The sequence below is a fragment of the Paramisgurnus dabryanus genome, chromosome 15, assembly GCF_030506205.2.
Source record: "Paramisgurnus dabryanus chromosome 15, PD_genome_1.1, whole genome shotgun sequence".
NCBI lineage: Eukaryota > Metazoa > Chordata > Actinopteri > Cypriniformes > Cobitidae > Paramisgurnus > Paramisgurnus dabryanus.
Genome location: NC_133351.1, coordinates 29680073 through 29824251, shown reverse-complemented (window position 1 = coordinate 29824251; position 144179 = coordinate 29680073). Strand labels below are relative to the sequence as shown.

At 37.1% G+C, this 144179-nt stretch overlaps 4 protein-coding genes and 1 long non-coding RNA gene across 5 annotated transcripts in view; 2 read left to right on the top strand and 3 right to left on the bottom strand.

Moving 5' to 3' along the window:
- Positions 1-12248, top strand: part of gtf2f2b (general transcription factor IIF, polypeptide 2b) — a 23920-nt gene extending 11672 nt beyond the window's left edge. Inside the window, exons 5-8 of the mRNA XM_065293008.2 lie at positions 9173-9254; positions 9328-9427; positions 9510-9653; positions 11439-12248. Coding sequence (XP_065149080.1) covers positions 9173-9254; positions 9328-9427; positions 9510-9653; positions 11439-11570 — 458 coding nt within the window. The 3' untranslated portion in view covers positions 11571-12248. The remainder of the gene's footprint in view (positions 1-9172; positions 9255-9327; positions 9428-9509; positions 9654-11438) is intronic.
- Positions 12249-13209: 961 nt separating this feature from the next.
- Positions 13210-14560, bottom strand: LOC135782849 (uncharacterized). The gene is made up of 4 exons (XR_010545515.1): positions 14442-14560; positions 14051-14148; positions 13819-13893; positions 13210-13600 (listed from the first exon to the last, which is right to left on the bottom strand). It is a non-coding gene; the product is annotated as an uncharacterized lncRNA (long non-coding RNA).
- Positions 14561-56553: 41993 nt separating this feature from the next.
- On the bottom strand, positions 56554-62981 carry vgll3 (vestigial-like family member 3). Its single transcript, XM_065293004.2, has 4 exons — positions 62503-62981; positions 61233-61563; positions 60122-60625; positions 56554-58655 (listed from the first exon to the last, which is right to left on the bottom strand). The coding sequence occupies exons 1-4, from the start codon at positions 62638-62640 to the stop codon at positions 58615-58617; spliced, it is 1014 nt and encodes a 337-aa protein (XP_065149076.1). The 5' UTR covers positions 62641-62981; the 3' UTR covers positions 56554-58614.
- An 8138-nt stretch (positions 62982-71119) lies between these two features.
- chmp2ba (charged multivesicular body protein 2Ba) lies at positions 71120-90082 on the top strand. The gene is made up of 6 exons (XM_065293006.2): positions 71120-71321; positions 77466-77557; positions 82623-82817; positions 86509-86611; positions 86698-86804; positions 89485-90082. The coding sequence occupies exons 1-6, from the start codon at positions 71285-71287 to the stop codon at positions 89602-89604; spliced, it is 654 nt and encodes a 217-aa protein (XP_065149078.1). The 5' UTR covers positions 71120-71284; the 3' UTR covers positions 89605-90082.
- Positions 90083-95866: 5784 nt separating this feature from the next.
- On the bottom strand, positions 95867-117410 carry pou1f1 (POU class 1 homeobox 1). The gene is made up of 7 exons (XM_065293343.1): positions 117272-117410; positions 101477-101617; positions 101263-101361; positions 99054-99299; positions 96358-96522; positions 96174-96234; positions 95867-96077 (listed from the first exon to the last, which is right to left on the bottom strand). The coding sequence occupies exons 1-7, from the start codon at positions 117408-117410 to the stop codon at positions 95867-95869; spliced, it is 1062 nt and encodes a 353-aa protein (XP_065149415.1).
- Between the last annotated feature and the right edge of the window lie 26769 nt (positions 117411-144179).

Genomic DNA, 144179 nt, shown 5'->3' with positions numbered 1-144179 from the left:
CATCCCAAACTATGACAGCATTTAGCACACAAACTCTTGACAGACCTGACAAATATCGCGTTATTTACTCACAGTTTTCCGCGTGTAAAACCAGAAAGGTTTTTTCAACCATGACAAGTAAATTACAAAAGCGGTCATTTTTTTTCTTATACATGTTGTGTTTTTTCGTTTCATGTGTTACAATACTTATCAATCTACAGGTTATTTAGTGCTCTAACACATCCTGAGTTTTTCAAAATAAAAGTAAATCGGAGTTTAAATGTGAAGAGATTGTTACTTTTGTCCCGCTGCTAATACTATATGTTGAAAATTTATATCATTCTTATTTGATTTAAATACATTTTTATAGTGTTCAAACTGTTGAAAAAATGTTTTATTCTTAACAATTTAAGTTTGTACTGTTGGTTGCTTTTGAAACATTTGATAAAACAGAAATTTTAAAGAAAAATGTAATTTCATTATTTTTTACAAATATAAATGACAAAAAAGTTTGCAGTTACATATTAATGAGGTCATAGTCATGTATATTTAATAAAAAAAAAACGTGTAACACAAAAATCTATATTGTTTTGTTGTGTTACTTTTGACTCACCTGTGTGTTACTTTCGTCCCTGCTGACAGGGTCAAAAGTAACAATTCATCACTCATATTTAAAGTGAAATTATACAGAAATCGTTTTACTTTTTTAATTTTTTTTATTCCACCTGGTTAGACCACACTTGTGAGTTACTGACCACAGCAAAATATATAGCTGTCTAAAACATTTCGCCCCTGCTCTCCCTTATTCTTATCCTGTTATGCGGAAATATTAATAATACCAAAAAAAATGTATTTTTGATGAGTCCACTTGTTAACGATTATGACGTTACCTAGCTAACATTCATTACAGTTAAAGATAAGTTAAAATTTTATTGTATTTAGTGGTTTGATTGTAAACACTTTAAAACATTGCAATAATATTAGTCCGTTTAAAGGGAAAATAAGTAGGATTTACCCCCATCTAGTAGTGAAATTGTATTTTGCATTCAAACGAATAGTGCTCTCTAGTGCCTCGCCTTTCCAAATACGTGTTGCAACTACGGTAGCCGTTATGTACTCACTGATCTCCTTCTCCTTGCAGCTGGTTCACGTGTTTTGAATGAAAACACGTTGGGGAAACGCGTTGGTAGGCAAGTGCTTTTTGTCCCTCTCTGCTATTATGGTTTATCAATACGGCGGAACGATATAGAAGCCTCCTTGGATTTACCCGTTCAATGTAAATAAAGAGAAGAAATTCTAAACTTACAAAGAAAAGTCAGATCACTGGCAGAGGTCATTTGACACCAACGAGGACATATTTATGAATAAAGACATTAATTTTGATTAATAAAACACTTAAAATCCTACTTAGAGTCCCTTTAAAGCCTGGTTTATAAGTTATCCATCCCCCAAAAATGTCATTGCTTAGTGGTTGGTCGTGCACACTGAGTGCCCCATTTCACATGGCAGTGCTCACTGCATTTTTTTCCAAACACATCAAGTAAAGGGTTTGCACATGAAACATGAAAACTCATATTAGTTACCCATTTTTACACATCCCTCTGGAGGATGTGCCACCACAAATAAACTCTTTGGGAAACAGCGATATGACACAAAATGTATTAAATAGTTTGAGTGTGTTCTACACCCACACTTTTAAAACACCTGTGCCAACGTCCCCATCACTTTTTGAAAGAAAGTGACACCCATGCAAATCACTTTACAATAACAGATTCCTCAACAGTTGATCATAATAATATACGACAGATTACAGCTGTTGCATGGCTTGCTCATGGTTTTAATCATCATGTGATTACTGCATTTTTTCGGTTGCATTTGATTTGCAAATAGAGTTTAACTGTGTCAGAGATAATAGTGGGCGTATGGCCTGCTTTTCTTCATTTCCCTTTTTATTCCAATTAGTGTACGTGTTTGTTCAACTTAGAATTGATTTAAGTCCAGGATCCGGGGACTGGTAAACAAATATAGATCACATCACACAGACGAGAGTATTTCTGTTTAAACTCCACCAAAGAATTTGATGTCTCGCCAAATTTAGAATCGATAAATATGGGCAACAAGGTCGGTGAAATGACACGTGAGTTTTAGTGCTTACAAGTGGAACTGAACAGGGGTACATCTTCCATACAAAGACGTATCTCACTGCTAAACTACCATAGTACTATGCGTTGTTGCAGAAACTAACTAACTAGCTAGTGACGACTGTATTGTACTGTATTGTCCCAAATATAAGACAGCCCGGATTATACGATGACCACAACTTTTCAAAGTGTACCTTTTTGGAAAAATGCTTTTTGAAGACCAACTCTTGTTTTTCATAAAGAAAATGTTTTAATTTGAAAAAAGTCAAAGGGGACCAGTTTGGTTCCCTGCATTTTTTAAAAATGAATTTCATATGGGATACAGTACCATATATAACCTGCAGTCCATCTGGATTTAACAACAGTTGAAAATGATTTATCATTTAAATGATGGATATACAATGTATTGCTTGCCACTTGTGTTGTCTGAAATGTAGACTTGCACACATCAAGCAAATTTCTAATGCTGTTTGTGAACGTTTGTTGGAACGATAGTTTGGGGAAACATCCAAAATCATTAAAGCTCACGTAACACACGCTGCTTCTGCATTTCTGATGTTAATCTGGAGTACCTATAGAGTAGTATGACATCCTTTATATCTCCGAAGAGTCTTTAGTTTAATCAGATTTAACCGAATCTTTCGGATAACGTACAAAAAAATGTTTATACTGCAGGAGGAGCGAGTACATGCAACACTATACAACACTGTTTTAACTTATGATTCACTACATGTTCTTGTCAATTATATAATATGCACGCGACTATTTCCAACATAAGACAGAAGTCTTACTTACCGCGTGCAACTCGTCATGACCCGGTTGGGAAAATCCAGCGCATCAAACACACACGCAAAACTCCGCTGCTACCCCGGATAATAAACTATATCCATTGTTTCCATAAGGCTGGATTTCTTCTCCTTACATCCAAAAACACACTTCATCTTTCGTGCCATTGTTGAGTTTTGAAATTAAACAAAGCTGAGTGGCGTAATAAGAAGTTTGCAAGCTCTAGCATCACTGATTGACGGGTGGCGGGGTTTTCCGGGGGAAGTGCCAATATAAAGAAGTGATGCGTATAGAAAACCCTTGAAACGTCAGTTGGACCTGTAATCGAAAAAAACTTTCCGAAACTTGTACGAACCCTGGCGAAGTGCATTTGGCACAGAAATACTCTGTAACATGTCCAACTGCTTTTTTGACACTTTGCCTACGTTTAGCATGAGGAAACAACTCTATAACTGTGTTAATAAGTCAGAATGCTTGAAATACCATTGAACCCCCCTTTAAATTACGCTGTAACGATGGAACTTGCGGACATAGTTGATTAATGAAGCTTTTGGGAAATTTACCCTAGAATAGTTTGTTTAAAGGAGCTGTATGTAACATTGACTTATAGCGGTTGAACTTGGTACCTCAGTCTAAATTCAAAATATTGAATATTGAAGATATTTTTTCCTGCCCCCTTTGGGTTGCCAGACACATACAGGAGTGCAACTGACGATGGAAAGCATATGTTTATCTGCTCGTTTTATGTTTGCCATTTAATTTGTTTTTGTTGTCTGCAAATTACAAACCCGCTCATGTGGGTTTTTGGAACTCATTCTGGTGGTTGCATTAACCAGAGGTTGCATTTATGGGCCAATTAAGCAACCGTAATAATTGGCAACCAAGCTGTCTAAATGCACAATTGGGTAAATTGGCAATGGGCAGGATCATACAGACCGAAATAAATCTGGGATTCCGACACAGAAGGCACATTTTAATATCAGGCCACAGCATTGTTTTTTAGAGGAACAGATATGTGAAATTAACATGTAAACTAGAAATGCACTGCTTGCAATTTTCTCGACTGATTCTGATTTGAAACGAGCCATGTTCAAAAACATAGAGCTATACAAATAAAAAGTCATCTGAAACATAACCAGAAGTGTTTAGATCTGAGGTGTAGCTATTTTAAACGATGCGATCGGCGTAAGACTTGTCCAAAGCAAAACCCTGTGACGCTAGAATTTACAATGAACAATGACTATTACCTGTTTAAAATTGAAATGCATATTATATTTAGATTGTAAGAAAAAATATTTAAATTTCATATTAATATTTCATATTTTTCATCTTAATATTCTATGTTGTGTTCTTAGAAAGGATGTACTTGCATTGTGTAATTACGGCACGCTTTTGTGGGGGCAAATACCCGTTTTTTTGTGAAACCGTTCATGTTTCTACGTATTAATGCTGTTGTTTGATAACATTGAATGGATCAGGTGCTGCTTCCGCTGCGAGGGTGCGAATGGCTGTGACGTTATTGTTTGTGCCATTTCAACAAAAGGACCGGATCAGAATGTCGTAAGCCTGACCGTCCGGTTACGGTTCAGCCAATCATGAATAAAATATGCCAATTTGATCTCTGGACAGTCAGTGGGTGTTTCTCGAAGGTAAACCTACATTCAGCTCCTTTAACAAAACGTTTGCTATCCGTACAATAAGAAATGGAGCCACAGAAAATGGAGAGAGAGTGAAATTGTGCCAGAGACATTACTTAAAAAGCCTCTGAGGCATATGATTAAGTGTTTTGTTATTATTTTACTGTCAGACGTTTAAGCGTCCCCAAATATCTCTAATATGTCTACTCCCCCCAAGTCCTTCATAAAAGATTATATCAGTTGTTCTGCTTAATCAAATCTTACTTGCGCAATAAGGCACTTGCAGTATGACAAAAACGAGACTGATGCTCTGTTACAAGTAGTGTGTGATATTGTGTCTAATAAGAAATTAAAATTGCATAATGTGTAGTCAAATTAAGTAGAAAGCTGGATTTTACAGTGTGCAATGTGAGCTGCAATGAGCTCAAGAGACCTTGAGGCATTGAAAAGGCTCAAGATTTTCTGCTGCTGTATAAAGAGACATCTGGAGATTTGAATCTCTGCCTGCAGGTGGGTGTGTGAGAGTGGAGGTTGTGGAGAGGCTGTGTCCTGATGAGGGCTGTGCTCTCTTTCTCTGCATCTGTTAAAGTCAAACTGGTGGGCTCTTGTGAGGGGGTGGAAGACTGACCCCTTGTAACCTCTCTATCATCTCCGCAATGGATTTGCAGCCCACTACCAAGTTGAGCAACGTGCACCGCCCCCAAACGATCCTGCTTCATTCAGAGCCCTTTTGATTCGAATGTGCTTCCTGTGGAAATACTTGCGTAACATTACATGCCCGCAAGATGCGGAGGTCACGTGATGTTTAGGGAGGGGAGATGTGAACCTTGAGGTCTTGGATTGCCCTGACCCCTCTACACAGCCCGTGGGTAATTGCTAGCAAAATTGATGCTTTTGTTTTGAGTTGTGAAACACAAGTGGGCGTTTTTACGGAGTTACTCCAACAAGTGCTCCAGTACTCATCTGACAATAATTGCCAGTAATTGTGCGCATTAGTGGCTCTCTGATGGATTTTGTAAGTGAAATATTTCTGCCCCCTTAAAAGGCCTATGGGAAAATAACCACAAGGTATTACAGGCATTGCTGTGCAATTAATACAATCAATAAAAGCGAGCTTGAGCCATTAGGCTGACTTCACGGTGCCAACTAATTGAATCAGGCAGACCACAAAGAAAAGTTGCAGAGCAGCTTACTGGGGTTTGATTAAAATTGCCATTCATTGCCGGTTGACCAGAACGTTGTTTGAACTCTCCGAAATAACGGCTTAAAACCCTTGTGGCTGAATCACAAAATGTAAGTTGTCAAGTTGAATTGATAAAAAGGGTTTTGTGCCAACGCTCTATTTTGTTTGCTTTTGAAGTACTTTTAATGTTCAGTGCCAAGTGGAACCATTAGATCAAAAACAAAATTCATTTGCTTATCTTTTTACTGCATGATGTGCGAAGAGAGCTGTGCAATGTTAGAGTAGTACACCCTACAATTTAAATTCATAAATTCCACATACCAAGGCAATAGGGACTGGGTCTGTTAAGCTCCAAAATAACAAAAGCACTAGACATCGATCCTAAATTTGGTCAATATGACGTGTGTGCTATATTCTGATGCTAACAGCTGAAATCTTAATAAAACGGATATGAACCAAAGTAGAATTTGACGTTAATGCTGTTATGAAGAACTCAGATGTAAAAGCAGCTTAACGGCACCTCCTTAAGAAAAAAACATAAACAAACTTTTGTGGACTAAACGCAACTTCTAGTAGACTTCCACATAGAATCGACAACAACGAGTACTTTTAGAGTAGTTTATTTTTGATAATAAGCTAAATAATCAGTAAATTACACGTATCAACTATTACACTGAGGTAACAGTGTAAAATAATGTGTACAATATTAGCTACAGGTCCTTCAATTCTGTCAAACCTCTCCGCACAGTTGTGATCCATGCTCATCTTTGTAGCAAACTGAAACTTTTTTTTTTTTTTCGAAAAGGCATTTGTTTCAGAGATCAGTTTAGCCACTAGCCAGACCGATAAATAAATACAGACCAGAAGTTAACTTCGGTTTAGGCACTTAACCGCAACAATATGCGTGCGTCAACCACATCAGTTTGTTGGCAGAATCCTTTAAAAGCCATGTCGACCTTATGCATTTGTCCTCCATTGCACAAAAGATGAATTACATGAATGTTGATGTGCAAAAACGAACATAAGAACCAGATAAAAAAATGCCCAATTACAAGAAAAAATGTCAGATGCAATTGGAGGGTATTGCTTGGCTTTGGAAAACGTAATAGTGTAAATATAGTGCACAAATGAAATGGGCCACTTTGATGTTCTTCGTTTTTTTTTTTAGCTTGAGTTCTTTTGCGTTTTTTTTATAGGACATTTTTATGGTACCACTTTCAGTAGTACACTTTAGACATTTTAGTAACTATAAGTAATTTGTCAACTTTAGGGTGCCATTCTTCCCGGACGCATCCTGGCCAGGATTTCGGGTTCATCGTCCGGAAGTCGTATTTGTCGACTGCATACATCATAGAGGATTATTATTATTATTATTATTATTATTATTACAGAAAAGCAACCATACATTTTAAGGTAAGAATGAAACTATGATTTTTTTGTCTTATGTTTTTAATTGAATGGCGTATGCGGTCAACCAATACGACTTCCTGAAGACGCACTGGCGCATATGGTCACCCTAGTCAACGTATTAAATTCAGTTTTATTTATATAGCGCTTTTCACAATTTTTTATTGTTTCAAAGCAGCTTAACATGAATAGATGTAGGGAAAAACACAGAATAATCTATAGATAAGAATATAAGAATGAAAATACAGCGGCTAAGAATAAACCGTACAAGCGAGCGTAGTAATAATGTAATGTATACAGTAAAGTGCTAAATTAAGCCAATGTTGGCTGACTCTCCTGGGGATGAAATAACCCCCTAGGAGAAAAACCTTGTGGGAAAACTCCTAGAAGGACAAAAAACCTTTAGAGAGATTAATATATATTTATATGTATAAACACGGTAGGGATAGGAAGCGGGTAAGCGGATTAAACTGGTTCAGCCGGTGGTCGTTGGTCGCGTATCAGCTGGGCATCACGTTGAAGGATGGCCAGTAGATCAGAGGTGTGATGACCTTCACAGCAGCAGGAACTGGGTCTGAGACAGGGAGAGAAAAACAGAATTCTATTAGCGTAGGGGCCGTTCGCATGTAATGCAAGTGTCATACAATATTGTGGTTTAAAATCCGCTCTGTTCCAGACAAGCTACCTATTGCGGCATAAGTATATTACCCAGATGAGTTATGTGAATGCTTTGTTATGGACAAACTAGCTGTTGCGGGAAAGGTACATTTACTTGACATTTTAAGTTATGACCCTATTAACCCTACTTCTAACTACTAATACTGCCATAATGCAGTTTTGATTACTTAAAATTATTTAAAAAATGCTTTGTAATAACAAGATGTTTCACTGGTGTAATTGATATGAATAGCAATATGAATCGCAATGGTCAGTATGGCCGCTCTAGTCCCACCTTCCAGTAAAAAGAGCCAACCGTCAACCGTTAAATAATGAAATTCTCTGGGGAAGGACTTTGTGCAGAATCAACAGGTCTTGTTCTAAGACCTAGAAGCATTGCAAATATGGTGGTGGAGCGATGCAACTTCCTTAACTCTTTCCCCCGTCATTGACGAGTTAACTTGTCAAATAGGAGAAAACACTTCCCTGCCAATGATGAGCTTTTCCGACAATCTGTATTTCTGCTATTATCCACCAGGTGGCGATGTTACCCAACTTATTAAACCCTGAAGTTTTCCCTTAGGGCAAACAGTTCAAACTCTGTGTATATTTTGAGGATAGCTCTGAATCTGATCTCTATCAAAAGTCCTACACAAAAAAAATTAATTATCTCAGCTTTTGGTCAAAATGTGATATTTTTATCTAAGAAACCTACCCATATTTGAGAGGTGAAGGTGATAAAAAAAGAACAAATGAAGATAGGATGAAACATTTTTTTTTATCAGAGGCCTGTTCTTTCTTTTGATATATTGTATGTTTATATATTTAAAGAACATTTTCTGGAAGGCATTAAACTTTTGTGAAAATCATAAAAAATGCTGGTGCTGGCTGGCAACTTTAAGAAGCTGGTGGGGAAAGAGTTAAAAGGACTTGATTATTTTCACCCCACATTGGGTCAAAATGGGCTAAATGGAACCGCTGGGTTAAACCCCACATTTTAAGTTGAAACAACCTAGCATTGGTTAAATTACAACCCAATAATTTGGGTTTGTTCCTTTTATCCCAATGTAGGGTGAAAATAACCAAGGATTTTTATAATGTACACTGACAATTAGGTAGGTTCATTACTACAAGTGAACCAACCTGGACTATGAAGTGACAAAATCTTGTAAACTTGGTTGGAGAAGCGTTTTAATAAACTCAATTGTGCACTTTAAACATCAATGTAAAGTGTAACAATCTATAAATAAAAAAAACTATTTTTTGGGGGGGGGGTTGAAAGAGAGAAAATCAAATGGGTTTGGACCAGAAAAATGTGAATTGTTATATGGTGAACTGTTCCTTCATGTAATTGATAACAGAGTTGAATGTTTGTTTTTAAGACAAGGTGTCTCTTGAAGGCATGGTTGTGCAGCGTGCCGAGTGCAGACCTGCAGCCAATGACAGCTACATGAAATTAAAGAAGTAAGTCAATGCCATTATAATAGCTGGATCCTGTCTAATGCATTTAATATGACCACTGGTGTTTTGTTCACAGGCTGCAGATAAAAGAATCCACCAAACCTCTACGATTATCCCAAAGGCTTGATAAAGCTGTTACATCCAATTACAAACCTGTGTCTAACCACAGTCATAATGTGAGTGTGTGCTTAGCTAGGAAAGAAATGTAGCAGAACTAATGTGAGAAGAAAACTCTGGATTGCTCTGGTATCTGTTCAGGTGGAATATGAGAAGAAAAAGAAAGAGGAAGGCAAGCGTGCAAGGGCTGACAAGCAGAAGGTTCTGGAAATGCTCTTCTCTGCCTTTGAAAAGCACCAGTACTACAACATTAAAGACCTGGTGGAAATCACAAAGCAACCAGTGGTGAGTACGAACACATTATGAACGTTAAAACTAAATGAACATTAACATTCACAATGAGAAATGTCATGAAGCAGAGATCAGGGAGCTTGTCAAATATCCACTTTGAAGCTGAGATCATTCTCCAGCATACTAGAACGGCACGCCACACGCTCATTTATAGTCTTATCATAAACATAAATGCATTGGTTTCTGGATAACGAACAATAAGCAGAACTCAGACACTGTGGAGAGAAAAAAATACCAAGTGCAGGACTTTAAACACGTCAAGTGTCTTTCCGGGATTTGTCCGGTATCTGTGAAAGCACACACAGATTCTGGCAAATCATTGACTGTGTAAATGAACCAAAAATCTAACGATCCCCAGACAAACCCCGGATGCACTTCCCATGTATTTTCCGTAACCAAAACTGTGGTATTTTCAAGATAATTTGTGCATATCTCCTGTCAACCACAGAGATATTCTGTGTTTGCAGGCTTTTTGAAACGTGCGTCCCTGTGCATGGGCTTTTGAGTTTGTGTTCGTGTTCGTGTGCGTCTATGCGCACAGAAAACCGCCCACTTTAGCATCTTTGGTGCTCAAATAGTCTAAAATTGTGTAATTGTTAACATTTGCAAGGCTTATAAACACATGCAAATGATAAACTTTCTACATAAATAGTTATTTCTGACTCATGTTTATTTGAGCGATTATTACTAAAGCGATTAGTATCATGTATGCATGATTTTTCTGCTTTCCCACAAAAATATTTTGTCTCTTCTAACTGGGTGGAGCAGCCGTCAAAATTAACCAAATTGTATTAACAGTATCTGATGCAATGTTTTGCAGTTTTAACAAATGTACGTATTTACAGAATGCAGAAAAGGCGGAAGACATCAAAGTAGCGCAAGAGCGATTCGAAGCAGACTCCTTAATGATTTCTTGAATCACTTTCATGGTACTTTGATGTCACCAGCATGCCACTTCTTTCGGCGCCGCATGAAGTTAATAGGGCTGTGAAAATGAATCGTGCAAATGCGCATTTTCTCAATGAATGAATTCTAATAAATTACGGTGAAATGCTGCCACATCCAAAAGCCAGAGGGCGCTCTCGTGCAGAAACGCCATTTGTGCCACAGAAGAAGTATCATTACAAACGCTATTCCAGGAAATATCTAGAGGCATATATCGCTGATTTTCAAATTGTTCCAGGTATTTTCCTGATGATAAAGAATATTTTGAATGATTGTGTTTAACAAGTGTTGCTTTTTAAAAGCACGTTATAAAATACTCCATAATGATTTTAGATATTGATAAGGACTTCCTACTGATCTCAGAGTAGGAATGGGCATTACTGTGTTTTTGTTATATAGCTTGACGCAAACTTGATGTTCTTATTTGTATCCATATCTTGTCGTTCGCATAATAACATTTTTTTATCCGTAATACACAAAAAACAAGAAAGCACAAATATTTTTCTCAAGGTTGGTGTTGAAAGCTCTGCATGGCTGATTATGTTATCATAGAGCTTGTGTATCTATGAATAAATGCCACTTATATTGTCTCAGTCTCCCTAAAGCATTGGAGAAATATAAATGTCAGTGCAGTTAGATGAGTCATAGCTGTGTAGATGCAAGAAATAAACAAAAGGCAAATATGCATAAGCAACTGGTTGTTGCACAGTGATCTTTCATTGGATTACATTTATTTAAAATAAATTAATAAACATGACTAAAGTGTAATAGGAGAATTTAATACTTACAGCAGTTTGCTTCATGATTATATTGTTGATTTGCATGTCCTTGCAGATTTATCTGAAGGAGATTTTGAGAGAGATTGGAGTTTATAATCCTAGAGGACCTCATAAGAGCACATGGGAGCTGAAACCAGAGTATCGACACTATGAAGAAGGAGAAGAAGATGAAGAGAAGATGGAGTAATTCACTTCAGATGTCCACTGCTGTCCAAAGCACGGTTTACTTTTATTTAATCCGTATATTGTTCCTTTTCATTTAGCCTTTTGGGCAGTATGAATAATTTTTTTCAAGATGAAAAAGACAAAATGTACAAAAGAAATGAAGATGGTTGTTTCATAATATTCAGTTTTTTCCAGAGTTTAAGACAAGTGGCTGTCTGGGTGTGTTATGAAATGAATACTAAAATTTGCATATGACTCTTGCGTTCATCTTAAGTGAAAGGCAGTTAAAAGCACATTAATAATGAACCAGTAATAAAAACACAGATCCTTTGAAATCACTGTTTGGAGTTTAACATTAGTGAATAAATCAGCCTCTGCGTCCAGCTGCAATTCTTCCAGCATCCTTGAACTTGGGATTTGAGCCCCGGCCTCAGGTTCACTTTCTCTGGCAGTTCAGACTCCGAGCTCCCTTCGGGCACAGCAAGCCAAGTTCGTTTAGCATTAAGACTGAATGCGCAGGTAAACTAGTTTAGAAATGTAGTACTACTTAAAGGCTCATTTAGCCAGTGCAAAGGTATACATACTCTGTTTCTAATATTTTCAGCAATTTCCTTGACTTTGTTTTTGAGATGTTTTGTGCCCGAGTCTTTATTTTGTCCTGAACAGACAGAGGATCCATTAATTGTTCTTATGAAAAAATTCCAGCATCTTCTAGGCATTCAAGTAGAGTGTTGCAGTAATGACACATTTATGTAGGCCAACCTGGAAGTTAGCAGGACACTGGTTCCTTTTGTCAAAAAATCATTTATTTTATGCATAGACTTTTGGATTATAGCAAAAATATGACACATTTTGCCCAACAAGATGATCGTCACAGATGAACACAACATTTACAACGCCTTTACTGGGTCTCTCGACGTCAACGTCATCACCACCAAGCTTCCAACAGCTCTTTCACACTTTATTAAACACATTTGTATATTTCTCCCTAATGAGGAAATACTCTGTGGATTATTCTTTGTTGGGAATTGTGCCCATGGTGCATTGTTTTTGAGATCTTAATGCGTGATGACGTTTAAATTCACATAGTCTGTAGTCCCATTTAGCAACTGCCCTTTTAAAGACACTTTAAAGCCTTATAAATTCACTAGTTGGGGTATTACTGGTGTGTATGTCGCAGAATTAAATGCGAAAATATACTGGGCTTATTTTAACCCAAAATCTTATTTAAGAAGTTTAACCAAAACCCCATTGACTTTAGAACGATGGAACTGAAAGTGCTAAAATGCTAACTCTCTTCCGGGTTTTGCATAAAAAAATACATCATCCCTGTGGCACTGTATAGTGGCTACAGGGTGTGAATTTGAGATTCAGCTTTTCACAACTAGAACAATTGAGCAACTGCTACACAATTAAAACAGGCAGGGAATTTTTATAAATGCTTAAGGCCGCAATGCACTACATTAAAAATGTAACAGTAAATTTTACTTTATTTGTGCAAATTTGTCTTGCAAGTCTAATGTTCTGTACTTTGAAAATACATAGGACATCAACTCTGTAAAATTCAAGCATAGGGTCATTGTTTTTCCACACAAAAAGTAAATCACTGGGTTTTCACATATTGAATATGATCAAATCCAAAACAAGAAAATGAATGCGTGTTCTAGGTTTTATACACTTTATTACAAATAACACTAAATTCGTACAAGCATTAACATGCAGACAAATATCTTTTTACAATGGCAGCATTCTTAAATGTTTATTATGAAACCAGTTAGGCACATAGTAGGAGAACAAAGAAATACACAACCATAACCTAGCTAGCATGATATTAAAATGATGCATTAACACTTCTGTTCATCTGGCCTTTCTTTCTTAGCCATATTTGATGTGTGAAAACCATTTGTGGTAGATACAGTAGGCGTGAAATTCTTATTCCATCACCACCTTCATACATTTTTCAGTCTTTCGGCCCTTCTTAATAAAAATGCCATTAATTTTCTTCTGGTTGGCTTGCTCCATCATGCCTTTTAAGATCGGTCTGTGGAAAGACTGACAAGACTACAAGTCAAAAACAAAGCCTTGAAAATAAGGCACTATAAATAAACCTGCACAGAAAATATGTGCTCAGGTAATACATGCTATTATGTAGTTTCACTGGTCGTGACCTCAGCCATTTGTTGTCATCCTTGCACATCTTTACTTTGCTTACTTATCCATCCATATTTATAAACCATTTGCAATAATGTTTAGTCTAATGCATAATGTACCTTGCAATCCTCTGAATCGTTTAAAGTCCTTTCCTTGTGGTCCATTCATGGTTTAACTAAAGCACGGCTTTATTTCTGCAAACACAAAGTACAGCATTAATTTCAGTCACCATCATATGAGCTTACGTACATTAGGTGTAAAACATTTATGATGCACAAGGGCTCTTGACATGGTTTTCGAAACTCGTGTTAATGCAATACTTGAGATAAAGGTAAATGGCATCTCCTCTACCTTAAATGCATTTTCATCTAAAGGGCATCTTCCCTCTGCTCTCATCCAATGCACGGATCCCAGCGGGGCAAAAAATATTCTGTGACCGGCGGCGCCATCTAAATGAGAAAAATAAGGTTAAGTGTCTTTATTTCACTCACTCAATAATCCAGTATCAGAAGATAAGTTTCAGATAAACTGAACTGTTAGCCATATATATATTCCCATAGACGAATGTAAATGTAAAAGTATAATTTTAAACTAGTAATACTGCTGTTATAAACACAATGAGGAACTCGTATACAGGCTATAATGTTCAGGTGGTTTGATATAATGGTGGACACGTGTTTAGGCCAGCGCAAAGAATTCTGAACATTTATGCATATTAAATTGTTTTAAGACTTCGGATTACCAGATATGATGTCTTTATCAGTCATTATAGCAGATTCGAGCGTGAGCGATAATAAAGTAAAAATACTACTGACTGACAAGCGCTCCGATGACAAAGAAAGTCACGTGCTTAAAACTCTGAGCGGCAGGAAACGCGTCATCCTGTATAGATGCACGTGACGTCACCTTCGGCGAAAGTGCTGCGGTTACAACCACTGAGTGGTAAAAGACAGTGCGTCATTTGTGTACAGTGTGAAATCAGCGAAAACGTGTCTAAAGGTCTTGACACACCGGGACGTTTTTCGTGCGCGTTTATCGTCGGCGTTTAACGTGACGTTTTTTTGCTTTCACACCCAGACGATTTTTACTGGCGCTGAGCCGAGTGAGGTGCAAATTCACCCCTGGACGTTAGATGGCGCTTAATACAAAACAGATTTATGCCGGTACACAAGGGGGCGCAGCGAAACTTTATGCTTCTGTTCTGACACTCACTTGTCACACAGAAGAAGAAAGCCACACGCTAGTCAATAACAAGTCATATGCTTGCTTTTAACAAAACATGGATATTACTAGTAGCAGCTCAATTTCTAACAGCAGCAACTATACAAAGACTACTTCAACTCACCATCAGGACTCACCATCAGCTACTTGACAGTATGATCATGTGAAACATGATCTTCTCAGATAAAAGCAAACTGCATTCGTGTTATAGTCATTATAATTGCCATTTTGAAAACGGTGTGTTTATAATATATATATATATATATATTCTTTGTACAAACAATATCTCCGTGAACTTAAATACATTTGTTAAATCAAATCTATTTGATCAAATAATTCGATTCTATTATCAGCACTCTCCACATAAAATTAACTATTTTGATAGAACACGTTATATCAAAATTAAAGCTCTTTCACAAAATATAAGGTAATGGGTGATCCGATGTGTGTATTTTTAACTAATCTTTTACAAGCACTTTCTCTTGTTAACAATTTTCTCACATTTCCTCCCATATGTATTGTATTTTGTGATTTTGCTAAAGAAGTAGGTATGTAGTTATTACAATAAGAGGTCAACAATACTGATGTACAAATATATGGATAATGTCAAAATGGCACGTTATTTACAATTCGTTTTTACAATTCGTTTTTTAATCAAACATTTATTTTTGTGAATGAACTGCAGTTTGCAATAACAATCAGAGACATGACAGTAAAATCAAATAAAACAGGAGTCAGAAATGTTGGTCCAGAAAAGTCACAATGACTTTAGTGCAACTGAACGGTAGTGCAAATCAACATTTAGAAATTAGACATTTTCAAATGAATTTCTTAAATGTATAATCACTTAAAATGCATAAGTAAAATGGTATATAATAAACATAAATTTATGTGTGAACAAGAACTGGCAGAGCTGTAGAGCAAAAAAGTCACAATGATAGAAGTCTAAGTGAACTGTAGTGCAAATAAACATATGTATGAAATGTACATGTTCAACTGTATTTCTTGAATGTATAAACATAAAAAAAACTAAATAAAATGATATATAATAAACATCTATAGGTGTGACCAAAAACTGGCAGAGCGCTCCTTCTGTGCTCCTCTTTCTTCTGTGCACTGCTTTCAATTTTTTCCCTTTAGCATCTTTTGATAAAATGGTACCTCTCCAGAGGTACGTCTCGGACTGTTTTCTTTTGTTTAGATCGGACCTTGTCACGGCTGGTGCTGGATGATCCTGAATACGTGCTTGCTGGGGCCTCCTCACTTTTGCTCACATCATTTTTAGCAGAAATATTGCTGTGAACACTGTAAAGATAAATGTAGTTTTCATCAGAATCAATCTTTCACACTGAGGGCCATGCCACGATATCCATGAGGTCAATATTTGATTACAAATGTTATTTAGATTCATGGTATTTCATCTGACTAAACAAACTAGGTTACCTATACACAGAACACAAATTAACCTCCTAAAACCCGACCTTTGGTTTGGCTTGCATTTTTGATTTCTTCCAGTTATTTTGGGGTTAGAAAGAAGCAATGAATATAATAACCAAATATTTTTCTTTGAACATGAAGCAGTGTAATTGTCCACGTTTGTGTACAACAGGTTCCAGTTACACACAAAGTATTATGGTGCAAACAACAAAACGTGATATCACACGGTGTACAGGGAACATGCATGGTATGAAGTTAATCACTGTTCAATGTCAGTGCATTACATATCATAATGTAATGCACCAATATTCATTTTTATTACTTGCACAGTTATAATGTAAATTTGCACTACTGGTCCGTTCAATACACTACTGGACTGTCTATTTCATACTCCCTGTTCATTTGCACTGCTGGACTACTTGAATTGCATCGTTTACACCCCTGTACTATGTAATGAATATTAGAATAACTATTCACTGCACAATAACTTATGCCATTGCACTCTTAACTGACTAGTTACAATCCAAATTCATTCATGCACTACCTAAATATTAATTTCACTCCTGTTCTGTATAGTTTAATTTATTTTGTACATATCGATTTTTTTTAAATTTCTGTATATTATGTTCATAGTACCACCCACAGTAAATTGTTCCATCGTATTACATAATCCTGCACCTATGCAAATACTGATATCCTGCACTTTTTATACTGCTTTTGCACTTCTGGTTAGACCTAACGTTAAACTGCATTTTGTTGCCTTTTACTTGTGTAATGACAATAAAGTTGAATCTAATCTAATCATATAGCCCACACAGCTATGTATTGTTATGTTCTTATATATATCACGTTACCTTCGAAATTCAGTCGATGTTGTGAGGAACTCCGACACCTTCATAAACCTCCACAGCCTCGATGCTTCCTTGTGTGTTTACCTGTTCCACGTGCTCCGCAAGACCATTTTGTGCATGAGCGCCACCAAGTCCTGTTTTACTGGAACTTCAGCAGCGCCAGGCACGTGAACAAAAGCGCCAATCTCATTGGTCGGCCAACTTTTAACGCGCCGCGTCAAACCAAAAAAACGTGTCCCACGCGTTTTTCTGAAAATGACGCATTTGCGCCTCGCGCTTTTCGCGTGGGTGTGCGCACTCACATTGGCGCTCGTTCTTGAGTCACGAGGCGTTAAACGTCGACGATAAACGCGCACGAAAAACGTCCCGGTGTGTAAAGACCTTAAATGGAAAAAAAACTGTTGTGCGATAGACTGAGGAGATTTAAAAAAAAGAATTCGGAGTTATCGTTTTACAGACTGCCAAAAAAACACAGAAAGGATAAGTAAAATCGTCCATGCCGTCCACAGACCACAGGTGGGTTGACAAGTTAGGGTCACTCAAGCAGAGGTTTTACTTTCTACTTAAAAGTATTTTTTTTTCAAATTTTTGTATTTTATCCGTGTTTTTCTTTGGAAAACATACATTCCAAAGCATATTATCATAATTTATATTATTTTACATTTCATAAATACAAGTTTTTGTTTACTTAAATAAAAGTTCACAATTTTAATGTAATTACGTATTAAATAAATTTTAACATGCAATATAAAAGAAAACACAGTATGATTATGCTTTAGAATGTAGTGAAGTAAAATGCTTCCCAATACAAACACCCTAATAAAGCAAAGATGCTTGAAAAAAAATTTAACTATTGTAACTAAGTATTGTCCACCTCTGCTATCAAGTCCAACTAAATTCAATTTAACCTGATTTAAGTCAGCTTTACTGGCATTTTCGCAGCAGTCGCTATGAAAACCAGCCGTTTCGTTGAACATTTTGCCACTCAACAGAGGGTGCTACGGTGTGGTCACGTGGAAAAGTGACGTCAATGCATACCATCTATTCTCCGCACGTTCGCCCTCTAGAGGGGACAACACCGCGTCACATTTTTAAAATATATTTTTATTTATAAAATTGCAATACTTCATCCGAATTGACGTAAGCAAACTGTTATAAAGAAATGAAAATGACATAAAATGTGTCAAAATATAAAAAAAATGTATCCATAAAAATTAATATAAGGTTAAAACACGATTGAACACCACTGGGGGGCATTTCATGGATAACTTCGGTTACTACTAATACACCCTTTCTCAACATATACTGTATGAACATCCGCGTAACTACTCATGTTTCATATCACTTTCATGTAAAAAACTTTAAGGTAAATTTTTTATTTTTATTGTAGGTTTTAAGACGACAATAGCCAAGGTTTTAGGTTTAAAGCATCTCTATAATTGCAGGTACATTAGGTGTTCAAAGTTATAATTTTTTTCTGCTTTTTCAAATTTATTTTTTATTATTTTAATAAATTGGTACTCATTAACATGATAAAAGATGTTGAAGTAATGTAAGCCATAACAATATAATATTTTATAGTTTCATAATATTTTAATAGTTTATTGTTATGGACTGTAACATTTTGTGATCCTTTAAAATGAAATTGTATAAAAAAAAGCTAAAATAACTAACGACTTTGGACACCAAATGCAGTCATCTCTATGCTACTACATGTGACATGTATTTCTTAAATACTTGACAAAGAGGGCTGTTATTATTAAGGCTGCCATGTTTACTTTTCAGTGGGCCACAGTACAGATGATTACAAATACCGTAATACATGGCAATATAAGAAGACTGTCTTAAATGCATATAGACCCTTAGAACCAGCCTTTGTCAACATTTGATATTTTATTACACTGCTAATTTCAACAATTTTGAAAATCAGCATCGCCATAATTTTAAAATAATTGATATAGTAGAGTAAATCCACTCTAATCTTATATTGGGCGAAACTGCTTTGGGGGCTTTTAAGCACAGACAAATAATTAATGCTGCCCGTTTTTGTCTAATTAGTGTCTGGCCAAAATTAACCCATTTGCAACCAATTTCCCTCTGGAGATTAAGTAAACCGATACAGTAAAAAAATACTTTGTTCAATGCTGTGATTCATTGTTTGGAAAAATGACAACTTACTGTTTCCAGTTTCAGCCAGAAGAGTGCAGTAGTAGCCTATGCCACTAAACTTACTGTAACCAACAGTAATGCTATTCGATTTTAAAGATAAGGAATTTCACATGTTATCAATGCAATTTGAAAGAGACTGCATTGTGCATACCTTGCAATGTAAGATAGAAGGTGTTTACCTTTTGAATAATTTTGTGGTTCATATCAAATGGCACAGTAATTTAGAAGTTTATAATATTTAAGTGCCTGCCTCATATCTCATTTAGAGTAATTTCGCTCATAACTGATTTGCCTGAATGTCCTGCAGCAATGTTTGTACATTGTACAAAATTATGGCAGCTAACAATATGGGCCTGTTGTTTTATAACACCACGATGCATGTAAACAGACACGAAAAACAATCAAATTCTCAAATTACCAACATTTTCCAATGTTCAGCTGCCTATCCAATTATCTGTTGCCCCTTGATACAACAGTCAGTGACTCAATTACAATAAAAATGCTTACACGCTGGAGTGAAAATGATTGCATTCGTTTGCGTCTCCTCTGAGATGCTCAGCATATGCAGATGAGATGCTTAAAGAGATCCAGTGGGTCAATCGTGCCCAGTGCAATTAAAGTCTTCAAACAGAGGATGAGATTTTAAAAAAAATGCCCATGCCCAGGTTTGATCTGCCGATCACTGAAGTCAATTGGACTAATTCATTGTGACCATACAACTTATGAACTCAATACTCTAATGCAGATCATTTCGTTCAGTCTGACTTCTGTGGAGCACTGAGAAATATCATTTTTGAAAATTAAAGTTCTAAAATATTAAAGATTTTTTTACTAAAGATTTAACTTTTTAAATTTTTTATGTTTATTGGCTGTTTAATAATGATGTCAGGTTATATTTATGATTGTAATTTTATTGTATTTAATGGAAATATGAATATTTTAAGGCATAGCAGTACCCATAAGCTATAATGGACTTAGAAAATATGGTTTTAATCACAGATTTATAAACTCTAAAATCATGGAATTTTATATGAGGTTCATTATTTGCACAATGCATTATGAACTTGAGGATATATGATTCATGCAAATCAGGAACTGATCAAATTTCACAATTTTCAACAAAAGTCTGCTTCTGTAGGCTATTGGACTTTTAACAGAATTAATATGGACATTATGTGAAGAACAGGTGCTTGTCTTGTTTCTGAGCCAGTGGATTTGTTTTTGCCCCAAGAAAAAGCTTTTTTCTCAGTACTAATAAATGAAGGAACCAGTAGGTATAAATTGTCTGGATCCCGCTGTGGTTTCTCAACTTTACAATAATTGACCAAGATAGGCTTTCATTATTTTCATGATGAGCTATCATCGGTTACATTAGCGCAAGACCAGATGGTTAAATGAAAATCTTCGTTCCAATCACATTATGTGAATTCAGTTGTTTTAGCAGTTGTCAAATTACTAGCTGTTTGGACCTGCAGCAAACAAAATCTCCTGTGATTTGTATTTAAACTTCTGAATTTGACAAATGTTTCTGTAGTGCTTTGTAAGAAAAGATTAATCCTGATTTTTATATCATCATCAACACTTGTGCCAAATTAGCTGAAATGACCCTCACATTCTTTCATGAGAAAAGCTATTTGATATAGCAGGACTTTTGAGATCTATCACAGCCATTTCTCTTCTGTTAAATGCCCTTGGAGAGAATTAACCTTCTAGATGCCTGTGAACTGCATAATTACTTTTTAGAGCAAATTTACTTTCAGTTTTTTGTTAAAAACAGCCTAAACGTATAAGAGAAATCACTTGAAAGCAAATTCCTAAATATATATAAGCATGTGTTTTTAAAGCATTCATCAGTTCTTATAAAACGGTTGATTTTTATTTACAATAACCCGTAGCAAAATAAACATGTAAAAACCTTATGTACTGTTCACAGTCAGTGGAAGGAAGGCTTTTAGTGATTGTACTTCATGAAAGTTGCATTTACACTTTTTTTGTTTTAATATTTGTATTGTGATATAATCCCTTTTCAACAGCAATAAGGTACTCAAGGCTAGTGCTGTATCGTGTATAAGTCATGGCTGATGGGGTTGCTTTGACTCGTGCCTAACGCACTCCAGCAATGTCTTACTGACGATACAACACGGCCACAAGTTACCTTAAGTGCGATTTATAGTTGTGTGTAGGTTCAATGGCGTAGCTACGCGTAGGCTATGCGTAGGCTATACGTAGCCTGACATGTCCGTTCTACGCGGACCGCAAGTGGCGTGATTGGTCCAGTAGAACCTCTTCCAGAAGGTCCTCATACGGATATCCGCTATCGACGGAAAAAATTAATATTGGTCAAGTTGAGGAGTGATAACTCAAGCTGCAACAACAGTTGGTGTCTATTTACCTCCATCACAGCTAATCTTCTTAAATCATACACAACAAACTGCTGCTGCTGCTTCTTTGGAGGCTTTACAGCATAGACTGTAAAAGAGATGGACGACGCAACGTTGTTTCCTTCTATTGTAATGAATTTAAGCCAAAAATGTCTGGCCATAAGCGGCGTCATGTTACGTAAAAACTATCATTTAGTAGCCAGGGCTTGCGCAGAATGAATCGTCCGTGGAGCCAGAGGCTGTGCCGCGATATCAAACTTCCACCCAAACGCTAGCGTGCACAATTAAACCACGCTAATCATAAAGACACGCCCGTTTCTATAGCATCAAATTACTAGCTTAACTGAAACTTATCACGAAAATGAACAATTTATGTAAATATCAGCGTGATAACAACTACCTTAAAGGACCAAAACCATCTTTCGAAATATTTTATTGGAAGTTTGAATATTTTTTTATTTAGAGTCCCGTTTGTTTGCACGGAGAGGACGGAGTTTATGACTTGTACTCCATCCAACCACCGGGGGGCGATCAAAGAGCCAGCGGCTCCACTTTTCAAGATGTATGAGGCACACCGGTTTACACATAGATATGTATAATAAAGGCTAGATGTCTCACCCGCGCTGCTGGCCAATTGAGTGGAACATCCGCATTTGGCGGCCATCTTACCACAGGGCGTTCGCTCACTCGTACTTAATGAATAATTTTCATGAATCGTGTTAAAGCATCCAGAATTATAGCCACGTTAATAAAGTTTGTAAGAAACCAAACCGTTTGAAAATCGGTAGAAAATTGAGCAAGTTATGGTCATTTAAATGTACTGCACCATTAAACACAATGCTACGAGTGAGTGAGCTGTCTGAGGTAAGATGGCCGCCAGGTGATGACGTTAGAGACTCCGCCGTAACACATCTTTATTATTCTTATCTATGGGTTTACAGGCCAAGAGCTGCCTTCTTCAGATGTTTTACTGTTACCGTGGGTTACACGCGTGGATACTGCCTACTAGCGGTTTGCATGTGTAAGTGCACACCAACCCATATGATGACGCAGAAGTATGAATGAAAACCAACGCGTAGCCTTTTCTTGTATCTTAAGCTAGGAGTATAGTCTGTTTTTTATGTCTATGCAAACGTACAGCCTTGCAAAGTATAGTTTATTTGACTCGTACGTGTAGAAAGACGTTCAACGTATGCGCATCGCGACAAAATGCAATGTATCTCCGGGGCTACATACACTCTCCTGTAGGCGCATGTTTCAAAAATTGGCGGTGCACATATATTATGCGCGCACTATTATGATGATGAAAATTTCGTCACACACACTGTACACGGAGCCTCACATAGGAGTAAAAAATGGACTATACATTGGCCTTTGGTCCTATTATCTTACTATTTCTGTTGGCATAGGGATGTGGGCAAGAATACATTTATTTGTTCCTTAAACTGAAGGGAAATATTTTTCTGCATGTGTGAAATTTTAGACCGTTGCATTTATGCATTAGGCAGCTAGGAGCAAAGCGTCATTAAAAACAGATCCTTAATAGCATCATCCAACTAATCCTTAGTGTACTGGGAACTTTGGTCATCTTCCTGTCCTAGTTTCGACATAACTCATTTTGTTTTAATTCCTCAATGGTTAAATCACATGGAGAATTAGGGTAGTCCGGGGCCGCAGTGCCTTTTTTGGGAATGTCATGTGAGAGGGCCGATGCCGTTTTGCCTGAAAATAAAGTTGGAGCTGTCTGGAAGTTCTGGAATGTGTGAGGCTCAGGGCCAACGCTGTGTTTGGAGACAACTGGGTCGGATAGCAGAGTTCTCAGGGACACCCAGACAGACGGGAGGCAGGTACTGCTGATCTTCATCTTCTCCTCCCGCACATTCATGAGGAGTGTGCAGTATGGCAAAATAGTCCTAAGAATAGCCTTCATCACAGTTGAGCAATATCCTATTTATGAATCTAAACCGTTAAATCCATCATCTCGTGATAGCTCCTTTTTCTCCTTAGGGGAGTGCACTGCTGTTGATGTTCTTGTTGCAGGGCCAATGGTTTGCTATGGCTTTTGGCAAAGTGTAGACAATGATGGAAATAAACTCCTAAGCCTCTCCCGTTGTATTCTTAAAGGGATAGTGACTCAAACATTTCTGTCATCATTTATACATCCTTGTGTCCTTTTCAACCTGACTTTATTTGTTGAACAGGAAAGGTGATATTTAGATGACTATACATAAAATGCAATTAATGAAGGAAGCAAAACTGAAAATAACAAAACCATTTAAGCTGTTCATCTGACTCGTGTATTTCAAGTCTTATGAGGTAACACGATAGCTTTTTATTCAGTAAAAAGTGTATTTATGTGTGGAATGCCTTGAGGGTCAGTTACTAATTTCACTTTTTTGGATGAGCTGATCCTCCCTTCATCTCTTGCTCACTTCAGGGCATGTCTTTACAACCCGTTTCCATGTCTCAGTACACATTTTACAGCAAATAAAAATTAAACCATGCAGAAACTGACACTCCAAGCCAAATCCCAGGTGGACCTCAACAGTTATTTCCTTTCATTATGTTATTTTCTATTGCGGGGGGTGATTAATTTAAAAAAGTCGTACTGAAACTATTTCAGAAACTCCCAGGGCAGCCCTAGAGTTTAATGGAGCATGCATGCTCTTATCTTTGGTAAGGGCCGTTCAGTTATTGGAGGATGGGAAAGGAGTGGAACATTAGCACATTAGCACTGCAGTTTATCTAAAGGGAATTTGATGTTAAAGTGATTACATTGGACTGGGTGTTTCTCTGGGGCATAGCAAACACTGAAACCTGAAAAAGGAAATACTTTGACATATCATTTGACTCATTAAAAATGACACCACATAAACTCTACAACAATGCATAATGTAAATCTTTGCTTTTTTAGATATGTTGCCTGTTGTCGCGATTACACATCTGGACGGAACTTAACTTCCGGCCTCCGTTTGTTTAAAGGTCCCGTTCTTCCTGTGTTTTTAAAGCTTTGGTTGTGTTTACAGTGCACAATATTACATGTTTATGGTTCACGTGTAAAAACACGGTATTTTTCACACAATTTATTTATCTGTATACCGCTGTTTTCACTGTCCTAAAAAAACGGACTGATGTCTTCTGTGTTCTATGAAGTCCCTCCTTCAGAAATACGTAACGAGGTCTGATTGGGGAGTTTGTTTAGTGTGTTGTGATTCGACAGCAGCCAGAGCCATTTGATCCAAAGCTGGTGACTGACGTATTCCTGTGGGTGCAGTTTAGTCAAAAACTGTTCTAGTGACGTCATTAAAGCAGGAAGTAGAGGGCTGTAGTCTAAACCGGCCGTTCTCTGTAGGCTTTGAAAGAGGAATTCTGTTAAAGAAAATATATCGCCTGGCAGTGAACTTTGAGCTTTATCATTTTACAGGTATTATTTATGCTATTATAGCAACATTACACACTAAATAAAGTTTGAAAAATGGGATCAGGAAGAATTAATGGTCATATTTTGGTTAATAAGATGAGGGGAGATGGCGATCATGGATCACCGCTATGTGAAGGGAAGTAACATTAAAGGAATAGTCAATTTTCTTAAATGAAAAATCCAGATAATTTACTCACCACCATGTCATTCAAAATGTTGATGTCTTTCTTTGTTCAGTCGAGAAGAAATTATGTTTTTTGAGGAACAGTTTTTTCAACGTAGTTTCAAAGGACTATAAACGATCCCAAACGAGGCATAAGGGTCTTATCTAGCAAAACGATTGTCATTTTTGACAATAAAAATAACAAATATACACTTTTAAAACACAATTTCTCGTCTAGATCCGGTCCAGCGCGACCTAACGTAAATGCGTAGTGATGTAGAGGTCACGTGTTACATATATAAAATGCACATTTGCGGACCATTGTAAACAATAAACTGACACAAAGACATTAATTAGTATCAGTTGACAAACAACAACGTAGGAACGGTCCTCTTTCAACACACTTGTAAACACTGGGGCGGAGTTTCGCGTTCGTCCTCTGTGACCTCTTGACGTCATGACGTATTGCGTGAGGTCACTCTAACGCTTTCAGGACTGGATCTAGATGAGAAATTGTGGTTTAAAAGTGTATGTTTGTTATTTTTCTTGTCAAAAATGAAAATCGTTTTGCTAGATAAGACCCTTATGCCTCGTTTGGGATCGTTTATAGTCCTTTGAAACTCTGTTAAAAAAAGTTTTGAGTTAAGTGTTAAGTGTTGGGCTCTATTAAAGTCCATTAAAATGAGAATTGCAATGTTTTCCTCAAAAAACATAATTTCTTCTCAACTGAACAAAGAAAGACATCAACATTTTGGATTACATGGCGGTGAGTAAATTATCTGGATTTTTCTTTTAAGAAAAAGAAAATATTCCTTTAACTCAAGTTCAAAATCATAGCTAAAGTGTTTTAAAAACTACACTAAAGGGCTCATTATAGTTGTGTGTACATAGCCACGATGGCGTAGAATGTGGGTCGGTTTTCATTTCATACTTCTGTGTTGTCATGCGCTTATAACCACAGTAGCAGCGCTACCGTCAATGAAGAAGCAACTTGGCCAGTTGAACCCAAAAACGAAGAAGAAACAACAACTTGTTGTTTATTATTTGAGAAGACCAGTAATGGAAGTAAGTAAACAGCGACTTTTGTTGCAGTTTGAGTTAAATCACTCTTCAACTTGGCCCATCTTTGTTCTCACCGTTGCAAACGGAAATACCTATGACACTTTTTACCTGATGGCCGGGGTTCTAGCAGACCAATCACAGCGCTTGCGGTCGGCATAGAACAGACGCGCTGTTAAAAATTTGACGGGGTGCACGTCAGGCTACAGATAACCTACGACGTAGCTACGGCATATCCCTTACGCACAACTATAAATTGGCCTTACAATGATCTACTTGTTGATTATTTCACTTATTATCAGAAATGAAATACTCTAAAATGATCTGTTGATTCTTCGCGAAAGTTTACCGGACGTTGCGTTTGTTCCACAAAAGCCATTTATGTTGTTACTGCTGAATCCGTCTATTGAAGTCTGTGTAAAGTCATTTCAGAGAATGTAGTACCATGTAGTACTGAATTATGGAGTTACACTGTTAAATATTTTTCCACACTTTTGTGTTCAGTATTATTTGGGTGGGGCTAAAACTGTGGTTTGATCTAGCAAGATGTTTGGTTTAGGGGGTAGTTTAGGTTTGGGGGTAGGATCGATGAAAACAGTGGTTATGGCTAAATGTGATACAGCTACGGCCGAAATCCCGTGAAATGTTGTGGGTAGGGCTAAGTTTGTGGGTAGGATTAAGATTAAAACGGCATTCATCCGCAAGATTTCACGGATATTGGCCATAGCCGTATCCCTTCTAGCCACAACCGGTTGTAGAGGTAGAGAAAAACAGAAGCTCTTCCACAAGTGAAGTGGGCGTGGTCTCAGTGCCGACACCGGACATGGCCCCAGCATTTGAGAGAAGAGAATTCTGCCTGTTTTCCAAGATTTATTCCAAGAATTTATTTTTTTATTTGGTGTTTTGTCATCAGTAATATCACATTTTTCTGTGGTGTCAAAACTGAGAACACATTAAATATCAGATTTAAACAGATACAAACTTTAACGAGCTCCCTCCAGAAGTGATCTGATGTGGATAACAAAGCTGGAAATTACGAATATGCCAGTTTTTTGTGTGATTTCATCTCATTCTGGTGCAAAGTTGATGCTCACATCCCATACAAAAAATTAACCATGGTTTTACTACAGTTAAAACCCCAAAACCATGGTTATTGTAGAAAAAACATGTTTTTGCTAATAGCAATCAAAAAACCCCAAAAACATGATTACTACACTTAAACCACAAAAAAAACCCCAGGGGATTTCACAGATTCTTTGTGCCTTATCGTTCGCATTTGTTCAATATGCCAAGGAAAGCTTGTTAAGGAAACATAAACATGCTAAAAGGGCAGATTTAGGTTACAGCTGCACAATTGAAAAGATCAAACAAGCAAACTATGCCTGTCCCACCAGCTGCAGAAGAGTTTTGTATGCCAGGCTGACTGCACGTTCATGTGTGAGAAAACACTTGTCTGTGTTTTTATATGTGTACTGATCACAGCTTTAATGTGAAATATCTGTTGATCACCACAGTATGGGCTTCATTTTCTAATATGCAGGATCTCATTACTTTCTAATTTAGTCAGTGTGAGTTTGCTCCAAGCACATCAACAGAAATATTGTGAACATGACAACAGAAACCTCATGGTGGTCAAGGGCGAATAAGATGTGGGCGTTATACACAGGCAGAGGTCTGTGTCGTCATGGGCCTTGCAGCAGAAAGGAAAGCGGCTATGAAACATGGCAAAGAATTATGTTTTTTCTTAATAAAATCCCTTGTTTTCTGTCAGATGGTGAAAGGACACAAAACCGACCCAATTCCAGGCTCATTATTCGATTTTGGGCAGGGTTCAGAGTCAGACTACTACAGTGTAATGTCAGCTCTATTGGCATAGTATCAATTTGCACAGTGTTCTGTCTCTTTACAACAGCAGAATAGAGTCTATAACTTGTGATTAGATTGTATTCAGACTATTTAAACAACGGTCAGGGGAGCTGTGAGGATCATTGCAGATAAATTAGATTTTTAGTAGGGCTGTAGAATGGGCCGACTGATTCAAGCTGTTAAAAGATCAACTTTGACTGAAAAAAACACTTGTTACAACCAAGGTATGCAGCAAAGCATTTGTGAAGCCACAACACACACAACATTGAGGTGGATGGGCTACAACAGCAGAAGACCCCACCGGGTACCACTCATCTCCACTACAAATATGAAAAAGAGGCTACAGTTTGCACAAGCTCACCAAAATTGGAAAGTTGAAGACTGGAAAAATGTTGCCTGGTCTGATGAGTCTTGATTTCTGTTGAGAAATTCAGATGGTAGTGTCAGAATTTGGCGTAAATAGAATGAGAACATGGATCTGTCATGCCTTGTTTCCATTGTGCAGGCTGGTGGTGGTGTAATAGTGTGAGGGATGTTTTCTTGGCACACTTTAGGCCCCTTAGTGCCAATTGGGCATCATTTAAATGCCACGGTCTACCTGAGCATTGTTTCTGATCATGTCCGTCCCTTTATGACCACCATGTACCCATCCTCTCATGGCTACTTCCAGCAGGATAATGCACCATATCAGCTCAAGTCATTTCAAATTGGTTTCTTGAACATGACAATGAGTTCACTGTCCTATCAATATGGGCCAACATTTCTAAAGAATGCTTTCAGCACCTTGTTGAATCAATGCCACTTAGAATTAAGGCAGTTCTGAAGGTGAAAGGGGGTCAAACACAGTATTAGTATGGTGTTCCTAATAATCCTTTAGGTGAGTGTATACTAATACTGTATATACCATTGTGTGTGTGTGTGCGTGCGTGCGTGCGTGTGTGTGTATATATATATAGAAACTAGAAAACACAGAAAAATCAGTGGACAACAAGTAGCAAAGTACAGCGGCTAAGATTAACTCCCTAGGGGTTAAAAAAGTCATTTGGAGAAAAAAAACATTGAGAGCAAGTGAATGTTTGTGTTTTTTATATATACAAAATAATTTCACACAATACACACATATTTTATGCAAACACAAACTTTTATTCTGGATGCAATTAATCGCGATTAATCTTTTGACAGACCTCTTTTTTAGCTTGTTGTAATGGACATACTTGTTAACTTCACTGTAAAAAAAAATTAAAAATGTGCTACTTCATTAGTTGCACCTAAATGTTTTAGTTGGCTCTGTTACTTTTTTGAAAATTGTAGAAGCAAAGAGTCAAGAGAAAATGTGGAGTTGGTGAGGTCTGTAATTTTTACAGTGCCAATTTTTAATTTGCCAGTTGGAATTTTTTAAAATAATTTTATATCTGAAGCGTTGTGTGTGCTGCATTTTTAAAACTCTATTACACTCTCAGAGAAAAGGTTGTCACTGGGGTGGTACCTTTTCAAAAAGTACACTTCTGTATCTAAAAGGTGCATATTGGTACCTCAAAGTTACACATGATATCTTAGGAACTGGAACCTCAAAGCCACATATAATATTGTATATATTAGTTTTTAATGATATATACTATCATGTGCAATACTCACTTGCTAACCCTTGTTTTAATAAATGACCTTCCTCAACATTTTGTAAAAATGTATAATATATATCAATTTCATATACAGAATACTTGGGTAGATATAAAATATATTTTGGGATGTTGTGTGCCATGCAATACTATAGTTTTCTCCATTTTTGAAAAAAAAAATTCTTAGAAAATTATTATGCATTATGTTAATGTGATCTCATACTAGATTATCAGAAAATGGTCTAAAAATGGTCCCTAGGCAGCATTGGGACGGTACCATTTAAAAAAAGTTAACCTAAAGAGTGCATTTTAACAACTTAAAGGTACATATTGGTACCACATGTATGAACTGTACCTAATGGTATGCACTGGGACCTTTTTAAAGGGCACTGCCCCAGTGACAGCTAAGGACACATTTTTTACTATTTTTGTCTCACAGTGTAGAGACTGCATAAAATATTTGATGTTTTTCAATATTACATTTTTCAATATTTTAAAGGACTATTAAAAAAGTAACTTTGATTAAAAAACTATGACCAACTGCATAACCTAAAATATATTTTCTCTTATACTATACTATATACTACTTAAACGTGCATTCACTTTAGAAATCATTTAATAAAGAGGTGAATTGGAACCAGTGCTAAATCGTCCTTAATGTTTGTACGCGTATGTGTGGTTGTGCGTAATCGCATCCACTCAAAAGACATAAGATGGAAATTCAATTAGCTCTGCCTCTTACGGATGCACTGGGGATCTACTTCAAATCAGCAATGTTCAGAAATGATATATAAGAGGAATTAGGACCATGAAGTGTTTCCCCTACTTCCAAGCGTTGTGCTTCACGTAGTATGGATATAAACCGATCCTCTTTATTTGTTGCTCATCCTGTTTTCCAGCTGTGCATCACGAATGCTTGCATCACAAGCAGAGAGGAGGCAATTTGCTGAGAATTTACACTGGCTGTAATTTTATTTGCCGATTTTATTTGCACACACTGTATGTGTTGTTTTAGCACCTCATTAAAGGAAATATTAAAACAGGTCATGGTGCAAACGTGGCCAGACAATTATTCTTTACATACAATCGTCCACCTTGCAGATCGGTTCTGTGTGCTAGGTTGTGGAAAAGATTTAACAGACAATTAAATGGTAAAAAAACAGAATTGGTTTTTGTGGGAACCAAAAATGTCTCTTCAGTGGCATTATTACAGAGATTGTAAGTTGCTTTGGATAAAAGTATCTGGTAAATGCCTAAATGTGAATGTAGAGTGTAAAAATGTATGATAATATGGTATGCATAGTCCAGTGTTAAACCAGCAAATATTAGCACCTGGTTGCGGGTGGCTATAAGATGCACGAGTGAATATCCCTAACTTCCTCTAAACAGAAACATTCGCATTGAAATTTATCTTAAGTCTGTTGTATTCAGTATATATTCAACATGAAATATTTTATTGTATTTCTTAAGTTTGGATAACGTCATCGGCAGAACTGTAATAATTCTTCAGTGTCTACACAGAAGCTGGCAGCCAAACGTACAGGCTCAAAAAACAAAGTGCGAGAGAGAAAGAAAGAGGAATTCTCGATAAGCCTTGAGCACAGAGCAAGGCCCGATTGGGAATGTTGACTATGTGGAGCATTCACAACAATGTGTAGTGTCACTGGCAGGGGCCCACAAAGCGCTCTTCTCTCAGCTGTCAAAGACGCCATTGTGGCATGAGGCGACCAGAATCAATCCGCCAAGAGTCTTTATCACTCACGCATTCCACTCATACTGCCCCCCTGATGCACAAGAGACTACATTCCCTACTATTCACCCCGTACCGCATCTCTGTCCACGCTCCTTTATTGCACCTGCCTCGTGTTCCTGCCCCCAGCTGATGCACAAAAGCGAGACAGAAACTGCCGGAAAACGTAGATTCCTGGGTGTCGCAAAGAATGAATAGCGCTCGGCACCTGAGGAAGGTCTGGATCTGTCGGGGCATCTTGACAGCTGATGTCTCCTGGAGGAATGACGCCTCCCGGGGCACGTTGTCAGTCAAGCGTGGGAAGCACCGGCCGACGCGCGCATGCCACCCAAAAGCCGCACCGCGGCTCAGATTGTAATCTCTTTGAGGAAAAAGTGGGATAACAAGGGCTTTAGCTTGCTTATCCGTCTCATGCCTCAAAGCAGGGTTATGTCGCTCAGCAGAGAGGAGCTCCTAACAGGATAAGACGTCTCAATCCTTAGGGGAAGTGATACAAATTGGAAGCTAATTCCATTGTTCTGCATTCACCCAACCATTATATCACCATCCAGCTTTAGTCTTCGACAGCAACAGGGTTGCTCTTTAAGAGTCCTGGTAAGTTTGCTTGTTTAGGGCTTGGCCTACCCGCGGAGAGGCTGTTCTGAGATTGTCCGGCCTGCTGGGTAGGGGTAGTTTCTGGATCAGATTCCCTGCCGTGCTTGTCTTAGTCTGAGCGACAGGAGCCCCGGTCCAGCTCCACACACCCACTTCACCAACTTGGCTCCAGCAGCGGCTGATTGACACTTGTTTAAGGGACCCGTCTTCATGAAGACATTTTACATATGTGAGGTGCCTCCTTCCTGTTATGTCCTCCCTCCCCTGACTCTCCTGACTGTGTTTAAGGGGGCAGGTGGCAGCATGGCATGATATGACACATGTCAATGTGATTAGCTACTGATTGAGGAATAATGATCTTCAAATGATTCTAGTTTAGCGGATTTGGGGAAGCGGAGGTTTAAACTTGAATATGGACCAGGGTTTGGGTGGCAAGATGGGCTCAAACATGTAATTGAATCATGGGCGGAAATCCCGGGGGGGTCGGGGGGGACAGGACCCCCCCTATCTGAGGGTTGTCCCCCCTAAATTATCATTAGAATATGTGTATTGAAAATAATTTAATGATTTATAATACTTAAACTAGTTGTGTAAGAAGTGAAACAATACAAATGCAAACGGAGCAACAACAAAAAAACGTTTTAAATATTTGGATTCCCCCTCCCTTGCCTCACAGTGGTTTGGTCCACTGCCCACGCCCCTTTTACCTCACCACCACACATTCCGGTGGTAGAGAAGTGTACGGAGCCGACGCGTTAATAAGCTATATACAATACAACGTTTCCCATCACTTATCAGTTTATCCTCATATGTTTTAAAACTGGACTATTTTGACATATAAACATGAACATATTTCGTTTTCTGAGAACAGAAGCAGATAAACGATCAAGAAAACATTTTTATGCATTCATGCAGAGGTGAGGCAGAGCTGAAAGTAACAAATTACATTTACTCACCTTGCTGTAACTGAGTTTTTTGTGTACTTTTACTTTGAGTAGTTTTTAAAATCTGTACTTTACTTTTACTTAAGTATGTTTAAAGTATTGTTGGTTACTTCGCTACATGTTAAATCATATCCGTTACTGAGTAAAAATAAATAAAAAAGTAAGGTGATAAAGACGCGCCACGGTCGGATGATTGATTGATGGGCGGGGGAACGCGCAAAAAGAACCATGGAGAGGGACGAGACAGGCGCAGGCTAATGCAGACCCTCAATTCAATTCTTACGAAAGAAACCCCTGGCCATTGACGCAAAGCGATTGTTTCATTCAGGTAGGGTTCATGCTCTTGAGTACGGAGTTTGAGAATTGCCGACCGTGTTTAACCGCTAATTTGCACGATGCATTTTTAATACATGCGCATTATCTTCCGAGGTCTAGCAGCTTCGCGTCAAGTCAAACAACTTGAGAACGTCCTCGAGAATGCGCAGATCATTAGACATTGCAGAGAGAGAGAGAGCGCGAGAGAGATAGATTGAAAGACATCAGGTACACAGGTCTGGGAGCTAATAAACGTGTAAAGGATGTATAGTGTATAGCCATGGCACTCATCTCATTATATGTTCATTTATGTATATAGTTTAATAACAATGTATGTTACCAGCAATACATCAATTACAACCTTCATATAATGATTGTATTTACTAGCTGCTGACCTCATATTATTTTTGCTTCAAAAGTGCATAACTCACCTGTAAAAATCATTAAATAATTCCATAAATGTTTCTTAGTTATAAAAAGCTTTTTATTTTATTAACATTTGTTATTGCACTTTAATTGTAGAGATGTTTACAATTAAAAACATAGTTTGAGATGTATATATCCTTCCTTTGTGAACTATACTAGAAACCTCTCCCCGCTGTAAAAAAGTAACTCTTAAAATTAAAATGACTTTTTACTTGAGTAGATTTTTAGACCAGTAACTTTACTTTTACTTAAGTAAAATATTATTAAAGTAACTTTACTATTACTTAAGTAGAAAATTGTATTACTCTTTTCACCTCTGCATTCATATGTATTAAAATTAAATTTGCGTCCGTTCATAGAGAAAGAGAAACGTTTTCTATCTGTACCCATTTCCTTGCAAGTACAATTTTGCCTGTATTATTGGTGTCCCCTTCAAAAATTGTTCTTGAAAAATTTTATGTTTATTGTCCCCCCCAACATTTAGATGAGATTTTCGCCCCTGAATTGAATATATTTAATCATAGATATATAGTTTTTAAAGGGATAGTTCACCCAAAATTGACAATTGTGTCATCATTTACTCACCTTCATTTATCTGTATGACTTTCTTTCTTCTGTTAAACACAAAAAAGATATTTTGATAAATGATGGCAACCACACAGTACTCAATGACTAGGAAAAAAATCACACGAAATTGCGCACCTATAGTCATGTAATTTTTTTATTCTTTTTCGTGATACTGTCACAAATTTCGACATTTTTTCGTGATTGAATCACAAATTTCTGTTTATGTGTCATTGTCACGTATTGGTTACTCAACTGTTTTGTCCTATTTTCTTACCATTGTCGCTTCGGTTTAGGGTTGATACTGTGATACTGTCACAAATGTCCGCGTTTGCAAAGAGAGCTTATTAGTACCTCAAAAATAGATATTAGTATTTCAAAGGTACATATTGGTACTAAATGTTTACATATCTGTACCTAATGGTCCATACAATTACCTTTTTAAAGGGTGCTGCCCCACTGACAGCTAGGGAACATATTTTGACTTTTCTAACAAGGTAGGTCCTTAAGGTACAGTAATCTACCCAAAATTGTATTCGGTTTTGTATTCCTGTTAAGATATCAAACGGAAACTTAAGGTACAGCCCACAGTTTTGTACCTTTATTTCTGACAGTGTATTGGTTACTCAACTGTTTTCTTACCATTGTCGCTTCGATTTAGGGTTAGATTTACATAAAATGACATCCTTACCAAACCCAACTCTAACCCTAACACCAGGCGACAATGTTTTACAATTTAGGAAATATAAAAAAATAAATCAGAAAATATAGTGTAAACCAATGCTTAAAGTGACATCCTAACGCAAACACTTTAAAAATAGCCCTAAACCGAAGCGACAATGGTAAGAAAATAGGAAAAAACATTTGATTAACCAATACGTGACAATGACACATAAACAGAAATTTGCGATACGATCAAATGCGAAAAATTACGTGACTATATAATTTTGTGAAACTGGGTAGGAAAAAATACTATTAAAGTCAATGGGTACTGTGAACTGTGTGCTTACCATTATTTATCAAAATACCTTTATTCATTAACATAAATCGTAACCAAAATGTATGATTTAGGAAAAAATTTGGAAATATACCAACGGTGTTGTACATTAACTGTACCAATGCAAACAATCAATATGTAAACTAATAAAACATTTTCTACACTGTAATATGTCAGTAATTGATATATGGTACTTGTAAGTTAAAGTATGGCATGGTAAGGAAACAGAAAACTGATTCATTTGTAAATCAAGACAAATTTAACTTAGAATAAAAATGCTGAATTGGTAAAGGCCGGATCAGCTGATGAGCCTAATTGGAGACAAGACAGGATTTTGACGGATCACTTCCTGCATGAACCTCAGCGTCTGTTTTAACTCAGTTAGTTGACAATGGCTGTGTTTGTAGGAGTAGGCTGGAGTGTGGGACCACTGTAGGAGAGCATTGGTAGTTTGTAGATTTAAGCTGATTCAACCCTTTAGGGGGCCGTCAGAAAGCAGCAGGTCAATGACAAGGAGAGGAAAAGAGACCACCCCCCCATCACAACACCGACACTGACATGATGGTACCTTTGCACCACTACAGTTTACAAACCAATCATTACTGTCCTGACCCTAGAAGAGAAAATAATGACACCCTCATCTGTATACCAGATCCTCCTATAGTCTATATAATGAAAGTAAGCAAGGTTTAGTCAAAATATAACTACTTTAAAAATACGAAAGCCGACTGGTGTCACTTGGCGTCGCCAGCTTGAAGAATCACTAAAGCCAATGGGCAACTGCGCATACGTAATGCACCTGCATGAGATGAATGAACTTTTCCACACCAACAGGTGGCAGTGGTCTGTATTTATTGTTTAGAAAAGGAAAACTTTTAAGAGTTCAGACTGTGGATCATGGTTGCCAAGTCTGCGGTTTTCCTGCAGAATTGGGCTACTTTAATACGCTGGCTGTTGTCGCTGGATGTTTTTGGTGTCTGTGGGTTGAAGCGACCCCAATAATGTGATATTTAGCCCCAGGGAATGCAAATTTTAGAAGATAAATCTTGCCAAAAATGCTAATTTTACCCTCGGAAAGCGATTTTTTTTACAGCAAACACCTCTCGAATTGAAATTGGAGTTTTGGATTCGTTTTGAGAAGCAATTGGGCGGGTTTCGCTGTGAAAAACCTGCTCAGGATTTATAAACCATAAACAAAGTTGGTTTGCTTTGAACAATCTCACTCATAAAAAATAACAAATAAACAAATGTTGTCCATCGGTAAGAACTGACTATACTGTCATACTTTAAGTCTATTCAGCATGAGGGAATCTGAGTAGCTGTGACCCTCATTCTTGTAAAACAATCCATCAACAGATGAAGCAAATTATGTGCTACACCCTTGTCAGTAAGAAGGGGTGTGCCTGAATGAGACTGTCAGGCTTAATTTATTCGTCACGCTGCTTGTACCGTAAAGCTGCTGTAATCCAGCATAACCTGGGTATTGGTCTTAACCTTTATCCTTTGGAAGGCCAATAATGAATAATCGGTCTGGAAATTTCAGTGGATTTTTGCTTTGGCTGGTGTTCTTCTCACCTGCGATGAGTCGCAGGATGTGTTGAGATTACAAGTGAGTTAAGTCAAGGTCAATGCAATGTTCCTCTGGCTACATACCTCAGTTCTGCTCGGCCACAACCTTTAAATGATTTCAGATCCCCGCTTGCCTCGCCCGCCCACACGTTTCAATCCTGAACCCATTTAAAGCACTGCCCTAAGTTGTTTATGAGTTTTCATTTTATGCATCACCCTGTCATGCAATACACACTACACCCTCAGTTATCAGTCCGAGTCCAAAATTAATGCTCGCCAAGTGCCAAATGTGAACAAAGATTGAAAAAAATAGATTTTCTGGTGATTGTAAGTGTAAGTGACATGCACAATTCAAATGGAAAACATATCGTCGGCAAAAGAAAACATCTGCTGTGATTCGTGCATCCTTTAACAAATGACATCAGTGGAAAAATGTACTATTAAAAGTTTATCTGGGATATCTAAAGTTGTTGTTGTTCACCAAAACCCTATCGTGTTAAACTCGGGGTCATCATAAGTAGATGTTTTAGACCCAGTTTTCTTATTTTTGTTGGCCCACAATAGTTGTGGTGTGGCAAACGCTTTATTTAAAATCAGGATGTCAACAGTATCATTCACATCTCACCATCCAATAAGTGTTGTTTTCATTATTAACCCACGATGCATTTGGCCCTTGTCGATACGTGATGTTGTGAATTTACATTCCCGAGTTTGTTTATTTTGCTACAGTGGTTGTCGAGGGCCGGTTTGGGCCCCAAAGAACACAGTGATCTCATTGTGAGCATGAGAAGCTGGGGGCCTGACACTGTGATTGAAAAGCACAACGTGCCAAACAGATGTAGGGGCCGCACTCTTTTGCTGAGCCCACTCTGCCCGTTGCCAAGCGCCTGAACCCTAGAAACAGGTGGAGGGTGCCTACTAATCTCTTATTAAAGTGGATAAATATTTTAGCTATGCATATGCTCCACTCTGTTATTCTAGCCCTCGAATGAGCACTGCCTTTCACAACCAAACAGCCTTGTGTGGACGCTTAATGCTCCTGGCTAAGAGGTAAAGAGGACCAAAGAAAAGATGCAGCACTTAGCTCATCATAAATCAAATTCCCTTGTAAATTCAGTTTAGCACTGACTTGACAAATAGGGGTTGTTTACGACATTTTTAATCCAAAAACTTTTTTGCGTTTGGACTGTTTGTTTACAAAACAATGCCATTTTGTTTCAAATGGATTTCAAAGTGCAGGTTTTTGCAAACGTTGCAGGGCTTACAATTTGTTAGTTAAGGTGGTAGGTCTGGGCGAGTTGGCGGGGCAGAGGGTGTGACAATCAAAGGGGCGGGGCATATGCGTCCTGATGAAAATTTAAATATTTTTATTTAAAACACTCAAATAAAACTTAATTTTGAAGAAACTATGACAGAAAATGAACACATACTAGATTATTAATGAATTAAAATTTTTTAACAAATACCTCTAATGGGAATAGCTGCGTGATGAAGTGAAACTAAAGGGTTAATAAACACAAACTAAAGCAGATGTTGTAGAACGGCCATTCCCAAACTGTGGTCCGTGAGGGTACTCCAGGTGGTCCGTGTAAAGGCAAAATAAAATATAAAATAATATATTTTTTTAAGAAAAATATATTTTTTTAATCAAATGTTTTAAGAATCTGTTGTACTGATGACCAGTTATAGTTGTAGTGCTAGTAAGCCTATTTAGAGATGCAGATAAATTCAGGACTTTGTGTAGACATATTTTATTGTGTAGACATATTTTATTATGAGTTTTATGAAATGGTCCGTGAAAATTCTTGATTACAAATAGTGGTCCACACACACAAAAAGTTTTAAAACCCCTGTTGTAGGACATTCTGGCGAACAATGATAGATGGCGCAAAACTGATTATTTTCCACTATTACATTATCTTAAAGGAGTGTAACTACTGTAGCATGTAAATAATGCACATAAACAACGTGAGCAAGAGCACTCAACAATTATATCTAATCAACAGGCACGTGAAACCTAGCTAGCAGGTTGCTCAAACAACAAAATCACCAGCTAACTTAGTTTAAATTAGCAAGAACTACAGACGAATACAAAAACAGGCTTAAATAAACCCAAAACATCCACAAGTCCACTTACAGTTCTCACGGACACAAGTTTTATCAACTGGCTATCCTCCAGACATGACGGACAACGTCTTTCGGCCATATGGCGCGCGTGCACGCTTGCGGTGTGAAGTGCGTCCGCGCTATTCTCTGAGATGTTTTATCAACTGGCTAGTTATCTTCCAGACACTGACGGTCCGGACCACGTCTGTCTCATTTCGTCCGTGTGGCGCCCGACGCGTGAAGCGTGTACGCGCTATTCTCCGAGATGCACTTGATGGCCTTTTGTGCAGCAAATGTTTTCTTTTTTCTGGATGACCTAGTTAAGGCGGTAGGGTTGTCAAGATTAGGCGGGCCGCCTGAACTGAAATGTGCTGCGGGATTATCGTTTTTATTATAGTACATGACAAAAAAATCAAATTTGTGATAACGTTGGTGTCATGCGCATACATGCATGTATTTTGCGTTTTCAGTCTACAGGCATGTGCAAGTCAACATATCCTCCAACCCATACGATTGCTTTGGTTGTTTGTCAATTTCACCAAATACGACCAACAGATGCATTTACTAAATTAGCGCCTCTAGGTGAAACTTAATATATTAGGGTATAAAATTAGATTTTGCTATGATGACATGTACTGGTATAAGATCTTCAATTTAAACCACCAGGATTAATTGTATTTTATTACACATTACACTATTTAGGCATTTAGGACAAATAACGTACCCATTAATTTATTATATGATATAAACACCACTTACAAAATAGTCACAACTTTTGAGTGGATTTTTTGAGTGGCTCTTAACAGCTTAAAATTAATTTATATTTTTACCTGTCTGCTTGCCTTTGACGTCAGCTCATGCAATTTACTATTTGTAAAGTGTGCCCTTACCCAATAGTCTAGACATCGTTTTCTCCTTTAGTTCAAGAGTGATTGTCATATGCTCGAACAGATAAAAAAGACATAAAGAGTCCAGGTTACTTTTAAACTCATCATTGTGTGGGATGATAGGAAATAGTACAATTTGTCTTGTATGTGAAAGTGAATCAGAGCATACCTGTTGAAAAATCATGTTTCGCCATGTCCTGCACTGGCGTCCACCTGTTCCCTTTATCCATCATCAGACCGCAGCCTGTTGAGGCACGAGCAGAGAGAAGTGGTGGAAACGGGTGCAGGCCTCCTAATGAATCTCTTCCTCTCATCGGATGACTACATGTCACGCTGATTATCAGCACTAATGAAAATGTTTGGTCTTCAGCTCTGGGGAAGAAGAGGAAACTCTCACAGGGCTTCCTAAAACTTGTGCCGACTCTCCACTCTCCTTCTGGCAGCTGGCCAGAGCTGGGATATTTGGAAAAATAACTTCTAACATGTATCAGCATCGCCACGGCCCGATGGAAAGGCTCTTTGTGGAGGGAATTTAAATTTCAAGTGGAATGTTTATACTGAAGCTAAAAGCTACAGGCAAAGTTTAACAGAGGTTTGTGGGAAGAGATTTTGTATTGGAGTCTACAGCCCTACTCATATTTCCAACATATTCACACTTGTGGCAAGGATAAGATGGACAGGGTTTGGAATAACATGTTAGGGATTGAACAGGCATTTTAAATTGGCTTAGAATGATGATTCTGCAAGAAATACAAGCTTTATTCAGTATATAGTTATAAAGAGACAGAGCATTTGTTCATATCGAGAGAAAGATTTAAAATATTTAAGATAAATTTTACTATTTTACTATGGCAATTCTCTTTAATTTTAAGAACTTAAAACAATTTATTGATTTATTGACCATTCATTGACCTGTCTCTAGCTTGATACCTCTTTCAAACAAATTTTTCATTTTAATTTTTTTTCATATTATCGCCACAGTTTTATTTGTAAGAATTTTTCTGTAGATATTTTTCCTGATAGATATATTGTTTAGAGACTTTCAGGGTCTGTTGCACCTAACCATGTTCGAGTTGTGACACAGCTGGCCTGTTACAGCAATTACTGTGTGTTTTACTTAATGTATCCAGTTTGTTTTCCAAATGTGCTTTCCTTAAGGTCGGTCTACTGTACTTGAACTAAAAGTAGTTATTGTATCATAGACTAATAATATACACAGTACTGTATATATTCTCATATGTCCTTGCACATAATAAGTCATTTGTAACTCTTAATAAGATCTTTACAAAAGAAGATATTTTGATAAATGATGGTAAGCACACAGCTGATTGTAAACATTGACTTCTAAAGTAGGAAAAACAAATACGATGGAAGTCAATGGTTACAATCAGCTGTGTGCTTACCATCATTTATCAAAATATCTTCTTTTGTGTTCATCAGAAAAAAATAATTTATACAGGTTTACAACAACATGAGGGTGAGAAAATTATGACAGAATTAAAAATTTTGCGTGAACTGTCCATTTAAGCAGTGGCGGCTCGTGACTGCTCTTCCGAGGGGTGCAAATTCAAAATGTGTTCGGAGTGTCATGTGTGTTGCTCGTGTTTTCAAAATATGTGTTTGTTGCGTCATGTGAACCATGTGCATCACGTGTTTTGTCAAAATAAGTGCCTGCTGCACATGCATCAAAACCGTTTATGATAAAAGAGATGCTCACATTCATATAATACATGCAAGACACTCCCTTAACAGTAAACTCTGATTACACATGAGATTATGCGAGTATCTGGCAAACGTGAGCGTCTCTTTTATCATAAACCCTTTAGACACATCTGCAGCAGGCCCTTTTTTTGACAAGACTCATGATATGCACATAGGTTCACTGGACGCGCCGAACATATTTTGAAATAACGAACCACACACATGACGGGCTACACACATGTTGTGACGAACTTCGCATTGTGCGCCCCGAAAAAAGAAGTCACCGGCCGCCACTGCAAGTAAGTACTGTTACAAGTATACTTCATCTTCATCAAGTAAACTACCTAAATAATAGTTAACTGACATGACTAACAGCAAGATGTGTTTTAGTATTTTCTTTTTCTGTAATATATCATTTGACACAAGATAAAAGTATGCAAAGCTCTGTTTTAGTGCAGGCTAAAGACAAGTTTACACCAAGAATGATAAGTAAAGCTAACCATAATAAAAAATGTTACGCTGGATCACAAAACCAGTCATAAGTTGCACTGGTATATTTATAGCAACAGTCATCAAAACATTGTATGGGTAAAAAAATTACAGATTTTTTTTAAAGCCAAAAATTATTAGGATATTACAGTTTTTTTCGATTGCTAAACGACAGTGGGCACAACTGGAGTCACATGTGCAAAACTCTAACTACAGTCTGCACAGCAGCAGTTCATGTGGACCAAACTCTAGTTCGTTTTTCATTGGTTAAACACAGTTTTCAAAACTTTACACACTTATCCCATGACTTTAACCACAACCTGCACAACACTGTGGATTTACAGCACTTTGTTCAAATGCTAACACACTGCTGTCAAAACTGTGAACCACACATTCAAAACAGAATTGATTTCAGCCTTGTGCCTTTCAAACACTGCTGATTGCAATTTCATATAAATATAAATTCCAATTTCATTTATATATTTCATTTATATATATAATATTACTTTTTATATAAATATGATAGGTAGAGCTTAGAAAGACAAATTTTGGAAATGGAACAAGGAAGACGGGTTTGTGGAGGGAGAAGGGTGGCAGGTAGTGGTCTGATGCTAGAGAAAGGCAGGATTAGCTCCTCAATTATTTGTTTGAATTACAGTATGTACTTTTAGTTTCTACCTTTTTTCCTCATTACTATAATTCCATAAACTACTACAGACTATTGAAGCAAACTGCACATTTTCATTTACCTTAAAGAATTGTTCTGGTCAAAAAATTTCAATAAATCATGTGATAAATCAATCAATAAATACATCATTATTTGAAGAAAATATTACTTTGTATGAAGTCACTGAAATTGTTCAAACTGTAAAGATAAAAAGTTAGTAATTTCTGTATTGGTGTTTGATGTTAGTGTTTTTCCTCTCAGTGTGTTGTGAGTGACAGTGTGTGTTATCTCAGTGAGGGTTGTGTTTAGTGTTTGGCTGCACTGAGCTGTTTTGAGTCAGTGTTAAGAGTTGTGCTCAGGTGACTTTTGGTATTGCAGGTTGTAGTTAGAGTTTTGCACATGTAGCTCCAGTTGTGCCCACTGACGTTTAGCAATCGAAAAAAACTGTAAGTAAAGATTATGTTCCATAAGGATATTTTTAAAATGTCCTACCGTAAATGCTGTATATAAAAAAATCTATTTATCATTAGTAATATGTGTTGCTTAGGACTTAATTTGGACTTTGAACTTTAAAGGCGATTTTTTTCGATATTTGGATTTTTTTGCACCCTCTGATCCCAGATTTTCAAATAATTGTTTCTCTGCCAAATATTGTCCTATCATAACAAACCATACATCCGGTGTTCGAATTATGTCAAAGAATAATGGGGTCCCCTAGCTAAGCCCCCCCCCCATCATTATAGGGTCCTGGATTAACATTTTAATAAAGAAACCCCAAATTGCCCTTAACTCAAACCCTAACCATTTTTACCACTCAAATAAATGTGAAATAATAGTTTGGAAGAATTTTTTTAAGTCCCTAACCCAATCCTAAATCTAACTGAAAACAACTTTGTGAACACTGATTATACAGGCTACAACTCAATGTATTTGTATGTTAAATTTGTTTAGAATCTGTTTTATAGTGACTACTACATCCATTTAAGCCCACATCTTATTTTATGTATTTGATCTATTTATTGTATATATTTTAATAGCTATAAATTTGTGCTTCAATACTCTGTAATCTCTGTTTTAACCTTTCAAGCCTAACCAGGGACAGGGGTTGCAAATAAGTCTTGGCTATAAACCTGTATGCATGGCATCTACTTTGTATTTTTTATAAAGCAATGTTTTATGCATTTTTCCCTGTCAAATAAACATTAAATAAAAAAAATCTGTCAATTCCTTCAGAAAACAGCATGAGTTTACATTTATTTCAGACAGAAATCTTTTTATTAGTTTATTGTAAAAATTGGGACAAATAATGGACAGTAGCGCTTTGTGGCAGCGCACCACGATCATTTTAAATTCATGTATAATTTTGATTTTAAAATTAGGGAACCCCCCTCATTTATATTTTTGTGCTTTAGGGGTCACTAAAATGCTTATAGGAGGTCCGGTACCACCCCAGCCCCCTCCCTCATTTAAACATTGCATACTTCAATGGAAAGCTTGTTTATTCAGATTCAGATAAAAAAATTACCCTTATGACTGGGTCGCAAACTAGCATCCACAAAAACAGACAATAGTTGTTTATTCTAAGCCTTGCAGTTTCACATTTAAACGAACAGGCGCTTTATTTTTAAATAAAGAATTTTCATTGGCTATCATAGTTTAATTGTTCAAAAAATGCTCTGAAAGTGATCCAGAAAACATGGGATTGGTAATTGGTTCAATCCTAAGGAACAGATTAAAAAAACATGTATAGATTGTCTGTTTTTATAAAAGCGTCTGGCGGATGCAAAAATGGTTATGATTATTGTCATTGGAGTGAATGGGCCTTAACAGTGAATTGACTATTTTATTACGTTTTTAATAATGTACTGGGAGAGGGGGTAGCAGTTAATAGTAACTGAAAGGTTGTAGGTTCAAATGGTAAAGGCTTATCTATTGTACCCTTGGGTAACACTTAACAGGAGATTGTTTGTGTATAAGGAGCTATAGTCACTTTGGCTAAAATCGTCAGCCAAATTAGTAATTAGTGCAGAACATTTAAACACTGGGAAATTACAAACATAAATGTGCAGCCTCACGCTCACTTGACTTCTAGTACTTTTATCTCTCATGAATATATAAACCACTTCCATTAAACTGACTTCAGATAATATAGATCTTTTCAATTATTCCTTAATAACTCAAATGCTATTGTTAACATGCATAAACCATCATTGTTGAATAAATATTTGCTTATTAAAGTACCGCCACTATCCGGCGGTTAAATATTTGATAGGATCATTAGGTTTTTATTGCACAGTGTGAAATAAGGGGAAACTAAACTGTCATTAAATGTGAGGTATGTACTCTCATTACGCTGTGGGTGGGCATGAGCTCTGCAGGTGGAACCAGCAGTAATGTTGATGGGGATATTCCTATATGCCTGATTTTCAACACTCATCACTGTTGACTTAAGCCCATGTATTAGGTCTGTGTTTCACTTTGATTTACTACCATGCCAGCTGCCAGAGTTACCACAGACCACATGTTCACACCAGTAATTTAACAGCGCTGTGCAAATATGCATTTCTCTGCAAGCACACGCCACATGTATGTAAACATGCTGTCGAATAAGTGAATCCCATCAGTTTTTACCTGTGGGAATTTAGACAGGTATTACTTAAACTTCCACTTTAGATCTATACCAAACTTTACATACTGTACAGGTACAGGGGAAACTGTTAATAGTTACATATAAAAACATAAACACTAATACATAATTACAAAATAGTACAAAATTTAGAAAAATCACATGAAGGAATTATGTAGTATACTATAGTAAACTGTGGTAAATGGTAGTATACTGCAGTATATTATAATAATTACTGATTACACTTTGTTCATGAAACTGCACTGCCTGAAGCTGTCACTCGGATAGTATTCTTTAAAAAGAGTTTACTCATTTGGGTAAAAATGTGTTTTTAATGTGTAATGTTTAAAATGTGTAACATAGCATCTTTAGGTAATAACATAAAAAAAGAAAATCCATAATTTGATTTTCAAAGATTTATTATAAAAACTGCGTAATGCAATAAATTCATGACATATTTTTTTTTCAAAATGCAATAAATCTATTGAAGCAATATATAAATGTGCATTCATCTTTGTCATGTTATATTAATTAAGTTGACTAGTGGTACACACTGATTAAAAAAAAATTATAAATATTTTGGTCTTGCTTGATTTCGAGTAAAATAATGTAAAGTTTTTCATAAGATCCCCTGGGGTCAATGTGTTAGCACAGTAATTCTTAAAGTGTGGTCCGCGGACCACTAGTGGTCCGCCAAACACCCCCAGTGGTCCGCCAAAAGATAACCTAAACTTGGCAAGTGTTTCAAATCATCACTTATTTAAGTAGATTTTTAATGCACTTGCGAAACTGTGATATCAGTTCTTGCCATTCTGTTTTAATAAGGTAAAAATGGATCGGTGGCTAAACCAAAGAGGAGTCATAATAAATGATCAAGCGTCAACTGAAAGCAGCTAAAATCCACAGATCTATTAGTTTTGTAATGTACAAGTTTTTGTTTCATGTGTAAAATCCCTGTAATTTCAGTGATTTTGGACATTAAGGGGAAAAAACTAATGGCTCTTTGGAATGACATTAAGTGGGACCTAGGTTTGAGAAACAATGTGTTAGCATGACAGAAGCTTGATGCTGTCGTGTGAGAACAAGCAACAGCTGGCATTTTTCCATCTTCCGAGTGCCTTGCGCGTAAATTATTAGATTTTGATGGCATACGTTTCATGAAGTACAAAGTAGATGAGGAAACTAGGATTCTTTGTGTATTCAACATGCCACCATTGTTGTTTACAATGTGTGGAATGGTGCGCTGTGATTGGTTAAGCGGATTTAGTGCATTCTGCAGAAAAAGAGGAGTGGTGTTTATCGCGTTTTGGGAAAAAAGGGAGAAACAATGACAGAATAACATGGCGGATATTGGATTTTGCGTAAAATTAGGAATTTACTTTTTAATACTCACCTGATATAATACTGATTTTTGTGTAACTCATTTCTTTAAAAAAAATGGCGTTTATCGCGTTTTGAAACCAAACTCTTCACATTTTTATTAGTATAGTCACAGACTTGTGCAACCCATTGTGAACATGTGCATTTATTTGGTTGGCAGTATAAAAAGTATGCAAGCACTTGCTTTGGTGTATGTGTTTGTTTTAAAAAATCTTTAATTTCAAATACAAATTTGAGGCAATTTCTTAAATAGTTCCTCTTATGAAGTGGTCTGCTTAAACTACTGAATGGTCAGGTGGCACAAAAAACAAACACGAGCTCCAATCAAAAGACATATGCAGTTTAAAAGAACCTGCACGCTCAATTTAATTCAACTTAGGAGGGTGTTGACATATACTGGCTAGAGAAAATGGACCCTGCCCTTAATATACAAACAGAGCCATAGGGAAGCGTTTTATCTCCAGCGGCTTGCATGAGGAAACTAAATTAGCCAAAATATATTCTCCAAATAGAAAGGGATATTGGCATGTGCATATGAGGGATCAGATCAGGTTTGGTTAAAGCGGTTTTTATGATTGCCATATGCTCCTCTGCTCCACTGAAGAAACAGCGTGGCTCTGTATAAGAGCATAATCAAACAGGGATGCCTGTATTTAGGCCGTTTCACATCCTGGCAGCTGGCATTGTGTTGGTGATTGTTAGACTAATCATCAGCTCAATTATGTAGGAATGTGGGTGAGAGACGAGTAAGAGAGCTCTGTTTTGACAGATCAGCACTCCAACTCTGTCCTGGCGAGAAGTCAAGACTGATCCTCTTTAATTCACTTGGCAATTTGACACCGTCATTTTTTAAGTAGTTATCTACAATTGGGCAGAGGGGTTTGACACTTTGACCAGGAACGTTTAATTTGTCTATTTCCGTAAAATAACTGGGAAGTGGTTGTTTATAATATAATTAATCATGGATGTTTTTTTTGTCAATACATTATTAAAGGCCTAAATATCACTCAGCACCACATTTCAGAGAAACAGACAAAATAAATATCTTTACTAAAGTATCTTTATTTCGCCTTCGATGAGCTCATAACACAAGCTCTTGTCATTTATAACTTTAATAATTGTAATAATTTAATTTTCTGCGTCATATCATGTGAACTCTGCACAATGTAATGGCAATTCCAGACTGATCTCATGGAAAGTCGTGTTATAGTCACAAAAAATTGTATTAATTTATTTGTGTCCATGGCACGATTTTCTTTTTCTTGTTATTTTCTGTATTGTCGCTTGTGGTTGGGGTTAGAATCACTTTCTGTTAAATTTTTAGACATCCTATCCCAAACCCCAACTCAGGCGAAGATAGTTAAAAAAAAAGGGAAAGACAAACATGTAGAAACCCATACATAAAAGTACATACTAACCCAAACAACAAATCTAACCCCAAGTGACAATGATTTAAATATAAGAAAAAAAGAGAAACAATAAAAAAATGACACAAAAAAGAAAGTCGCGCCACAGGCTGCCACGAAAAACTATTTATAGAAATTTGTGCGAATGACACGAAAAAGACATTCGTGCTCAAGGCACGTAACAAAGCTGAATTTCGTGCCATGGACACGAAAAACATAATCTAATTTTTGTGAGATCATGTTGGGCAATTCCTATATCTTATGAGGTGGCTAATATGGATTAATTTGTACAATCAAGTTTTGTATAATTTGCTTTTGGTCTTGTGATGTTGGGGTTAGGCGCTGGGTTAGGGGTGAGGTTTCTTTACTGTATTTTTTGCTCTGTAGGTTTTTGCGTGAGAATTGATTAAATATCTATATATATATATATATATATATATATATATATATATATATATATATATATATATATATATATATATATATATTTAAAATAAGATAATTTCCTTGTTATAGTTATAAAATTTCCTTGTTATAAAATAAAAATTCTCATATGTCATATTTCATTAATAGCTCAGACAGAATCATAATTGGCTCTTTTCTGGGGGGGCAATGCCCCCCTGCACCCCCAAACTCTGTCTATGTATATTTGACAAAATATTGTTATATCTAACTGTGTTGACACTTGAATGATATGATCATTGGAAAAGAAAACAAATAAAAAAGATGATCAAATCCAAACAGTTGAATACCTCTGAAAATTTTAATCCACAATAATTTTTTGATACATAATTATAAACTATTATATATATAAAATATATATATATATATATATATATATATATATATATATATATATATATATATATATATATATATATATATATATATATATATATATATATATATATATATATAAAACAGCATCATGCAATATGTGATAGAAATCTACATATTTAACTAAACAAAAATCTTCAAATAAACACGTCGGTTTTTAAATAGCTTGTGTAATAGTTAACACATCTAAAATGTAGCCTTAGGAACGTGCAGACGTGTTAAAAGTTTCCACTGTTTTATGGTTTGGTCAAATCAGTGCTCATTATAATGAAATATGACTCAAATATTTTATCCTCAGATTTCTAGGGTGAATTGGCTTGGCCCTCCAGCCTTACGCACAGTGCTTTTGTTTGACACACAGTAAACCCATTCATTTCATTTCATTGACTTTTAAAGGAACTATTTGGACTGATTGACTGAAAAGAATTTATTCATGGCCTTACCCCGGCACTTGGACACTGGATTGTGAAGTACGACTGGACAAAAGGGTCTTTGAAGATTTTTTGTTTGTTAATAATTAGGCTATAATTTAAACTTATTACAGAACAGAATTTATATAGACAGATTCGCTACAACATCAGTCACTCTTTCAGTTCAGTGCCACATGCTGTGTTGTGGATAAGTCAATCATTTACATGTTATATATGAAATATTACATTTGTATTATATTACTTTTGATAAAATGAAATGTGGCAAAGATGTCCATTATGCCCTTGTTTTTCTAAGATACTTTGAACACAAGTTGAAACAAGAAATGTCCTGTCCTGTATCAGTTGCCTGCTTTGAAAATGCCTGTGATGTCTCCCAGGGGTGCCATTGGAAGCTGACAGGAATTAGCATAGAAGTGCATTACATGCTAATGTGAGAGCTGCAGCGTCAGTGCTTGGATTCCCGTGATCCAGGCAGGGGCTCCATGTCTCCAGTGGATGGTTTCCTGAAGGAGGGGCAGAGCCTGTGGAGCAGCCCGGGAGAAGAAACTTGTTTCCTTGTACACTGCTGAGATAGCATGAGCCAGAGAAGAAACAAGAGCATCTTTACCTCTTACCAATGAAAAAGAATATCATTTACATTCCGTTGCATGATTTGTACACAAAATATATCCATATGATGTTCTTTTATTCTTACTGTAATAAAAGGTAAAGAGACATTTAAAATTTTTATGTATGTTTTAACCATGTAAATTGTGAACATAACGGCACATTAGGGCTGCGTCAATGTTCATCAATCACATGTCTGTATTCCCTCTATATTTGTACATTTGGTTTTCTTTGATGTATTGAATATTGATATTAATTCTGATGATTTTAATCAGGGATGCACTGATAAAAAAATCTGTGCCAATGCAGATATTAAATTACTTAAAATGACATCATCCTGTACTGATAGATTTTGCTATTTAATCCTTATTTCTAATTACTATGACATAAAATCATAGAAGTGCAGAACATACAAACTAATTCGTTTTTCACTGTCACCCAATTTAATTCGGCTAATCATCGTCTCGTTTTAAACAGTCGGACAATGTCCAGCGAGAAAAATTATTGATACTTATAGGCCAAAACATCAGGGCATCGATAATGTCACCAACTTAAATCCGGCTAACATGGAGGTGCTACAGGAATGAGCTAAGTCGTGCAGTAATTTTCTATCTATAATGTTACATTATAATTGCATATAAAGTGACTTAATAATAAATGCACAGTGTTGGGGTTGGGCTAGTAAAAAGTTTATATAAAAAAAATCTATATAAAAAAAAATCTATGCAATGAAGATGATGACAAAAAGACAATAAAAGCCTTATGCACTCTAAAAAAAATGTTGCTAAATAGCACTGAAAGTGGTTCACTGGCTCGTAATCATAGGGGACAACCCAATCTCACAGCAAGTCGTGTTATTGTAACGAAAATGTCCGCAGTTTTTCGTGTCTCTGGAGACGAATGTCTTTTTCGTCCTTCCCAGCACGAATTTCTATCAATGGCTGTTCGTGTCTGTGGCACGACTTTTTTATCGTGTCATTTTATATTTTGTTTTCTCATCGTTGTTTTTTATTTTTTGACCAGTGTCGCTTGGGGTTAGGGTTAGAATCATGTCTGCGACTTCCTAACCCAAATCCCAACCCTATCCCCAACTCCAGGCGAGAATAGTTTTAAAAGCAGACAAAAAACATGTAGAAATCAATGCAAAAAAATTACATCCTAACGCAAACCCCGAATCTAACCCTAACCCCAAGCAACAATGATTTAAAAATAGGACAGAACGATGAAAAAACAAAATATAAAATTACATGATAAAGAAAGTCGTGCCACAGACACGAACAGCCATTGATAGAAATTCGTGCTGGGAAGGACAAAAAAGACATTCGTCTCCAAAGACACTAAAAACAGCGGAAATTCGTGTCATCAAACAGGAATAAGTTAATCAAAAATTTTCGTTACTATAGCACGACTTCCCGTGAGACTGTGTTGCAACAGAATCATTTTTTTCTGTTACACAGAACCTATGTGGAACCATATTGTGCTATGTTAAACCATAAGGGGTGCTAAAGTCATGCTTTAGGACCACTTATGGTTCACACTCCAAAAATGGCTGGGTAATAATGGATATTGGACACAATGGACAGAACACACTGCTGGGTTAAAATTTACTCAATGCTGGGTTGTTTTAACCCAACTGCTGGGTTATTATACCCCATGGTTGCATTACAACAAACCAACATTGGGTCATTTTTAACCCAGCATTTGTTTTGTCCAATATTGACCCATTATGGGTCAAAAATAACCCAGACATTTTTAGAGTGTAGAGGTGCTATGTAGGTTGTATATTGCACTAAAAATGGTTCCCCTATGATTACAAGCTTTTAGTACTATTTAGCACCAGTGAAATCGGTCAAAACACTTTCTATGAAACCATATTTATAATGCATTCTTAACACATTGCGCTTAAAAAAAATGGTGCTAAATAGTACAAGCTGGTAATCATAGGGAAACCATTTTAAGCACTAGCACCACTTATGGTATAACACAATATGGTTCCACACAGGTTCTACCAGAAAGACTCGAGGATAGGTTAAAACTTGATATATGAGTTTATTTAACAGTAGTTAGCAACCAAGGTTAGAATGTAACACAGTATAGTTCTTTGGCGTAGGCCCCGACCATAGTTCAAATCCGGGGGTCACGGATTCTTGCGGTTCCTGTCTGAAGATGAAGACAGGCCAGAATCTAATCCCCAAAAACTGATCACAATGATCGGTACCCACCAGTGTTTCTTTGAGGTTCCTGAAACAGATAAGAGAAATTGTTATCTACTGACATTGAAGGATGCCATAAGAAGCCATGGGATTACCGCTTAGGCCATAGAAGGCAGCGATATGCCCCAGAGAGATAGGCTGGAGAGATAGGCCGCATGGGCCGTAGAAGGCAACGATATGCCTAGTGGGAAAAGGCCACGTAGGCTTTAGAAGGCAACGATATGCCAGATAGAGATAAGCCGCGTAGGCCACAGAAGGCAACGATATGCCTAGTGGGAAAAGGCCGCGTAGGCCTTTGAAAGGCAACGATATGCCAGAGAAATAGGCCGCGTAGGCCATAGAAGGCAACGATATGCCAGATAGAGATAGGCTGGAGAGATAGGCTGAGAGATAGGCCGCGTAGGCCATAGAAGGCAACATTATGCCTAGTGGGAAAAAGCCGCGTAGGCTTTAGAAGGCAACAATATGCCAGACAGAGATAGGCCGCGTAGGCCATAGAAAACAACGGTATGCCTAGTGAGAAAAGGCAGCGTAGGCCTTTGGAAGGCAACGATATTCCAGAGAAATAGGCCGCGTAGGCCATAGAAGGCAACGATATGCCAGATAGAGATAGGCCGCATAGGCCATAGAAGGCAACAATATGCCGAGTGGGAAAGGCCGCATAAGCCATAGAAGGCAACGATATGCCGTGTTGAGAGAGGCTGTGTAGGCCATGAAGGGCAAAGATATGCCAGGGTTAGATAGGCCGCGTAGGCCGTAGAAGGCAACGATATGCACAGTAGGAAAAGCCAACAGGTTAGCTTGCAATAAGATTCACCACCACCAGTATTGACAAAAGATACATACCATTAACATGTCCGTAAATGTTGACCGTAACGTCCGCAGTAGAGGATCCGTAGAAGGCTGGCCGTTAGGCTTGAGCAGAGAGGCCGCGTAGGCCGGAAAATAAAGCCTTGTTAGGCTTGATAGCAGAGAGGCCGCGTAGGCCGCAGGAGGCAATGTTATGCCAGAGTGGGAAATTATATAAATTGTGCAAAGGCCATGATATAGCATGGTTAAATACGCCACCACCACCAGTAATTTGCTTAAAACATACCTTGATTATTGCTTGCCATTACTGAATTGAATGTCATGGTGTTTTCCTGCACACAGTGAAATTAGGAGCTCAGCTTCTGATGAAGAGAGACAATTTATGTATGCATACTTTTATATTGTCATTATAAAAGTAGGGAGAAGATTAGAGGTTACAAACAATCTGACTGATGCTAAAGATTGCACGGTGTCACTGTTGTGTCTTGCGTTTCCCCAGTCTTGTACTCTTTATTTGAAGTTCTTTAATGTCATCCATGTCTGTAGTTCTTGTAGTTCGTTGGTCCTTGTTCTAGATTGTTTCCCAGGTGTGTCTTGATATCTTGTTTACCCACATGAATATATACAGTCCTTGTGTTTCAGTTGTCCTTTCTTGAGTATAGTTTGCGGTCATCACTTTTTGGTCCTGTATTCTGGTCTTCATTCTGGTTCTGCTTTGTGGACTTTTGGGTTTTTAAGAAGTAAACCATTGCATTTGGATCCGTTGCCTTGTCTTGCATTCTTCGCCATGACACACAGAGGATTATAAAATTCTCTGTTTACGATGTAAATTAAGACCCCCCAAAAACTGAGGAGCGGTATCAGTAGGGTTGTGCAGTTGATAATGGACGTACACCGAAAGTAATAGCCTTCTAGATGAAAGTTTACAGCTTAAACTTTGACTAACCATAATAGCATGATTAAACGTGACAGTTTTGTGCTAACAGTCTTACATGATATGCACTTAAGAAGTTCTGAATTATTTGTTTAATGAAGATCCTCCGCCACGCTGGCATTCCAGAAACGATCGAAGTCTGCACCATACATGACCGTGGACAATCTGCGTGCACGCGGCAGTGCGCACGGCCCAATACTAACGAAAGCTTATTTCTTGTACATGTAGCAATTATGCATGTTCAAATCCTGCAGCCATTTGCAATTAGAGTTCCTTGAAGTTGATAAAGAGCCCTGATGTTAATGCAGGCACTGAAAATAAAGCACTTATAGAACTGCATGTCCGTAGTCTGAGTAAAAACATAGTTTTAAAATAGCTTGCCTCATGTATGCAGGGCGCTGTTATAATGGTTTAAATCCTAGCAGCAGGTGTAATGTGGTTATATGGAAAGTTGATGCATGTTTCGCTATTTTCTTGAGGATGCAGAGTAAGTGGATTGTACGCATCTACTTCCAGACGAAGTTCCTTGTAAAGTTATCATTTAGAATCATAACTGCATGATTTTTGGCTTTCCCAGACGAAAGATTCCCACCGTGAACATCACGAATTCTATGATCGTGGCTCTTCGTCGGTGGTACAGTGTCGTTCGGTGGGAGAAGTTTAAAGACGTTTTCCTGGTCTTGCGTCCAAGATGGCCTACAATAGTTTTCTGACAGTGTCAGAAATTCAGCATGATCACCGCACAATGCGTTTGCTGCTACAATCTTGTCAGAGTGCAAAAATCCTGTGGTATATTCCAGGTTTTAAAAGAAACATTGAATTAAATTAGAAACAAGTTATTTCAGATGCATTCCAGTTCTCCAGTCATGTTGGAATTCATTAAAACAGCATATGACGATTAGAATTAAATAGTTGAAACGCATAAGATAATCGAACACCACTATATATGAACATGACACCACTCGAATAAATATTTAGACATTATTTCCATTGGGTTCCATGTTAAAACGAGAAGGAATTGTGTTTGTATTCTGTATAGCTGGTGGCACCACCATTTCTGGCGAAACATACGTTGCCTACATTCAACAGCACTTTAAATAGGAATAACGTGCTGTGATTTAAAGCTAGCAGTCACATTACATCTTCAAACCAGTATCCAGACATCCGCTGTAGCCTACACATGCGCATATTCTGTGTGCCTGCGTCGCAAACAAAGCACGATGCGCTTAATGGTTTAAACTGATGCAACCTGTTGTATTCTTGAAGAGGCAAGGCGCACGTTTTTCAACTTTAAGTGAGGTCTACTGCATAACAAACAAACTCAACATGAGGGTTAACAGGCTCAACTTTTGTTGAGACATCCGCAGAATGCACACCGACCAAAACAACGGCAAGCCCTCAGGAATAACACGTTTTAATTGTATTAAATACACCACACAACCTCAGCTCCGTCTCCATATTGCGCTGTAAGACACGGTCATTGCCATCTTTCGGTTGTAAAAGCATGCATCAGTATCTGCGAACGCAAAGACAGGTGAGTACGAGGCTTATATACTCTCAGTATCAGGGGTGATTGATTGCGCCTTGTGGAATGAATGACGTAACATTCGAGTTTCCTGGTAGAACTTGCGCTACGCTACGCTAAAGCTAACATTTCTGTTTAACACAAAAAATGGTTCTCCTATGATTACAAGCTAGTGAGCCATTTTTAGTGCTATTTAGTGTATAATGCATAATGCCTTATAAAACACGTTCATAATAATGTTCTATTATTTTAATAAATAATTGTAAAAGTAATAACAATACATTATACCTATTTGTGATTAACTCAATACAAAACTCAAACAAATGGATGATGTCTTCATTTAAACATCCAAAATGCTTTATGTTGTGGTTGTAAGTGATCTTAATGGCTAGTCTCCTCATTAACTGTAATAAGATATTATGTAGTGATTTAAAGACATTAAACTAAAGATGAAATGAAAGTTGTCCATCCAAGAGAACAGTACAAACTCACTGAAAATTAGCCTAAAATAACAAGGTTTTAACAAATCGAAAACCATGCAGTAATACAGAAAAAGCATGCAATGTAAAAAATCTACTTACTGTAGATTTAAATGTATGTTATTTACTGGCCAAAGTTTTTGTTCAAAGTTAAATGAACATTAAACATTAACAAGTCTGTATCTTTACAGAATAAAACTTGAAAATAACAGCCTCATGCAAAGCATTCTGGAAACCAGAAATCCTCATCAACCTTTATTCAGTTTTTTTCTTCAGATTTTGGTTCCCAGAATGCTTTGCATGATGCTGTTATTTTAGTTTTATTTTGTAAAGATAAAGACTGGTTAATGTTTGATGTTCATTTAACTTTGAACAAACTGTTGTCAGTAAAAAACATCAATTTAAATCTACAGTAAATTACTGGCAAACAGCTGCCAGTAATACTGTAAATGACATTTTTAACAGTGTGTAGATTTTACATTCGTTGGTCATTTAATTGCTATAAATACATTTTGTGTTCAACAAGTCAAATGGATTTTCATAGCACAAGATGATGATTAAACTGACATAATCTTCATATGGGTAAACTATTGCTTTAATCATATAAACAATTTTTATAGATTCATTATGCAGAAGAACCTCCCATGTGTCCACTACGCTGGCCTGTCGATCTTTCTTTGTCATTATTCAACACTGGAAACACAAAGTATATCAGAACCCATGTGTTTTCTGTTAATGATGATGATGTTACTCTTGTAAAAGTAGTTTAGCTTCCAGGTCTCAGTATTCCTCATGTATCTGCTGCTTTGCTGTCTATTAGGGCCACTTGAGAATCTCTCTTCCTCAAAACTTATATAATCAAATAAAGCAATTAGTAAAGCAGAATGATGATATATATATATATCTAATATAAGCAGTCTTATTCATCCACTAGACCACGAACAGCCATTATTTCTGTCCCGTAGTTTTATTTTAATGATCAACGTTTTTCAATGCTCAAACATGGACAAAGGTCAGAAACAAACTCGGGATTGTTGCAAAGACTTTCCTCTTGTAATCTGCTTTTTGTATTTTTATATTAGTCTATGTGAGACATATGACATCATTTCTAATTATGCCTCAATATGAAGCAGTTGGTGAGGTCTTAAGGTCATATTGGCCACCTGGTCAGACATCTCACTCCTTAATCCTCCACTCACACTAACTACTACATTTCTCCACTCACAAGATGACCAATCCTACAGCTGTTTTTTACGAGAAATATAACGCAATATATGGCACAGTGCTTGCATAAAATATTTAAAGCTTCAGCTCTCCAAAATGATGTTCAATTTCACACCAGAGTGCATATTTTGCGCTCCTTGCATTCTTTGGGTGGATCTGGGTCGAAGCTACACAGAGAGGCATATCTCCACATTCTTCTGCTTTATCACAATCTCTATTAGGACATATCTTCAATAGATTTAGGAGTCTGTTTAAACTACAATTGTTCAATTTGTTTTGGGTTGAACTTTCTTGCCAGACAGGAAGCACATACCAGCTTTTGACATTTATGAGCATTCGCATTTTTCGAATTTAATACAGTTTATGACATATCCCAGATTTCGTGGTGCTAAATGTGAATGGTATGACACTATCCCTTTTGGGATTTTGCGCTGTCTGTATTTTGCTTCCAAAATTGGTCAAGACTACAAGAGAGCAATGCAAGCCCTCTCATAAGTAACTTTTCAAATGCCTTACATCAGGAAAATGTAAATAATTAACACATTATATAATAATAAAACAATATTTAAGTATTCATATTGATGAAATCAACGCATTCAAACGGAATTTTTTTGCCAATAAAACTCAGCAGTTTATTATTAGCATTAACACTTGTTGACTTATTCCCCAAAGGCAAGACAATGACATCATAACAAACCATATTGCGAACACAAAAATAAATCAGTAACATACCAAGACTACTTTAGACAAATATATTAAAGTAAATAAAGATTTTTATTTAAAAGTCCACTGTTTATCCAACATTCACACGTTTTACCGTACTAAGACAATCAGTTCTTTCAACAGAACCTGTGATAAGTACATTAATACGGCTCTAAAGCATCAACCAATGAGAAACCTCTCTTTTGTGTAAAGAAAGGAGATATACCTCTTAAACCTTATTTGGGGTATGTGGCATTGTTGAACAGTAGATACCACTTTACCAGAAAGTCTGTAAAAGCCCAGATGGCAGAAGAGTCCCTCTGAATTGGATCTGATCTCGGTCCACGAGGGCACAAACGCAGACAGGATGGTATGCTTTACAAAAACACTCGTTTTCCCCAAAGCTGTTTTTGTGCTTGTCTCACTGATAAAGAGTGATGTTTCCCTGAATAGTTCCCAAGAAAGCCTTGTGGGGAAAGATTCCACATTCAGTCCCGCGGACGCAACAGAAATGGTCCCGTCTAAGGCATAAAGTCCCACCGAATCTTCTCAGAACCAAACACTGGCCTTTGCTTTATCTTGCTCAAGTGCTGTGGATAAAGAAATAAATCATGTTAAAACACAACAGCTACATATTAGTAGTCTGACTTGGCAGACATTTTGCTATACTATGATATAATCGATTGACACAACAGGTTTACATCATTTACAGAGTATGATGAAAAGCATGCAAAACTTTTCAAGTAGTGCACATTGTGAAGCTTCAGTTGGTTTATAGTTGAACAGCAATGTCGCAACTTGCTGAAACAAGGTAGATTTATTTTACAATGGCTTCATGACTAATCCAAACAAAAGTTGAGAGGTGTAAGTGGGCGTGTACAAAAAGGTTTTTTTCAATTGTTTCCAATGGAAAACGCTTTTTTTGGCGCTTTTCAAAAACAGCTTTGAGTGCTGAGAGTAACGCCCAGTGTTAAAAAAAATCTTAGCTTGTCAATGTCACTTCTCCCTCGGTCGTCCAATCACAGTGGAGGAGGGGTGGGACAAATATCACAACAACAAACAGGCGCATCGATCAACGACTGATAAACAAAGCAAAAGTATTATAGCAACCAAAGCACTTAGTTGAAAAAAAATGCTGGCACACAGTTGCCGTCCGTCTGGCCTTTTCAGTCGCGTTTAAATTCCTTGGTGTACACGCTCCCTAACTTTCTAATTTTATTATATTTTAATGTTTTAAGTTTATTGTTTAAAGCTGTTGTTGCACTGAAATGAGAATTGATGAATGAGATGAAATCCCTTAAAATTTGATTTCAATCACTCTTTGATTTTTAGTCTTTGAATTGACCTTACTCAGTCAATATTAAGATATCGAGGTTATATTTTCACACAATGTTATTTACATTACGAAGGATGATTTTATCTAAAAAACAGTAAATCACTAAAAATAACACATATTACCTATTTTTGTTCACTCTTAGTACGAATGTGTTAAAAACAACACAGTAGTGTTGATTCTGGGACAACACACTAAATGCGTTATCCCAGAATCCACCCATCTCTGTGTTATTATTGAAACAACACATTTTGTGTTAAAAGTAACACAACTTGTGTTATATTTTCACACAAAATCAATACAAAATGACACATAATGTGTTAATGTGTTAAAAGCTTAGCGCACAAAGATTAAAAAAGACTAAAAAAAGCTTTCCATTGATGTATGGTTTGTTAGGATAGGAAAATATTTGAGAGATACAACTATTTGAAAATGTGGAATATGAGGGTGCAAAAATCTAAATATTGAGAAAATCGCCTTTAAAGTTGTCCAGATGAAGTCCTTAGCAACACATCTTACCAATGAAAAATAAATGTTTGATATATTTACGGTATGGAACATGATCTTATATGATTAAAAAAATCGATAATTTAAACCCATACATCTGACTTACGACTGGTTTTTTGGTCCAGGTTCACATTTTATTTTGGTCAAATTGCAAAATCCACTTTATGGATACCTAATCTGGTAGATCTAAATCGAAATTCTACAATGTTATCTCACCTGTCTCATAGATATCCACCGACCCATGGAAAGAAGCAGGCCAGGTAGGTCCCGGGATGCTGCTTGGTTCCAACTCTGTCTTGATTCCATCTGTGCATGAAGTCGGGCTACAAGATGCTCTCACACCAGGTATCAAAAGTGGGCTGAAACGTGGGTCCAGAGCGGGGCTGTGAGCGTGATGGAGCATGTGATGGGCGTGGGAATGTGCATGCGGGTGCCGCGGATGCATGTGAGGGTACATCTCATGAACGTGGGCATATCCCGCTCCGCTCTGGGCTCCCAGGCCATAGTGCCAAGAGTCAGTGAGACCAGAATGTGGGGGCAGGCCGGTCTGCGTAAGGTTGTGGCTGCTCCAGATGCCAGTGTCTGCAGGGTGAAAAGCTGTGGTGTGGGGGAAGTCAGGGTGCGAGGAGGGGACACACGGACTGGTCTGAGATAGGTAGCCGCTGCCCCACAGAGACGATGATATAGAGCCACACTGACTCTCAGAGTTAGAGCCTCCATCTGAAATAGACAGCCAAGCAATTCGTTTATCAGGCTTACAATATACACGTGTATATTGATGACATGCTAGAAATGTACATTTTGTAAAAATATAACATTGATATTTTTAATATTGACCAAAGATTAATATCAATGTAGGATCAATAAGTGAAATCAAACTTTAAAATTAAATTATGATACTTTATAATATCACATTCACTAAAAATTCCTTGTTGCACTTACATTTTTAAGTTTAATCAACTTGACATTACAACTCATTTCTACTTTCTTGACTAGTGATGAGTGCTTTAAATGATAAAAAATAAAGTTGAATTAGCTTAAGTTATTTCAACATTACTTTTATAATTTATAGCAACTCCTCACTAGTCAAAAAAAGTTAATTAATTGTAATCTCAAATTTTTACAGTGTTACAACTGATGTATTCATGCTATCCAGGGATATACTGAATATTAATATAATGTATTAAGCATGCTGTACTGACCAATCAGCACTCAGGACAGGAGCTATTAGCTATTATTATGTAACAATACAGTATGTATATAAATTAATTGTTCTTTATTAGTGCCTTTAAGAAATCTTTATTTGTAAAACGTTGACTTCTCCTACCTTTCCATGGTCCTCCAGAATGAATCCTGCTGGTTTTAGCATCACCGGTGAAGGTGCTAGGCTGACTCAAAGCTCGAGAAAAATGTTCATCCACCACGTCCCCGATGTCTCCACGAAAATAGGTGAACACCACACACCTGGAGCTCAAGTACTCCGCCTCAGCAGGCTGCTGCGTCTCCTTACACCGCTCCTCTTCTCCAGCGTTCTGCTCCTCGTCTCTCTGGAGCTCAGGAGCAGAACGGGGCTTCGCCGTTGCGTGCTGCTTATTATGACCACAGTGAGAGGAAAACTCTTGAGAATCCTGCATCCTGCTGTAGGCACCGAACTTCTTCTGCAGAAAGACGGATCGGTTCAATGTTCATTAGGAAAAATAACTTGTTAGGGGTTAAAAGCTGCAGCACACAAACGTTAACCACCTGGAATTTGACCAGAATAGATTGCTGGGGATTGTCTTTGAATTAATGGCTTGGTGCCCACACTTGGCACATTTGCTGCGCACTGTTTTACGTGGAAAAAGAGTGCCGTGTGAAGGACAGTATAAACACATTCGGTTGTAATTCACAGCTTGGAATTTGAACAATTTGAGATCGAATGTCAGTCTAATATTACATTTTATAACACGTTTGCATGTTGTATTGTGTTCAAGCAGCACTGCATTTATCCACTACTAGTCAATGGTTTATTTTATACACTTTTAAGCACTTTTTATTCTTTAACTATAACAGATCTTGAAGTAAATCAAAATTCAATTTTAAACTTTATAAACAATGCTCAATAATAATCTTATATTTTTTGATTCTTCAATGTAACAATACTCTAGCTGCATCTTATGATGCGTTTAAAACATTAAAGTTGTTTACAAGTACACAAGACACTTGTTGGCTGTCTTTTATATACCTTCTGGTCCAAAAGTAGTAATATTGTACAAATTTTACTGTAGTAAAGCTAAACATGATTCAATTAAACTTAACTAACCTTTAGTGGTATTTTATTTAACATTAAGAGATCATGTTATAAAACAACATTAAATATGTATTTTTTAAATAGGCATATATAATAAACGAGGACAACAGTTTTGAAGTAATCTAACAACCAGTCTCCTTTATGTAACGTATATAATTAGGCTATACCACTACTATGAAACTTGTGTAAGTAAGTTTAACAAGAGTGAAACACACAGCTGCGGCTCAAAAAAAATTCAAGCCATATTTTAACTTTTAAAAAATGTTCTCTATTAAGTTGTGTGTGTCAGTCCAGAGAGATCACATACCTGCTGCTGATGCTGTTGTTGTTGCTGCTGATGATGATGATAATATGCCGCTTTATACGCCGCAGCTGCCGCTGATGTCGCAGGCAGGTAATGATGAGCTCCATAACTCTGATGATACATAACATCCAAACAACTCATGGCTACAGCAGATCTCGAGAGGTCTTCAGAAACACTGCTGCGTGCGCTTTCTCAACCACAGATACATGTCGTCATTCTCCCCCATATAAACCTGAGCGTTGACAAAAGCGCCGCGGTTCGTAAAAGAAATATTAGCATAAAAACAAAAGTGTCCCCATCCGGGCTTCACCACCTACAGACAGACAGCGGACCACAACAGACCGAGGTGCGCGAGCGGCTCCGCAAACTTTCTCTAAAGTTCCACGAGCTTCTCTGATTGGTGGAAAGTTTGGGGCGCCGCAATGTGATTGGTGAAATCAAGTCTCCGTTGAATAAACTGAAACTAAATTTTTTATTACTTATTACCTCATAAAATACATCTTTGTGAACGATCCTGTAACATTTAAAACATTTTTGGGGTACAAAAATATCTGGTTGGCTTATGTCATGATAATCATGGATTTGCTTCCTTGACTTTATTTTTGGTTTGAATAAATGTTTGTTGGCGAATGTAATTCAATACGATGGAAATATTAGATATTATTTAATATAATATCAGAGACTTCTGAACTGCAATTGTTTTTATGTCATGTTTTTGGAATTTGTAAAACTGTATATGGATAGGGCTGCTTTAGGCACGTGCTGCCACCTGCTGTACCAATTGACTTAATTGTTCAGATTGCATTGCTGATGTAATAATATAATAATGACAGAAACGTTAATATAATATTAAGCATCTGACCTACTCTATAACTTTAAAATGTTGAAGTTGTTTAAATAAAGGATATTTTCAAATATAATACATCTGATGCAAACATGGGAAGAGTGATAACATGTTTCTAGTTTAGGACTTTGGTCGCTAACACAACAACACAACAGCAATATCGTCATGCTACTGGATGTTAAACTAATTATTTGAAAAAAAAAACATGGTATTGTACTCAGCTATACTCAATTTAGAATAAATAACCAGTGCCAGAGCATTTATCCATAGTAACAAGTCAATACGTTCATTCACTTTGATAGTGAGACGCGTTGCAGAAGTAAGGAGAGTTGAATAATTTAAAGGTGTTGTGATAATTGATAGAAAATAGGGCACAGTTGCTGAGTATGGAAGCACACAGCATGCACGCACGCGCACGCACGCACGCACGCACACACACACGTTGTTAGTCCTAGAGGTCTAAATGAAAGAGGGAATTTTTGGTCCCTGTGCTCCACTTTCCTCTAATAAGACACTGTGATGATTCTAATCATGTTTTTTGTAACATAGCAGGAAACACAGATCAGCTAAAGTACAGCATCTCTCTCTCTCCCTTTCCCTCTCCCTCTCTCTCTCTCTCTCTCTCTCTCTCTCTCTCTCTCTCTCTCTCTCTCTCTCCCTCTCTCTCTCTCTCTCTCTCTCTCTCTCTGGCTCACCCCATGGCATAGCCCATAAGAGGCTGCTATATTGCAAAATTCCACTGGCAAACATCTCCTCAAAACCCTTATGTGGTGGAGTCGTTTTTCTGGAGAACAAAGGAAAATTACAGCGCAATAAAGGAAACGCTCTTCCTAATAAAAGCAAATCACCACCTGACACTCTTAATGTACGCAAACATTAAAACCTTTATTTCTTCCAGAGTGACACCCTACAAGAGCAAGACCATCATTGAAATTAAAATCTTCTGTTGCACTTGGTTTGATATTTTTTATTAAATGCAATAAAGGTTATGTGACTCACTAAGAGTCCAAATCCACTGTACACTCTTAAAAATTAAAAGGTGCCTCACAGCGATGCAATAGAATAAACTTTTTTGGTTCCTCAAAAACCATTTAGTCAAAGGTTCTTTAAAGAACTATTTCTTTAGACATTTTTATAATCTAAATAACCTTTTTTACCTTAAAGGCAGGGTCCATGATCTCTGAAAGCCAATGTTGACATTTGAAATCACCTAAACAAACACGCCCCTACCCCAATAGAATTTGGACCTTCTTTTAATAGACCCCCACTACACATACGCAACCAACATTGTCATTTTGTTGACATGCACCGTACTGCTGATTGGCTACAAGTGTGTTTTGGTAGTTGGCCCGACTCCCTTTTGCAAAGTATTTTTCAGAAATCGTGTTATCGTCTTTAAAAAAAACGTTTCTGAAACAGAAAGGTTCATCAGATGTTACAGAGTACGAACACTGCATGTTAATAAATTTGTCCAATTACTGTTTCTCACCTCACATACATTTTATTGAGTGAAAGAAATGGACAAAAAAATGTCAGTGTTTTATTTACTGTTATACCATAGGGCTGTTGAATGCTTTTATTTTGATTGGCCGAGATTGTTCCATGGGTGTTGATTATTTTTCTGTAAACCACACACCTCACCTGCAAATGTCTTAAAAATATTCACCAGAGCAATGTTAGTTGTAACCGTGGTATAAGTGGAATAATTGACTCCAGTCCTTTGAATTATTTGAAAATAATGCACACCCACGGTTTCCACCTAACATTACCACATTGGGTGTGCATTATTTTTTTTCTAATAATTCAACACCCGTCATCAATTATTCCTTACTTATACCACAGGGATGTTAAAGGCTTTATTCTGATTGGTTGAGAAATGTACAGATATGCATTATTGTACGCAGTGCATTACCACATTGGGTGTGCATTATTTTTTTCTAATAATTCAACACCCGTCATCAATTATTCCTTATTAAGTTTAAATATCTGATAATTTGCATGACCAAACAGGAGAATCCACACTGGTGGAAACCGTCACAGGGTATAGCACACACAACAAGCAAGATGATGCATTGTGTAATCTAAATACCATCGCCACAGCCAAGACCTTTACATTCAAAGATTGGTCTGCAGTTGAGACTTGTGTTCAGAGGAACAACATCATTACCCCCAATTAAATACACATTAGAGGAGCAAGAGCTGTTTCGTTGTGCTGTGGTTACCACTGAATAGTGAGGATGGCGATACTTACATGAACAAATCTGATAGACTTCAGTGATTCATTCACATGAATTCTGTCTGACAATATCTTCTGTCTTCTGAATGTTTACATATATTACGGTCTCATTATTACTTTTTTTGGCAAATAACTTTGGGTTAAATTATGTAAATATTGTCCATATGTATATTTCTCTGTAAGGTGAAAGGATGCATCCACATGCAGTTGTGTTCCTATGGTCACATATGGCTTGAATGTCTTTTTGTTTCTTCTTCCGATTGTGCAGAAGTGCAGTCCTTCAGGAGGAGTCTTCAATAGAAAGGAGCACTAAAATGTTTATTCTTTGATTCTCTGATTTGCTTTAATACTTACTAAGCACTTTATGAGGGAAAGTCATGTTTTGTCTTTAGTGCTCTGTAAGAGAAAAATGATGATATTAGAGGCTAAATATCGTATCACTTATGAATCAACGACAAATGTTAGTAGCAATAGTTTATTAAATTGAAAAATATTAAACCTAGTCATTAGTTATGCTGCATGGGTATATGTTAGACGAATGCAGAATTGGTCATCATTCCTGTAACAAGAAAACTAAGTACTCTTATGCATACTGCTTTTAAATAAGATAAAGTCTTATTTAATGATGAAGTATGTCTTGTAATTTCATAACATTTCATTTTTTTGACATTGACAGTCAACTTGGGAAGAAATGTAAAGTGCATCTGTATTTATTATATTTATTATTTTTTAATGAACTGATTTATTAAATGTGATTAGAATTTTGTAATTACCTGTTATAAACAAGCTGTTAAAGTGTATTTAAACTCTCTTTTTTAAATTGTGCTTTTCACCTTATTTATGACTTTTTAAATGCATTTTTGTCACATAGTGAGCTGCAAATTGTCTCGAATTAGAGGTCCATGTGAAATGCTGTATTCTCTAGAGTCCTGTAATTTATAACATCCATGGGAATCAGAGAAAATAGCAATATCTTTACCAGAACGAGGTAATCATATCCCGAGGCAGACTTACCAGTTATCTATGTGACATCTGTGAGGCACAAGGTTTAATGGGGTTCATTTGTGTCACTGGCTAAATCAAAGAAAATCATTTCTTGGTGAAATGTAAAATTCTTCCCCAAGACAAATGATAAAATATGTCAGTGAAGTCTTAATGGAAACATCAACAAGCATGTCCTTAGACACAAAGATCCTCTTCACGTTTTTAATTGTTTCAGAAACCATCCAGCTGGTATAGAAATCGCATTATCACACTTGCCCTGCATTACAAATTTAAATGTTAATTGCACGCGGCTCTTAAAAGACGACTCATTCTCATCGGAGCGGCCACCATGGTGCATGTTCAGACCATGACTTTTCGTGTCAATTGCATATCTTTGTCGTTGTCCATTAACTTTAATAAACTTACCACCCTATCAGGGCCTTCTTCAACAAATTGTCCTTTCGGCACACCGTCAGAAAAATGGTCGAAAAAATGGTCCCTTGCTGTTTCCGGGGTCGAACGCTTTCAAAAAGTACACATTTTGCATATTAGTGGCAAATTTGGGACTAAATGGTGCATATTTGTACCTCAAAGGTACATTAGTACCTCAAGGTACATATTAGGACCTTTTTAAAGGGTACTACCCCATGCACTGACAGCTTGGGACCATTATTTTTTACAATTTTTTTTCTGACAGTACAAATTAGCTCACGTTGGGTGGGGGATTAAGGGGATTTTCAATTAAAGCTATGCCAAAAGTTTCAAAGACTTCACAAATTGAGATAATCATATTCCTACTCTTTAAATGTCATTGGCACTGTTATTAACTGTACAATCAGATAACACACTCTTAGTCTGAAAAAAAGACTTTAAATTCTTGTCTAAGACAAACGACTTATTCCAAGGTACATCGTCTGATGCATAATCAGATTCTGCATGGGTTTAATAGACATTAAATGCCTATCTGGCATAAATGTTGATCAGAGCCCAATTGCTTATCAGGCAAGCTATTGTTGGGGATAAAATGGAGCAATTCCAAGTCTTGATTTTTTGCTGCGCTAGCACTTTAAGTAATTAACAGAGATTGCTGTTAATTCTCATGCATCTTTACTTGAATTGCTATAATTACATGCTTTATATCAGCACTGTTAGACCACGAGCAGTGTGCTGAGACACGGCGTCTTTTCTATTGATGAAGGACCGCGCATTTCTCCGAAGGACTCGTCCTCCCAATGTCCTTCTTCTTTTAATGATTTTAATTCCCCATGCAAATACCATTCATTTGCCTCACTTGAATAATTCTGGTTTCAGTTTAACCTGAGGGCTGTAGCTACTACAGTATGGAAGAAGACCTGCTACTGGGACCCCGGGTGTGCAGTACCTCCCTTAAACGTTTGAAAGACTGGAGGTCACTATCCATGCGTTAGACATGTTAGGACTGATTAATTATGTGGTCATTAATGATGTGGAAGGTGACAAGCACTCATGCAGAATATGTAGCTGTACATCTATGTGTGTGTGTTAGACGAACTCAACAGGGGTGATAATCTCTCATTACCCGTAATCCCCGGTTGGCCTTGTGCAGTATGGCATGGGACATCCGGATGCTGTATTCCTCCCAGGGGCAGATGGAATGGACTCAGTCACTCAATATATTACCTGCCTACCACCAGTCAGAGCACTCGGGCAAAACGCATTCATCACAACGAAGATGTGACTACATCTTATGTGTGATAAGACACAGACCACATATTTTTGGATTGCACTGCATATTGCATGTCACTGATATTGGATATTGCTTTAAAGGGATAGTTCACACAAAAATGAAAATTCTGTCATTTACTCACCCTCGTTGTTTAAATTTCGTTGTTCTGCTAAACACAAAGGAAGATTCAAGCAGGAAGCTGGAATACTACCGAGCCCCTAAGGTGACATTGGAGTACACAAAATCTAAAGTTTAGTGTCATATGCTTACGTGAAACTTTCGCATGCTCTCGTGAAACTTTTGTGTGCTCATGTGAAACTTTCGTGTGCTCACGTGAAACTTTCATGTGCCCACACGAAACCTTCATGTGCTGAAATTTGTTTAAAGTTTAGTTTCGCGTGCGCACGTGAAACTATCGCGTGCGCACATGAAACTTTCGCTTACGTGACGCACGCAATAGTTTCACATGCGCACGTAATAGTTTTACATGCGCATGTGATAGTTTCACGTGCGCGCCCGAAAGTTTCATGTGCACACGCGAAACTAAATGCGATAGTTTCACATGCGCACACGATTGTTTCACGTGCACACGTCATAGTTTCACGTGCGTGCGCGAAAGTTTTACATGCACACGCGAAACTAAACGCGACAGTTTCATGTGTGCATGCGAAACTAAACTTTATAAAAAAAATTCTCCATGTCCCCTCAGGGGCTCCGTAGAAAGTTTCACATGTGGCGCGAAGTTTCACGTGCACAGGCAAAACTAAACGCGATAGTTTCACGTGCACACACGATAGTTTTACGTGTGCACGCGAAACTAAACTTTATTTAATTTTTTCTCCATGTCTCTTTAGGGACTCCGTAGAATACCACTGACTTCCATAGTAGGAGAATAACACTATGGAAGTCAATGGTGCTCCAAAACTGTTTGGTTACAAACATTGTTCAAGACAACTTCCTTTAATGTAATTGTTAAAAAGCAAAGATCATAACTCTCAAGGAAGATACAATTTTCAGTGGGAAAAATGACTTCATGGGCAGAATATTTTTTTAAAGTTTAGTTTTGCGTGCGCACGTGTAACTATCGCTTGCGCACGTGAAACTTTCGCTTACTTGACGGACGCAATAGTTTCACGTACGCACGCGAAACTAAACGCGATATTTCCAATGCGATCTTATGGCAATTCGTACGTAATTTGTATTATTTCGTACGACCAACATTTGTACATTTTTGTAAGATTTACTTTTGACCCTTTGACGTTGGGGTTAGGGATGGGGTATCGTTATTGTTTTTTTTGTAATCCTATGTTTTGTACGACCCACTTCATATGAATTAGCCAACTCGTAAAATCTGTACCAATTCTTGTGAGATCAGGCTGTTTTCTCATTAAATCTTTCATGAAATAAAAGTCATCAGGTTTGGGATGTCATGAGAATAAGTAAATAATAAAAGAATGATATGTTTTGTGCCAAAGATTCAGTCAAATTAATAAAACTCATTGCAATTAACTTTCTAAGTGAAAATATTAATAGGGAATCCTGGAGCAGTAGGCACCCCCTAAAAATCAACACCACAACAGAAATAATAAAAAGTCTCCTGTTCCACCAATGAGACGTCTTACTCTATATTAATGTCTGGAAACATATTTAGCACATTAACATTAAACGTCTGCTAGCCTGGGGCAAATCCACGAACAGAGCAAGACAGATAAATGTTTCAGAGAGGTCTCTGCGGGACTTCCCCAATCGCACCAAAACAGATTCTCTCTAATATAAAACAGAGATTTTAATATACTTTAAAGACACACTCAAATACAATTGTAGTCCTGACTTATTACTTATCATAGAACTGTTCTGTGTGCTTGGGCAAGATGGATCACCAGTGGTCTTATTACCATCATTAGCACATTTAACGCTGGTCCCCGATGCCAACCTCGCTGATTGTAGGAAAACATCTCCCTAATAACCTTAACGAGAATTCTGCCCCAGGACGGCCAATGTCCTCCTTAGAGAGAGGGTGTAATGTGCTGAGGGCCACACACATCAGCTATCCTTCCCAATGTCACCCATCCTGCTCCTCCTGTCTGGCTGGCTCAGTTTCTTTGCTGTAGGGCAGTAATCTCCTGCCCTCACTGTGTTTGCCTGCTCCACTTTACCATATGATGAGAATTACACCCACAAGGAACTCAGACACAAATTGTTCAAGTGGATGGAGCGTAAAATTGATAAGAATGTTAAAATGACCACAGACAATGAGTTGGCATCTAACCTGCTTTAAGGTCCACGGGTGTGATGATGCGAGGGGTTTGGTTATATTACAGGACAATGTATAATATATAATGTGCTATTCTATGCTTTTTTTGGTGGGAAAATTTTGGTTTTGTTTTGATATAGAGTAAAATTGTGTGAAAAATCAAGATTTTCCCCTTTTTAAAATCATTATTTTTCTCTTGCTGGGTCAGTTTAAATAGCTTTGAAATATAATAATATTGTTAAAAAAATTAAATAACTCATTATTAGTTTAACATTTAACATTTTATTATAGCACATAATTTAAAAGCATAGCATATTATATTCTCATAATAGTACAGTACAGACAAAAGTATAACCAAACATAATCATGGAGAGAAACAAAAATAAACTTTGGTGGTGGAATAAGCAATGTTACCTAAACCATGAAAATAGATAAGTACCTGTAAAGTCTTGTTCATTTATTACGTGCAAGAGTCTTCTTTGTGATGGTGACAAAGTAGACTCGAGACTCAATAGAATGTCTGAGAATCAAAGAGTGAGACACTGCCCCCCAAGGGACGCGAGAAGAACTGCATCATAAACACGCCGGCTGGTGACGTCACACGCTGCATGACTCAATGGGATCATGTGCTGAAAAGTCAGGAAGGCTTACAAACAAGGAAATCTCAACCTTTGAGTAGATCGATAGTCTGTAGCCGTTAGGTAGTGTTGTTCAGATAAATCAGTTGTATATTAGACAGTTAAACAAAATCCAAGTAAAATCATGATGGCATCTCTGTTTAAAAAGAAGACGGCCGACGGTAAGTCACTTTTGTTTTGTTATATTACTTCATCACGATCAGATTTCTCATCTAGCCTACACCTGTTTAACTACTATTTGCACCTGCATTTTTTGAAAAACCAGCCTGTTACACCAGTTTTTCTGTCTAAATACCCAAGCATGTGAAGTACTGTGAGCGTATGCGTTAACGTCGTTTAAAATGTACATAAAGGTTTGTGAATAAATAAATGAACGGTAAAAATATAAAAATGAAACCTATCTTTAATGTGTTTGGTTGTGGTTCAGTTTGGGTATTTAACTGATTGTCGGTCCCATCTAGATCTGTTTATCTGTTTTCAATGCAAGTGTACCAAAACTGTCAAACAACATTATTTTTAAGTCAAGCCACCTTTATTTATTACCAATTAATATGGATATATATACAGTATATGATAAGGTGGTCCACATACCATCTTTTAAATGTAACATGAAAACATTTATTTGTTGAATATTTTACAAATAATGTAACAAAGTCAAAAAAGCTTTTGAATACCCTCGTGTACTCAGATTTAAAGATATAGTTTCTCATTTAAATATTAATTATTGCATTAGTCACAAAATGTAATACTTCATATTTACTCCATCTTAGACTATAGTTTGAAATTGAGTTATTACATTATTCAAATAAAGAAATAAATTTGAATAACTAAAATGTATAATGTCATACTCCACTCTAAACTATATTTAAAAACTGCTATGCTTTTTTTTTTTTTTTTTTTTTTGTACTATATAAATAAAAGTAAATTGGATTAAGTTTTAAAGCAGCTCTGCTGAGAACAAAAGGTATCGTAATACAGCTCAGTTTAAATGATGTACAGGTCCTTTAGATTACTACCAATTTGGAACCACATTCTTAATGAAGCCAAATTTATATGCATTATTTATGTCTTTAACATTCGCAGCTCAGCATATAAACCAAACACATGTCTAGTGTGCAGATCACTTTGAGATAAGAAAATATGTCATGTTAGACAGATTATTCTGTCATTGCTAAAGCTTGTACGCTAAGACAAATTATTAATTCACAGTACTACTTGACCATAACGGTGACTCTGATTAGGAATGAGCAAGTAATACAGCTATGTGTGTTAAAAACAAACCAATTGACTATGGTATCATTCAAACACATTTAAACCTATGCAGTGGACCGACATGAACAATGATCAACAATAAAAAGCCTCATTCGTAACTCATGCTGTTGTCAGAAAATTGAATACTACTGCAGTTTTATAATGCTAATTTACCATAATCTGATATTATAGGATTATAGGACAACTACAGACCCATGATAATAAATGCTAATGATTATCAGCAAAATAAGAAGGAATAAGGCTGAAAGTCAAGACAAAATGATTTTAATTATTCATAATCTTCACTTACTTTGTAATGTGTTTGCTTGTGTTAAGTTGAATTTTCATTATTTCTAATCCTTTGTCCTCTTGATGTCATCTGATGCCAAGGTGAGCAAAGAGTCGACATGCCAAAGTATCCGCTCAGATGGCAGAGTTGGTTTAGCTCATCGAGTTTTGTGGACGATAACCCTCCCTCAATAAGACGTTTTCAAACACGTCATCTTTTACGTAGACGTGTGTACGCAAACTCTCTTATCAGTGTTTAGAGATGGGCAATAATTATGTATAAACTATTCAGAAAACTTATTGTGACTTTTTGGACATTTTCTTAGCTCATTTTTTCTATTTGTTCCCTTTTGTAGAACAATAATTAACTTGTTTTAACTTTAATATTACCGTATATGTACATTGGCAAATTTTATTATTATTTTACTAACTTATTATGGCTCATCTTTTTTCTTAATTTTCTAATTTTTTTGTCATTTTAATTTTTGTTTTATTTTATTAACTTTTAGTTGACTCATTTACACATTCTTTTCATTATTTGTATTCATTTACATTTAGGCATTTAGCAGATGCTTTTATCCAAAGTGACTTACAAATATAAGTAAACAATCAAGCGATTTGTCATAGGAAGTGACTAATACAAGAGGTGCTTATACCGAGTAACAAGTTTTCAAAAATCCGAGAGTATAACTGTTGAGAGAAAGAGGTTTTTTTTATAGAACAGGTGTGTCTACAATCATTATCAATTCCTTTCATTCATTTATTTTGCCTGTTTATTATTATACTCATTTATTTTCTCTTAAAATTATTTATGTTTTAATATAGGAAAAATAAAGAATATATAATTCATTTATTTAATCATTAATAAATTACTATTTTCACTATTTTTACTATGGAGAAGCTATAAAATTGAATGACCTCACAATGATTGGCATTCATGAGGACACAGGATGGACTGATTGCTGTGTAGAGGAGTGTAACTTCCCTATAGGCACTGTCTTTGCCTTCACATTCGGGCATCCTTGGAGAAAAGGGTGTGTGTGAGGAAAAAGGTTATGAGTGCTAATGTTTTGCCTGCCACTTGCAAGAAATGAGATGTGCTTGATCTTGTAGGTCTTGGCCCCAAACTATTTTTGTCTCCGCAGTCTTAAAAGCCAATATTCAGTAACAAAAGGGACTTTTGAATCTGATTTTGAAATGTCTTTGAATATGCAGGACTGATTTCAAACAATCTCTTCTGGTCCCTAATTGAGTTTTGTCCTTAAAATGGAGAATAACAGATTTGGCTGTCAATCAAGCCAAAATAGGCACAAAAATATTGCTCATATATATCTAAAGCCATGTGGAAGCTTTAAGTGGACTAGGATATTTTAAACTTGCAAACAGCACACATTTTCAGGCATAACCCAATTTAAGTAATGCAGAGAATGATAAAAGAATATTTATTTACTTTCCTTGCACTTGACCAGCTGAAGAACGGTAATGTGGTTGAATTTTACTTCCGACAAATGTTTTCTGTTCATTGTTGTTTCTCAAGAAAATACTCTGACGGCACTTAGGAGCTCTGGTTTACTGTCATGCAATGCCTGTAGAATCAAACACCATAGAGCAGAGATTAAGGATGTGCATTTATGTCATTTTTTCATTTCGATGAATCCATAGGTCTGGAGAACGAGTACTCGATTAACTGGGGGCGGGGCAATCAAAGGGGTGGAGCGTATACGTCATGTTGAAAATTAAAATATTTGTATTCAAAACACTCAAATAAAACTTAATTTTGAAGAAACTATGACAGAAATATGAACACATACTAGATTAACTCTTTCACCACCAGCGTTTTTTTTAAAAAAGTTGCCAGCCAGCGCCAGCGTTTTTCATGATTTTCACCAAAGTTTAATGTCTTCCAGAAAATGTTCTTCTTTAAATATATAAACATACAATATAACAAATGAAAGAACAGACCCTCTGCTTTCAAAAAAAAAAAAAAAAAAACGTTTCATCCTACCTTCAGTGGTTCTTTTGTAATCAGCTTTTGAATATGGGTAGGTTTCTGCAAAAACACCACATTTTGTGCAAAAAGCAGAGATAATTCCATTTTTGTGACGGACTTTTCATAGAGATCCCATTCAGAGCGATCTTTAAAACAGACACGGACATGCAGCTGCTTGCCATAGGGCAATACTTCCGGGTTTAAAAAGTTGGGGAAGGGCGGTATTAATAATAGCGGTATTGCAGAAAGACGGAAAATCTCGTCATTGGTGGGGAAGATTTTTTTCTTATATGACGAGATATCTCGTCAATGGCGGTGAAAGAGTTAATAATGAATTAAATGTTTTTAACAGAAATTGACACAAAACTTTCTATGTGACGTACTCTACATAATATTAAGCCTTATCATTTTTTTTTTATGGTCTGAGTTGCTAAACTGATCTCTTGAACAAATGCCTTGAAAAATAACAAATGTTTTGGTTTCCTAGGTAATGTATGTGCTGATTTTTTTTCTTGTTATGTAAATAAACTACGTTTAAAGATCTTTGTTGTTATTTATTCTTAGCGGAGTTTACCGGAAGTTACGTGCGGACCACGACAGCCGCTTGTTTATGTTGTTACTGCTGAAACCGTCTATACAACATAAATGTATTATACAACGTGCAAACATCTGCACAAAATGCAAGACTTAAACTAAGTTAAGTACTGGAGAGAAAGTTTAACCTCATTAACATTATGCACTTTTTGCTATTATTTTAGCGATAAGCGGTGTCGTGTCGTCCTCTCACCTGTTCTCAGTCAAGATGTAATAGTTGTATGGCTCTCTGGTATCTCTTGACATTTGATGTTTAAATATAAGATGATATGAGGGAACTTGTTACGGTGCTGTACATTTTGCATCTGACTGGCTGTATTTTCGTCCTTCCGAAGTGAATCCCAATCACGGCATCCTTAAACCATATGACCTCAGTGATGTGAGGTGTGTTCGGCTTCACAGCATTGCGCGGATCGGTGGGTTTATTTTAAGATGTGGCACTTTTAAAGTGCTATATTGTGGTTTCTCATTGTAGTCATAGACAATATTCAGCATGTGTTAAGAGACTTGGGGGTATTTGTTGCAATACATAAGCCAAATTCCAGTTTTGCGTGCATACGATACGCCAGTCGTTTGGTGTCATTTTATTTATTGGTTTCTCTTTTTTTCTGTTTTTTAAACCATTGTCGCTTGGGTTTGGGGTTTGATTTGGGATTTCCTTAAGGATGTCATTTAACTCTTTCCCCGCCATTGGCGCGTTATCTCGTCAATTAAGAGAAAACATTTGCATGAAAAAAAAGTGTTTCTGATTAGTTTTATGGTAATCTGTAATAATACCGCTAATTTCTAAAAACTGAAGCAAAAAATTATTTGTTAAGTTTACACTCCATGTATGTTTTTAAAACCAAAATTTATTCACAAAAATGAAATTATTTCAGCTTTTTGCTAAACATTTTGTATTTTTGAAAAAAAAAATATTTAAGAGTTTATAAACAGAGAAAAAAATAAAGATACGATGAAACGTTTTTTTCCCGTTTTGTTTGTTTCTTTGTTTATTGTTTGTTTGAAAGCAGAGGATCTGTTCTTTCATTTGATTTATTTGTATGTTTATATATTTTTAGAAGAAAATTTTCCTGAAAGGCATTTTGCGAAACTTTTGTGGAAATCACAAAAACATGCTGGCAGAAACTTTTAAAAAAAGGCTGGTGGGGAATGAGTTAATATAAAGGTTTCTTCATGTTTTTGGTCTACTTTTAAACCATGGACGCTTGGAGTTGAAATTGGGGTTTGGGTTAGGATGTCATAAAACAAAAAGTTGTTCTAACCTCAATCCCAAGCGTCAATGGAAAAATTACTGAAAAACATTAGCAACCAATACATAAAACGACATGAAAAGATGCACTGTATTAAGTAAACAGGTAGTGTATCATATGCATGCAAAATTGGAAATTGACATATGTGTTGCAAGACTTTTCCCACTGGCTGCTATTTATACTCAAATAATGAAAATGGGCTGCAAAATACACATTCATAATCAATAGTAACTAATATTTGTTGAAGAGCCGTGCTATTACATGTCTATGTAAATGTTGGATTGTCGTTTGACAAGTGACAAAGCTTTTCATTAAAAGAGGAGTCAAATAGGACTTCAAGTGGTATTTTTTTACTTGGGTCCAGAACAGTGTACTGTAACAACAGGCCAAAGACAAATATAATGCCTACTTGCACTGTCGGAAAAAATTGTCAAAATATGGTCAGCTGTCACTGGGGCATTGCGCTTTCAAAAATACCTTTTTTCATCTAAATAGTTTATATAAGTATCTCAGAGGTACATATTGTTACCAAATGTATACATATCTGTACCTAAATGATACATATGAGGACCTTCCTAAGGGTACTACCCCAGTGACAACTTTTGACAAATTTTCCTGCAGTGTAAATACAAAGAAACATCTTTAAAAAAAAAAGAACATTCAGAACGCCTTGTCAAACCCTCCAACATTGGGGTGGGAAGTTTTGCAAAGACTAGCACCAAAGAAACATCCTATAACTTTCAGTGTATGTGAGGGATATTTTTGCATTTCTTTTTGATTTTGCGGTTGAATAAGAGACACACAGGAGGGGGAGGAGGGAGAAAGTTAGAATAGAGTAGAAAAAACTCATAGTTTCAGTTCAATGAACTGCACAAGGATTTTCCAGACGGTTTTATTGCATGTTCCTCCTCAACCCTTCTCTGTCACAGATGTCATTAAAGAGCAGGCCAAAGAGCTGAGAGGCACCCAGAGACAAATCACCAGAGACAGAGCTGCCCTGGAGAGACAGGAGAGGCAAATGGTAAGTGGAGCTGCATATCTGTTGACTTACTTAAAATCCCAACATCCTCCTTCTGCTTTCGAGGAACATCAGATTCATTCAAGGCCGTCCTGCTGTGATTGCTTTTTAATGCATCAAACTCTGATCAATTTTATCAATTCATTTAGTTTTAATCATTCTTAACTATATTATCGGTGGTGTATAAAGACCTTACAAAATGAACTGGATTTTTTATTACCTTGGAATAAGCCGTTTTTATCTACATACAGTACACTGCCGGTCCTCTTACATGGAATTTGCTATTTCAAGGCCGCCATATCCCTAAATTAACTTTACTATTTTTTTTGTCACTACGTTGTCTCAGAAGAAGACATCGCGGCTACCGTAGCTTCTCATTGCGTTTCAAAAGGGAGGTGTAAGCTGTGGACTGAGTCGTTGGTTGCAATTCACAGTCTCACCACTTGCCGCTAAAAATCTGCACACTGGTCCTTTAACCTATTTTTATTCGTTTAAAATACAGTGTAACCAGAAACGTGCATAATTGCATCCCAAGAGGGGTTTAATTTTTGTTCGTCTTCATTATAATATTTAAAAAAATATATTTTCTTTAAATTACATATATTAGAGGTCGCGACAATATGTCTGTTGGGGCTGCTTCTCCGAATACGCACACAATATTTATATAGTCTGATGTTTTTTAACCTTTTCTCCAAATAAATGCATATTAAAAAAGGTTTTATGATTGTATTATGTTTTAACTCTTAAGAAATTTAAAATTTTGGTGTATAGATCACTGGCAAAACTCTAGTAAAACCCTGGTTAATTTTCATAAGGGTTATTATGTAAAACACAAAGGCAAATGTTAGGCAGAATGTCTAAGCAACAAACTGTCATTTTCACATGCCAAGTTCATATGTGCAAATGACAAATTATTAATCATCTATAGTGGGTCATTCTTGTAGTCTACAGTATATGGAGCTACAACACAGCCTGCGCTGCACTGTTTTTCTGATGATATCTGTTTTTTTTAAGCACACCAGTCTGTCAGTTTTATTCTAGTTTTCCAATCTAAAGTGCTGCCCTGTGACTGACGTGACTATAAAACTTCCCTAATAGGGCTGAGTCTACCGCTTCATCTCACCCGACTCTCTCCACATGAATATTTATAATCATGGCACATCATTTTTATTATGGTTTAACAGTAAAAAAGCATATTCCAGTCATGTTTTGTTTACGACAGACAAACATTAACACAGTATCCTGAGAATGAGAGCAGCAGTTGTGTGGTAAAATAAGACGGAGCTGTGCGTGTGTGTGTGTGCGTGCGTGCATGTGTGTGTATGTGCGTGTGTGTGCGTGTGCATGTGTGTGTATGTGTGTGTGTGTGTGTGTGCACATCAGTGCATCTGATGTGAATTGCTTACATTTGCTTAGCAGGCATCATGTGAGGTGTAGTGCAGCACCTGCCCTAATGCAAGTCTGTTTTGGCTGATGTCCCTGTTTAGCTGATCAGCAAGAGTTTACCTGAGAGACTGATATTAAAAGCACACATGAGATCATGGGATCTGCTGAGTTTATTATCATAATTATAACAATAGTGTAATAACGCTCTCTTAAAGGAATAGTCAATTTTCTTAAAAGAAAAATCCAGATAATTTACTCAGCACCATGTCATCCAAAATTTTGATGTCTTTCTTTGTTCAGTCGAGAAGAAATTATGTTTTTTGAGGAAAACATTGCAGGATTTTTCTCATTTTAATGGACTTTAATGGACACCAACACTTAACGCTTAACTCAACACGTAACAGTTTTTTTCAATGGAGTTTCAAAGGACAATAAACGATCCTAAACGAGGCATAAGGGTCTTATCTAGCAAAACGATTGTCATTTTTGACAAGAAAAATAACAAATATGCTCTTTTAAACCACAATTTCTAGTCTAGGTCCGGTCCAGCGCGACCTAACGTAAATGCGTAGTGACGTAGGGAGGTCACGTGTTACATATATAAAACGCACATTTGCGGACCATTGTAAACAATAAACTGACACAAAGACATTAATTAGTATCAGTTGACATACAACAACGTCGGAACGGTCCTCGTTCTCAACACTTGTAAACACTGGAGCGGAGTTTCGCGTTCGTCCTCTGTGACCTCTTGACGTCATGAAGTATTGCGTGAGGTCAGCTGACGCTTTCAGGACTGGATCTAGACGAGAAGTTGTGGTTTAAAAGTGTATATTTGTTATTTTTATTGTTAAAAATGACAATCGTTTCGCTAGATAAGACCCTTATGCCTCGTTTGGGATCGTTTATAGTCCTTTGAAACTCCGTTGAAAAAAAACTGTTAAGTGTTGAGTTAAGTGTTAAGTGTTGGTGTCCATTAAAGTCCAATAAAATGAGAAAAATCCTGCAATATTTTCCTCAAAAAACATAATTTCTTCTTCATTTTGGATGACATGGTGGTGAGTAAATTATCTGGATTTTTCTTTTAAGAAAATGGAATATTCCTTTAAATGTAAAATATGTGTTTATTCAGCACTAGAGGCATGATGACAACATGTTTACAACATAATATAAGAAAACCTCCATTCAGCCATCTTCTGTTGTTCAAACAGTTTTTGTTTTTATTTTTGAATAATTCAACAGCCCATTGTCAATTATTCTTTACACTGTACATATGTAAGGAATAATTGACTACAGGCCTTTGAATTATTCGAAAAAAATTCACAACCATGTTGGTTGCACTATGCGAAGCATTATTTTCAAATAATTCAAAGGACCAAAGTCAATTGTTTTGCTTATACCACGGTTTCCACAGACATTGCTCTGGTGGTTATATTAAGACATTTGACAGATCAGGTGTGCTATATCAAAAACTAATGCATACTCGTGGAACATTTCTCAGAATAAAGCATTCAACTGCCCCATCTTTACTCAGATCTTCAGACTGACGGCAGAACGCCTAAGAGCGCACTCATATTATCCAAACCAAACCATGCCCCAACGACATTGTCCCCCCTCCATACTCCCCCAGATGCTGCACAATGTACTTTTAGTGATCCAAGCCCGGGCACGCTTTCATCATTAGGATGCGATTGTTTTGAACAATCTCTGTGAAAGTTAGCACGGTTACTTGATTGACTAAGCAATATGATTGACATAGTGAGAAGGCTGCGTGTCATTTCGTCCCAAACAACTCAGAATAGAAGCCCCAAACTTAACATCACAATGGGCTCCAGTAGGGGTGGGCGATATGACCAAAATCTAATATCATGATAGGATTCATTTTATATCATGATAATGATATGTATCACGGTAGCATTTTCTTTTTCTTTTAATAAGGTTTTTATGTTAATAAAATCTTTAGTGCCATATAATTTATGTAATTCTTAAAAAAGCCTGAAAAAATTAAAACTTACAAAAAATAAGCAAAAAAAGACACCAAAACAAACAGAACTCAAGATCACTGAAGAAAAACAATCAGTGATGAAATAAGGATAATTTAGGTTACTTCCCCTTTAAGACCAAAGACACTCTGGACCCAGTATACTTTTACACATGCGTTTGCTTTTTCAACTGTTTACTTTCTCTTAAGACCTAAAATCGTCATGTTTATGAGGATACTTTTTGTGACGCATATGGGTATTTAATGCCAATAAAGCGGCAAAAATGCTTTATGAGCAGTGGAAGCGCGGCTTGAGCAGTCCTCTCATACAGAAACTGCGCACATTTAGCACTGTTGTTTGTGTTTCAATGGCTTATGGCGCTTTTCCATTGCATAGTACCCCACGGTTTGGTTTAGTTTGGGTCGGGTCAGCTTACTTTTGGGAGCTTTTCCATTGGGTGCAGTACGTAGTACCCAATACTTTTTTTCGTACCACCTCGGTTGGGGTTCCAAGCGACCCGAGCTGATACCAAACGTGACGCGAAAACACAGTAGGTCACTGACTGGTCAATTGTCACTAAGCGTCATGGCTATAATGTAAATATTAGCTTTACCTTTAGTGCTAGCTTGCGCTGTCTCGAGGAAAAATGTTGTCATCTGTGTTCTGCTGTAAGTTCCCAAACTCCCTTTTAGCGATGAAAAACATCCACAGGTAGGTTGAGAATCAGGGACTCCATAACGTTTTTTTCCAAACTTGGAGTTTGTGTCGGAATATTTGCAACGAGCACGTCAGCATTATATATGCTTAAATGCAACTTCAATGAGGCTCAGCGGAGCGCCGCCGACTGACGTCACGGGTGTTTAAACCGAAACTGTCAAGAGAGATAGAGGTAACCTTAGTGATAAACATGATGTGCAAACATCTATTTGTGGTGGCCAATTTTAATTTTGTGGCAGACTAATAGATAAATAAATAAATGCATGGAAATGTACAAGGACGCTCTCACTTGTATGACGTCACAGCAGTATCCAGCGCAAATATAACGACACGCCTATAATCCCTCCCACTGCGAAGGGATACCAAACTCGATGGAAAAGCAAACCACGCCAAAGTAAGGTGAGCTGACCCAACCCAAACTAAACTAAACCAAATCGTGGGGTACTATGCAATGGAAAAGCGCCATTAGACTCACTTGTTTGACAGTTAAAACTGTGGTGCTTCAATACGTGTACAAAAAGTATGTTTTCGGGAACACATGCACAGCAATGTGACGTGGGAGCGTAACCTCGATAAAGAAGATCCAAAATCTCTACCAGTTGACTAATTTCTACCGGTTTATCATACCAACCTTTTTTTTCCCGTGTTGAGTTTGCTTCGAAACAATTGCATTCTAATGAAGAAAGCATGCTTGGACACGGATCAATAAAGTACAGTGTGAGTGGGGGACAATTATGCTCGGGCACACTGGTTAGTAATAATGTAAGTGTGCCCTTACACATTTAGTTCAGGGCATATAGCTGATCAGACATTAACTAATGTAAAGAGCATCAAATCTTAGGGAAAGACATTAAGCATGAAGTTTTTCTTAGCGATGTGTGGTTTGACCAAGAACTCAAATATCTAGTTTATTTTACAATAAGTCTAGATGCTCCCATCTATTCCCATAAAACCAAAATGCCATGTTTATATGTTTTTAACAGGAAATGGAAATCAAGAAAATGGCCAAATCTGGGAACAGAGAAGCCTGTAAGATATTAGCCAAGCAACTCGTTCAGCTTAGAAAACAGAAGAATCGAACCTACGCAGTAAGCTCGAAGGTCACCTCCATGTCCACACAAACCAAAGTGATGAATTCTCAGATGAAGATGGCTGGAGCCATGTCTAATACAGCGAAGGTAAGACCTCCAAAACCTCCCTATGTATCTGCCTGACTTGTGCTACTATGTTATTAAAGGATTTTTGTGGACCCCCCTTCAGTGAGTCCTACTAAAGTGAGACCCAGACAACGTTCCCAGTTGTCCCCTCCAACAATGTCTCTGTATTATTCACATGTAGTCTGGTGTTATGCTGGGAAGTGCTTATGTAGCAGAGTACTTCAAAAGAATGCTTAAACAGACTTTAATTAGCAGGATGTCGGGTAACTTCTTCGGTTAGCAGAACTATTGTGACCCACTTTTTTAACTTTTGCTCTACATTAATAAAAAGACCATTAGCTTGTCTTTGTGTCGATACACAATGTTCTCATTAACACTCATTAACATTAACATTTGAAATATGAGCCATACAGTATCATTCTCCTTTGGGGCTTTTTAATTAATTTAATAAATTGTAATATGTGACCCTGGCCCACAAAACCAGTCATACAGTAAGTAGCACAGGAATATTTGTAGCAATAGCCAACAAAACATTATGGGGTGGTTTCCCAGACAAGGATTAGCTTAAACCAGGACTAGGCTTTAGTTAAATTAGGATATTGAAGTCATTTTTAAAAGCATAATTAATAAATAAACACTACTGGTGTGTATCTTGAGACACAACACTCACACTGATATATTTTAAGATATGTAAGAGAAAGTTGTTTTCGAGCAAGACAACACTAACATAGACAACATTAAGTTAGTCTAAGGGGCTGTCCACACGGAGACGCGTATCACTGCATACGTATACATTTGTTATCGTATTGGCGTTTCATCCACACGGATCCGGCGTTTTGGGAGACTGAATCCGCTATTTTTTGAAACCGGGTCCTAAAGTGGATAAATCTGAAACCGACACCCTTGCGGTTTCGTCTGTACAGCCGATCCGTATATTTTGTGAAGCGAAAACGTCATCACATCACGTGTCGGAAGCGTCACACACGTAACAACAATAACGGCGGACTACATGATTGTGTTCGTGCTACAGAAGCTACTAAAGCCTACTAGCTTTATTACAGCAAAATCTATTGCTTTGATGCAATTGTGGTGACCAACAAGCGATAATGGACAACACCATACGTTGGTTATGCGCATGCTCAAAGTCTTCTTCTCCGTGTATAGTGTATATCTGTGGCAGAATTACAGCGCCCCATACTGGTCCGGCATATATACTACACCGCTTTCAGTCGGTTTCAGTGGTTTCGTGTTTACGGATTATTTTTTTAGAGCAAGCAAAAAAAATGATCGGATAGGGAATGCACCGGCTTCGTGTGGACATAGCCTAAGAAAGTGGTTACCAAACCTTTTCCTGGAGATCTACTTTCCTGCAGAGTTCACCTCCAACCCTAATCAAACACACCTGAACCTGCCAATCAAGCTTTTCATGGCTGCCCAAAAATTAGAGGCAGGTGTGCTGAAGCAGGGTTGGATCCAAAGGAGCGTAAATCTCCAGGAACAGGGTTGGTGACCACAGGTCTAAGACTAGGCTAAAACCCTGTCTGGGAAACCCACCCTACATGGGTCAAAATTATCAATTTTTTATGCCAAAAATCATAAGGATAAGTAAAGCTCATGTTCCATAAAGAGATTTTATACATCTCTTTATGTCGTAAATATATAAAACATGCACTTACAATTAGTAATATGTGTTGCTAAAGACTGCATTTGGACAACTTTAAAGGCAAGTTCGCAATATTTTGTTTGTATCTTTAGATTCGAGATTTTCAAATAGTTGTATAAATGTTTAAATCGATCCATATGACCATGGGTCGAGTATCAGATTTTTGTGTAAATCTAATAATAAATCAAAACACTGTAAATGAAAAGAACACAGAACAAAATTATAAACGCAACACTTTTGGTTTCAGAAACCTCAATATAGTAAAACTGCAGATATTAAAGTGGCCTATTATTGTGGCCAGCCTAAGGCACACCTGTGCAATAATCATGCTGTCTAATCAGCATCTTGATATGCCATACCTGTAAGGTGGATGGATTATCTTGGCCAGCGGTGTAACGGATCGCAGTTGATCCGTGATTCGTACGGATCACGACCCACGGTTCGGCCTCGCATGCGATTCGCGGATTAATACGCAGATTTAAATGGGGAAAGTTCATCATTTGTAACGGTTTCAAAGGTTTGCAAATGTTAACATTCAAGTGATTTTAAACCGTTTAACTGCAAAAAGGCGCTAAAATGAGCAGTTTACTTTACGCACAAATGCACGTGCGGTCCAGCTCGAGTCCAATGTGATCATCCTTCAAACATCAGAACTCTTGATGTGTAAACTTCAGAGAGTTGCGCTACTCTCTTTCATACTGTAGTGTATTAAAGTACATTTGGCTAACAGAGCAATAAAAAACAACTTACGTTTTTATGTGGGAGATTTTATACGGGTTTATGCTGCGCCGTTTGTAATTTGCCCTCTGTCTGTGTGTGTGCACGCGTTTAAGGGGACTCAGTAGTGCACACACACAGAGAGAGATGCAGTCTGTGCATATTTGGTCTTAAAGAGACCGTAAGCTCAATTGACCTACTTAAGTCTGACTCATTAATGTTAATCAAACAATCCAAGACAAAGAGAAAATCACTTCTGAAGCTTTAAAAAATAATAATTAATTTATAATATAATAATTTAATTAATACAATAAATGCAGTGTTATTATTCAATTGATTTCTGTACCTAATGGTTTTAGACCTTATACATAATGTGCAACTTTGTTCTTTTTTATAAATGTTTGTAATTTCTTGATTTGTTATTAGATTTTTCCCATACTGATCCGAAAAATGATCCGATCCGTGCCTCAAAAACCGTAATGTGATCCGTTGCATCCCTAATCTTGGCAAAGGAAAAGTGCTCACTAACACAGATTTAGACAGATTTATGAACAATATTTGAGAAAAATAGGCTAGAAATAGTCTTTTTGTGTACATAGAAAAAGTCTTAGATCTTTGAGTTCAGCTCATGAAAAATTGGGACAAAAAAGTGTGTGTGTGTGTGTGTGTGTTTATAATGTGTTCATTGTATATGGGTTGGTTTTCTTTTATGTAAATCATTATTGTTGCATGAGATAAACATTATTTATTAAAATAATTTAATAAGACATATTTGTAAAACCAGGGGTGGCATTGTTACCTACTATAAACTTAACTACTTTACACTCCTGAGACATTTGTTTCACAAAAATAATTAAATGTACAACTTTACACCTCTAATGCTTATCTGTAGCAACCACTGCAGGCATGCAATTATATGTGATATGTCATTCTGGGATTTGTATTTAATTATAGGATCATATTCATATTAGTATGATAGTATGATGTTACATTATAGATTAGATATGAGATGATACTGGGGTGATGATGTAAATAATTCTCTCTCATCTAATAGGACTCTTCCTGTTGTGTCTAATCTGCAATAGCGTAGAGAAACCCAGAGGAACAGTAAAATGGGCTTCTCTCAACTTGACCTATTTTTATGTTCTGTGTTATCTACTTACTGTACAATGTAGAGATTTATGTTGAGCTGCATTCAGAACGTATTGGTCCGTGGTGGATTTTTGTCAGGGCTTGTGTTATTTTATCACTTTTTTGTGCACCGTGAGAATATTCTGTAGCGTTTCTCCTCTGGTATCTGATGAATGAATTAATCTCTTTATTGTCTCTCAGACAATGCAGGCCGTCAATAAACGAATGGATCCCAAGAAGACGCTACAAACCATGCAGGACTTTCAGAAAGAAAACTTAAAAATGGGAATGACAGAAGATCTGAGTAAGTCTGACTTTTCTGAGTCTAGAAAAGAGCTTATTACTGTATGTCAACAAATACCCATTCAAACCGTGTGTTTTCTCCCTTAGTTAATGATACGCTAGATGAGATTTTTGATGAATCCGGCGATGAAGAAGAATCCCAGGACATTGTGAACCAGGTGCTCGATGAAATCGGCATCGAGATCTCTGGAAAAGTGAGTCAACTTTTAACATCTCTCTTTAGGTTTTTCAATCACTTTTGTGCACATTTTAATTGGTTATTTGTGTTAAATATTTAGAAATTTCAACTCTCAGCTTTAAATGGGTCACATGATGCCGTGTCATGTTTTCCTTTGTCTTTGGGGTATTAATAGTTGTTTGTGCATATATCGTCGCAAAGATTAAAGTCTCAAACCCAAAGAGATATACTTTCTAAAATTGAAGGCTCATCTACGCCTTCCTAAAACGCCGCATTCGTACACACCCCCATATATCTACCTCACTGTATTGGAAGATTCGCACACTACCGCCCAAATGTATACGCAAAGAAAGAACGCGTAACTTTTTTCTCACTGTAGTATTGTTGCTGCCTCCCCCATGTCATTGAGATGCTGTGTTTTGTTAAGGGGTGTAACATCTTTGTCACATACTTGAGACATTAGGCCAATCACAAAGCACTGGATAGCTGGCCAATCAGAGCACACAGCGATTTTCAGAATGGTGAGCTTTGTAATGCTGGATTCACACCAAAAACGCGGTAGAGGAGGCAAAAACATTCGTTGGGAGGTGCTTCTGTGACTCCGCTCGCTTCCTGTAATCATGTCACTACTAGAGCAAGCTCCTGATTGGTTAACGTGGCGCGTTTTTTCGCCAAAGGTCAGATTTTTTTACTGTTTCAACGCGTTTTCTGCAGCAACACACAATTCGCATATTCTTACATCAATTCGCGTCATTTAAATTGTTCACGCCAGACGCTCTATTTCTGTTTGGTGTGAACGCAGCATAAAAGTCAACGCATTTCAGGCAAGGCATAGAGGACCAACAAAAATAATGTGTTTTTTGAAAAAGATGGACGACGCGAATTCGCCTCCCTCCATTCTAATGAATTGAAGCAAAAAATGTCCGACCATGGTCGCCGCCATGTTGCGTAAAAACGTCAGTTTGGAGCCAAGGCATGCGCAGAAGGAATCGTGCATGGAGCCTATTCAACCATGCGCGACCAATTCAACCACGCAAGTCACAACGACACGCCCCATTAATATAGCATCAAATTACTAGCTAAAATGAAACTTATCACAAAAATGAACACTTGAACATATATCAGCATGATACCAACTAGGTTTGTTGCGGTGACAAGGGGCTTATAAATGCAAATACAGAGGTGCGCATTTTACTTTCACTTTTGAATTAGATGCAACTGTTGTTTAAATCCGGCGCTTGCTACGCTGCGTTAAATCGCGTATGAATTTGCGTGCAACAGCTGGTTTAAGTGCTTGAGTCAATGTGCGCAGGTACTTCTGACAGAAACCCGCCAGTCTCAAGCAGAGCAACCGGCTATTCCTCCATAAAGCGCTGCTTGAATGATGGGTTTATTATTATTCTTAATGAAAAACACAACAACAAAACGATCTCGCCTATATTAAACATCATATATGTATATTATAACAAAAACGAGTAAGCACGCGGCTTCTGTCATCGTCTCCTCGCCGCAGTCTGACAGGAATAAATGAAATCTGACACCCGCAGCCGCTGCTCTTTGATGACGCGCGTTTCGCTGAATTTAGGCTGCAGACACATTCAGTTGTAAGTGTTTGCTCTTTCTAACGAAACTAAATGATTTAATTACAAGAAAATATCAAAACAACGGTGAAAAACGGTGTCGCGGTGGGCAAGTGATCCAACCGGTGAGAGGCTGAAGCACCGGTAATCACCATTTCACCGACAATCGCAACAAGCCTAATACCAACTACTTGAAAGGACCAAAACCATCTTTCGGAAACTTTTATTGGAAGTGTAAATATTTTTTTAATTTAGAGCACAGTCCCATTCGTTTGAATGGAGAGGGTGGGGTTTATGTCTTGTACTGCAGCCAGCCACCAGGGGGCGATCAAAAAGCCAGAAGCTTCACTTTTCAAGACTTATGAGGCACACCCGGTTGTTGTTGTTTAGCAACTTCTAGCGACAAAAATTACATATTGTGCTTTTAACAAACTATTACTATTTTTTTTACACACACTTGGTTATTATGTGTGATCATAAGTAGCAATATCTTAATTACATTAAATAAATCAGGATTAAAGCCATGATAACCAAACACATTGAATCATGTTATTAACACAAGCTACATGTGGATATTAAAATAAGATGATTCAGTTGTGTTTCAGTGTCGTTTTTTTATTACAATAATCTTACTCATTTTGACCAGAACTCTACAGAATAGCTAGGTTTCGACTGAAAGACTAAGTGTGATCAGTGTTGCACAAAAAGTTGTACCACACAAAACAATATAAAAGTGATAAAAATGCATCTGATACTGACAGCCCGAAGGCTGCTAATAGCAGATGTGTGGACTCTAGCTGCGCTTGCGATTACTGTAGGCAGTTTTTTTACATTCATGAGATGCAGAATCATTGTGTCCATGCACCAGATGTGTATTTCCCTAGGCCAAAATGTAATACTCATATTACCATAAAGCACAGCTTCTTTGTCCTGTTTTTCCCCAAATAAAGTGTTTGCGTTTTGTTTTGGAGGGGCTAAAAACATATTCTCCCAATACATCCCTCAATGTAACAACTGAACCACAAGGTTTATGCTAATTGAGTATTAACACCAGGTGAGCTGTGAAATGCAAAGTTTTAGTGCTTTAATAAATGCCTCTAATTGTTGTTTTTGCAGATGGTAAGAGCGCCGGCAGCAGGAAAAGGCCTCCCAGGTGCTTCCCCGGCAAAGTCTAAAGCTGCCACCATCTCAGACGCAGAGATCGAGAGACAGCTAAAGGCTTTGGGTGTGGACTAAATATCTTCATTAACCGCACCTGTGCACCCACTGTCACTAAAGGACTGAGTGTATACAGTGGGAACAGGGAGGTTATGGGGACGGCCAAGTAATAAATGAAGGATAAAATGTTATTTGGCATCTGCTCCTAAAGAAAAACATGCGTAACTGATTTGAAGTTGGATATAATGGTCTGATATACAGTATAGAGCAGATTCAAAATAAAGTCTTCATGGCAAAATCTGCTCTCATACTGGCATACGTGTCTTCACATTTTAAAACACCACAGTTATTGTAAGCTTAAGAGGAATGAAATGTGTGATTTCTGTCCACCACATTCACACCAAGCTGTTTGTTTATACAGCATCTGTTTGGAGAAATTGCACACTTTACCTTTAATTTAACAGGTGCTATTTTCTATGCCTGTCCTTAAAGGGATAGTTCGGCCAAAAATGATATTAAACCCATGATTTACTCACCCCCAAGCTGTCCGAGTTGCATATGTCCATCGTTTTTCAGACAAACACATTTTCGGATATTTTAGAAAAAGTTTTAGATCTTTCATTTGATTAAATGCAATGTTACGGGGTCCACCCATAGTCCACAACCTTCAAGTCCAAAAAAGTGCGTCCATCCTTCACAAATTAAATCCAAACGGCTCCAGGATGATAAACAAAGGTCTTCTGAGGGTAATCTGTGCGGTGTTGTTGTAGAAATATCCATATTTAAAACTTTAATAACGAAAATAAATACCTTCTGGTAGCGCCGCCATCTTAGTCGCGTCCGCATTCAGGATGAGAGCTTACGCAGCCTACGGAGGTTACTCTGCTGCTGCCCTGTGCCCCCACCCTCCGAATTTGTCATACGTCACTAAGAAAAGTGCGTACACTACGCTAATACTCTCTCCTGAATACAGAGGAGTCTAAGATGGCGGCGCTCCCGGAATAAAGTTTTAAATATGGATATTTCTACAACAACACCGCACGGATTACCCTCAGAAGACCTTTGTTTATCATCCTGGAGCCGTTTGGATTTCATTTGTGAAGGATGGACGCACTTTTTTTGGACTTGAAGGTTGTGGACTATGGGTGGACCCCGTAACATTACATTTAATCAACTGAAAGATCTAAAACATTTTCTAAAATATCCGAAAATGTGTTTGTCTGAAAAACGATGGACATATGCAACTCGGACAGCTTTGGGGTGAGTAAATCATGGGTTTAATATCATTTTTGGTCGAACTATCCCTTTAATCTTTGCCACGCCTTAGCACTAAACATTTTAGATGTCTCTCTTATCAGCTTATTGGGAGATTGCAAGCGCTGCATTGGGTATGGTGAAGGTGACAAACGAAATGCAGTGCATGCTGGGAGGCTCCCGAATAAGACTGAGAGTCACTGATTTTCCTGTATATAGGTTAACAACATGGTACTGCATGGACCTCTCATGTGTCACAAGGCTGATGATCTCAAATATGTGTGTGAACTCATCAGATGCTCATTATGTTTACATTTATGTTTCAGGTTGCGTATGACTTTAGAAAGTAAGGTAAGCTTTTCTGTTACGGAGAGATTTAGTAAAGATTTACTATCGGGTAGAATATCTTGCATGAGAATCTTTGTTGATAATGTGATGAAGTCTTATCAACCTTGACACCACTGAGACCGTTCAGCTACAGTACCTGACGGGTGAACTTGAATCATATTTACATTCATGCATTTGATAGATGCTTTGCTGGGATTCAAAGTGACTCATAGTGCATTAAAGTTACAGTACAATTTTTTGGTCTAAAAATGTGTTAAGCACTGTATGTAGCCCAATTACTGTTACAAATCTGTTTAAAACTTAATATCATATTGTGGTTATGAAAGGTGGCTAATACAGTATGAATGAAAGCCCTGTTACTGGCATATACTGTATAATCATATGGGTTACATCTGACAATGTCTTCTCACTTTAATTTTCATTGTATACTGTGCTAACTATGTTAATGATGTAACATGTTAGCATTGGGACACTGTTTTTGTTTCAAATTTTAATGATTAAACTCTCAAATTATCCAATTACTTGTAAATGATTGTACAGTTTTAACTTTGATTTGTTTTTCTAATTAATAAAGTCTCTTCATCTTTGTGAAATAGCTTGTTTAATATATGTGTCTTCATTAAACGTTTAAACCATATAAAGACCATCCAAAAAATTGAGGGTGTTCTATATTGAACGTCTAAATGATGGGAACCTTAGGTCCCATGCTGAAGTCAGTTACTGTGCGTTCACACCAGACGCGGAAGAGGCGGCAAAAACTTGCTATTCACATGTAGTTGGACGCTTGAACATTTGAGTTTACTTGCTTCACTCGTGCATTAAATTCTAGCCATTCAAGACATTCGTGTGAATTTGGGTCATGGGAAGGACTTCTATTAGGGTTGCGACAATTAATCGGGCAAATGCGCGTTTTCTCAATGAATGAATTACGGTGAAATGCCGCCACATCCAAAAGCCAGGGGGCGCTCTCGTGCAGAAACTCCATTTGTGCCACAGAAGAAGTATCATTACTAACACTATTCCAGGAAATATCTAGAGGCATATTTACATCGCTGTTCTTCAGATTGTTTCAGGTATTTTCATGATAATAAAGAATATTTTAAATGATTGTGTTTGACGAGTGTTGCTTTTTTAAATGCACGCTATAAACGAGTCAAACTCGTATTGATTTTAGATTGATAAGGACTTCCTACTGATCACGGAGCCGTAGTACACGCACAAGCTGTGCATGAAACACTGAATCGGAGCCTTACGATTCGGAATCGATTTTAGACAGGTCTTTTTAATGGGAACGTGATGCATCGATGCACATCCCTAACTTATATAGATCAAATTGACCGGATTGTTCGACCTCACTCATTTTCTTGCAAACAAGATCCTTTTAATTCCTGTAAAAGTACGAAGATGTCTCATATAGCGATGATGATTGTCCTCCATTGTTGTTTTGTTTTTCTTCCTCCGCTCGCTTCCTGTAATCATGACACTGCTAGAGCAAGCTCCTAATTGGTTACCGCAGTGCGAAAATCCACCAAAGTTCAGATTTTTCAAATTGTGCGGATCATGCGTCAATTCTCAATTCGTGCCATTCTCACCTACCGTGCCACAGGATGACAATTCACATCTTTGCATTGACTTAACATGTAAATCACTCGCGCTTGCCGCCTGTTCTGCGTCTGGTGTGAACGCATCATTAGACAGGGTTCCCACGGGTCATGGAATTTCTGGAATATTATGGAATTTTAAAAGGTCTTTTCCAGACATTGCAAGTCATGGACATGTCCAAGTCATTGAATATCAGGGATTTTTGTTTGTTGCTTTAAATTTTAGTTTCCATTTATCAAAATGTAATCCGCTTGTTAACTTGTAACGTAAGGAATACCATTTCCGGGTCCAAGCCTCCGCTGACTACAATTTAAACAGCTGTTTATTGGCACTATTTATTCATTTCACACATTTAAGCTACATTTTTATAAACTCACATTGTACATTATTCAGGCTCACGGCAACCCAGACATATATAGTGAGGAAAATAAGTATTTGAACACCCTGCTATTTTGCAAGTTCTCCCACTTAGAAATCATGGAGGGGTCTGAAATTGTCATCGTAGGTGCATGTCCACTGTGAGAGACATAATCTAAAAAAAATCCAGAAATCACAATGATTTCTGGATTTTTAAACTATTTATTTGTATGATACAGCTGCAAATAAGTATTTGAACACCTGTCTATCAGCTAGAAATCTGACCTTTAAAGACCTGTTAGTCTGCCTTTAAAATGTCCACCTTCACTCCATTTACAACTGGTCGTTAGATGCATAAAGACACCTGTCCACCCCATACAATCAGTAAGAATCCAACTACTAACATGGCCAAGACCAAAGAGCTGTCCAAAGACACTAGAGACAAAATTGTTCTCAAGGCTGGAAAGGGCTACAAGGAAATCGCCAAGCAGCTTGGTAAAACAGGTCCACTGTTGGAGCAATCATTAGAAAATGGAAGAAGTTAAACATGACTGTCAATCTCCCTCGGACTGGGGCTTCATGCAAGATCTCACCTCGTGGGGTCTGAATGATCCTAAGAAAGGTGACAAATCAGCCCAGAACTACACGGGAGGAGCTGGTCAATGACCTGAAAAGAGCTGGACCTTGGTGGGGAACACACTAAGACGTCATGGTTTAAAATCATCCATGGCACGGAAGGTTCCCCTGCTTAAACCAGCACATGTCCAGGCCCGTCTTAAGTTTGCCAGTGACCATTTGGATGATCCAGAGGAGTCATGGGAGAAATTCATGTGGTCAGATGAGACCAAAATATAACTTTTTTTCCCAAGAACACCATCCCTACTGTGAAGCATGGGGGTGGTAGCTTCATGCCTTGGGGGTTGTTTTTCTGCACATGGGACAGGGCGACTGAACCGTATTAAGGAAAGGATGACTGGGGCCATGTATTGCGAGATTTTGGAGAACAACCTTCTTCCCTCAGTTAGAGCATTGAAGATGGGTCGAGGTTGGGTCTTCCAACATGACAATGACCCAAAGCACACAGCCAGGATAACCAAAGAGTGGCTCTGTAAGAAGCATATCAAGGTTCCGGCCTGGCCTAGCCAGTCTCCAGACCTAAACCCAATAGAGAATCTTTGGAGGGAGCTCAAACTCTGTGTTTCTCAGCGACAGGCCAGAAACCTGACTGATCTAGAGAAGATCTGTGTGGAGGAGTGGGCCAAAATCTCTCCTGCAGTGTGTGCAAACCTGGTGAAAAACTACAGGAAACATTTAACCTCTGTAATTGCAAACAAATACTTATTTGCAGCTGTATCATACAACCAACTAGTTAAAAAAAATCATACATTGTGATTTCTGGATTTTTTTTAGATTATGTCTGTCACAGTGGACATGCACCTACGATGACAATTTCAGACCCCTCCATGATTTCTAAGTGAGAGATCTTATAGCAGGGTGTTCAAATACTTATTTTCCTCACTGTAGGTCATGGAAAGTCAGCTTTTTAGTCAGTGAAGTCAGGGAATTTGAAACCCTTTGTACAATAATTCTTAAAATGGCCTTCAGACAGTTTCGCATTTCATTAAATTAGACATCATTATTCATAACCAAACATGATTTTCAAATAAGGTCTTAATGGGTTTGTACAGTGACCTATCCTAAACGAAGTGAACCGTGATTGAGTCCATTAATTTTACACTAATTTAATGAACTATGGATGTATAACGGCTCCGAGCACTACCGAAGACCTCCAAACCCCCAACGCCTGTGCTAAAATACATACAGACAAATCCATCTTTTTCTTGTCTTCTCAGCATTCACATATATATGTGTGTAATATATACTCATAATGTCAAATCCTGCCAGCATTATCCCTCAGTATACAGTATTTATTGTGTTATTAGACCACAGAAAGGTGTTGTGGGATATGTTGTGACAAACCCAACGGCTGCAGGAAGATGTTATTGTAGATCATCACCCGTATGTCTCTGCCGAGAGAGGTCGTGTGCAGGTAAGAGGCTTTGTATACCTCATTATAACACTGTCAGGAGTAATAAAATACAGTATTCCCTCAGTAAAAGTCAACAGGACTGTATGCTGTAAATTAGCATGCACCACATACAGGGAATAGATGTTCGATTATATATACAGTAGCCTAATAATCTGAATCACATTTCTTAACATCTTTGCTACGAAATTAATGAGATCATGTGATAATATGACAAATCATGTGCGACAACACTATTAATAATTTATTATATTAATCAAATTAATTGTATCTATACAAATGACATCACAAAAAGATTTTTCTTCAGAGTGCAGGTATGGGGAGATACTGTGCTCTCCTATTCTTACAATATTTGCACACTTAGCCAATATATTAAACTTTAAAATGTATTTTAAATAAATAATTTTAAGAAACTGTTAGATTCACGTTTTCTGAGGTTCTTTGTCCTGTTGAAATTTGTAAAACGATGTATTTTCTGTGTTTTGATGGCTGAATGACTAGCATCCTCATACAAAATAATAGGTTTGAAGCGCATGCTTGGACGTCCATCCCTCACAGCATCGGTTTGGAATCAACATAGATGTATACCGAATAAGGCATATGTGGACCCAATTAAATTCCTATGAGGGGTTTCTGTGCAATTTTGTCAACCGAAAAATGTAAAAAAAGCCTTTTAGAAAGTAACAGTATATACACACGTCATATACTCCTGTACATTAAATCATTTGATCTTCAGGGCCTACAAGCTGCCGTGTCTTTAGTCATAAATGAGCTGTGGTTTAGGCTGGTTTTGACTCTCTTCTCCCTCTGCCTGCGGTTACAGAACCACACTCGGACCACCTCCTTCTCCAGGTGCAGACCCTCTGCCAAACGTACGATCTCCTGAGACGAAGGCTTACTCTTCTCCACAAAATTCCTTTCTAAGGCTTCCTTCGCCCCGAGACTGTAGAACAGAAAATTCATTAGATATTAATTAGATGCAGATGCTGATATAATGGGTTTAGTTTCCTTTTTAATTGTTTTTAAATTCCCTGTTTACCTGATGGTTGTTCTCCGTTTTCGCTTACGCTCATGCATGCCCATCTTTTCGTTAAAAAGAGCTGAGAAAGTGAAAGGGTTTTTTGTGATTTTATTATTTATAACACAAGAATAGTGGCACTGTATAAAAACGCATAGAAAAAATATCACACATAACAGTAAGAATCTGATGGCTGTTGACTCACCACCAGCTTGTTCAGCCTCCTCCAGCCACTTGGCCAAGATGGATTTGAGTTTGCAGGCATTTTTGAAACTGAGTTGCAAGTTCTCAAAGCGGCAGATGGTGGTTTGGCTAAATTCTGAGCCGTGAACGGCCGCCAATGCCTCACCCACATTGGTCTGTGTGTAACCTGGGCATCAAATTAAGTGTTAGAAATAAAAAATTTACAAGCAAAACATTTATCTTGACTATATATCTGAGAGGTACATACTGTGTTCCATGTGTATAGGTACACTGTCCGAGAAAAAGGCTTAAAACTGTACCTCTTCTGTCACTGTGGTGGTACCCTCAATTTTTTTTTTACATTTATTAATATGCAACATATTGAAATGTTGTACCTTTTGGGATATAGTATTATACCCGATAGCCGCCTTTCCACTGTACACAACAAACAAGTCATTACACTGCAAAAAATTACTTTCTTACTTAGTATTTTTGTCTTGTTTTAAGTACAAATATCTAAATCAAAATGCATTTTCTTGATAAGCAAAATAACCTAAGAAAATAAGTCTGAATTGGTGCTTAAAACAAGCAAAAAAAATCTGCCAATGGGGTAAGCAAAAAAATCTGAAACTTTTTTCTTAAACATTTAATTCAGGAAAAATGTAAGAAAAAATTGCTTACCCCATTGGCATATTATTATTATTTTTATTTTTGCTTGTTTTATGCACAAATGTACTTAAATTGGATATTTTTTGTCAAAAACTATATTTAAAAAATGCATCTAGATATAAGAATTTTTAGTTTTGTACTTAAAACAAGACAAAACAACTAGGCAAGAAAGTAATTTTTTGCAGTGTAAAGGGGCTGCATAACGGTACATTAACACGGGACAAAAACGTTAACGCTTGACGAAATGCTTGTCTGACGCATGGCCAACAGCCAATCGCAGTGCCCGCTACACATGCTCTTGTCTTCCATAAATGTAATTGGCTGGCTCTGCCTAGGTTATTTGCATTAGGCGATCTGAATGGTTGACGCACATGTTGCCGCTTGAAAAGTTGAGAAATTTTCAATTTCTGCTTCGAGCAATGGCAGTGACACAGCGCAGACGGTTCCACAATTCAGTTCGGCTACGCATGACGTTACCCATTAAAATTGAATGGGAAGCGTCAGCACTTACGCCCAGTGTGAATGTACCGTAGGTGCCGACCATTTGCTGATGCGTAATTTTCAGACCCGTTTTGAGCGTGGATCTATTAAAACATTTGAACTTGTGCGACTACACCGCATGCCATACACCGATGTATTTCAGTGTATTCCAATCAAGAACTGTGTGTGAGGTGAAAATTATTAATCCTTTTTTGTTCAACTTTATCAGTAACACTTAAATCCTTTAAAAATGATTTATTACTGATACTTAATAAATTATTAATTTTATATTTAAATATTATTAATTTTAATCTTGTCTCAATATGTTCTCTCCAAAAATATTAACAGTCTTTGTCATATATGCATAGTTGTTTATTGTTTCATTCATTTGTATTTGTTTATTAATTCCAGTATAGTGAATATTTGTAGATTTAAGGCTCTTGCACTAGAATGAGATTCTCTCCCATGTTGGCAAAGATTTACGATTAAACTGAAATTGATTAAACTGAAATTTCATGACGACTGCCACTAGAGGGCGAACTCCGACAGTTGTGTCTGAATGTCGTGTACTGTAGAAAGGCAGGACCTATTTGTACCAGTTAAATACTAGGGATACAAAACATTTAACTGTATCTTTAAAAGGTACACAATAGGTCCTTAAGGTACAGTAATGTAATCAAAAAGGTACAAAACAGAACCACAGAGAGGTACTACACTTTTTTTTCCTGACAAAGTGCTTTTTTCAACATGATGTTATAGTCAGGGAATATTTTGCTCATTTATCTGTGTCATTGTCACGGATCTCCGCATTTTTCCGTGTCCGTACCACAGACTTTCTTTTCAGTTTTAGTTTCATGTATTGGTAACTCAATTTTTTCCCTATTTTTTAACCATTGTGTCGTGTTTTTGGGGTTAGATTTGGGGTTAGGATGTCACTTTAACTATTGTTTTTTTACAATTTTATTTAAACAATTGTTGCCAGACGTTAAGGTTAGAGTTGGGTTTGGGTTAGGATGTAATTTTATGTAACAGAAAGGCGTTCTAACCCCAAACCCACGCGACAATTGTAAGAAAATAGGAAAAACAATTGAGTAACCAATACGTGAAACTGACATGGAAAAGGCAGTCCGTATGACGGACATGGAAAATGCGGAGAACCATGACAATGACACGGATAAATGAGCAGAATATTCCGTGACTACAGTATAACACAGAAATTCGTGAGATCAGGTTGGCTTTTTTAAAGGGCACTGTCCCAGTGACAACTTGGGACCATTTTTAAAAAAAAATTCTGACAGTACAGTTACAACCATTCGTAATGGTATTTAAAAAAATACTTTGTTTCCTATCACATTAATAAAATCCTGCATCTCAACGTTGCATCGGATTCAGGCAATCAGACTGGAGCTACTGATTTACATACAGTAAGTGCTTTTATGTTTAGTTTTTTAACATTGAAAAGACAATTTGTGTTTGGCCTGTGTTTGGCCTGTGGGCATCCATCTAAAGCAGCTAAATGGTGTTTTTGTATACAACAGTCTTTTAATATCATAAACAGAAAAGACAAACCCAGTTTGATCCTTCTTAGTTTGAAGTCATTTGCAAATTTCTCCAGTTCACGGATCTGAGGAGAATCCATATCCAGGGGCTCTTCCAGTGGCCGGCTTTTCCTGCGCAGTTCCTGCTTGATGTCGCTCAGAGTGGGTTCATCAGTGAGGAGAGCCTGGGGCAGCGGGGTAAAGCCGTGGGTCAATGCACAAGATCCTCCACCCAAACTGTGCTCAGGGAACTTATACAGGCATGGAGCTAAAGCACCTTTTGGATTGAAAGAGGACAGCCATTAAGTCTTCTGTCAGAAGAAATTACAAGTGTGCAAAAGATCACAACAGAGACAAAATATCATAATCTGGTTTATTTCAAAGACTAGACAGATTTAAAGTGTACTGGAGCAATTACTATCCTAAGGCACACTGTTGAGAAATGTAGAAATGACTGTATTACTGACAGCTGTTTGCCAGTAACTTACTGTACTGTAGATTTAAATTTATGTTATTTACTGGCAACAGTTTGTTTAAAGTTAAATGAACATAAAACATTTGAAAGTCTTTATCTTTACAGAATAAAACTAAAATAATAGCATGATGCAAAGCATTCTGGGAAACAAAATCTGAAAGATAAAGGTTAATGAGGATTTCTTTATTGTATAGTTTTATTCTGAAAAGATAAAGACTTATGTTAATGTAACTTTAAACAAACTGTTTCCAGCAAATAACATAAATTTAAATCTACAGTAAGTTACTGGCAAACAGCTGCATAACTACAACACATTTATTACAGTGCATTATTTATGGAAATGTTTATGTAAGTAATACTGAAATTAATACTTGCAAGCAGTTGATTTAATATATTGATATAAAAAAACAATATATTTCATATTTTAAATCTAATAATTGTTGATAATGGGTAAACTTGACTCAAAAAATTTTTGTAAACTAAATTTAAAGTTGAGGTAAACAGTTAAGGTAACCTGTAAGTTTCTAGTCTTCTACTTTTCTAGTTTTCAAAAAGTCAGGACACTGAGAAATAACTGAGTTATTTTAATGAAAATAGATTTGAATAAATCACTTTTTTGGATAAAATCATATGGCAAATGCATTAATGTTAAATATCTATTGTGCCTTTTGCTATTTTGTCTATTAGGCTTTATCTAAAATTGAAGATAATGTTAAACACTTCATTAAATAAATAAATGTGTCTTAATGCTTGAACCTCATTGAATCAAATCTGACACTGTATAGAATATGTAAATAAAATATAATCTCACTATACTTTTTATACCCTTAAATATTTGGCACAGTAACAAAAATTTTCTTGAACCTTTACAGCTGCTTTAAAATAAATGGACCTGCATCGCCCCCTGGTGGCTGAATGCATTCAGTGCATCTATTATCTTCGTGTCAAGTATAATCGTCTTTTGTTGTTTTGGCTCCCTTTAAAAAAGGAAATTTAATTCAATATCGACAGCTAACACCTTTAGTCTGTCTATATCTATAGGTATTATTAGACATTTTAGGGCAAAGATACACGAAAAGATTCTAATTTGTAAAAATGTTACTGTAAAGGACCTTTTTTATTCCTTATTTTAACCTTTTATTTTTATTTTAACCTTTATTTTTTATTCAGATGCCTATTACAGTTATTTACTTTCAGTTTTTAATAGAAAAATATGTTTTAATGTTTGTATGCTACGCTTGATTTTTTTCTGACTTCTAAGAGAAATTGAAAGGGCCGACTTAAATTTGGTTATAAAAACACAAATTCAATTTGACATCCCTCACTCCTGTTCAAAATAGTGAAACACTGAAAACTTTGAAATAGAAAGTGTCCACATTAAAGTACTTCATGATGCTGGATGCTTGAATCAAATAGACAGGTGGTCTATTTCATGTGTTATGCATGTTATACATTTATAATATATATGTAAAAGAAATGTATACATAATCTGATTTGCAAAATTTACAGTATAATGCAATAATTCACATTTAATCTTTACAGTGTGACGGGCTTGGTAAGTTAAAAAAGCTTTGCTATACATATAAGTGCTGCATACAGGCACAGTACTTCACATTTTCATGTTTGTGTGATAACCATTTTTACATGAGTTTGGGTTTGGTTCATTTTTGTATAGGCCTAAGTTAAGATGTTCAGTTTGTGTGAATTTGGCAGAAGTGGGAAACATAGTGAAACTCTCAGGCTTTGATATAAGCACAGGTTGTACCTTGTAATGAGTTGGCTCCGTTCACCATGTTGGCATGAGGCACACCGCAGGTCTGAAGGATGCGAGTCTGGGAGATGCTGGCAGAGAGCATTTCCTGTGCTGGAGAGAGAAAAACAATACAATTGTTTGTGTATGTTTATGATGTATGACAGTGCCTGTGCACTTTGGAGATAAACTTTATGCACTTGCGTAACTTGTGCATTACTTGACGCACCTGCCATCATGTTGTAAGTGGTCTGCTGGTTGCTATAGTGACATGGAGGCATTGGGTAGTGCAGGCTGGCTGATGCATTGCCCAAAGCAGAAGTGGACAGGTGCATATGGGAGCGTTTGGACGACTGTACCAGTGGGAGACCTGAGGGGATTAAAACAGACAGACAGACAAATAGATTTACAGATACAGTAGATGGTAGAAAGACGTACAGACAGAACCTTCAACAGACAGATATCTGAACCTCTTATCTTTAAAGGGACAATGTGTAGTTTTTTAAGTATTTTATTAGTCAAAATCAGAATTAGAATTTCTTCTCTTTATTTACATTGAACGGGTAAGTCCAAGGAGGCTTTCATGTCGTTCCGCCATATTGAAAAACAATAATAGCAAAGAGGGACAAAAAGCATAAGTTTCAAAAACGCGTTTTTGTTTAAAACACAAGGACTATGGAGCTGCACAATGTGTGATGTTGATGAGAAATTACATTATGGGCTGACCCAGACCTGAGACGAGATGCTGATGAGAACACTGATGCTGATGCTGCGTAACCTTTGATGCCTTTGTAAATAAAGCTTTTTTTCTTCCTTACCTGTTTTGTCAGTGTGACATTTTAAAGGTCAGGTCTTTGTCCAAAACAGTACAGTATTGCTATATCCAATTATGTAAGAAGTATTTTTTTTTGCATTTCTTTTGTCAGGGTTGTTTCTGAAAGAGTTATCAGTGCTGAGATTGCATAAATAACTGATCTGAAAACATATTTGGTAAGCTTTGGTAAATGGGTTTTGAATTAATTTAATGTAATGTGTGTATTGTTTGAGGCCACAATTTGAACTGGGATTCAAAAGTTAGCTGTTTGTTCTGTGGGGTATCACATTTTAAAATTGTAAAGATTTGAGAAAATGGTGAATTGTTCCCAGTAGAAAAACTGTGTAAAGGCCCTCTCTGAATTTGGTTTTGTTCAAAACAATACAGAGAAGCAGAAAAATAAAAAGAAGTATCTGGATAAGATAGAGTTGGACAGGGAGAGGATGAGGTGAACTAAAAAGAGGACTAGTTGGACTAGTGGAGGGGAGGAGTAAGAATGCAAGAAGAGTAAGAGCTGTTGTCACTTATGAAATAATAACCACCATCTAATAGACCATCATAGCATAACTGCACTGTAAAAAATTACTCTGGAGGGTGTTAAATTTAACCCATGAAAATTAGTTATAATTTAATTAAGTATATAAGCTAGCAAGTAAAATAAAAAATAATGGGTATATTCTACCTTCACTATCCAATTTTTAACAGTAATAACTGCAATACTAAAAAAATAAGTAACATATACCCCAAAATATTGGCCTTAGCACCGCAAAGTGCGCATGAATCAACATCCAGGCGGGACTCGAGTCACCATTTTTTCATATCATATCGGCGGGAGAACTGCGGTTTGTTGACAGGTAAGTTTTTATTTAACTTGTTGATATCATCATGAATGGAAATGTTAAGTTGGTTAACTGTAAAATCTACCAGAAGTTTAGTCATTTGCGTGCTTCTCTGTCTCTGTTGTTGACAGATTGATAGGTTAGAATATGTCAGTCAGGTTAGCTTTGAATGAAACATCGCCCAGTTCTTGCACCTGCGAATACGAATAAATATCCATATTTATGATTAAAATATTAACTTCCATTATTATTATTTACATGTCTGAATCTCGTGAACAGCGGAGCTGCTCAATATGAGTGGTTGAACTTGAGCAAGCCACGTGACGAGAGAGAGCAGCGGACGGTTGATCTACGATACAGACGGGAGGGCGTCGAGCAGACAAACAAACAACGGTAAAGCTGTCGATGCTAGATAATTACTGTAAAAGTTTTCTTGCATTTATCTGTTAATATATTGAGTTTTGTTTTAGAAGGGATCCATTTATGAAGCCATTTTATTATTATTATTATTATTATCATTTACGGATATATACTTAACGTTGCCTTTCGCTTTTTAATGTCTGTTCAAAAAAGTATTTCGGAGTTCATATGTTATATATGAGACTTGTATATGAAGTTGAATCACTTAAAATTGAATGTAAGTACTTCTTGTTAGTGTTCAATGTTTTATGCACGTGTACTGTGAGTTATAGCATAATATGAAGTTGTATTTTTGCACTTAATAAGTTTTAAATGAAGTTGAAATGTTCATGGGCGCGGGAAGTGGGGGTTCTGCAGGGGCTGCAGCACCCCCTGGTGGCAAAGATTTAAAACTGCGATGACAATAAAATAATGGCTTATAAATATCTCTGATTGTTTGTTTCTGTTCCAAGACATTTTGTATGTCATGCTTGGGGTGTGTGATGAAGAGAGGGATAGTTTTAGTAATTTTAAAATTATTTAATTTAATTCAGTGTTTATTAGCCAATCAGATTTGTTTTGACGACGTGATTGCGATTCAGCCCTGCGAAGAGACGGGTTGCACGGCAACATAACTGGTTGCGCGCAACCGAGAGGCAGAAAGAAGATATGTCCATTGTGTTGTAGGCTAGTAGCTGTGTCTGTAAGTCAAAATGCCAAGGAGTTGTTGCGTGGGAAAATAGTACCAACAAGTCAGTGCTGGGTGCCTGATGTTAACATATAGATGCGACTATTACGTTACTAGTCTAACATTATAATTCATACATGTATCACAGTAACACTGCAAAAATAAAGACAGAAAAACAGATCCAACTAAAATCAAGTTTTATTTATATACATACAATAAAGAACGCTTCAATAATTAAGGTTGTTGCAGTAGCGGATCAGCTCACCAAGCGGGCTTTCTGCCTCCTGGATGCGCGCTGTGAACCCTGTAGTAAACCTGCAACCCGTCTATAAGTATAAGCATAACAGACAAGCATGCACACAGCCACAATGAAGAATGCATTTAGGCTATCTGTATCTATCAGCTTCGCAATGTCTCAGAAGAGAATTTTGGATTTTTTCAATCACACAGCCTAAAAGTCCCGAGGACTAGCGTTATTTCTCCAACTGACTCATCCTGCATATCAGAGAAAGGTCATCTTTTCAAAAACTATTTAAAAATATAGCCAAATTGTTTCGCGGTGTTTAACGCACATGTAAATATTACAGAACATTAAAAGTAACATTTAAAGTAAAAAAGATTGAATTAAATGATTAAAACGACATGAAAGGAACTAAAGTGTAAAGCCTCTATGTACAACAAGGAACATGCGCATTTAAGAGTGGTGGGCATTTCAAACATTTATATAAATTATTCCCATGCATCGATTTTAATGTTAAACATCTATAAATTCAAATGAATCTATATGGAATATATTCCGACAATTTAGGATATGATGTTCGAATTTTAAAGTCGAAAAATATCTTATTTTTACACCGCCGTAAAGGAGGCATGGCAAACTGAAACTAAAACTTAACACACAAATATTACACTTACGTGTAAAAATATAATTAAATGAAACCCGTGAATTAAAAGGTCCACTAATCGCCTTAACTCGAGTGATGTCAATAAAGTTTCCATGTTAGAATTTAGAAATAGTAAAAACTTAAGCAAAGGAAAACAAAAAAGGCTACTGGCACGAGTGAGAATATATACATAAACTGTTTCCATGCCTTCGACTTTCCTGCAAACTTGCTCATAGTGAATTCTCCTGTTTTTCTTTTTTTCTTTACATCTTTAAACTCCATGTTGCACTTAAGCTACAGAACAGCAGACCCGGTGCGTGATGCGTGCCAGAGGAGACTCCGCACATGACTCGCGTTGCATTTATTAACTTTTACAAAGCATTTTGTAATTTGTGTAACTTTTCGGACACCTTTTTTACTTGGCCTAGTCTATATATAATATTTCTGATTATATGGCATAGCTTTCTCCCCACCCAATGAGGCTAATAAAGTAATAAAGTAAAAATATGCTTAATCAATGGCCCGGCTAGAGGATAGTAGCAGAAAATAACGACCCTGGCAGAGAATTCAAACTCTACTATGTTGCAATAGGCTATATAGTTTGTATGCGCCGTCAGCTCATCTTTACTTTATGGATGGGAGGTGCGAGTGAGTTTTTAAAAGGAGACATTTATAGGTAGAGTGGTCTGCAGAATGTAAAGCTTGTGAACAACTTATAACTAATGTTATAACTCCATACCAACCCCCCCCCCCCCCCCCCGGCTGCATCCGCACCCCCTACCGAAAATATCTTCCCGCGCCTCTGGAAATGTTTGTTTGTATCGATATAGCATGCTAGTCTACTGAGGTAAATGAGATCAGTTTTTCCTCTCATATTATTGTCTTCTTTAATTTTCTAATGATAACGTGAAGAACAGTATTTAGGAATCTTGCTTTTAATGGTTTTTAACATCTCATGAAGCCTTGGTTTATTTTGTTTTATGAAATAATATGTTCAAGACGCTTTATGTAAAACTATGATATGTTGTATTTCACTTGAAATGTATTGGGGTTATTATACGTCCAATAATTAGTTTTAAATGTTTACAGAATGTTATTTGGTCAATAAAGCAAGCAATTTATGCAATCTTGTGCATGACTATTTTCTTATTCAACCCTCTCTGAATAAGTAATATGTAATGTTTCTTAATGGCTTATCATTATTAATAATAATTTAATAGATCTGTGCCTTAATACCAATAGGGTTAATGTTATTCATTTTTTTATAAGTAATTAGTTATGAAAAAAATAGGTAGACCTTACCTAATTTTTTTTACTTTATCATAGTTATTAAATTTAGGTACTTTTTAATCAAATATATAGGATATAATTTACTCAAACAAAGTGAGTGCAAATTGTTACAACAATTTTTTTGAGTAAATTCTATAGGTTGTTTTTTACAGTGTGGTGCCAGAAGCAGAAAGGGAACAAGTGGGAGGAAATATGAGGACATTTGTGATTGCATGGTAAAACATAGTATTCCACCATTCACATGCAATCACAAATTGGTTTGCAGCTCGTTTTTTTCCTCCGTACTCTTCTTTCCTCAATGCGACGGAGGATTTATTTTTTTCAGCCAGGAGGTGGACCACACAATCAATTATCCCTCCTGAATACAATGGAGGCTGGCTGCAGACATCTCCGCTAAAGTTTGCCAAGGGTGGAAAAAGCATGCTAAGCATTTCTATCCATGGTGCATAGTGAGAGACAATAAGGTGTGATGTTGAAGAGAACACTAAAATCTAAAAACTAAAGATTGTATAGATCAGAATGATACTTTTTTCCAATGCCTTTTTGGTCTTTCATTTTGTTTAATTCTTGCAATTTTTGTAAACAAAGGGCAAAGGGCTGTTTGTATCACTGACAGCAATGTCCTTATGCCAATAAAGCTATTATTGCACTTTTTTAACTCCATAAAGTACTGATGGTAACCATTTATCCACTGAGAGATGACGAGTTAAAGATGGCATGGCATGAAACTCCAGCAGATACAGATGGGTGATTCTCACAAAATCCAGATTTAGAAGGTGTCCAGCATTAGAATTTTAAAAGCCCTTGAAGCCAATTTTTTGCACATATAAGATTAAGGTCTGAACTTACAAAACCATTATTTTTTAGATTATTTAAAAAAAATTCCTATAGAATTATTAATTTTTTTTTAGATTATTGTTATCAAAAATTATCATTTCCACAACATGTTATTACATTAAATATATGCATTTACAAACTCATGTTTCGGTAATGAGAACTAAAAGGTAGTCTAGGTACTATGACAAACAAAATTTCAACTTTTATCTGGAGAGAAAAAATTAAAACTGCTTACCTGGTAGCCATCTTGAGTGTCCCAGTCAATTATGTCCCTTACAACAATTTTTTTTTTAAATGTTAGTTCCTTGAGGACTTAAACAATGGTTTAAACTTGTTGCGGAGGATGATAAAATTGGTCTTGGAAACATTTATACTCCTTATTATTGTCTCTACATTTACCAATAATCACCAAATACCACATGTTTCTTTACTGGAAATGTTTAACATGCAGTTAAGCGAAATCGAAAATTACCTGTATTGCAGTGTATCAGCTGTCCATCAATGTAAATGTTGTGCAAAGTAGTTAAACCAAAAAGTGCACGATTAGTAAAGTTATTGGCTTCTAAATTAGAAAGTCGACTCTGAATCACTGAAACGAGTCGTCATATAGTTTAAATCTTCTTCCTGTCTCTATCTACGTAAATACGAACACTCTGCATAAAAATATCTGCCTACAATATTGCGCGGGAGAAACAAAAACTCAGACCTGCCCACAGACACTTCAGCTAGTTAGTGTGTAAACATCATGTTAAGAAGACACTGTGTTTTCAGCTGTAAAGGCAAGTTTGGGTTGTTTTCACTACAAAGATATGAAGAATCTGTGGTTAAAATTACTTTTTCAAGGAGAGATTTAATAAAACTTTTGGATATGAAGAATCAGTGGTTAAAATTACTTTTTCAAGGAGGGATTTACTAAATGTTTGGCAATGAAAGATGGATCAGTACCCACTTTATTTTTATAACTTGGACTAATGATGAATAATGTGTATTGATGTCGGTGTTTAAACTCTTAATGTCTTGATAGAAAGTTGTGCTAGCAAGCGGCTAACGCATGTTTGCACTATTGTGTACAGTTTTGCTATGGCACGGTTAGCTTACTTGCTCAAATGAGTGTAAAAATGCTAGTGTCTGTCATCGTTTTTGTAACTTGGACTTATGATGAATGATGTGTATTGATATTGGAGTTTAAACTCTTAGGGCCCTATCTTGCACCCAGCGCAATTGACTTTGTCAGTGATGCATGTATCATTTGTATTTTGCACCGGCGCACAGCGGGTTTTTCCCTCCACAGACGCACGTCGGCAAACTAGGGAATGAACTTGCGCTCCCTGGGCGGTTCAGCACAAAAAAATAGGCGTGTTCCGGCACAAACCATCCCTGATGCTATTTTGCAGTTTCAAAAGACAATTGCGCCACTGACCAGAAAAAACTAGTCTAAAGTCAGTGGCGTTGCGTGTGGTTCATTATGCTATTTTAAGGACGCATGCTTGACCATAATGTATAGCGTGCACAACACGCACACACTCTGCTTATCTAATCTACACTGATGCAACAGTTATTTTTGCAAATCATAAATTGTTACAATAAAAAAATATTAACACATGAGATAAGGAAAAACATTGTGGTGAGCATTGTGGTGATAGTTTTTATTTATTTTGTGTGGCTGCATTAAAAAATTATCATGCAAATAACGATTAAAATATTTTCATAAGTTTGTTGTGTGGCTGTATTACGTTTATTTTATGTAAATAATAATTTGAATGTTTTCATAAGAAACCTTAATGTATGTGAACTTGATTTGTAAGTGTACTGCTTGCGTTTCTTGGCTTTCAGCGGTGAGGGTGGACGCAGCGATGTCCTCTGCTGGCGTCAGGTCCTGTGTAGAGGCAGATCCACCTCCCGTTACACGGCGTGCCCGATTTATGCTGGCAAGCTTGGGATTCCCCCGTGACCGTCTCCTGACATCATTGTAGCGCTTAGCGCAACGTCCTGGGGATGCCAGCTGATGAGACTGTGGCTATTTCCGCCCACGCCTGTTTAACAAACGCTGATTTGGGCGGGTTTCTCCCATCCCCATACAAAACAACTTCTCTGTCTTTGAATGCTCTTACAAGAACGTCAATCTCCTCGGCTGTGAACCGCTCCTGGTGTGCGCCTGGTAAATCCGTCATAATAATAGCAACCCGCCATGGAACTTGCGCACTTGCGTTTAAAGGGAATGTTGGATGACGTTCTGATTGGTTAATTTGACGTTACACCCAAACCACACCTATGAATAATGAACCTACTTCAGACCAACCCCTTATTGATTTGCGCCTGGCGCAAGGGTTATTTCTCCCCCCGGGAAAATAGCAACAGCGCCCAAGATCCGCCCACAAACTCACTTGCGCTTTGCGCTTCGCACTTGCGTTTCAGATCGTTAAAATAGGGCCCATAATGTCTTGATAGAAAGTTGTGCTAACAAGCGTCTAACGCATGTTGCACTTACGGTTTTGCTATTGCGCGGTTAGCTTACATACTTGTTTAAATGTGTGTAAAAATGTTAGTGTCTGTCGTCATTATTATTGCTTGGATTAATGATGAATGATGTGTATTGATGTTGATAATGTCTTCTAAGTCATGTTAGCACTAGGTCTATACTGCCGTTCAAAGCCAAAGCGCAGTAACTACACACTTGGTCGAAATTGAGTTAAGGCTTGAAATGAGCTTTATGACATCTGTTCTGTCTTGTGACAAAGTCTCCTGGTTCAATTTTGTCCCGTTTCAGAGAAATGAGGGTGTCAAAATTGCAGTAACTACAAAATCCATGCTAATACCAAGGCAAACTGCAGTAAGTGATGTTACTGCGTTCTGGCTTTGTTTCCCCGGCTTTGATACCGCAGATGCTGCGGTTTCCCCCGATCGTAACACACAGAAACAACAAACCATGGCACAATCCCGCGGCCAAATGATGGTTGAACTCGCCTTAAAACGCAAATAAACAAATACTGGTAAGGAAGATAGCTAAATAATAACTCATGCTAAGGCAAATTACAGCTTTATAAGTAGTTAACATTGACTAGCCAGCTGCTAGCAAGTTTTGACCTACCTGTGCTCGTCCATTGAAGGCAATATCCTCCGACAATAATGATATAATCCGATTCAAGCGCATTGGTGTTTGTTGATTCGAACATCTCTCCACTTTTTAGGCAGCTAATCAAATTGTATTGACAGGGGTTACTCCTTCAAAAGTTTGATAAGAGTCTTGTAAAGTTTTATTGTTAGGCAAAGATAGCCAGTCAAACTGACGAGCGCAGCCGGGCCAGCAGAAAGCACACTATGTGAAAAAGTACACTTCCATAATAAGTGCTCTTTCTCCACGAACTAATTTTGTAGGCTACTTACTATTAAAACATTTAGTTTAGTACTTCTTAAGCTAATCTTAAAAATATCTAAGTTTACATAACTGTGCTACTTTGAGATGAAAATGAACTAAAATGTACATACTGTTAGTTACCACTTATAGTACATTTGAAACAATAATGTCTTTGGGACAAACATGTTCTTCTATTTTTAAATTATGTTAATTTTTAACTACTGTTTTAAAGCAAACCTCGTCTAATGTAATTTTTTAATAAATAAAAATTAATAAAGTGAGTTAAATACTCTCTTTGTGGTAAAAGGAGCATTTTTAGCATTCACAAACATAAATAAAACTATTACAGTTATTTAAAACAATCAAAATGTATTAAGAAGCATGAGAAAAAGTAGAATGAACACATTTAGTTCGTAGATACTGCACTTTGCTTTTGCAATAGTGTTTTAGTTGTGTAAGGTCTTTCAAAGGCAGAGTGCAGTATCTGCATTTTGGGAGTCAAAGGTCACATCGGTGGTCATGGTTTTTATCTATAAAAAATTTCTTCCTAACAAGGCATTACATAAATGCATTACCACTAATCTACCTACAACATGTTTGGCTGGCTAGTGTAAAAACTTTAAAGCCATTTTTCTCAGTTTCAGTGTTTGCGTAGATACTGCACTTAGGGGCTGGACACACCAAAACTTTTAAACGCGGCTGAAAACGCATTGAGGACGCCGAATGCCAGCTGTTTTTCAGCTGAGTGCCAGCTTTCTTCAGCTGAGCGCTTTGGTAGCTGTGTGATACTTCAGCTGCGAGCCGGTTGGTTGCTGTGGTAATGTCCCGCCCCTCCTCCACTGTGATTGGGCGGCCGTGTGAGAACTGACATTGACGAGCGGAGCTTTTCTCCCAAAGTTGAATCTCTTTCAACTCTCGACGCTCAGCGCCAAGCGCAGAAAAACCGCCGAGCGCCGGTTTTCAGCGCGGAAAAAACCTGCTAGCTGCTGGCTTATTTGAAAAACGCAGAGCTTCCATTGGAAACAATTGAAAACATGCGCCGGCCGCGGGCGTAAAAGTTTTGGTGTACACAACCCCTAAGTTCCACGTTAGATTTTTGGCTAATGAATCAAATAAAATGTACAAGCAAATGACTCAAAAAATATGGTACGTGCACCATAAGCCAGCTCTTCTAATTAAAACTAAGGGGCTGGACACACCAAAACTTTTAAACGCGGCTGAAAACGCCTTGAGGACGCCGAATGCCAGCTGTTTTTCAGCTGAGTGCCAGCTTTCTTCCGCTCTGCACTTTGGTAGCTGTGATACTTCAGCTGCGAGCCGGTTGGTTGCTGTGGTAATGTCCCGCCCCTCCTCCACTGTGATTGGGCGGCCGTGTGAGAACTGACATTGACGAGTGGAGCTTTTCTCCCCAAGTTGAATCTCTTTCAACTCTCGACGCTCAGCGCCGAGCGCGGAAAATCCGCCGAGCGCCGGTTTTCAGTGCGGAAAAAACCCGCTAGCTGCTGGCTTATTTGAAAAACGCAGAGCTTCCATTGGAAACAATTGAAAACATGCGCCGGCCGTGGGCGTAAAAGTTTTGGTGTACACAACCCCTTAGGCTTTGGAGGGCAGTATACATGTTGCACTATTGTTGGTCTGTGCCACTGATCTGTGGTCTGTGCGGAGACTGTGTCAATTGACCAATCAGAGCAGAGTAGGCTACTGAAAGGTGGGGTTTAGGCAGATTGAGTCATCGAACGGCTTCACACGAATCGTTTGGGGATCTCTGAGAAATGGGGTAATATTACATTTATATTTTGAGAAAATTACAGTGTTTTTTGACCTTGCATGCAAACCTGTTGTCGGGGACTTATAAACAGAGAGAGATTTGCATGTTACTTGCTCTTTAAGAGTTTAGAAAACGTATTTTAAGGATTGGTAAACACTCCTTAAAACAGTGTAATATGGACCGTGATATCACGCGGTCAGAGCTGCAAAACAACAGCTAAACTTTTACAGAATTTGCTTCATATCATTGTAAAACTTTAACAACAAAAATGACCATCTGTTTTAAAACTGCCTTGTCCAGTACAACATGCAAATCCGGCAATGAAATGATGCAATGAATCTTTCATTTAAAATCAAGTGCTCTGATACAATAACAAGACCATTAGATTAAATGGCTCTTCAGACTTTCAGATTGCTGCACACTCCAACATTACAAAGACTCGTGAAGTTGACAGAGGGCACATGTGTTTGAATAGAAATGACAAAACATTTCATTTGAAATGAACAGAGTTTCACATCTCGTTGTTGAGAGTCAAAGGTCGATTGCACAGTTGCACAATAATTATGCATAAGAGCTGTAGCAAACGATACTATTTTTTGCTATAGCAAACAATGGACAGGGATATGACTCAATCTAATAAGTTTCTTACAAGAGTTTTACTAAAGCTTTCCCACATGCAGGATGAAACTGAAACAAAATAAGCACATGATAATTTAGCTATCAACATGTCAAACTAATTATATGTCTGCTTTAATAGTCATCTATGTGGAGAAATAACAGCTGATGTTACGGTCCAGCTCATACAGACAAAGATATTGTTGTTAACAAATTTGCAAGTAAACAAATGTCTAGAGTCTCTCTCAAAGCATATCAAAAAGCCCATCAAATTAAGGGCTAAATAAAGCAGTCAGGGTTCATTGCCTCCACCAATGATTAATGTTTAAAATCAAAAGTTTTTAACATTTGTTCATGCATAAAAAACAGCACTAAACAGTTGTTTTTAATTTACATTATTAAATATTGAATGCTGTTAAAATAAATAGCTGATTGTTAAATCATATTCGTTAATGCATTAACTAATGTTAATAAATGAAACTGTAAAGTGTTACCCTTACATGTTGAAGTTAAAAAGCTAAGTGCTATCAACTCTTCTGAAAGCATTACTTTCTTAACTGATCTGGATTGCAGTGAAGTGAGTGTCATTACTAAGATTATGTAAAATGACATTGGTCAGTACGTTTTACTTTTGATCTTTCTACAAACACATCTTTGTCTTGGATGTGATCTCTTGAAAGGTCATTTCCTCTTTCTCCACCTTTCCTTTTCCACATAATAAAACCTTTATGGTAAATATTCCCAAAGGAAAATGCTGTCATCTCACTGCATCTGTATACATATATCTGTGAAAGTCCAGTCAGTCTTCTCCAACTTAACATAGATCCGCGGAAAAATAAGCTCACTACAAGATTATGTACTTTTATAAGTATTTTCATTTTTATAGTTTCTTTCTGTCATTTCTGCCAAAAATAATGTTTTTATTTGCATTAATTTCCAACTAGACAAACTAACAAAAAGTTGCAATGGTTTCAGATCTTAAGTACTGCAAAGAAAAACAAGTATATGGTATGTAAGTTTTTCTATGTATTTATGAATAATTCATCAAAGTGAATATTCGATGGAATAACCTGATTTTAAATCACATCTTTTTAATGGGTCTGGGCATGCTCTCAGTCTTTTACACTGCTGTATCGGGTGACTTTATTGTCACTCCTGAAGGTTTTCTTTTCTTGGAATTCAATAGACCCTGGTCTGAAATGGACACAATGTAGAAATGTGGATGAAAGACTAAACTGGAGTGGTATCTTATTTTGTAACCCTTTATTTGAAGGGGTGTTCATAAGACTGACATGACACGATCATAATCATGACATGACAAGTGTCATGAACATGAAGGAGATTCATTTATGTCATTTTTAATGCAAAGATGACATTGTTTAAATGTCTTTGTTGTGACAAGCTTGACATGAACCAATACATCATAACTTGTCATAAATGTGTCAAAAACATGACATAGCAGAATAATTGGGTTAACATTACATTAAACTGTCATTTAAAGGTCATTAATTGTTAACACTATGTCAAATAATTTTAAATACCTTAACAAAACGCAACAGACACAGTCAAAATATTATACTTAACTTTATGTATGTGCACAATACATAAAAAACTGACAACTAACAGAACTTGTTCTTCCTCACACAGAAGGCTCTGAAATTTTCTTAATAATAACTTAATAATTAATTAATTTAATGTAATTAACTCCAGCGATATAAACCCAATGCTGCATGGCTTAACCCATTATTACACTGTTTTCATTTAATTTTAGGTGAATCGGTCTCCAAATGCAATAAGATATAATTTTATCAATTTTAATTATTATTATTATTATTGGATGATTGAACTTATTTCTTAAACACATGGAGGAAACTTTACGAACTGAAAAATATTCATGATGTTGTTATACACCTATTTGACGCTGTATTAACACCTAGTGACATTTTAATGACAAATTATATTTGTACCTCTGTAGTTCAGGTCACAAAAAATATTCATGACGCTGTATGACAGATATATGACTACATGAGAGAATATGTCAGTTATGTTGTCTTGGTAATGTCAGGTTGTCATAAGTTATGATGTATTTGTTAATGTCAAGTTGTCATGACAAAGACATCTCAAATAATGTTATCTTTGCATTAAAAATTACACAATTTAACGAATGACACTTAATGACAGTTGTCATAAACGTGCATAAAATCTCCTTCATGTTCATGGCACGTGTCATGTCATGATTATGAAGGTGTCATTACAGTGTTATAAACACCTCTTCAAGTAAAGTGTTACCTCTTATATTTCCCTGCGGCTGTATTTCATAAGATAGGCCAGGCCACAATATTGTAATTGTATAACCTACATAAATTGACCCTGACTTAAATTAATCTTTGACATGGCCTTACTCAATATTAAAGATATTGTATCAACACAGCATGAAGTTAAAACAACTTGGTTTTGCAAGTCTATTCAACTATTTTAAGTTTAGACATTACTGTTAAATATGTTGACATGACTTATAAAATACAGTTGAAATTGTTTAATTTAAGTAAAGTTAAAGTAACACAAAAATATGTTTTTGAAAACATATTATCACATGTTGTTTACATTATTTAGGATGATTATGTGTTGAAAACAATAAATCACAAAAAAATCACTATAGCTGGGTTTTCAAAGACTAAGGGGTTGTGTACACCAAAACTTTTACGCCCGCGGCCGGCGCATGTTTTCAATTGTTTCCAATGGAAGCTCGGCGTTTTTCAAATAAGCCAGCAGCTAGCGGGTTTTTTCCGCGCTGAAAACCGGCGCTCGGCGGTTTTTCCGCGTTCGGGGCTGAGCGTCGAGAGTTGAAAGAGATTCAACTTTGGGAGAAAAGCTCCGCTCGTCAATGTCAGTTCTCACACGGCCGCCCAATCACAGTGGAATAGGGGCGGGACATTACCACAGCAACCAACCGGCTCGCAGCTGAAGTATCACAGCTACCAAAGTGCTCAGCTGAAGAAAGCTGGCACTCAGCTGAAAAACAGCTGGCATTCGGCGTCCTCAAGGCGTTTTCAGCCGCGTTTAAAAGTTTTGGTGTGTCCAGCCCCTTAGTCACAATTAAAACAATGTTCATACTGCCCTTCAAAGCAAAAAGGCGCAGAGTGCAGAAATGAGAAAAATTACTTTAAAGTTATCCTATCCCATCCAGCCTGTGCAAATGACTACAATTTTTCTCCAAAACGCCACACATTTGAGATACATTTTTTGCCACATAACAAAGGCTGTCTTGAATTTCATGAAAATGATAATAACTCATTTTTGACCAAAAATTTAGGGCAGCATACAGTAGCCTACTATATTCAAACAACTGCCAAATGCCAGTTACGAACGCTTTTGTACACATACATGGTACCTCTGCCACCTGAAATGAATGTCTGGGGTGAATATGAGTGTGTTTGATAAGTGCCTCTCACTTATTTTTTACCAAAACAAATGGTTTCCAAAATCAGATTCCGACACAATATACCAAAGGTTAACTTAAAAGAAGCATTGAATTGTATTACAATTACCTGCACAGGCCCAGCAAAATGGAAAAGAACAATAATAAGCAGAATAAAAATATTTTTAATGTTGTATATATAAAATTATATAATATATATAAAAGTTAAATTTTCTAGCATCATTTGTTAAACAAATACTGGGTTAAATATTATCCATATTACCATATGTGACCCTGTACTACAAACCCAGTCATAATTATTAATTTTTTTACTGAAAATTTTAATTTACATTATCTGAACGAAGAATAAATAAGCTTTCCACTAATGTATGGTTTGTTATGATAGGACAGTATTTGTCCCGTGATAAATCTAGAAAAACTGGAACTGAGGGTGCAAAAAATCTAAATATTGAGAAAATTGCCATTAACGTTTTCCAAATAAAGTCCTTGGAAACTTAGAAAGTCCTTTCACTCACAAAAATAAAGTTTTGATATTTATAGTAGGAAATTTAATAAATATCTTCATGTAACATTATCTATTATTTTCGGCATTAAAGAAAATCCATAATTTTCACCAATACAATGTGTTGGCTATCGCTACAAATATAACCATGCGACTTAAGACTGATTTTGTGGTCCAGGGTCCCAATACAGTACTGTATTTGTGCCAATACTATAATAGGGTTTGATTGGATTAAACCTTTGACAAAGCATACAGGGAAGGGATACATTTTCTCCTCTCTTTTAAACTTTTACATTTATTTTTCAATCCTATCTATTCACAATTATATGGTTAGTTGCATTAAATAATTAGCATTTTTGACATTGTTCATCATTGTTTTTGCGATTTGTTGCACTTACATTTTTTTAATTTAATCAAGTTGAATTTACAAATCATTTAAGCTTTTTTGACTTTTGATGATTTTATTTTAATAATTTAAAGCAACTCCTCACTAGTGCAAAAAGTTTAAATTAATTGTAAATTTAAGTTAATTAAACGTATAAATTGAAGTGCAACAAGTGAAGATTATTCTAGATCCAAGAAGATTAGATGTACCTGAAGGCATCATGTTGGTGTGGCTGGTGACGGGCAGGCACTCGGAGGGTCCCGTGTGGTGCATGAGCAGAGGCAGGGCAGCCGAGTCTCCGCTGAGGGTCGTGAAGGAATCAGTGGTGCTAAATGCCTGGCAGGTCATGACTCTTGATGTTCACCTACCCAGAGACTATAGCTCCTAAACACGCCGTACAAGCCTACCTGTTTGACACGAAGAGGGCGTGTGCAGGTATTTATACTGAGCCCCCTCAGACCCCTCATCTATGTTAATGTCCTGTTGGTGTTACCACACCATAGAAGCCCACAGCAGCTTCCTGAGGCAAAGCTCTGGTAATTAGGGTAAAGTGTTGTAATTTAATACTGTCTATTTCCACTGTGTGTGGTTATGACTGTTTTGACAGACCAGAGCTTATGTGACTTAAGCCGAGGTTTTCAAACTGACCTGCGTTAATTAGCCGCTTTAAAATGTGTTTACATTTACCATTGAATGAAGTAAGTTTGACTGCATAAATATGGAGGTGAAATTATTTAAAATGTATTAGTTGTGCATGCATATTCTAAACTATTTATTAATATTTACAATACGTGGGTAGTTTACACATAATATGTACATACATTTTATTTTTAACATGAAGATTTAAGGTTAACATTTACATATGCCTACAGTGTCAGAGGAAAGCATAAAGTAAATCTTAGGTCATGGGTTATGTATTTAATAAAGTTAAAAAGGATAAACAAATGATTAATTAAGATGAATATACTGTGGATGAATTATTCCCTCGCATATCAAACGAATCTACTTCAAGTTTTTATAATAAATAAAAATAAATAAATAAACATGAGTGAGCTATAAGGTCTTGAATTTTTTAATAAAATAAAATAAAATAAAATAAAATAAAATAAAATAAACATGAGTGAGCTATTAGGTCTTGAGCTTTTCAATAATAAAATAAAATAAAATAAACATGTGTGAGCTATTAGGTCTTTAGCTTTTCAATAAAATAAAATAAAATAAACATGTGTGAGCTATTAGGTCTTTAGCTTTTCAATAAAATAAAATAAAATAATATAAAATGAAATAAAATAAAATAAAATATAAAAAATTATAAATAAATGCATGACAGAGACCATCTGGTCACTAAACAATTAGCATTGGTTTGTTGTTTTAGGTTTATTTATGCGCCTGTCCAAAAATATAAGCTCTGAAAGCCCTTAAGATACTTGTTTTTACTTGTTTTTTGTAAACTTAGCTAAGCAGGTGACCATCTGCAGGGATCTCTGAGACTTAAATAAAGCACAATAGTTCAACTTAAATTCTTGGTTCCCCCCAAAAATAATATAAATCTGTTATTCTTTTAAGCTTGAAAGCCTCAGGCATCCTTCATTGTAGTTTCATTTAAGAGGTGTCTTGTTTGTGTTTCATGGTAGACAGAAAACATTGTGACAGATTTTACATTTTGAGTTGAACTAATGGCGTAAGATTAGACAGGGACTTGTCACGGTAAGTTTTAAAAAAGCGACTTTAATATAAACCCATTCACAACACAAAATCTCCAGATCCTCCAAAAACCCACTAGGTATGGGAGCATCTAAGTTTGACACTCCTTTTATTATTCCTATTATTGTCATGTAAACCATGTGCATCATGCGTCATGTCAAAATATGTGCCTGTTCCACACGCGTCGAAAGTGTTCATGATAAAAAGACGCTCACATTCACAAAATACACGCAAGACACTTAACACTAAACTCTGATAACTCGTGATATTAAGCGAGTATCTGGCAAACATGTGCATCTCTTTTGACATGACACATGATGAACATAAGTTTTCGTGGCAAACACATATTTTCACATGACGAGCCACACACATGACGGGCTGAATACATGTTGTGATGAACTTCGCATCATGTGCCCTCGAAAAGAAGTCACCGCCGCCACTGCAACTGAAGGTTAGCATCATGAATAAAACATATTTGTACATTCAGCATTTTCTTTTTAAATAAAATGCATCTCAGCTGTAATGAAAATAATACATGGCACATCTGGGCCCTTCATAATCTATGCAAGCAATATTTTGTTGCATGCTTAATTGTGATTGACAAGAATGTTAATTTAAATAATAAAGCAATAAGGTATAGGCCACTGCATTAAACTGCTTTTAACATGTTTGTCTTTTGTTTTGTTTTTGCCACCCTTAGCTCATGCCTAAGAAAATGATTTAGAGTATAAGTGCACTGTCTGAAAAAGTGGTCACATCCCTAGCTGACACTGGGCCGGTACCCTTTCAAAAAGTGCAAAAGAGTGCATATTAGTACCAAATGTTCTGTAAAATATCTGTACCTAAATGTTACATATTACAGTCTAAAATGGCTGGGTCATTTTTAACCTATGCCGGGTAAATATTGGACAGAACACATGCTGGGTTACAAAATGACACAATGTTGGGTTGTTGTTATGAAACCATGGGTTATAATAGCCCAGAAGTTGGGTTAAAGCAACTCAGCATTGGGTCAATTTTAACCCAGTGCTGTGTTGTCTAATATTTACCAGGGTTAAAAATAACCCAGTCATTTTAAAGTTTAGGACCTTTAAAAAGGGGGCTGCCCCAGTGACAGCATGTGGGCATTTTTTTCTAAGAATGTGGTAAAATTATTATTCAATGCAAAGTATTATACTTCATAACTGTATGCTTCGTATATTTGCAAAGTGCATTTTTATAAAATATGCAGTGCAAAATTATGTAAAATTAGGCACAGATTTGCATGTATAGACTTGCACATTTTTCGTTATTTTAATCTTGGTATGGTGCCTTTAAATTCACACAGTCTGAGGAATAAATGACTGTTAAGTCCTGTAGTGTGTTATCCACCAGTCCAAAGAAAGAATTTTAGCCCATCTAATCCTTTAGACTGTAAAAGGCAATGAGAGATGGAGGTGAGTGCAATACAAGTCCCAAGTGAGTTAACAACTGCTCTCAAAACAACACTTATTGTACACGTTTCTGTTGTGATGAAGGGTATACCATACAAATAGAAAGTAAGAAAGAGAGAGAAGACATGGGAAGACTAAACAGGCTTCAAACACAAGATTAAGGGAAGCGTGGAGATGACCCTTTCCCATGAGAATGAACAAAGGATACGTGATTTGAAAAAGTAAGACCACGTTCATTACGTGTCTCAGGTAAATCCCTGCACACTGAGGCCTGTTAGCCTACCAAAGTAACCAAGCACGTCTGCACAAAGCCCCTAAACTTAATTAGTTCAGAGACCATGAGCTGAGGACCAGAGCTTGGACCCTGCACCTGTTCTGACCGGCTACGCACCCGCACCTCAGGGCTTTATCAAACACTGCAGTGGGAACACAACCATCACAGACCTTCTCACAGGTATCACATCCATCCATACAGTACACATCTCTGATTCTTGAAATGTGTGTCCACATACCGTTCAAACTGATTATTAAAGGGCGGTTCTAGACCCTTTTTACGGGGGCTCCAACCACCCTGTCTGTCATCTTAGCAACCCTAAAATTAGTCTTTTCTACCAAACTATCAAATATATTTTTCTGAAGTTTTATTTATTTGTAAAAACAATTTATTCGAAGATAAAAATTAAAATAACGCAAAATGCAGGAGATTTAGATGAAAAAGAATTATGAGTTTATCAGGCGTTTGATTAGCTTTGCTGTTCTGCGCATGCGTCATAACCGCCAGTGGAGTAAAGTGTGGAGGAGAGCGCGAGCGCCTGTGCTGCAGTTCACACAGAGGCAGCTGCCTGCAAACTTAAAGTCATTGTTTCATAAAATATCCAGCGTGGAAGCTCAGAAGGTATTTTCGCTAATCTTTTAATTTGTTTGCTAGCCTGTATGAGTGCAGTCATGTCTGCAAAATATATAAGAATATTTGCCATCTTATACTGCGTTCCAAGCAGGTTTTTAAACCCGTGAATTACGACTTCAAAAACACGACTCACGACTCTACAGGCACCATGTAACCCGTGTTTTTACAACCTTCTGTGAAAGTGCAGTGGAACGGCAGTCAAACTCGTGACTTCCCACCCGTGAACTCGTACTAGATCGATGTACTCCTATGCTGCGTTCCAGGCAACCCGTAACCCGTAACTCACGAGTTCAAAACCACGCCTCACGACTCTGAACTGGGAGTACATCGATCTAGTACGAGTTCACGGGTGGGAAGTCACGGGTTTGACTGCCGTTCCAGTGCACTTTCACCGGTAGAAGGTTGTAAAAACACGAGTTACGGGCTGCCTGGAACGCATAAGGTCGTGAGTCGTGGTTTTGAAGTCGTAACTCACGGGTTTAAAAACCTGCCTGGAACGCACCACTAGTTCAGAGTCGTGAGCAGGGCCGCCTTAACCTAATGTGAGGCCCCGGGGCTAAGAGGTTTTGTAGGCCCCCATTCCCCTCGATTTATAGTGTAATTTTTTTTTTAAAGTGTAATATCTAGAAAATCTACATCACAAAATGCATTAGTTTCTTTCGAGACATACAACAGTGAGTTTTCCCTCTTTGAGCCAGAAAATACCATAATATTGTTATTAATATCACTGAACCCACTTGAGCATAAACACAAGACACTTTATTTAACAACCACGCACAGCAACATGTGGTGATAATAAAACCAAAATGTATGAAAGTATATATGTTTATAAGCTTTATATTTATATAGTTTTTGGAATATACAAATTTGCAAAAAATTGCCACTCATAACTAAATGCTCACCACAGTTTTAAATATATAATAAGTTAAAGTTAGATTTAAAGTGAAAATGCACTAATGATAACAAAAGATAAGTCTTTATAGACAGAATCTTGTTAAATGCATTAATGATAACAAAAGATGAGTCTTTATAGACAGAATCTTGTTTTTTTTTTCAGTTATTTATTTTGTAGGCTATTGAAGATATAGTATGCATTGTATTTAGTATTAATGCATACATAAGCATGTAAAACGACCAAGTATGAATATGCACAAGACAGACAGGGAACATACCTGTATATAAGATCTTTAGATAATGAGATTATAATGGTGCTATCAGGGGATGATCATTTGAGATGGTCTTGTCGCTCTTTACTTTCTTAGACTTGCACCTTTACCGTTGCGTCTCTTTCTCGTCTTTCTAAACCAACAGATGTGTGTACTGTGCGCTTACGTCGCGTCAAACTACATCGCTCCAGCTGCGCACGCGTCACTGATATAAACGCGAGTAAACTTAAACTTTATAACAACTAACAGCATTATGTGGGGGAACTCCTTTCTTAATTTAGCGGCACAGTTTCTTGTGCACGTTTGGAGAGACTTCTGCATGCCAGAGACTCAGACAGCTGCACGAGCACAGAGAGAGCGCGCACGAAAGAATGAGAGACCTGCACCTCACTAGTGCTTATTATGAAATTTCAGAAATTACTCTTTCATTTGTTGGTGGATTTTTTCCTGTTTCTCTATCACACTCAGTCTAACGTGCAGGAATGTCAAGTTGACAACGCGCACTTAATTACATTACGCGGAATAAAAAATCTGTTACGTCTGACATTTGATTTCACGTTAAGTTACAACGGACCAATCAGCAGCCATGTAACGTGCAATTAGAGTGATTGACAGAAAACCTGACAAGTTACAAAACAATATGACCTTTTCAGCTCAACATGAACGCAAACTTGGGAGGCCCTTGAACTTGAGAGGCCCCTGGGCTTCAGCCCAGGTAAGCCCGTGCATTAAGGCGGCCTTGGTCGTGAGTCGTGATTTTGAAGTCGTGATTCACGATTACCGGTTGCCTGGAACGCAGCATTAAATGAGCTGATATAAGTTATCCCCCGTTATTCAAAACTGCTTTGCAAACTGAAGCTGTGACGTTTTTTATAGGGGTGGGAATCGCTTGGACCCTCATGAATCGATTCAGAATCGATTCTTAGGGTCCCGATTCGATTCAGAATCGATTCTTGACGTACTAATTTGCATATCTGTGACGTCATTACGTCGCATTTGCTTTCAAAGCCAGGTTAATGTTTGCGCTTTTGCTAGTCTCTGAACTGTCATATACTGTACTTTAATGCAACTAGGGATAAATAATGTCATTCTTATATACATACATGTGTTGTTTCTGTTGTAAGACATTAAAACCAGTAAAAATATTAATTTAACGTGACATATTAATTCTATATGTTAACCGGCATTAACTTCCACGAACGTTAAGCGTCTAATCATCATCATTATACACAGTGATTGGCAGTATTACTGTATTTATATAATGCAGCGCACCCAGCGACTGAATAACAAACTATGTGCATATTTTTACAGAAGTATATTCATGTTATATCTAAACAGTCTGCGGATGGTTTAGGGCAGGGGTGTACAATACGTCGATCGCAAAGGCAATGCCGGTAGATCGCACAACTGCTGCTCCACGCGCAAAATTGTCATTATGGTCTTTTGGAGTAATTGTGAAACATGCAGGTCTTTTTGAGTTGCTGCGCCTTTCTTCTCAAATGTGTTTTGCCATGCCACTGCAGCTCAGTCGTCTTTAACTTCCAAAATTCACATGGATGTGCATTCTTGCCTCACGCAGTTCCTGATTCACACGCACGGTGTGTGTGAGCGAGCAAACGAGAGGGAGAGAGAGGCAGCGTAGCGCTGATTTGTATGCTTCTAATACTGTTAGTTTCACTAAACCGCATCTCCGCTATTTTAAGGAGTACGACATGTACTCAAGGATTTTTTTTAAAACTCCTCAAAAAGAATAGAGTAATGGTGACAGCCCTAAATTCAATGTAGATATACATGCAGTATAGTCCTACAAGCATTTAAAGTGTTCTTTCTCTTCTGCTCTTGTAAGCTCGGCTATGCGCTCTTGCAGGGCGCGCTCTCTTAAGTTGTCCGTGTGCATCACCGCTCCCCCAGTTGAGTTCCGCCTTTTGGTTCTGATAACGTGACGTTATTTTGTAAACTAACATTTAAGAATCGATTCTTGACATTTGTGAATCGATTCAGAATCGGCCCACGTCCGAATCGCGATTCATCTAAGAATCGATTTTTTTGCCCACCCCTAGTTTTTTAGTTTACCGTCATGACACATTTTGCAATACAAGGTCTATATGTTTGCCTTTTTCTAGTTAACAATAATACTAGCTGTGAATAATATGATGCTTAAGTTTTCAAATGTGCTATTGAGAAATTTGTCGTTTTGAGTTTAACCCATGAAATTTCTGCAAACACCGCCATCACACATAAGCTACGCACGGACACATACACAAACAAACAAACACACCTAGCATAACAAACCCAGTGCACTCACACATTTGAAACCCAGTGAAACACACAAATCAGATAGACTATAAACAACTGAACATTCAGTGACTTGTTTGCTTTTATAGATGGATATATAACGTTTTTTAAATGCTGGAAAGGAGTAGCCTAGAAATCTAGACGCACCCTAGCGGCCGCAAAATATATTTGCTGCCAGGGTTTAGTCTAGGCACTCACAATACACTTAAAAGCTCCAAAAACCAAAATTTGGTCAGGCCAATCACATCGTGTGTAGCGTCTGTGGGGCGGGCTTAACATGATGACGACAGAGCTGCGACGGTTCCTACTTGAAAACTTCGTTCTTCGTTGCTCTGATTGGTCATAGCGCTATCCTATTGCGTGCAGAGGCATTTTGAGGGACAACCTTATATCCCGCCCCTTGCATTGAGCCGTTTGTGTGAAGAGTTGCCAGACCTTACATCTTGATGTAGGTCTGGCTAACCAGGCTAGGAAAGGAGAGCAAACAGGTGGAGAAAGAGAGACTGAAGGGGTCAGATACAGGTAAGAGATGATAAAGTGATTGTAGCAGTTTCATAGTCATGATAAAGGTTTTTAGCCCCTAAAATAAACATCATTGAATGACATTCCATTATTTACTCAGCCTTATGTTGTTTTAAAACATAACAGCTTTTAATTTCTGATCAGGAACTAAAGGGGTCATGTATGATTTATTACTATGACTCATATAAATATACATTTTCATTTAAATTGTTAGTATTCAGTAAACTTTACATATTATACATAATCTTTAATTCAAGATACACAATAAATAATAGTAAAAAACTTTTTATACCTTTATATCTGTTCAAGAGTTTTTTTATTATTATTATTAGGTTAAATCAAAAATCATAAGGGCTTGGAACTATATAGAAGAGTAAAGTGTGTAGCTTACATGAATTTATAAATATAATAACACTGGTCAGAATTTGCAAAAAGGCATCACAATGCTCTCTTCACATCATCACTGAGGGCTAAGCCCCCCTAAGAATAAAATCCAGGAACCGCCCCTGTTATTAAACATAATTAATTATTAGGGCTGCACGATTTGGGTAATTTTTCCCATTGCGGTTATTGATGCTAATATTGCGATTGCGATTATAATAAATGGTATCATGAGTCAACTTGATTGGTTTTAAGGAAAATCCACACACAGTTTAGGGATAATGTGTATTTGTAAAACTAGAAATGTTTTCGTATTGCCACGTGATGTAGCAACTGCTCAGTGTCAGTAATCCTAAATCCAAAATACAGCCATACAACAGACGTAGAGTATTTTTTTCAGCTACCAGATCACTGTCAATCTCCTCTGCATCCATCTTCGCTTTGGTATTTCCACGCTGCGCACACACATGTAACAACGCACGCCACACATGTGCATGCCACACGTGCACTGCCTTTTTTGTTCGTTTTTCTTTCTTTTTTTAAACAGCAAGAAAAATCATCAAACTGTTATCAGAAGGTTTGTGTTAACAAGTCCACACATTTATTTATTTAATATAATTGCAACATTTTGCTGTCATATAATCGCACAGGCTGACATCGCGATTGCGATTGCGATGCGATTAATTGTGCAGCACTATTAATTATGATTATTTGAACATGTAAAAATGTAGAAGGGTTTGTGTGACGGTTTAGGGGTTGGGTATACAATTTGTACAATATAAAAGTCATTATGTCTATAGAAAATCCCCCTAAAATTGTTTGTACTTTTGTATCCAAAAGTGAGCAAAACCTGAAAAACCTAGAGAAACCTCACTTTGGGGATGCAAGACTGTTAATTTCCTTTTCAGCGTGTGATGCCTTTAATGTACATTTTTTCAAACAAAGTGCATTGTAATTACTATAGCAAAAAGAGTCCTAAAGTAAAATTACTGTACCTAAAGATCTAAAGGCTGTAATCACAAATGCATTATGCATTACACCACACATTCAAATAGAGTACCCAAAAAACCATGGTTTAATTTTGAGGTCTTTTTAAAATAATATACCAACATAATCAATAAACAAAGCTTTTAATGTTATGTTTAGTAAGCATGTTTCAAATGCAAAGAGTCATTTTTATGCATTAGGAAACATCTATAAATTCAAATCCAATGTCAGTCAGATCAAGCATGGATCCTTTGGTTCCTTAAGAAATTAAGGAGTAAATGGGCTGTTTTTAATTACATTGCAGAACAGTCATTACCCTTAATTTTCACTCTCACAGTTTAATGTCTAAATCTAATGTGCTAGGACCCTTAAAACAGTCTCTCTTTCACTCTGCTGTTGCTTCCGTTGGTTTCATGCACATTAAACATCTGACTTTGGTGGAGATGAATGTCATCTGCAAGTAAACAGACCAGAGATCAGGAGCAAAGCAAATGGCAGCTCCCAGTTTAAATTCCTTAATTCATTATGCAAACATGATCTATTGCAGAACCCAGTGTGCCGATGAATATCCAGAGTACCTTATGATTAAGTCCTGAAACATCTGTCGAGAGGGATCAGCAATTCAGATGTCAATGCATAAACAAGCAAAACAGAGGCAATAAAGGTAATTTCATCAGTATATGCAACACTCTCCCTTATTGGAAAAGGTTAACGCAAAAAGTCAGGGCAGGACATGGTCCCTACGATTTTAGATTTTATCTCAGTTATTTGGCAATAATGTGATTTTCATTTGTTTTCTAAACATACAGTAATTTATTTTCCTTTGTGGCTTCTTAACTCCTTTTTATAGAAATGTATTACTTAATATATACTTAACTAAAATGTTTCTTGTGATTCTTTTAATCCGATGATGTATTTTTAAAAGTTTGAAATTATTTGTTTTAGACAAAATATAATTTTGCCACCATATTAATTTCAGTTATAGAAAACAAATTTTTGATTTTAAAAATGTTTTTGAAATGCATGACATGAGCTGAATAATAAAGCAGTCAAGTCTGCTTAAAAATACATACTACATGGACAGTATAATGTAAAGCAGGGGTCTCCAAGGTAGCCCGCACAGAGTCTGTGAGGTGCCCGCCAAAGCACATTCTATTAATAGACTCAATTGTAATATATATTTATTACATATTTATTTATATAAGCTTGGCTTGGTTTATGTATGTTAACATTTTAAACAATACTAAAACATATCAACAAGTAAAATAAAATAAAATCAACAAGTAAAACAAAAAGGTTTGATATGTCAAAAAGCAGACCTCCAGATTGTTTTATCCATTGTGGTAGCCCTTGCTCACAAAAAGGTTGGAGACCCCTGATGTAAAGGTACAAAAGTTTTCACTGGGAAAGTACTGTTTAACCATTTACAGGATAGGTACCGCTGAGGTACCAGTATGTACCTTAGAGATACTAATATGCACCCTTTAGGGGTACTTTTTGAAAGGGCAATGCCTTAATGACAGCTTTTGTACCATTTATTTCTGAGTGTATGATATAACATATGGTATACACTGTACACTTTCGGATCAAAAAAGTACTTCAGTTGGTAACACCTAAAAAAAGTTATTTCAATTTTTTAGGTGTTACCAGTTTTCTTTTATTGATCCAAATTTTTCACTTTTTGTATTGTAGTTTCTACCATTGGTGTCCCTATGGGCCCATGCCTTCTATTGATTTTGAGAAAAGCAACACCCTCAAGAAAAAAAGTAGAATAATTCATTATTTTATTTTAAATTATATGACCAAAAAATGATCCTACCTTGCGAGTGTCACCTGATTCTTCATTCTTCCTGCGTAGTTTATTATTCCCATGCATGGATAAAAAGCAGCCATTGGTAAAGACAATCTGTTCTCTTCAACAAACTCAACTGTACTGCTCCAGCCCTAGGAATTGCTTTTATCTTTTCTCTTAAAAAAAAAACTATTATTGAAATCAATGTTTTATGAGAGTTTCAGCTTGGCTACACCGGTCTAAATCTCCCTCAGTCTCCCATCTTTCCATAGTCATCATCAGCATGTCAAGTTTAAATGTTTAGTTATGCAGCTTCCAAATGCTTCATTCATACCTTCTCCATTTTCATTATGTATTGAGTCTCTGCAGTTTGTTGTATATATTGATATTTCAGGGTTAATTATTACTCAACCTCAGGGCAAAATGTTATATGCACACTAATATTACGACCCCAGTTATTATTAAGGGGTATACAGGGGTGTCAAAATAAAGAAAAGGATGATGATGTTTTGTTTTTGGTATGGGTGTGGCAGTCAAAGACAAAGGCAACAAATATAGTGCAAAAACTGTGATTTAATGTAAGGAATAATTGACGACAGGCCATTGAATTATTTTCAAATAATTCAAAGGACTGGAGTCAATTATTCTGCTTATACCACGGTTACCATAAACATTGCTCTGGTGCCTATTTTTAAGACATTTGAGAAGTTATGTGTGCAGTTATTGAAAAATAATGCATACCCGTGGAACATTTCTCAACCAAAGAGAAAACAGCATTGAACAGGCCCGTGGTATAATATTATATACAAAGTGTGTTGTGTGGTGCTCCAAGTGTAGACAGTGATATTTACAACATTTACAGGATTTACACTTAATGTGTCATCCTTAACTAGACACAAAATGTGTTGTAAACTGTTTAAAGATTGTTGTCACTGGGGCGTTATAAAAAGTAAACTTCTGGTCCTGTGCATATTGGTACCGTAAAGAGAGAAACTAACCCCTAAACTTAATACAGTTGTATTAAAATCTATTTAAATTTCGGAGTAATTTTTGATTACGATTTTAATTTTAAAGCTCATGTACATAACATTACCAAAACTACAATCTACCATCTGAAAACGCATTGCAAAAGTAAGACCAGAGCAATACAGAAAAAGGTATACATGCGTTGCCAATAAAATACAATAAACCAGTACTATTGATCCAAAATACGGCTGCTTGAATACTGGCCAAAACCAAAAAGAGAGATCACATTACACCTGTATTAAAGTCGTTATACACTGGTCCAGTGGGGAACCTTCAGGGCCTTCTACGCCTTCAGAGAAGGCCTAAAAAAATTAATAAAAAGATTTTTTATAATAATAATACAAATAAATAATATAGTATAGTATTCAATAAAAATATGATTTTACATTTTAAAATTTCTATTTAATTCAATTTAATACAATACATGTAATATATTTTCTCTCATCTGTTCTAACGTTAAGCTTACTGTCAGGTTCATGTCATGAAAACATCTAATCCAATCAGAATCGTCTGTCTCTATTAAGGCCCGGCTATCTGGCTCATTCATTGGTTAGGACTTCATGAATCCCAGGGAAGGCCAAGCTATGTGTTTTGGTGTGGAGAGTGACGGGCAAATCGACCAATCACGTTTTGATTTCAAGGGGGCGGGTAAAAAACAAAACATTGTAATGCTGCGTTCCAGAGCCCATCCAAACCAGTGGGACGTGGGACTTATCCTTCCTGAAGTGTCCTAGCTCCTACTTCAAAGCGTTCCAGGCATTTGAAGTGGAACGTAAACAGAAAACATGGACGACCGACCGATTTTCTTAAGGCTTGTACAGACTACATGACTTTTAAACATTGGTCCGAACTGTGCAGGTCACACTACAGTAAAACATCAAGTTAAACATCTTTACAAAGTGTTCTGAAGCCATTATATAAAAGCGCTGCATGTCGCTTAAGTAACTTGGTATAATTTGACCATATCTTCAGGCTAACAGATAATAACAACATAATTTCACGCCATAATATAAAAAAACAAGCTGTGTTAAAATTACAGTGTCTAAAACAACCCTACAAGCAGAGAAGTACAATTTGTAGTCTATTCCTTGAAGTTTTCCTCTCACGACGCGAGACTCTATAGGCGCCGCCATTTTCCTCCGACTTATTTTTCTGAAGTCGGGGTAGGTCGAACTCCCCCGAGTTCGCCGGTAGGAGGTTCCACTTCGACAGGCATTCCAGTGCACTTTTCCTAGTTGGAGGTAGGATAAGTCCAAGATCCCACTGGTTTGGATGGGCTCTGGAACGCAGCATTAGCCTTCATGAAGTCCTAAGCATGCAACAAACTGGATGCGAGCAGCCGTTGAACACCAAAGACGAAGATCATAGACCGTTAATATTAATACAGTCTAGTGCCCCGAATCTCTGCGGTGAGAGTGGTTGAGGTAAATGGCGGAAAACGTGATTGACGTTGTGGTTAGCTTGATAGGGCTGAGGTAAAAACGAAATAACTTAAGCCCGTACTCGTGAAGAGCACAGCCAGTAGAAGCGCGTGCAAAGGAGACTGTGCATATGACGCGAACACGAGTAAAATAAAGGGTTTAATTATATTTTTACTTCCTGACAGTTTCACTTGTTACGTGAGGATAGTAATGACTGACAGACGACGCCGAATTACATACAATATAATTTCCTAACTAAATCTGAGAGAATGCGAAAACATTCAAATATTTTTTCCCCCGCTATACTCGATGGGCAGGGCGGAGATACATTTTGGTAGCCCTCGGGGCTCGGGCTAGAGATTTTGCGAGCCCTGGATATCTTATAACAACAGTTATAAGCCACAAGGAGGTCCACTGAGAACGCAGGGTGCTATATTTCCCCTTATGAAAAAGGCTAACAAGGTATCCTACAGCTAAATATATATTTCCAAAAAATAAATTAAAGAACATAATTTAAGCTTGTTAAATGCAAATTTACAGAGCCCCTGACTGTCATTACAGAGCAGCAGAGTCTGTATTTGTGTTTATCAGTTAGATTAAAGTAATTTTAAACTTTAAAACTGCATTTAAAGGCAGACAATGCCCATTCTGTAATTTAACTTTGCGTGCTCAGAATTTTTACACGTTCACTGTATGATTTAACGAAATACGAATAGCCTAGTATTATGGATGGAGAGGCATTTGCACTTCATTGCATATTTTGAAGGCCCAGCTGAAGTACCCACGGTTCGCCACTGCACTGGTCACCTGTTGGTTTTCGTATTGATTTTAAAGATCTTTTATTAGTTTACAAGGCATTGCATAAAATTGCTCCAGATGATCTTTCTAAAATGCTTACAGTATATGAACATTACTGACTCTTCAGTCCTCAGATTCTCTTATATATATATATAGACAGTTTCATTGGACGCACGTGATACACGTCTGGATCCGAACCTTACTTCCGGTTTCGTTTTTTTAATGGTCTGACTAGTTACTAAACTGATCTCTTGAACGAATGCCTCGTCAAAAATAACAAATGTTTTGGTTTCCTAGGTAATCGATGTGTTGTTTTTTTGCTTGTTATATAAATAAACTACGTTTAAAGAACTTTGTTGTTATTTATTCTTAGCGGAGTTTACCGGAAGTTACGTGCGGACCGTGACAGCCGCTTGTTTATATTGTTACTGCTGAAACGGTCTATATATATATATATATATATATATATATATATATATAAATATATATATAAATATAGAATTCATCCAAAGGATTATTACGAACACCTGTTCAATTTCTTATTAAAGCAAAAATCTAATTAACCAATCACATGTCAGTTGCTTTAATGCATTTAGGGTGTGGTCCTGATCAAGACAATCTCCTGAACTCCAAACTGAATGCCAGAATGTAAAAGAAAGGTGATTTAAGCAATTTTGAGCGTGGCATGGTTGATGGTGCCAGACGGGCCGGTCTGAGTATTTCACAATCTGCTCAGTTACTGGGATTTTCACTCACAACCATTTCTAGGGTTTACAAAGAATGTTGTGAAAAGGAAAAAAAACATTCAGTATGCGGCAGTCCTGTGGGCAAAAATGCCTTGTTGATGCTAGAGGTCAGAGGAGAATAGGCCGACTGATTCAAGCTGATAAAAGAGCAACTTTGACTGAAATAACCACTCGTTACAACTGAGCAGTGTTAATTTTGGCAGCAAATTCTGATTTAGTCTTAGTCTTAGTCTTTTGAATAACACACCATTTAGTTTTAGTCTTATTTTAGTCTTCTGAAATCTTTTAGTCTTAGTCTAGTTTTAGTCAACGAAATATCATAAGAGTTTTAGTCTTAGTCCAGTCTTACATTTTTTAGTCTGTTATGGAATGGTATTAAGGTTTGAATATGCAATACAGAAACAGATTTAATGGTTGTTATAGAAAACACGCATTTTATTTTATTCTTAATGCCAAAAAAACTGACCGTGGCTTTTTCACAAAAGATAATATCACATAAAACAAGCATAAGGCCCGCTCTACCTAAAAAATATACATGGTCCCTGAAAAAGATATGCATTCTCCCTAAATGACATGCACACACAGACACACGCGCGCGCAGACACACAGACAGAGACACACACGCGCACTTACGCACGCACTTTGTCCAGTCATGTAAAACCACAACATCTACAACGTGACACATTTCATTCAATTTGAGGACACTGAATATTTATACTCAGTATTAATTCAGACAAACCAATAGAATCAATACAGTTCAGAGGTGTATTCCTTTCGTTTCAATGTTTTCCAAATTTAGCGAAAACACAGTGGTTTATCTGATAGCGTGTATGCTTACCTTCGCATGTATTTCTGGATGAGTCGTCTTTACAGGCTGTCGTCTTGTCATATTTGTAGTGTGACCAGATTAGACGCTAGCTCTGACATTTTTGTTGTTAATGAGACATGTCTTCGGACCGGGTGCACCGCAAAACGTTAGCGTGTTGCTAACGAGCGAAGTCAACTAAAATCAGCCAAAGCTGGGTAACTAAGACTGTAGCTACAACTAAATATAATGTAAACAACCTGTTGTGAAAACGAACTTTGCCGCGGGTTTTTAAAATGGCTCTGCCGACTGCTGCCTGCGTAGATCAACCTACCCTCACAGATTCGCTCTGATTGGATTTCTTCCCAACTTGTCCCACAAAATGAGTAGCTCTGATTGGATCTCTTGTCCATTCGTCCCTCCCTAACATTTTCGTCTTATTTTTATTCGTTGACTTAAGTGTCAGTTATATTTCGTTACAGTCTTCGTCATCATATCTAACTTTTATTTAGTTTTTATTTAGTTTTCGTCCATGAAAAAAGGTTTGTTGACGAATATTTTTCGTCATCGTCTTCGTTAACGAAATTAACACTGCAACCGAGGTATGCAGCAAAGCATTTGTGAAGCCACAACACACACAACCTTGAGGTGGATGGGCTACAACAGCAGAAGACCCCAGCTTGTACCACTCATCTCCACTATAAATAGGAAAAAGAGGCTACAATTTGCACGAGCTCACCAAAATCGGACAGTTAGAGACTGGAAAAATGTTGCCTGGTCTGATGAGTCTCGATTTCTGTTGAGACATTCAGATGGTAGAGTCAGAATTTGGTGTAAACAGAATGAGAACATGGATCCATCATGCCTTGTTACCACTGTGCAGGCTGCTGGTGGTGGTGTAATGGTGTGGGGGATGTTTTCTTGGCACACTTTAGGCCCCTTAGTGCCAATTGGGCATCGTTTAAATCCCACGGCCTACCTGAGCATTGTTTCTTGGTTCAAACTGATTTCTTGAACATGACAATGAGTTCAATGTACTAAAATGGCCGCCACAGTCACCAGAACTCAACCCAATTGAGCATTTTTGGGATGTGGTGGAACGGGAGCTTCATGCCTTGGTTGTGCATCCCACAAATCTCAATCAACTGCAAGATCTTATAAATATGGGCCAACATTTCTAAAGAATGCTTTCAGCACCTTTTTGAATCAATGCCACTTAGAATTAAGGTAGTTCTGAAGGCGAAAGGGGGTCAAACACAGTATTAGTATGGTGTTCCTAATAATCCTTTAGGTGAGTGTGTGTGTGTGTGTGTATATATATATATATATATATATATATATATATATATATATATATATATATATATATATATATATATATATATATATATATATATATATATATATATATATATTATCCTGGTATTTTTATGGACAAATATGAAATTTGTATTTTATGTGTTTGTGTATTTTATGCATTTTCATTGTTTATGTACTTGGGCTTTTTAAGCACTTTGAAATGCATTAATTTATTTGGAAAAGTGCTATATAGTGCTATATTGTTTATTGATTGATTAAAGATACATTTTTAATCCTTAGAGTTACATACTGGTACTTAAAAGATATCTTTGAAAACATCACTAAAATTGTCTGGTTTCATAATTATGTAAAGACCACTTTTAATATGTCAAAGTATTTAATTGTACCCTGCAGATATTTATTTTCATCATTTTTGTTTATGTGTATATCATTTTTTTATTATCATTATTATTTTTCTTTCTTTCCAAATTGTCTATTTTTTATTGTTGTGGTCCTTTTAGTTGTATTTTATTTTGTTAGTTTTATTATTTCAGTGGGAAGAGTACTTTTGGGAGAAAGCTATAACCTTGATTGTATAAAGTATTTTGTTAAAGTTTTGGAAAAATGCATAAATAAAAAGGGGAAAATAAGATATCTGTGAAAGTTAAACATACATAGGGTGGCATTCACTCCTAAACTAGGGTGTCAGAAATAACTAGCCTGTGTGTTGCATTATGGTACTGTACTGTATGTCAGTTGACGTACTTACCCATCCGCATTTCTTCAACATAAATAGAGTCACGAACAGCATAAATAGAAACGAACAAGTGACTCAAAATAATTGGGAAACAACAGAAACCAGTAACACGAACAAGATCAGGCAACGCAATAAGTTATCTATTATTATCTGTATCACTGATTATTACCTGTCACATAAACAGATAAACAACACATCAAAAAAATGTCTTGGATCGATGCACAATTTTTCTATGAAAATGAGTAAACAAGGTGTTTACACAATGAATGCGCACAAGGCTGAAATTCACAACAAAATCAATTACATTCACATAGTCTGTCGACGTACTGTAGGATTCAGAAATGGTTGGTAGCTAAGCAACAGGCTGAGTGAGGTATGCTTGCTCCTGTGGATGAAAGATACGCTCTGACCAGCTTATTATTACAATTTCCGTTCTGTATTTATTTAAAGTTTCTTTATGTTGTTGTAATTAATGACTTTAGAATCTAACATCCGTTAGTATTCAAAGAAACCCTGCACTGGCACTTACTGTATAGTAAAGATGACCTTCAAAAGACAAACAGTAGGTAGAAGTAATACAGCTGCAGTAATAAATGCTGTTGTGCAACTTACGACAACTTCCGCACAGAACAAAGCACTTTATGTCCGAAACTAGATTAAGAGCACTCAAGAAATCCACAAAAAAGGCTCTTACATGATCTCAATTCACAGACAAATATGCAACTCCTGCATGGACCGACGTATTTTGGTTGAGTAATTTCAAGGGACACGCAAATTAGGATGAATATTAGTCGTGCATGGCTCATTTGGTCCCCGAGACAAGAACAGGATTCATGCAAAAAAGTGCTTGTATGCTGAAGTAAGGAGTTAGAGATTAAATAATAAAAAATTTCAAAACTAAAACGGTACCCAGATGGCACTTCCGTCATGTTTTATGAATGATTTTGTCTGAGCAGTGGCTTTGATGCCAGCTTTGAAGAGAAAAGTGCCATGGTTAATGATAGGCTACTGCTGGTCCTCGTGGTCCTTTAATATGAGCCTGGAGGTTGAGATCAAACAGGTTGCATGAAGCAGCGATGAAAGTGGCTTGCCGCTGTCTTACCGGGCTGAGATTTAGGATGAAATCTAACAGGCTCGTGGCAGTTCACCTTAATCATCTGGGTACTGAGCCGATTGCATTGATATAACACTATACAGACCTCTATCAAAGGATTATGTGAGGTGTCTTTGGAGAGCTGTAAATGTTTTGTTAAGAGCTGATTTTGTTTTGACTATTTGAGCTTTATAAGAGTGCTGTGCTTCTTCTCTTCAAAGCAGATTTCCTAATAGAAGTGTTTATAAAGTCATGTTATTTAAGAGTTTTATTGGACGGGCAGAATAAAAGAGAATGGCAGACAAATTACGGTAATAGATCCACGAGAGCCATGGTGACAGATCCATCTGAAAGTCAGCATGCGCTTAACTCGCAGTGTTGACGTCAGTTTCCACAGCATGGTTTCTACAGACCTGTGAAACAGCTCTACCACCAAATGGATTTGATGTATTGTAATAGTTTGAACAATGATTTAAAAACCATACTTTTTTGAAAGGCATAATTCAAATTCTAGAGCTTAACATTTTCCGCGTTACTCAATGCAACTTCTATAAAAATGCCATGCTGAGCTTGAAAAGCAAAATCTATTTAGTCAGCTGCATCCGGTCAGGCCATGCATTTTACAGTTTGTAAGTCTAATGTATAGGTTTGGGAATAAAACACTGATGAATAAAACGTCTACCTTGAATGAAGCGATGCAGACTGAACTTCTTGAATGTCTTGGTATTCATATGACTGTAATCTCTTTGATGGCCCTGACTATGATATCTCAAGAGACTAGTGCTGGCAGATGGTAAAGAAAAAGTCTTTGGTGACAGGCTGTCACTGGGAGATTAAAGATGGTAGAGACACTTGCACGACTGTATCATTTCATGGCTCTTTAACCACCAGGACAAAAAACAGAAGACTTCATATAAGGCATAGAAATTAGGGCACCGACTCCAGATGAGACAAAAGATGGTGGCACAGTTGGAAAAGGAGAGACAAAGGGAACAGAACAGATTGATTGTCAAACTGAGACGAGGTGAGTTTTCTGGCTGTAATGAACAGAAATCAGTAGCTGTCTGGAAGCCTGTAGACAGTAGTTTTTTTTCTTTCCACCTGTTTCCCTTTTGATTCTTTTTGTTTAAAGATTAAAGCATTCGTTTTAAAGCATTAAAAAAGCCAATAAATTAAGTACAATCAATGTAAAAAAATCAGCATGTTATACACAGACTTAATTAAAATCGGTTACATTTAAATAAAAAAATACTAGTTAAAGTATTCTGATTTATTAATTTTAAAAATCAAGTTGAGTCAACTAATAGTATACTTTGTTAGATTAACTTACTTTTCTTGGAACAGGTAACTTATTTATGGTTTGTTGTTGTTTTTTATTCCGTGAGATGAGGGAATGAAACATTTATTCAATCAACGTGCCCACTCAGTTTTGTTTTGGGAAGCTGTAAAGCCCAACATACTTTAGTATGCAGTCTATGCACAAGCACTGAACAGTGGGAACTACAAAACTCAAAGAAGAAACAAACTCTTCTAAATCTCGAAGATAAATGAACATTAAACACTAACAAGTCTGTCTTTTAGTTAAAAACACAAAAAATAGAGTTTGAATTCATATTTTTCTCTCCAAATGCAGTCCCGTGCAAAGCATGCTGGGAACTATGAGTCCATTGCCTAGTTAGTTATGTTAAATAAAATAATTCATGTTTAAATTTATGATAAAATGAAGTTGAATTTACTCAATAATTTGTTCATTTAGAATAACTCAAATTATTCAAATTTAATGTTATTTTAACTCATATTTTGGTTTAAAAAAAAACAATTTTTTTAATAGTTTACTCATTTTATTTTTGTTAAATCTACTATGGCACAGAAACACTTTTTTGATTTAAAAATAGGAAAAAACAATGAGAATCAAAATGACATGATAAAGAAAGTCATGCAACAGACACAAAAAACTATTTATAAAAATTCGTGCTGAGAGACACAAAAAACAGCACAAAAAACATGTCATAAACATGAATAAATTAATCAAGTATTTTGTGACTATAACATGACTTTTTTATTATTTTTAATAAAATTATTTTTAATAAAATTGTTTTCACTACAAATATCAAAAATTTCTTAATCTTAATCAACAAGATGACCTATGAAAATCTAGTCTAGTGTCTAGTCTAGTGTTTTGACAAAAAATATAAAATTTAAGTGAATTTGTGTGTAAAACAACCAAAAACAATCTGCCAATGGGGCAATACATTTTTACTTGAATTGTTCTTGAATTATGTGTTTTAGAAAAAAAAGTTCACTTATTTCAATATTTTTTCTTACCACACTGGCAGATTTATTTTTTGCTTGTTTTAAGCACAAATTACATTTTAAATTTCTTTAAGGTCATTTTGCTCAACAAAAAATATATCTTAATTTAAGAATTTAAAAAAGTCATTTTTTGGAGTTTAAGTATCCTTTGATTTGAAATTTAATTATATGTTTGACTAAATAATGTCCACCAGCAATTTTACCATGAATGTATAGTTTGTGCTATCTTCAACTTTTAGCCTATACTTATACTTCATGCATTGCAATGACACAAAGCAAAATAATTTACTTAACTTAGCACCCCCAAAATTGCTGTAAACAAGTTCATTACATTACTTTGGTATATTCCTGTTTTGCTTGTGCTGGAGAAATAATGAGTGAGTGCGTTTACATGCACAGTCTTACGCCGATTATGCTTAATAAACTGATAACATGTGGGGTCATGTAAACGTGTAAAACTGTTTTCTTTAATCGGGGAAAGCTCATAAACGGCGTAAGCAAAAACCGATCAGCACAGGTAGTTTTTTGCTCATTACGCCGATTTCACGTGGCATGTAAACACCTTAACCGGCTTTCTCACGGTTTTGTCCATGTGCGCATGTCTCCGAGTATGAAAGATAAACGTCACACGCGGAAGTAAGTGCAAAGTAACACATAAAAGTCTCTGCTCGACAAAAGCAGTTGGCAGAGAAACTGTTAAAATAGAAACTCATGTAACATTTACAGGTTCTGCACACACAAGAAGAGATACAAAAGTACAGCTTAAGACAGATATGCCGTTGACTTTTTGAACAACTATTGTGTACTATAGGTGGTGACGTCACTGCCTGCGAGAAAACTGATAAGTCTTCAAGTCCCATGTAAACGCATTTGTCTGCATAGCCGGCTTATTGATTTGCATGTAAACGCATGAAAACAGTTTTCTGTAATAAGCAGATTTTTGATAGTTATCTGCTTATTCTGTGCATGTAAACATACTCAGTGTTGGCTCAAGATATTGCACAGGACTGGTAGGCGTGACTGGCTTAGACCCTGCGAGCAGGAAAATCTTAAAATCAAGAAATTGCAATGCTGTGTATCACATGCACTGTGTAACATCCTCATTAGTAAACTTTGTGGAATTGTGTTCACACAGCTTTTCTCGGAAAAGCATTACGATATGGAGGGACTGTGGTATATTTTAATTCTAATTAAGCATTGCTGTCACTTCCTAGTGAGCTCATTGGGAAATCAACAAAGGCCACTAAATCTGTCTGCTTTGTGTGTGTAAAGATTCTGTTGAAACTGAAGCAAGAGGTTTCATAAAAATATAACTAATATATTTTAGATAATTAATAGAGGTCAATTCTGAACTAAATAATTGTTGTTTATGTTATGATGGTTTATTTATGAATATTTTGTTAGTGATGAATTTATAATCACAAGATTGCAAGTATATGCGTCATTTATTGTCCACATGACAATGTTCATTCATAGCTGCTTCCTTTAAAAAATATGTCAAATATTTCTGTGTGACAAATTGGATTGCATTGTAGCTTTCAATGTAATGTACATAATGTATTCATATTACTTGTTTTTCTGTGTTAAAGAGAAAAATCCAATGTGAAATTTTGAATTCAAGCCCACCAGCTCCTGTCAGTCTTGCTTCAAAGAAACTGACAGAGAGTTTCAATATGTGCCACATCTTTTATAGTCACTGAGCTGAATGATTTATGATTTGATATATTCATTTTTAAATCTGTCAGTTTTTTACCAAATATTTTGTGAACTATGATGTTTCAGACACATTGTTTCTTTCATTTGTCTTTCATACAGCTGTTTTGGACCCCAAAGCTGGAATAACTGGACAAGTAAGCAACAATTCAGACAACCAGTAAGTCCTAAAAAGCTTTTAATAAGTCATCAATTAAAGAAAGGATTTGCATATTTATATAAATAGTTTTTCCTGTACGTTGCACGATTTTTTTATTTTCATTTTATATATTGTTTTCTCAATGTTTTTCCTTATTTTCTTACCATTGTCACTTGGGGTTGGGGTTAGAATCACTTTCTGTTATCCTAACCCAAACCCCAACCCTAACCCCAACTCCAGGCAAGAATAGTTTTAAAATCGGAGGAAAAAACATTAAGAATAAATTAATCAAATTACTATACGACTTTCCGTAAGATCATGTTGTATAAAATTACTGTAAATACACTGCTGTCACGAATCCGGGATGATCAGTAGTGGGTGTGTGTTTATTAACCTGTTGGTGATGGATCCTCTCGTGTGCACTCACTCCTCCCTCTTGTTTCACTAATTATCCTCCAGCTGTGTCTCGTTTCTGCCTTTCTATTTATAGCCCTTTTGTTCTGTCTTTGTCACGCGCTCATTGTTAGTTGATCTCTGCCACGCTCGCTGTCCATGGTTCCAACGGCTCGTTTGTATCTGCTTCACCTTTATCTACTCTCGCTCCAGGTTCAGTCACCGGCGTCTGAGGGTTTGCTCCGCGCTGGAGTTTAAAATCCTGTGTTTCGGCTCTGGACTAGTTTGTATGCACGTTGATCCTGTTCCCCGGTTCTACAGGTTCGCTTCACCTTCAAGCGGTACACCTGTATTTCCGGTTTCCTGCTAAAGACTCCTGTTCATCCGCGAGTGGATTACGTTGTGGGATTTGCTTCGGTTCTCCGGCTCTTCAGGTTCGCTTCACCTTTAAGCAGTACACCTGAATTCCGGTTTCCCGGCTGAGACTCTCTTTCCATCTGCGAGAGGATTACGTTGTTGGATTGTTTCCTTTTATGTGTGTATGGACTAGTTGAGGTGCCGTGAACTGTGGAGTGATTTTTCTACCTCTCTATCTTCTCTTCTAAATAAATTACTGATTCGCAAGAGACTCCGACTTTGTGTTTCCTGACAAATGAGCGTGTCAGAAATGGAGTCTGCGAGCTCTGAGAGTCTAGATCCGGTGCAGACTGCACTCAGCCAGCAGGGGGCAATAATTGACCAACATTCATCCCTTCTGAGTGCAGCTTCTAGAGACTTTCGTCTTCTCTCTGACCGGCTTACTGAGCTTACTAATCGCCTGGATCAGATCACTCTACCGCTAGGAGAACCTCAACTCGCAGGTTCCAGCGGAACATCCTCCAGAGCTGAATCTGAACCTCACGCTGCTACTCCACCTACATTTGACGGCGATCCTAACACCTGCCGGGCTTTCCTTCAGCAATGTTCCCTGGTCTTCGCTCTCCAGCCTCGCAAGTTTTCATCAGCTGTTTCCAAGGTAGCGTTTGTGCTGACGCTGCTTACCGGGAGAGCGAGGGACTGGGGAATGGCTGTTTGGGAGGCCAAAGCTCCGTGCACGGCTTCCTTCGAGACTCTCAAGGAGGAGATGTTAAGACTTTTTGATCGATCTATTCAAGGAGACATGGCAGCCGCGGAGCTGGTGAGATTGCTCCAGCATGGATCCTCTGTCACGGATTATGCTATTTCGTTCAAGACCCTGGCCGTCACCAGCGGATGGAATGACGCTGCGCTACGCTCTCAGTTCCTTGAGGGTCTCAACCCCGACATCCAAGACGAGGTCGCTGCACGGGATCCCCCAACATCTCTGGAAGCCGCTATTGATTTAGCATTTAGGATTGAGAATCGTCAACATCAACGAGACCTTCGGCGGTCATTTCGCAGAGCTTCACTACTACTGCCTGAGGTTTCGCCTCCACCTTCATCTCTTCAGTCGTCGGAACCAGAGGAACCCATGCAGCTCGGTAAACTCCGCCTTACCGGCAGAGAGAAGCAACGTCGCCTGGTAAATGGATTGTGTCTCTACTGCGGTAAGGCGGGGCATCTTGCCGCTTCGTGTCCGTTAAAAGGGGTTGCCCACCGATAGACCTGGGAGTATCGGTGGGCATTTCATCTTTCAAGTCTCCCGTTAACTGTACCTCCGTTAACCGCACATTACTGCCTGTTATTGTAAGTTTTAACGCCTCTAACTTCCATTCACAGGCATTGTTGGATTCCGGCGCGGAGGCGAGCTTCTTGGATGCCAGGTTGGCTGAATCTTGGGGTATCCCTGCTCATCCTTTAATTTCCTCTCTCTCGGCCTGGACATTAAAGGGACAGCACATGGCAGAGATCACCCATCGCACACCCCCTGTGAGTTTGTTTGTTTCTGGCAATCATCGTGAGGATATTGAATTTTATTTATTAGAATCATCTCAGACACCCGTCATTTTAGGACATGACTGGTTAATTAAACATAATCCTCACGTTGATTGGCAGAACAACATTGTCTTGTCCTGGAAAGATTCGTGTCAGGTTTCTTGTCTCGGTCCTGCTTCTTCTATGTCTGTGTGTTCTACCCTTCAGACTCCTGCTGCTGATCTTTCAGGGGTTCCGACGGAGTATTCCGATCTGCACCGGGTGTTCAGTAAGGCACGGGCTACCTCCCTACCTCCTCATCGGTCGTATGATTGTGTAATCGATCTCCTTCCAGGTACTTTTCCGCCTAAGGGTCGAGTTTTTTCCCTTTCTAAACCAGAGAGAGAGGCTATGGATAAGTACATTAGTGAAGCGCTTAATGCCGGTCTCATTCGCCGCTCCTCGACTCCAGCTGGTGCTGGTTTTTTCTTTGTGAAGAAAAAAGACGGGTCGCTTCGTCCGTGCATTGACTATAGAGGGCTTAATGACATTACTGTTAAAAATAAATACCCTTTACCGTTAATGTCTTCGGCTTTCAAGTTATTACAAGGAGCACGGGTTTTTACCAAATTGGATCTGCATAATGCTTATCATTTGGTACGTATCAAGGAGGGCGATGAGTGGAAGACAGCTTTTAATACACCTTCTGGACATTGGGAATATTGCATTCTGCCGTTCGGCCTTTGTAACGCTCCAGCTGTCTTTCAAACTATGGTTAATGAGGTGCTGGGAGACTTTTATGATTAATAATTTTGTCTTTGTGTATCTCGATGACATCCTCATCTTTTCACCCTCTATGCAGTTACACACCCAGCATGTTCGCCTAGTTTTACAACGGCTTTTAGAGAATCAGCTTTTTGTTAAGGCGGAGAAGTGCGAATTCCACAGAGAGTCAGTTTCGTTTCTGGGTTTCATCATTGCCGAGGGAGAGATTCGCCCCGATCCTGCTAAAGTGTGCCCGACACTCGTAAGGAGCTTCAGCGATTTCTGGGTTTCGCCAACTTTTACCGGCGATTCATCAGAAATTTTGGTCAGATCGCTAAACCTCTTACCGCTCTCACTTCCTCTAAAGTACGATTTTGCTGGGATGGAGAGGCACAGGAAGCCTTTGATGAATTAAAGTCCCATTTCGTTTCTGCTCATGTTCTCTCTATTCCCGATCCAGCAAATCAATTTATAGTGGAGGTAGATGCATCTGATGTCGGGGTAGGCGCCGTTTTATCTCAGCGGTCGTCTGCTGACGGGAAAGTGCATCCGTGCGCTTTTTTCTCTCACCGGTTAAACCCAGCGGAACGAAATTATGAAATTGATAATAGGGAGCTGCTGGCGATCAGACTTGCGCTGGGTGAGTGGCGTCACTGGTTGAAGGGAACCTCGGAGCCCTTTCTGGTCTGGACGGATCATAAGAACTTAGAATATATGCGTTCAGCCAGAAGGTTAACATCTAGACAGGCTCGCTGGGCACTTTTCTTTGACTGTTTTAACTTTACCCTCT

Excerpts from the sequence above, each read along its gene's own strand:
- vgll3 (XM_065293004.2), bottom strand. The coding sequence starts at position 62,640 with ATGAGTTGTTTGGATGTTATGTATCATCAGAGTTATGGAGCTCATCAT. Across the intron at positions 60,626-61,232 it reads TTCTGGAGGACCATGGAAAG|ATGGAGGCTCTAACTCTGAG; the intron begins GTAGGAGAAGTC and ends TGTCTATTTCAG. Across the intron at positions 58,656-60,121 it reads GGTGGATATCTATGAGACAG|CACTTGAGCAAGATAAAGCA; the intron begins GTGAGATAACAT and ends CTTTATCCACAG.
- chmp2ba (XM_065293006.2), top strand. The coding sequence starts at position 71,285 with ATGATGGCATCTCTGTTTAAAAAGAAGACGGCCGACG. Across the intron at positions 77,558-82,622 it reads AGAGACAGGAGAGGCAAATG|GAAATGGAAATCAAGAAAAT; the intron begins GTAAGTGGAGCT and ends TGTTTTTAACAG. Across the intron at positions 86,612-86,697 it reads GGGAATGACAGAAGATCTGA|TTAATGATACGCTAGATGAG; the intron begins GTAAGTCTGACT and ends TTTCTCCCTTAG.
- pou1f1 (XM_065293343.1), bottom strand. The coding sequence starts at position 117,410 with ATGACCTGCCAGGCATTTAGCACCACTGATTCCTTCACGACCCTCAGC. Across the intron at positions 96,523-99,053 it reads ACTAAGAAGGATCAAACTGG|GTTACACACAGACCAATGTG; the intron begins GTTTGTCTTTTC and ends TTTGATGCCCAG. Across the intron at positions 96,235-96,357 it reads GGAGGCTGAACAAGCTGGTG|CTCTTTTTAACGAAAAGATG; the intron begins GTGAGTCAACAG and ends TCACTTTCTCAG.